The sequence below is a fragment of the Neoarius graeffei genome, chromosome 17 (genome assembly GCF_027579695.1).
Source record: "Neoarius graeffei isolate fNeoGra1 chromosome 17, fNeoGra1.pri, whole genome shotgun sequence".
Taxonomy (NCBI): domain Eukaryota; kingdom Metazoa; phylum Chordata; class Actinopteri; order Siluriformes; family Ariidae; genus Neoarius; species Neoarius graeffei.
In genome coordinates, this window is record NC_083585.1 from 50,985,449 (window position 1) to 51,123,577 (window position 138,129).

General features: G+C 42.8%; 1 protein-coding gene across 4 annotated transcripts; it reads left to right on the plus strand.

Moving 5' to 3' along the window:
* Positions 1 to 557: 557 nt before the first annotated feature.
* brca2 (BRCA2 DNA repair associated) lies at positions 558 to 75,100 on the plus strand. 4 transcript variants are annotated; one of them, XM_060897705.1, is made up of 27 exons: positions 558 to 675; positions 5,922 to 6,015; positions 7,976 to 8,209; positions 12,078 to 12,150; positions 15,416 to 15,465; positions 17,929 to 17,957; positions 18,677 to 18,794; positions 18,886 to 18,941; positions 28,105 to 28,183; positions 28,338 to 29,036; positions 29,155 to 32,631; positions 32,706 to 32,798; positions 38,774 to 38,837; positions 38,964 to 39,334; positions 41,892 to 42,076; positions 42,167 to 42,354; positions 42,455 to 42,625; positions 49,310 to 49,670; positions 53,734 to 53,889; positions 57,491 to 57,638; positions 61,257 to 61,366; positions 64,425 to 64,617; positions 67,369 to 67,535; positions 67,687 to 67,825; positions 73,671 to 73,924; positions 74,220 to 74,351; positions 74,474 to 75,100. In XM_060897705.1, exons 2-27 carry the CDS (start codon positions 5,982 to 5,984, stop codon positions 74,804 to 74,806), a joined length of 7,914 nt encoding a protein of 2,637 aa, XP_060753688.1. In that variant the 5' UTR covers positions 558 to 675; positions 5,922 to 5,981; the 3' UTR covers positions 74,807 to 75,100. The 4 variants fall into 4 exon arrangements, with proteins under 4 accessions (XP_060753688.1, XP_060753689.1, XP_060753690.1 ...); XM_060897706.1 differs by having other exon boundaries at positions 28,338 to 29,012; XM_060897707.1 differs by having other exon boundaries at positions 18,886 to 18,911.
* The last annotated feature ends 63,029 nt before the right edge of the window (positions 75,101 to 138,129 follow it).

Sequence of the window (138,129 nt, forward strand, 5' to 3'; positions counted from 1 at the left end):
TCTCATTTGTTTAACTGGGTTCTCTTTATCTACTTTTAGGACTTGTGTGAAAATCTGATGATGTTTTTGGTCATATTTATGCAGAAATATAGAAAATTCTACAGGGTTCACAAACTTTCAAGCACCACTGTATTCTTTTTAAAGATGAGTTAAAACATGAAATATGGTAATTTTAACACATTCTTTATAGTACACGATATTATTTGTATTATATTTCAAAAGATTATATTAAACATAAAATATTCAACAATTTATTGAACAGGAACAGCGACATTTTGGTCTGGGAAAGAAGCTCAGGTTGAAGCTGATTGGTCCGTCTTCGTTGTAAGCCTGCCCCTTTACACCAATACTCACATTTGATTGGATGTTTACACTCGTCTTCCGCTGCGAGACGCTGGCTGTGTTCATATAGTGTAGCTAAGTGTCCTAGGTAGTGTGTACTATCCTTTTTTTTCATGGCTGACGTAGTGTACCTAAGTAGTGAGCATTGTGTTATTTGGGATAGAGATAGCGGGGTTTGTTAAATCAGTGGATACACAAGCAGAGGCGGCAATTTTTTTAAGTGTGATGACAAGCAAGAATTCAGTTTAATAGCTTAAAGCTAGTAATAGACATTAGGAACGATTTTATAAATGTCAGCGGGTTATAAAACAATGCCGATATGTTTGGATGACGGTAAAGTACAGCTTTATTACAATTATAACTTATTCAAGTTGCACTTTTATCAGGTTTATTGGCGAGGTGAAGAGTTAGCCAGGTGGCTAGCAGGTTTCTGAGGTAAACTCAGGGTAGCTCAAGTTTCCTGTCAGGATTTAAATTAGTTGTCATAAATATTTTCACTGAGGGAACTTGAGCAGAAAAATGAGAAATAATAATAATATGAGTAAGTCAATGGGGTTTACGCTATAGTTAGGAAAATGCTGCAGTATTGCAGACTCTTCAGGGTTAAGTCACTAAAAAGTCGCTAGGTGACGTCACAAAACTGATCTGCATATTAATATATTCATCTTGGTCATTAGCTTGTCATTTTACAGTTGAAGGTATCTGAAGAAGCAGGAGTTTCACTGTAGAGTATAATAAAATGGATTAGAATAGAGTTTTATCACAATATAAATAGCCAGGGATATGTGTGTTTAAAGCTAGTCGGCCTTTCGATTTCAATCGGTGAAATTTAGTTCCCTCTGAAATTTGGTCATTGTGATAGATGTTTATTTCTGTAATATCTCACAAAAATATCAGACCATTAGGTGGCTGAGAAGTTATTTAATTTGAGCGGATTCCCGAGCAAATAATGTGCGTGAAATCGCTCGCTTCACGCATGCGCAGGTTTACCTTTGACCGTGCACTGACAGTTCCATCATTCTGTCACTAAATGAACAGCTGATCACACCGAGCTGCTCGCTGACCGCCGATATTTATTAGTTTGGTCCTGCGTTTCCTTTCCTTTGTATATATTGTAACACAACGTCTTTTCTTCTCGCGGTCCGTTACTGTAGTCGGTCTTTGACGTTTTGTTTGCACACTCGCGTCCTCCGTTTTTCTCTCCCGTTTCAGATTTGTATCCCACAATACCTTGCTCGAACGGGGAAAGCCCACCACGTCATGCATGACATAGTATCTTGAATTGGGTCACGGTGAAGCAAGAAATAATTGCGGAGAATTTAGGGCCATGTGACCCTAAATTCATTAATTGTTCTATAAAAAAACCTAATAAAATTGGAAGTCTGTGATTCGAGTTCAGTAACTGTCGGTCCACTAAATAAAAATAATTGGGTGCCGGGGGGGGGGGGGGATTCTTTTTATGACCTACACTTGAAAAATCTGAAAGGTGGTCTCCCTTTAATCAATTTGTTTCTTACAGAAATAAGTCATCTGTGGGAATGGCATTGTGTGCAAACTCATTGATTGGTCATTGGGAGCAGTGGTGATTAGTAATTTGGATATTGGGGATGGTGGTGATTAGTGATGTGGTCATTTGGATGATTGTGATTTATTGATTGGACATTGGGGACAGTGGTGATTGGACATTGGTGATTTGAAATTGGGGATGGTGGTGATCAGTGATTGGTCCATCGGGACAGGGGTTAATTGGTGATTGAATGTTAGGGACAGGGGTTAATTGGTGATTGGTCCTTGGGAACAGGAGTGACCGGTGGTTGGGCATTGGACATTGGGAACAGTGGTGATCAATGATTGGTCAGTAGGGACAGTGGTGATTGAACATTGGGGACAGGGGTTAATTGGTGATTGGTCTTTGGGAACGATAGTGGCCAGTGATATGATCACTGAGAATGGTGGTGATTGGTCCTTGGGAACGATAGTGGCCAGTGATATGATCACTGGGAATGGTGGTGATTGGTCCTTGGGAATGGTGGTGATTGGTCCTTGGGAACGGCGTTGATCAGTGATTGGTCCTTGGGAACGGCGTTGATCAGTGATTGGTCCTTGGGAACGGCGTTGATCAGTGATTGGTCCTTGGGAACGGCGTTGATCAGTGATTGGTCCTTGGGAACGGCGTTGATCAGTGATTGGTCCTTGGGAACGGCGTTGATCAGTGATTGGTCCTTGGGAACGGCGTTGATCAGTGATTGGTCCTTGGGAACGGCGTTGATCAGTGATTGGTCCTTGGGAACGGCGTTGATCAGTGATTGGTCCTTGGGAACGGCGTTGATCAGTGATTGGTCCTTGGGAACGGCGTTGATCAGTGATTGGTCCTTGGGAACGGCGTTGATCAGTGATTGGTCCTTGGGAACGGCGTTGATCAGTGATTGGTCCTTGGGAACGGCGTTGATCAGTGATTGGTCCTTGGGAACGGCGTTGATCAGTGATTGGTCCTTGGGAATGGTGGTGATTGGTCCTTGGGAACGGCGGTGATTGGTCCTTGGGAACGGCGGTGATTGGTCCTTGGGAACGGCGGTGATTGGTCCTTGGGAACGGCGGTGATCAGTGATTGGTCCTTGGGAACGGCGGTGATCAGTGATTGGTCCTTGGGAACGGCGGTGATCAGTGATTGGTCCTTGGGAATGGTGGTGATTGGTCCTTGGGAACGGCGGTGATTGGTCCTTGGGAACGGCGTTGATCAGTGATTGGTCCTTGGGAACGGCGTTGATCAGTGATTGGTCCTTGGGAACGGCGTTGATCAGTGATTGGTCCTTGGGAACGGCGTTGATCAGTGATTGGTCCTTGGGAATGGCGTTGATCAGTGATTGGTCCTTGGGAACGGTGGTGATTGGTCCTTGGGAACGGCGGTGATTGGTCCTTGGGAACGGCGGTGATTGGTCCTTGGGAACGGCGGTGATCAGTGATTGGTCCTTGGGAACGGCATTGATCAGTGATTGGTCCTTGGGAACGGCGGTGATCAGTGATTGGTCCTTGGGAACGGCGGTGATCAGTGATTGGTCCTTGGGAACGGCGGTGATCAGTGATTGGTCCTTGGGAATGGTGGTGATTGGTTGCTGGGAACGGTGGCGGTCGGTGATTTGGTTGCAAACCCGACACAGTCAGGCGTTTACTCACTGATGGGGGTTGAGTGAACCTGCTCTCTCAACTCTTCTGTCAGCAGCTGCGCTGTGAAGTGGTGAGTTGTACTGAGTTCAGGACGGTCACTAATGTGCTCAAGAAATGGCTAGGTTTGTCACCGAAACCTTTTTGGAATCAAAATTGCTAAAGGTGTATAAATAGTTAATAGATCACGCCAAGTCTTTAAGTTGGCAAAACTGTAAAATATTATTGTTCACAGTTGTGGGATTTTACACGGCAGTTTGGAAAATGCTGTCCATTTTAATATTTGGTACAAATTATGGGCTTCTTTTTATGTTCCTTTACTGCAGTGGTCTTATTTTGCTTCAGGACAGTGTTATAGATTTAATTACTGATTTAATGTGAATCTTAAATATGAACAGAATTAACGTCAGGATGGAAATATTATACCAGTATGGTTAACTGACATCACAGACCTTTCCACGGACTTTCAAATCAAATGGTGCTTGAAAATCTAATCTGATATCAGTACATGGATAGTTTTACTTAGCATTGACTAAAGTGTTTATTAGGGCTGTAAGAAATTAGTGCATTAACTTGCAGAGGGAAAAAAAACAACTTGTACCATGATGTGCATTAAAGTGGCTTATATTACAGTGCTGTTGAATTCACAAATCTCAGAACGTGTTGAGGAATGTTCTATCTAGGGATCAACCGATATGTTTTTTTCAGGGCCGATACCGATTATTATGGAATTGGGATGCCGATAACCGATATGTGCAACCGATAAATGTAAACATTATAATTCACATGAAATTAAACATAGCACACACTGACACAGACCTTCATATCCATGAAATGTATGTTTAATTGTAAAATTGAACATGAAATTTTGTGCAGGGAGATGCCAGCAGCATTTGTACAATAAAGTCAAACATTAGTTAGAATAAAATGAGAAATAAAATAATAATAAAATAAATATTCACCAATAAAAAAATAAATCACTCCCTACTATATTACAGCTCACCATTTTCAGTGGAAAATAAATGAAAATACACTCTGGATTCTTTTACACTAAGAACTAAGTAAGACTTACCAACTTCAAGTAGTTTTTAAATAACAAATCAAGTGTAGGGAGCTGCCTGCAGCATTTTTTAAAAAGTAAAATCAAACATAAAGTAGGCTATCACTCCCTATTATGTAACAACTTAACAAGTAACCATCTATGGCTCTGCTCCTTTAAGAGTATATTGCTTTCCGAATCAGAAGCGCTAGCAAGGAGAATCATTTGCGCAAGAGTTTAATTGATGTATTTCGTTCATTACCGTTTATCCAAGCAAGTGTGCATCCACAACACAATTAATTACTGAGCCCACAACAAGCGTCCTGACAAACTCCCTACAGTATTACATAGCCTACTAGCACCATATCACACCTGGCTTGTTTAAATGTTCAAATAGCGCTTTATAAAGTTACCTAACATATACAAGTGCAATGCGCTTTTTGAGCACGAGTCACATCATGAAGTTTACTCATCACCATAACAAATAGCCAGTAGGCTTGCGCTAGCCTACAGAACACAAACACTACGTTTTATTTCGTCTTCCCTTGACCACCTCTCTGTATGGCTGTCATTCTACTGTTCGAGTAGAACTACTGACACATTCACAACGTTTCCAGACGGGGATTTAAAAATGACTGCAGCCTACGTTATGCTGGGGACTGCTTACTACATTACATGTAGTTTCAGCGAGACTAGTTGGTTGTAGGCTAATTCAAGTGCTTCCTTCCGTAAGCTAAGTTTGCCTGGCTACACAGATGCAAATGGACAATTTTAACGAGTAGTAGATGAAGAATGTAAACATATAATGATGTTGTGCTTTTGCAACTTGTGTGTTTGTGACTTATTGCGGCAAAAGCAGAGTGTCCTTACCTTGAAGTGGGATCTGCTTCTGCCCGAGTGCCCATATGGCCGCCTTGAAACAGTTCACAGTGGTTAGCTACGCGTGTTGATTGGCTGTATCCCTTGTGCTGCTTCTGCCCGAGTGCCCGTACGGCCGCCTTGAAACAGTTCACAACAAATCAGATGTTGTGCTGGGCGGGACCGTGTTCTTGAACTCAGACAGGCGAGTGCAGGAAAGGACGTGCCGTGACAGTCGCGTTAGGAACGAAATGGCTGCAAAAAGGCATGTTATCGGCATATCGGTGGAAATTATGGCCGATACTGATAACCCTAAAAATGCAGAATATCGGCCCGATATATCGGCCAGGCCGATTATCGGTCGACCCCTAGTTCTATCACAGCTTTAGCACAAAAAGGATTGAAAAAACCTGCTGTTTAATAAATAAAAATGCATAATCTTTGATAAAACTGATTCACATCACTGTTCAGATTTGTAATGTGGTCTTTATATTAATTTGTGTTTTTCTTTTTTTTTCAGCGCTCTTCAAAAGCCAGCTCGTCTTCATCTCAGACTTCACACTAACAAGCACAAGTCAAAATGTTTGATGACTTCTTCCATCAGATTGAAACAGGTGCCTGTATATATTTTGTCGGGGTGTAATGACACACTCCAGTCACGATTCGATTTGATTCATGATACTGGCTTGAAAATTTGATTCTCAGAATACTTTGAATCAAGTTTTAATAAACTAAAATTATGACTGAAAAGAGTCTTTTTTTTTTTTTTAATTATTTCTAAATCAGAAACAATGTGCAGGGTTCTCCATGGATTGAAAGTATAGGGGGGTGGGGGGTCAATCGGATGACCTTGAAACAAATTTGCATAAATTTACATATGTCATTTGCATACAATTTGCATAAGCTACTCTCAAATAGTAATCATTTAGAATAGAGAAATCAATTGGACTGGTACAAAACACATCATACATCAAACATTACACACTGACACATCATATTCAGACATTGTTTGAAATGGAACTGGAAAAATATTTTTTTATTTAGCAAACTACAAAAAAAGAACAGAAAAGTACAGAAAAGTTTTTGTATTAACTATATTCACACTGCTCCACAAAAGCTGACATTGTTTGAAATGTAATTGCAGGCACCACTGGGAAAAAAAAAATTTTTAGAGAGTAAAGTACATTGAAAAGATGTTGTTTTAACTATATTTACACTGCTCCATGGCTATATTTACACTGCTCCATGGCTATATTTACACTGCTCTATGGCTATATTTACACTGCTGCATCCATATTCACCAGTTAACAGTCTAAGAAGATAAAAAAGAAAAATGACATTGTAATGCTTCTTGTTGTCACTCAACTTAGGAACTTCGCTTGTGGCATCGCTAGTAGTAGCCTGACCAGAGATCTTGCGCCGTTTTGGATCGATGTTTTCGATGTCGACAGTGGAACGCTTGCGCGTAAAACTGAATCGCTCGAAAGACATTTCGACAGAGTGTACGCACTTCAAGAGCTACAGTAACACTGACAGCCAGGTTATATCCTCACGGTTTTATAGGCAATAAAGATGATAAAGCTTGCCGCACCAACTTTGAACTTTTTGTTTTTATCCTTTATTTCTCTGCCGACAATAACAATCAGTTATCTCGAACTTGGTGTCGATTCACACGTTATTATAAAGGCGTGTTATCTCCCAGCGCAAGAACAATGTGTCAAAAACGCCGAAGTGTGAAACACTTTTCTTAGACTATAATCGTCAGACTGACTAAACTAATTGCTGGTAAATGAGTTTCACACTCGGGTGTTGTCGCGTTGTCGGTACTCCAACAGAGAAAGGCTGTCTGTCACAAAGAAAACAAAGTCTCTTCCTTTTGTAAAGGGGCGGCAGAAATTAAACGGGGGCGGGAATCACAGAAAGGGGGGCAGCCCGCACCTCTAAAACCCCTCGTGGAGAACCCTGAATGTGCATTTTTGCCTGTGTAAAATAGAGTTAAATATTGCTACTAACAGAGGTTTAATATTGTAAACAAAATGTGCCATATCTTAAAAATAAACATGCATCTATAAAATCTATAAATTGAATAAACAAAGTTCCTGATCTGAGCAAAATGATCAAATGAAACGTAATGAGCTCTGTAGCAGCACCCGAGATGATGTATTAACTGGAACTAAAGCTCCAAAGTTGGCTAAACTGACCATCTTCTGCAACCATACAGTAGATCTCAGAAGCTTGGGGCTGGTGGTGTCTAAAATTCACCAAGGAGCTCCTTTTTAAAGTTTATAAGGAGATTGTGTCATGATATAACCTATCATGTGTCTTGGTCATCCAGAGTTACAAGTCAGTGTGCTCTCTGTACATTTTAACTTCATAGGATGTACAGATTGGGATCTGCTGCGTTCAGACAGTCCAATTACATCCTATATGGAGTTAATAGAATGCTCATGTCTACAATGTGAATCGCATATTTCCACGATGCACATCGCTACACCCTGAGTAGTTTGTGTTTTGTTCCAGTTTGTTTTTATGATCACAAAATATCCTTTCACTTTCTTTTTTTCTTTTTTGAAGAACTCGGGCCGCTAAACTCGGACTGGTTTGAGGAGTTGACTGTGCGAGCGTCTGAAGATGAACGTGATAACTCCACTGTTGAACATGATGCCACGGCACATCAGGACAAAGGCGTTTTCAGAGCTCCAGCTAAGACGCCAGTCCTGGACAGTCAGATGTGTTCAACACCCAGAATATTTAGGCGGAGGCGGCCACATTCTCCTGCATCAGGTCCTGAAGAGTCTCCCTATTCAGGTAGGGGAAACTTTAACACTTTTTTATATATTAGTAGTAGTGATAGTAGGCATCCTTCAGTCTCTGGAGACTATGGGTCTACACTTTGGTTGTCAATCAGGATCGGGAACAGCGTCGAGTGTGACTAATGAGTCCGATGCGGGAATGGCAGTATTTCCGGCACAGTTGGCAGATGAAGACTGAGGATGGTCTGTCAGTCTGGTTGGAGGCTTTCTGTCTCCTGGCTTCAGACTGTTGGGCAAGTGTCTCTTCAAAGCTGGAGAGTCCTTTGTGTACTGCTTGTCTCCAGGTTGTTCGCTCTGAAGCCAAGGTTTCCCAGATGTTTGTGTCAATGTTCAAGGCCTTCAAGTCTCTTGTAAACGTCTTTGTATCGCAGCTGGGGTCTGCCTATGGGCCATTTTCCCTGTGCCAGTTTGCTGTACGGGAGGTCTTTTGGGATCCGGCCATCGCCCATATGCACAACGTGTCCGAGCCAGTGCACGCGTCTCTGTTTCAGCAGGCTGTGAATTCCGGCTCTCTCCAGGACGGTGGTGTTGGGAACTTTTGTCCTGCCACTTGATGTCTAGGATGCGTCGAAGACGGCGCATGTGGCAGGGGTTGAGCGTGTGTTCCTGTCGGGCTCGTATGGTCCAAAACTCACTGCCATACAGGAGGGTGCTCACAACACAAACACTCTAGATGTGAACCTTGATCTGCTCTGTCAGCTTGCTGTTTGTCCACACTCTCTTCGTCAGTCTGGCCATGGTGGTGGAGGCTTTGCCGATCTGCTTATTGAGTTCAGTGTTGAGAGAGAGGGAGTCAGAAATGGTAGATCCTAGGTACACGAAGTCATGGACAACGTCCAGTTCGTGGTTTGAGATGCAGATGTGCGGTGATTAATTCTGCATCTTGCACCATGACCTGTCTCGTCTTCAGGCTGATTGTAAAGCCGAAGTCTTGGCGGGAGAAAAAATATATATGGGTCTGTCTCAGAAACTGGTCTCTCATTTGGGACATTATGGTCAAAAAATATATTTTTTCTAATTTTACTTTTTTTTTTTTTTGCATTTACCTAACACTCAGTTTCTTTTGTCATGTTTAATAAGAATAAAGATAGCATCTTGCTTTATCTGGCCTCCACTGTGGAAAATATTTTTGATTACAATTCAAATGCTTTTGTAAAATTTATTTAAATATAAAATAACGACATCATGAAGAATTAAAGCTCCTCCTTCACAGATGAGTGAAAATATTGAATAAATTTCCTCTTTTTGATTGCTTGGGTTAGAAATGGCAAGTTATGATTGAACTGATTATTCACTTAAATATGAATAATATGATACATTTTGGGTATTTGATATGGCGAAATAGGACACAACGGAAAAATCAAGAACACACCGGAAAGATGAGAATAACGGTGGTGGTAAAAGAACAGCGACTGTACTGGCTGAAGGTCGCGTGGGTCTCTGCTGCGGCACGCGAGCAACGGGACATCACTACCGCACCGGACCGAGCGCAAGGCGGGGGTGGGGCAAAATGACTGGCCGTAGATTCTATCAAAAGTTCGATCTAAATTGACCATGGTTGCAAAATATTGGCCAAAAATATGCAAACACTACAAAATATGAAAGTAAGATGAAAAAGAAACATTCTATTGCCTTATACTGCAAGACTAAAACAAAATAAAACTGTCAAAACTCACCTTTTCAGCGATAACGTCCAAACAGATCACGCGCGTAACAGAAAGACCGCAAATGAAAGCACGATCAACTTCTAACTGTTGGAGTGGAAAATTCCATCCTACACATGCAAATTGTTAATGTGTGTCCTTCCCCGCACACAAATAACACGCTACGGTAAAAAATAGACCACAACTCATTTTATAGCTCAAATTCATACAAGACCAGCTACCATCGTAACATATTCTGTAAGAAACATATTCTATACCTAACTTTCAGCTTTTGTTTTAAAAAACAAAATCACAGATTTATAACTAAATTTTTATATGGCGTAGTGATTTTAAGTTACTGGTTTTGGTGAGGTAGTGACCTCGACCCTGAGGCTTTCCGTTTAGATCAAAACACACGATCGTATTGGTTTTGGGTATGCGGAAAACGGAGTTACGACAGTGATCAAATATTTTGCATGATGTTTTATTACGGTTATGATTATTCTGTGAGCGCACCAATCCTTAGGTGTATAAAGTTAGAACTTAAAATACAATTAGTGATAACTGTAGACTTTTCAGTGGACTACAACCTTTTTAAGGGAATGCGATGTAGTCAACCATTTATCATGTCCCAGATCAAGCCGCCATTTTCCCACAAATCTGCAGAATTTTGGCCAAATTCTGAATATTCACATAAAAGATTTAGGCCGAATCCCATTTCACCCCTTGGACCAACCCCTTAGCCCTTCCCCTCCATTTTGCGCGTTCACGTGAAGGGGTAGGGGTATCCCAATCCCAGTTAACGCGGAGGGGTAGGGGAAGGGGTAGGGCTTCTGTACCCCTCCAAACGGAGATTTTCCTGGAGCTGACTCCGAACGAAGGGGTTTGAGTGATTTCCCACAATGCCATGCGGATTTCAGCGAGATTTCATGCGGATTTCAGAAAGATGGCGGTTCCCGCGGCGAAAGATTGTCATAAATGTATTTTCTCCATTATTTACGTGTTTTAAGTTGTTATCCAGAGGAAACACGCCGCTTGATTCGCTTTCGAGCTGAGAATGAGCAGCGATTTCTGAAATCCAAGCTGCTGCTAAAAAGCTTTGGGAGTGAGTATTGTTTTTGGTTGCTTGACTGCGTACGTTTTGTTCTGTTATTCTCGCTTTTATTGTTTACATGAGTGTTCTGACACCTCATTCTGTCGGATGTGGTGCACGAAGCGCCAAAGATATCCCATTCAGTGGTGTTAGTTAACAAATCACACCCTGCCAGCAGAGATTTCTGTTCTGGCTCTGACTGTAGCGGCTGGTCGCAGCCAATGACGTGTCGTGTTTTGCTAACGTAAACGCTGACGGAGGTACGCGATGACGTATGCGATCGTTGAAGGGCTATCCCAATACGTAAGGGTTGAATTTCAAGCCCTATCCCTTGTAGCTCAGTTTCAAGGGGAAGGGCCAAGGGGAAGGCGGAGGGGAAGGCGGAGGGGTAGGGGTAGAAATTAGAATTGGGATTGGGCCTTAGTTTTATCTGTATTATTTCTTTCATCATTTTATTTCAAATTAAAACCAACATCGCCATTCAAAACCGTATAGTTTATTGACTGTAAGTATATTTAGTGGGCTACCCCCACAGTACCCAGTTTCTGAGACAGACCCTTATATAATTTTTTTTCCCAAGAATTGCATTTATGATTATCCCCCCCAGCCGAAAGGCCCGAAGGGGGATTATGTTGTGGCGAAGTCCGTCCGTCCGTCCCCGAAAAGGTTCTCACGTTCTGAAATCAACTCCGCTCACAATTTTTGGAGGAATTTCACGAAACTTGGCAAAAGGCTTTGTTATAGGATAGTTATACGCATATTGCAATTTCATTTGCAGTATATTGTAGCAGGGGATATTGTGCTCTCAGAGCATGCTTGTTTTAAAATGTCATACTGAAACATTTTTGTCTTTTTTTTGTGCTTACTTCAGTATTTATTTTCTGTCCTAAATTAATAAGTAAAATTATATTTATTTATATTGAATTATCATCAAACTGTGGTTATTTTTTATTGAGATTGAGATGTTTATTGCTCTTCTAATGTTTATGAAACTTTTGTAACCAGCAAGCCTGTATGATTGACAGATACTTCATATGATTCCTTTTAATCCAGAAACATCGTTTTTAAATTTTCTTTTTTTTTAATTTTCTCTCTTTTTTTTTTTTTTTTCCCCTCTTCACTCCCAGGAATCCGGAACCTGTTTCCTGTTCCTCCAGGTGCAGAATCGAGCCCATGCCTGTTTGGCTTGGCTCCAGACAGGTAACTAACATGGCCATAATCATTGCTTTAAAATAATAAGTACTCTTTTTTTTTTTTTTAAGAAATTTTATAACGTAGCACTATTAGCTCTTTTCCTCCAGAATGGTGCCGGCGCTGAGCCAGTTCTCCCTTGGTGCCATTTGAGAACTGACCCGCATTTTGACAGGTTTAAGAACCGAACGTTACGTAGCAGAAGTTGGAATGAGAAAAGTCTCAACTCGATTTAGTAGCCTACGTGTGTCCATTTACTTGTGATCACAACATCCGTGTGTGTATGAAAAAGAGCAGAAACAAAAGAGAAAGAGAGGGGGAGAAATAAAGGCTGCTTCTTGCTTGCTTTCACATTTCTGACTGTGTTGAAGCACAAGCAGCGCTTTGAACTTTGACCCTGTCTCAAGTCACACACTCGACTTCCCACCGCACCCTCCGTCATGCTCTTTCTGCTGTTAAAAGCTGCTGCTTGACAGCTGAAACCATCACACAACTTTGAGTAAAAAGGCACGGTCTGTCATACACACACACACACACACACACACACACACACACACACACACACACACACACAGCAGTTTATGGAGAAACAAATATCACTGAAAAAAAAATAGCTCGTCTTTTCCACAGACCTCTGCTGGCTCGACTTTTCACTGCTTTCAAGAAGCTGCATGTTTGTTCATGTCATTAAAGTTTTTGGAGCTCGAGTTTATCTAAATTACATTACATTACATTAACCCTCTGCTGTCTGAGGGTATTTCCTGGCACTCTAATGATTTTAGCATGGTCTAATTTTGTCATCAATTTCAACAAATCAAAGCAGAATTTTTCAAGTCTGATGACTATTTTTGTATCCAGCACAAGTTCAGCTACAATAATATCTATTGCCCCTTTTCCACCAAAGCAGTTCCAGGGCTGGTTCGGGGCCAGTGCTTAGTTTGGAACCGGGTTTTCTGTTTCCACTGACAAAGAACTGGCTCTGGGGCCAGAAAAACCGGTTCCAGGCTAGCACCAGCTCTCTGCTGGGCCAGAGGAAAGAACCACTTACGTCAGCGGGGGGGGGGGGGGGGGGGGGGACGGAGTTGTTAATACCAACAACAATAACAAGACCGCGAAAGATCGCCATTTTTAAGCGACAAGAAGCAGCAGCTGTACAAACGCGAAGTCATCCATTATTACTGTTCTTGTTGTTGCTGCTGCTGCTTCTTCCGTATTGTTTTTGCTTTGATATTCACGCCAAGGTTTATGTAAACGTAGCGCCGTAACTGACGTATACAGCGACGTAATGACGTGGCTCCGCTTAGCACCGCGAGCTATGGAAAAGCAAACTGGTTCTCAGCTGGCTCGCAAGTTGAACGAGTTGTGAACCAGCACCAGCACTGGCCCCGAACCAGCCCTGGAACTGATTTGGTGGAAAAGGGGTATATGTGGTATGTATGTCATGATTGTACTTGTTAGAAAATAACAGATAAATGAAGATGTTGTAGAAAGCAGTTTTAGAACGGTGTTGGAATGTGTGGAAAAACATGACCTTACCCATTGTGACAAACTGTTTTGGTTACTTGAGATGATTCTGCTCAGTCTTGGGAATGGATCAAGCACAAAAACTTAAATCTGCTCCACTGATTTGGACAATTAACTGGCCATGAAAATATGTATGTCCTATTGTTTTGGGATAAAGGGTTGGCAGTGGGAGGGTATTCGATGAGAAGGGTAAAATTTCCATTCAGTGAGAAGAGTGAAAACCCCTCCCACTGACAACTCTTAATCCCATCAGGTCAAGTCGCAATGGGTAAGGTCATGTTTTTTTACGAATTCCAACACAGGTCGAAAACTGCTTTTTACATCGTCTTCATTTATCTGGTATTTGACTTTATTTTGGTATTTGACTCGATTCAGTGTGTCTTGAAATTAATTCTTGTACTATTTTACTCAGTTCAGAGCCACAGCCACTGCCACAACTGTTACACAATTACTCTGTCATGTTGCTCCAACTCCAAATTTTATTCTCTAAACTCAAAATAGAGCAAAATTAACTATTTTTGAGGAAAATACTTTTAATTCTGGAAAAATTGCTCAGTCATTTTTCCTGTGTGTGCACTACAGCACGCGCATATCAACCGATCTGCTCATAATAAATAGAAGAAATATTTACACTTACTTGAGTTGATCTTCAGTTGGATTGAGTTGAAGTTAAAAAAAAAAAGGAAAAAAAGAAAAGCAACGTTCATCATCAGTGTTGCAGTTCTCAAGATTGAATTGATTCGCTGTCCTGAATCATGAATTGAATTGCTGCCCTGATTCATCCGACACTCATAAAATCCACGTGCCATCTTGCAACAAACTCCAAACAGCCTAAACTATGTCGGACAGATTTTATCCTGTTTACGATGGGCGTTCCCACGGCGAAAAAGAAACCAATGGAAATCGAAAGAGTGAAAGTGATTATCATGCCGTTACCATGTGAACAGTCTTTTATGAATGCGTAAGTGTATGCTCAGCGCTCCGACTCCGGTGTGGCTGATTAAGGTGACAAGTTTTATGTTTCATCTAATTTAGGTAATTTGAAAACTATAATATTATTTGGCAGTGGGCTCATAGGAAAGTGTAAAGTTTGCCAATATGTTTATCATGCTTGTATGACGAAAAACTTGCGAAGATATTTATCTAAATACATGACCTACTCATTCTAAACCTGCCGCGCTTCGCCGGCGAAGCTCTGGACCCCAGAGGGTTAATAGCATTTAGCAGATGCTCTTATCCAGAGCGACGTACAACATACCCAGAGCAACCTGGGGAGCAGGTGGTACCTTGCTCAAGGGCACAACATACCCAGAGCCAGGTACCTTGCTCAAGGGCACTTCAGCCATTCTTGCTGGTCCAGGGAATCGAACCAGCAACTTTTTGGTCCCAAAGCTGCTTCTCTAACCATAAATAGTGGCAAATTTCTTTTTCCTTCTATAGCCACTGGCATTAGTGGTTCCAACTTTGGGCTCAGCAAATTTCTGTTGCTGTAGGTCGCCCCAGAACCATGTTGGTGGAAAAGGGCAGTATGTGTTAAGTCATTAGCCAGCGTTTGGATATGAACTGTGGTTTTTGTTCTTTTTTTTTTTTTTTTTCTCTCTTCACACATAAAACGTATCAGAATCTTATCAGTGGTGTTTTTCTTTGTGGCGTCCAGTCTGCTGATTTGTCCACTTCTGCATATAAATGTTTCAATTTCATATTTGAGGTATAAATGCAAGGTCTTTGTCTTTATTTTTTGTTTCTCTAGCCGGCAGTTTGAAAAAGACTGGGGATCACGAAAGACAAGTGCATGCTTAGGTAAGAAACAAGGCGACTGTCTGAATTAACTTCCTGTTCAGAAACCCTAGTTCCGGCTGTAACACAAACGGCAGGCAAATATTAACACACTCGTTCAAATGTTATTTGTCACATACACAAGCATACGTGGTACGACATGCAGTGAAATGCTTATTGCAGTGTTCTGTAAGTAGTGAAGATAGTGGGGGGGGAGGAAAAGTAGTAAAAAGAAGGGGAGGTAAATAGAATTAAAAAATAAAAATGTGACAGAATGTGTGTGTTAGTTACAGGTGATTTTTGAAATCAGGTGAAATCTGGATTCACCTCGGTGGTTCTAGACTTGCCTAGATGAATTAAGGTTTCGGGTTGGGTGATCTCGTGGAATGTTGGATTTCTTTGTTGCAACTGAATTCTCTGTGGTGTTGTGGTAAAGCAGTAGACTTCAAAGCAGAAGGTCTTGAGTTCAATTCCCAGCAAGGACAGTATAAAGTGGAAAAAAGGCAAATTAAATTAGACAAACAGAAGAAGAAGAAGCAGCCTTTATTTGTCACATGCGCACACAAAGACACAATGAAATTCATCCTCTGCATTTAACCCATCTGAAGCAGTGAACACATGTGCGCACACACCCAGAGCAGTGGGCAGCCACACGACAGCGCCCGGGGAGCAGTCAGGGGTCCGGTACCTTGCTCAAGGGCACTTCAGCCCAAGGCCGCCCCATGTTAACCTAACTGCATGTCTTTGGACTGTGGGGGGAAACCCACGCAGACATGGGGAGAACATGCAAACTCCACACAGGGAGGGCCACTGGGCTCGAACACAGGACCTTCTTGCTGTGAGGCGACAGTGCTCACCACTACACCACCGTGCCGCCCAGAGACTGGTATATAAGTGTAATTCTGAGTAGAGAGGTATAAGAGGATAGAACGTATAAAGGGGGTGGGGTGAGTGAGAAACGAGGAGGAAAGGTGAATGGAGAGTGGTTGTCGAAGTGTTTTCATTCTTTTATGAACCCCGCAAAACATCCCTTTTAAAAATGTCGACCTAAGGCTACGTTTACATTAGACCGTATCTGTCTCGTTTTCTTCGTGGATGCACTGTCCGTTTACATTAAACCGCCTGGAAATGGGAATCCGCCAGCGTCCACGTATTCAGTCCAGATCGTGTCAGCTCCGGTGCTGTGTAAACATTCAAAATACGCGGATACGCTGTGCTGAGCTCTAGCTGGCGTCTCATTGGACAACGTCACTGTGACATCCACCTTCCTGATTCGCTGGCGTTGGTCATGTGACGCGACTGCTGAAAAACGGCGCGGACTTCCGCCTTGTATCACCTTTCATTAAAGAGTATAAAAGTATGAAAATACTGCAAATACTGATGCAAATACTGCCCATTGTGTAGTTATGATTGTCTTTAGGCTTGCCATCCTTCCACTTGCAAGTGGTAAGTGATATACGCTGGGATCACACACACAGCGGCTCAGTCCTGAATCACTGCTCGTGCACTTCACTCGCGCGCTGTGTGAGCTGCACAGGGCCGGAGTGCGCACCCTCCAGAGGGCACTCGCTGTTCAGGGCGGAGTGATTTGGAGCGCAGGATGCCTGCGGAGCCGAGCGTATCCGCGTATTGGCGTTGCTGTTTGCACGGCTAACGGTTTTAGTGTAAACGCGAATCGTTTTAAGAACGTTAATCTGATGATCCGCTGATTCGACGTAATGTAAACGTAGCGTAATTCATCTCGGCAAACTTAGAATCATCTACGTAAATCCCGATTTCAAAAATCACCTGTAACAAATACAATATACAGGATATGTATAAATATTGTTTCTATCGTAGCGGCTCATACACAGGGACTTCTACAGCGGTTTCTGTCAAAATGTTATTTTTATAAAACGCGTTTAATGATGTGAAATGTATAGTTGATGACATGGTGACGACGTTGTTAGGAGACTTTTTTTTTTTATAATATAGAAGGAGTCTTTGTTAACGCAAGTGATTTGTAACAGTCATGGTACTTTGTAAACTTTTCCAGCACAGGAAAGTCTTCAGGACAGAGGCGTTTATGTTTTACAGTTTCTTTCGAAAATAACAAGCTTTTCTTTTTTTGAGTGGAGAAGTGGAGGGGGCTAATGAGGGAATGGCAGTTTATCATAGATATAACATCGTTACAGGAACTAACGCATCTCTTGGATGTTCTACACCATTTAAACTATATTAAAATGCTTGACATGTTCTTAAATATTGTAGTCATTGACACATTTCCGTAGTATAAGTGGAATAACACACTCTGGACTGTGCTGTTATAGGAAAATAAAATTTGTGCCATGTTTCTCCGCCTCAACATGCATTTTGATTCTATTCATATATATTCTGTAAATATTTTAACATGTAAAATATTGTTTGTATTATTTTTTAATATTAAGATATCCCAATCGTCTTAAATTTACGTCCTTTTACTTTTTGTTTGTTGTTTGATTGTTACAGATCTACTTGACACACCAACAGGTTTAAAAGTAAGACACACTCCTGTATTATATTCCCATCTGTATGTGTGTGTGTGTGTATATGTATGTGTGTGTGTGTGTGTATATATATATATATATATATATATATATATATATATATATATATACACACACACACACACACACACTACTGTTCAAAAGTTTGGGGTCACCCAGACAATTTTGTGTTTTCCATGAAAAGTCACACTTTTATTTACCACCATAAGTTGTAAAATGAATAGAAAATATAGTCAAGACATTTTTCTGGCCATTTTGAGCATTTAATCGACCCCACAAATGTGATGCTCCAGAAACTCAATCTGCTCAAAGGAAGGTCAGTTTTATAGCTTCTCTAAAGAGCTCAACTGTTTTCAGCTGTGCTAACATGATTGTACAAGGGTTTTCTAATCATCCATTAGCCTTCTGAGGCAATGAGCAAACACATTGTACCATTAGAACACTGGAGTGAGAGTTGCTGGAAATGGGCCTCTATACACCTATGGAGATATTGCACCAAAAACCAGACATTTGCAGCTAGAATAGTCATTTACCACATTAGCAATGTATAGAGTGGATTTCTGATTAGTTTAAAGTGATCTTCATTGAAAAGAACAGTGCTTTTCTTTCAAAAATAAGGACATTTCAAAGTGACCCCAAACTTTTGAACAGTAGTGTATATATAAAATCCACATTTTAAACCGAACCCTGTTGATCAAAATTTTTCTAAGGCACAAGCCACGTCTGCACAGCGCATCTCTGAGAGCCTTGGAGCTCAGTTAAATCCTGATCTCTCCTGGAGCAGCTCCTTTAACACACCATCAGCACTGACCCCCACAGTTATTTTGCGTAAGTATTGCCACAGGTGATTTTTTTTTTTTCAAGGGACTCAGTTCAAAAATATTTATACATCAACAGCTTTGTATTTCTGCTCCAACAGCCAAAAGAGAAGACCAGGCTTCACCAGTAAGTTTTCTCAGAGACAAAGAAGTCATTGTAAGTGAAAAATAAAACGCATTTCAGTCTGGGATTAATCGTCTAATTTATTGTAGTCTCAAATCACTTTCACTATGGGCTGCAGGTATCCTGTTCACCTTCGCCTGCGTTCACACTCACGAACGATAAGTCACACGGGTCACTGGTGTGTAGTGAACGCTCCTGTGGTCACTTGTGTCTATGTACAGTACCATCCTGAGAGCTTATTGTTTTGTCATGTCCAAAGATTTTCAGTCAGCAGCACAAGCGAACTCTACAAGCTATGTACAGGCGCTACCATATACAGTGGCATGCAAAAGTTTGGGCACCCTTACTGAAAATGTCTGTTACTGTGAATAGTTAAGTGAGCAGAAGATGAACTGATCACCAAAAGGCATAAAGGTAAAGACGAAACATTTCTTTTCAGCGTTTTCTGCTAGATTTGTGTATTATTTTTGTTTTGTACAATTGGAGAGGGAAAACCGAAAAGGAACACCATGCGAAAGTTTGGGCACCCCAATACATTTGAGTTTTCAGGTAACTTTTACCAAGGTTCCAGACCTTAATTAGCTTATTGAGCTGTGGCTTGTTCAAATTCTTCGTTAGGAAAGGTCAGATGATGCAGATTTCAAAGCTGTATAAATTCTCTGACTCCTCAAACTTGTCCCTAAAATCAACAGCCATGGGCTCCTCTAAGCAACTCCCTCGCATTCTGAATAATAAAATAATTGATGCTCACAAAGCAGGAGAAGGCTACAAGAATGTAGCCAAGTGTTTTCTGATAGCTGTTTCCTCAGATCGTAATGTTATTAAGAAATGGCAGTTAACAGAAACAGTGGAGATCAAGGTGAGGTCTGGAAGATGAAGAAAACTTTCTGAAAGAACTGCTCATTGGATTGCTCAAAAGGCAAATAAAACCCCCTGTTTGACTGCAAAAGACCTTCAGAAAGATTTAGCAGACCCTGGAGTGGTGGTGCACTGTTCTACTATGCAGCGACACCTGAACAAATATGACCTTCATGGGAGAGTCATCAGAAGAAAACCGTTCCGACGTCCTCACCACAAAATTCAGCGTCTGAAGTTTGCAAATGAACATCTAAATAAGCCTGATGCATTTTGGAAACAAGTCCTGTGGACTGATGAAATCAAAATAGAACTTATTGGCCACAATGTGCAAAGGTATGTTTGGAGAAAAAAGGGTGCCAAATTCCAGGAAAAGAACACCTCTCCAACTCTGAAGCATGGGTGTGGATCGATCATGCTTTGGGGTTGTGTTGCAGCCAGTGGCACAGGGCACGTTTCATTGGTCGAGGGAAGCATGGATTCGAATAAATACCAGCAAATTCTGGAAGCAAACATCACACCATCTGTAAAAAAAAAGTTGAAGTTAAAAAGAGGACGGGTCCTACAATAAGACGATGATCTAAAACACACCTCAAAATCTACAATGGAATACCTCAAGAGGCACAAGCTGAAGGTTTTGCCCGGGCCCTCACAGCCCCCTGACCTAAACATCATTGAAAATCTGTGGATGGATCTTAAAAGAGCCGTGCATGCAAGACAGCCCAAGAAACTTGTAGAACTGGAAACCTTTTGCAAGGACGAGTGTGTGAAAATCCCCCAGGTAAGAACTGAAAGATTATTAGCTGGCTACAAAAAGTGTTTACAAGCTGTGATATTTGAAAGGGGGTGTTACTAGGTACTAACCATGCAGGGTGCCCAAACTTTTGCTTCAGGCCCTTTTCCTTTTTTTGTAATTTTGAAAATGTAAAAGATGAAAATTAAAAAATAATGTTTTTGCTTAAAATATAAAGGGAACTAGTCATCTTTAACTTTATGCCTTTTGGAGATAATTTCATCTTCAACTTGCTTAACTGTTCACAGTAACAGCAATTTTGACCAGGGGTGCCCAAACTTTTGCATACCACTGTACATAATGACACGAGTCGTCATGCACAAATCAGTGTGAAAATTGGTTATTTGGTTTTACGTCTTCAGCTTCGTAGAAGATTTGTTAACTGACTGTGTACGTTCACCAGAGCTACTACTAAATTCCAAGCTTTATTTTTCTTTCTCACGTCTCTGTACGTGTTTAATCCGAGGTTGTATCTGACACAATGTTTTTTATTTTTATTTTTTTCACACATCAAACAGTAAACAGGAGCTAATTGTACGTAGAAACGAGTGCTACATTGGAGGTGAGGTTGCAACTTGTATTTCCCAGCCTCCAACCAGTAACAGGTGCGGAAATCGCCCTTTCAGTTTGAATTTTCAACTCGTTAACTTGGAGTAATCTGATCAACTACCTGTTCCGTCCTCGTTTATAGGGTAACATCAGCTCAACATGGTGGGCACGCTGTGTAAAGTTCCCCTTGTTGACTTTTAATAAAACCTAAATCTAATATTAAAGGTCATAGGCAAGGGTCGGAGGTAAAACGTAGAATATCAACTTTATTGTCTCGAAGAACGACCCAAAAAGCGAATTCAAATTTCCTGGTGTCTAATTTGCACCCTAAAATTGAATAAAACGGTTAAAATATACCGTTTTGCCCAATTTCCGAAGGTTTGTTTACATCTCACTTGTGCGCACTTTCACCGCCAGGAGACCGTCATCGTGACGTCATTTAAGCCAAACAGACTGGGAGCAGCTCTGTGTTTACCTGCGACCCGAGCACACGTGTCCGGACTTGGGCCGTGAGAGGTTGTGTAAAATGTCTGATAGCGATTTTGAAGTAGGAACTCTCCAAATTGAATATCGAGAGGTGAAACCATATATGTATGAACTTATGGCCGTTGCAAAGCAATCAGTGAATGTGGCTCACTGGTTTGACCGTGCGGCATCTGAATCGGACAGCGACTCGGCCGACTCTGATCGCGGTGACCCCGGACCTCAACAAGACTCGTGCCCAAACGATTTATCCTGGTAATTATGATAAATTCCTACTTTCGTCATATTACTAAATAAGAGCCCTTTTGAAGAATAATTAATTAAACCACCCTCCCTAGTGGATATAGGGAACGATTCCTGGACAGTGCGCCGGTAGGCCACATTAGCCTGCCATCCGCAGCATTATACTATTTATAGCCGACTCTAAGCGAGGAAATATCCCTTTGTCTCATTTCCACAATGATTGTACAGGATCCCTCAGGATTCTTGACTTGTCAATTGCAAGTAAAAGTAAAAATGTTTACCTCCAATCTTCTCCTTTTTGCCTGAGCGTTGCTGCTCCGTTTCTTCTTTGACTGCTTGATTTTGTTTCATACGCACAATCCACTCTCTCCGCCTCGTCTCCTCTTCTGGAAAAAAACAACCCTCTGGCTTCACACGCACAGTCCACTCTCTCCGCCTCGTCTCCTCTTCCGGAAAAAAATAACCCTCTGGCTTCACGCGCACAGTCCACTCTCTCCGCCTTGTCTCCTCTTCCGGAAAAAAAACAACCCTCTGGCTTCACGCGCACAGTCCACTCTCTCCGCCTCGTCTCCTCTTCCGGAAAAAAACAACCCTCTGGCTTCACGCGCACAGTCCACTCTCTCCGCCTCGTCTCCTCTTCCGGGAAAAAAAACAACCCTCTGGCTTCACGCGCACAGTCCATTCTCTCCGCCTCGTCTCCTCTTCCGGGGAAAAAAAACAACCCTCTGGCTTCACGCGCACAGTCCACTCTCTCCGCCTCGTCTCCTCTTCCGGAAAAAAACAACCCTCTGGCTTCACGCGCACAGTCCACTCTCTCCGCCTTGTCTCCTCTTCCGGAAAAAAAACAACCCTCTGGCTTCACGCGCACAGTCCACTCTCTCCGCCTCGTCTCCTCTTCCGGAAAAAAACAACCCTCTGGCTTCACGCGCACAGTCCACTCTCTCCGCCTCGTCTCCTCTTCCGGAAAAAAACAACCCTCTGGCTTCACGCGCACAGTCCACTCTCTCCGCCTCGTCTCCTCTTCCGGGAAAAAAAACAACCCTCTGGCTTCACGCGCACAGTCCATTCTCTCCGCCTCGTCTCCTCTTCCGGGGAAAAAAAACAACCCTCTGGCTTCACGCGCACAGTCCACTCTCTCCGCCTCGTCTCCTCTTCCGGAAAAAAATAACCCTCTGGCTTCACGCGCACAGTCCACTCTCTCCGCCTCGTCTCCTCTTCCGGGGAAAAAAAAACAACCCTCTGGCTTCACACGCATAGTCCACTCTCTCCGCCTCGTCTCCTCTTCCGGGAAAAAAAACAACCCTCTGGCTTCACGCGCACAGTCCACTCTCTCCGCCTCGTCTCCTCTTCTGGAAAAAAACAACCCTCTGGCTTCATGCACACAATCCACTCTCTCCGCCTCTTCTCCTCTTTCGGAAAAAGCCAACGCTCTTGCTCCGCCTCTTCTGGAAAAAGCCAATCCACTCTCTCTGCCTCTTCTCCTCTCTCGGTAAAAGGTAAAAACTTCTTCCTGAACCGGTCCTGTTGTTACAGTTCACTGCACAACAATAAGGCATGGTTTTTCTTTGGAAATTCCTGAACGCATGTCTGCACTCAAGCCGAACGGCAATGCAAGTAAATGGAAGTGGACTCAAGTCAAGCCGTTTGTTTGGCTTAAATGACGTCACGCCCCGAGTGGTCACGAAAATAGCCGAACAGAAATTTGCAGCGATCTGCGCCAACTTATTTTCATTATTACTTATTAACAATACTTCTTGGGACCAGAAGAAAATTTTAGAGTTTTTTTTTTTAACATATAAAGAAGTTTCAAATGTGCATAAAATTAAAACCGTTGCCTCTGAGCTTTAAACCGCGAGTTGGCCTAGTGGTTAGCGTGTCCGCCTCTCGATCAGGAGATCGCGAGTTCTACTCACGGTCGGGTCATACCAAAGACCGTCATAAAACTGGTACCTGCTGCCGTCTGGCAAGGCACGCTGCAATACAGATGCGAGTGGGGAGTCAAACTCTCGTGGTTACCAGAGGACACGCCCCCCTGTAACCCTAGCTATGTAATAGGCAAGAGGCCAAGGGCTACGGAAACAGGGATCGGCGCCGCCCTATGCGCCACATGGCGTGGGAAGGACTTTGAAATCTAATATTGTGATAAATGAATACAAATATTTTAGCTTTAGATTAGTTAATATACAAACACAGAACATGGTCTGTAATACTGACCATACAGATGACTGTTTTGAGAAGGTAAGCATCAATGTTATTGACTCGTATAACTAATATTAGCTGGCTAGCTTGTTGCTAACACTACTCACTCAGGCCTGGAACTGTAAACATGTGATTGAAGTAGCTTTTAATGAGCTTTACATTCTTAAACAATAGGCATACTTTCATGCAGGTATTTTGTCTCACACACACTTTGCACACTGAACCTACCGTGATGGGGGGGGGGGATTACATCATTACGATTTGCAAATTGTTGCTTCGGCACCGTGAACGCAGCATCAAGTTGTGAGTGGGAAACTGAATAAATGTTGTACCAAATGTTGTGTCATAAGATTAGAGCAAGTCGGATTTGTCTCTTTACCACATTGCACCTACGTAATTTGCATAAAGCTGAGAAAAATCCCAACTTGCATATCATTTGCTGTGTTCACTGAAATTGCACATCGTCACTCATTGGTGCAAACACGGGGTTATGGTCTATAAAAGATTTATTAGCTAATAGTATAAATATGCAGGCAATTAAAGAAAATCGAGCATGCTGATTGGTCGAGAAATTCGAACTATTTCTCGATAACCACCCTGAACGACTCGGCAAAATGGCGGCCGATTTCTGTCACCATAAGTGAGGAAGAATTACAAATTGAGTGAATGTTATTCTTAAAAGCACTAAAGATGCTACGAAGTTTGGTCTAAAACTATTCAAAGGTAATGTGGAATTGTGATTTATTTTATGTGAGTTGGCATAGAAGTGACGCAAGTCTGCCCCACGCCGTTATTATACAGGGTGTTTTCAAAAACTTTGATATTATTTGAGATGTAAATATCCCACAAACTACATAGTCCAGGCTAATTAAACTGAACAGGTTTAATTTTGAGCAATATAAGATTTATTCCTCAAAATTTGAATGAGAAATTCAAAGGCATGTTGATTCCATGAACGATTTCAGAAATTTTCAATATTCGTGAACCCGCTCGCTCGACCATCAAGTCAAGTTTATTTGTATAGCGCTTTTAACAACAAACATTGTCGCAAAGCAGCTTTACAGAATTTGAACAACTTGAAACAGGAGCTAATTTTGTCCCTAATCTATCCCCAATGAGCAAGCCTGTGGTGTTGGTGGCAACGAGGTTTCTTCCTCAGACGGCATGAGGAAGAAACCTCGAGAGGAACCAGACTCAAAAGGGAACCCATCCTCATTTGGGCAACAACAGACAGCCTGACTATAACATTAACAGTTTTAACATGAAGTCAGTTTCGTTGATGTTATAAACTCTTCATTGATGGAAACTTGAGTGCAAAACTGTTCATGTCGGTCCTGGGATCGAGATGCTGACCTCTTCTGCTCCTCGGACCTGCCTGATCCATCCTGGTGCCCTGTGTCTGGTTGGAGTAGGGATGGCGAAAACTAAAAAAAAATCTTGACCGACCACTGAGCCTCATTAGCCGGTTAAAGTCGGTTAACCTATGAGTTTAAACAGGGATGCAAACGGCGCGCCTTTTTCACGGCTCGTGCAGATCCGATTTTTTTTTTGGGGGGGGGGGCGTTGGAGTGTCTGAATAATTTCATCAGAGTAAATTCTGTATTAAAATTACTACATAAGCAAATGCCGTTACAGTCCATGAAAAAGTCGGCATCTGCGCCTTTAGTTTGTGTGGAGAGATATGATCTGCAATAACATGCATTGTTGACTACAGACCGAAACATACTTTCAGAATGCACTGGCCAAGGCAGGACTAAACTCCATGTGCCTTCTAATAATAATTAAAAAAAAAAAAAACAGAATAGTAATTTGTAAGCTAAAAAGCCTGTGTCTACACTTTTTTTCTTTCGCCTAGTGGCAGCGGGAGGGCGGGACATGACTGAATGGGTGTTTCTGATTTGTCAGCTGTCTTTAACTGGGGCGGGAGGGCGGGACATGACTGAATGGGTGTTTGATTTGTCACCTGTCTTTAACTGGGGCGGGAGGGCGGGACATGACTGAATGGGTGTTTCTGATTTGTCAGCTGTCGTCCTTACACCGCATGGCATGCCCAAGCGTTTACAAACACAGAATTCCAGGTTCTCCGCTCCAAAATCGGCAGCTTCAAAACGATTGATTTTTTTTTTTTTTCACCGACAACCAAAAAAAATTAACCGGTTGACGTTGATTCGGTCAACCACCGGTCAAACGGTCATCGGTTAACATCCCTAGGTTGGAGTCTCATCACATCGGTCCTGTGGAGGACAGCCCCATGTGGACAGTTTGGGGTCGTGCCTGGAGGACGCTCTGGACTCTTAGAGTGGTGCTTTTGTGGCTGGGGACTGCAGTTGACTTGCTGACTTGGGGACTGCAGTTGACTTGCTGACTTGGGGACTGCAGTTGACTTGCTGACTTGGGGACTGCAGTTGACTTGCTGACTTGGGGACTGCAGTTGACTTGCTGACTTGGGGACTGCAGTTGACTTGCTGACTTGGGGACTGCAGTTGACTTGCTGACTTGGGGACTGCAGTTGACTTGCTGACTTGGGGACTGCAGTTGACTTGCTGACTTGGGGACTGCAGTTGACTTGCTGACTTGGGGACTGCAGTTGACTTGCTGACTTGGGGACTGCAGTTGACTTGGGGACTGCAGTTGACTTGCTGACTTGGGGACTGCAGTTGACTTGCTGACTTGGGGACTGCAGTTGACTTGCTGACTTGGGGACTGCAGTTGACTTGCTGACTTGGGGACTGCAGTTGACTTGCTGGCTTGGGGACTGCAGTTGACTTGCTGACTTGGGGACTGCAGTTGACTTGCTGACTTGGGGACTGCAGTTGACTTGCTGGCTTGGGGACTGTGGTTGTCGTGAATGGTTTTGTGCTCGGGTTCCCTTTTGAGTCTGGTTCCTCTCGGGGTTTCTTCCTCGTGTCATCTGAGGGAGTTTTTCCTTGCCACCATCACCATTGGCGTGCTCGTTGGGGATAGATTAGGGATAAAATTCGCTCATATTTTAAGTTCAAATTCTGTAAGCTGCTTTGCGACAATGTTTATTGTTAAAAGCGCTATACAAATAAACTTGGCTTGACTTCATGACAACCGCAGTCCTAAAGTTAGCAAGTCAACTGTAGTCCTCAGCCATAAAAGCATTACTGTAAGAGTCCAGAGCATCCTCCAAGTGTGACTTTCACCTGTCCACATGGGGCCGTCCTCCACAGGAGCGATGTTATGAGACTCCAACCAGACACAGGGCACCAGGATGGATCAGGCAGGTCCAAGGAGCAGAAGAGGTCAGCATCTCGATCCCAGGACCGACATGTAACTCAGAGGAACAGATTTGGGGGGAGGGAGAGAAAATACAGGTTGTTAGGTTTGCCCAATGTCACCTGAATAAGTAGGAACAGTATACATATTGCACGGAGTACAAGCAGGGACTCCGGCAACTAACTATGACCGCATAACTAAAAGGGGAGAGCCAGAAGGTAACACAGGCATGAGGACTGTCTCGTCCGATGCTGGTGGTCGTCCAGATCCTTTCGCCCTGCTCCACACACAGCCTTCCTCTTTGAACCTTTTGCACCGTGTCCAAACCTGCACTGCAGTTGGTGCATTTTTAGAGAATTCTCTCATAAATGCACGCTGCATGGTCGTGTTTGAGCGTACTCTAACACACAAAACACCTTTTCTTTTCCAGTGAATGGTTTTCTGTATCTAAAAAGATAAAAACAACAAACATTTAAACATAAAATTTTGATCTGTTTCTTTCCACACATGCTGTTCAAATTTGAGGTCAATTGAACGAGAATTGGCAGAGTTATTAGATTGTGAAATGATATAAATTTTTTTTGAAACGCCCTGTATTTGCATGTTGCTTTTGGAGTTTGAAATAAATAACTTTTTTTTTTTTTTAAGAAGATTTTTTTTTTTTTAAATAAGCACCTGTGTATTTATGCGAAAACCATTATCTGCCTCAGGCTCAGTGAATATGGGTGAGTAATAACCTCAAATTCATCTGTTATTATTCACCGATGTTCACTGAGGCTTATTATTATTTTAAACTAACATTTTTTTGAATAACGTCTCTCTTTTTCTCTACAGATTGTACGAAATCTGTTTCCATCGCTCTCAAAAGGCACAGAATCAACATCCGCAAATACATCCAGTGCGCAACACGCTGGTTCGTCTACATTTATCTATATACTGTATTTAACTGAACTTGGATGTATTGTGAGGAACTCATTTTGAATCTCATTTCAAAAGTAGAAATACTGTTTTGAAATTTCTTGTCTCGACCCCCCGACCCCCCCCCCCCCCCCCCCCCCCCCCCACAGACGCGCTAACAGAAAGGAACGTCCAGGCCGAAGGACAAAAATCAGATTCATCGTCTGACAGTACCGAAGGTGTTTGGAGGCAGTCGGTACCGGATGCGATAAAGGACGGTGATGTGCGGAACACAGTGAAGAGTGTTCTTAATGATGCTGATGATGTGCTGTCCTTCTTCTTTACAACCAGTGGCTCCGCCCTGCGAAGGGTTAAAACCAAGGAAAGAAAAAAGAGAGCGAACGGTGTTTCTAAGGACATCAAGTCACATCCTTTGCCAGTAGATCACACTACTGAGTGTACATCAGCATCTGCTGCAAGTTTAAGGTCCCCTTTGTTTTCAAGTCAGGTTATTATTAATAATAATAATAATAATAATAATAAGGATTTCACACAATGGACTCCGCTGAGTTTATCTGATGTCAAAGATCCCAAGACAAACCAAGTGTGCATCTCTGAAATCTCAAGTAAACTCACTAATCCTCGTGCAGACTTATCAGATGATCATAAAAACCACGTCACGCAGCATGGATGGTCTTCTTCATGCACGTCTGATCAACAGAAGGTCTCTCTCGATGCGTGTTGTGATGCAACTCAGGGACGGAGTTCTTTATTGGAGGCATCTCCAGCACTTACCTTCTCAAGAAAACCCAGGAAGTTTGTGTATCGAGTGCAGAATTCAGAAAGTAAAAGAATACACAATGGCACTGGTATGGTGGGGGGTTTTTTGTTTGTTTTCTCCCCTTTTCATACTTTCTACATGTTCTCTTATCTCCATATTTATTCAAAGTAGTAAACTTGTCTCTGTCTGATTTGTCATCTTTTTAGACACTGCGGCTGGAAAACACCTCCAGGAATCTTCTCAGGATGCGCAGACAGACGCTGGAGATTTGATCCAGCTTGCAGAGACTAAGCAGGATCATCCTGCAAGTCTTAACATGGACCATGACCTTGATATGACTCAGCTTTGCAAAGCATTTGCAGAGGATTTCACTCAGGAACTGAACGTGTTGAAATCGCATTACAAAAGTGCACCGAACAGTCGTGAGCGTGTCTTAACGCCAACGTGCACGACAATAGAAATAGGCGAAACAGAATCCGTGATGCAGTGTGAAGGTCATGTTGACCATCAGGCAGCAGAAGCCATCAATTTGACCAATATACAATCTCACGAGGTCACAGTGTGCGACAGTGGCTATCCTACGGTTCACTCAGGTTCTGGTTTTAGCCTGGAAACGCCATCGTGTAGTAGCACCGGACATCTTCATTCTGGTTTTAAAACAGCAAATAATAAGATTATTGTAATACCTCCTGAAGCTTTAATGAAAGCCAAAGCAGCATTAGATGAATCCTTAGAGGATGAGACTCTCACAGGCACTTCAAGTGTAACTGAACCAATAAACCAGTATAAATCTTGCAAACCTGTTCTAGCTGGAGAGAGAATCCCTTCAGAAAGCTCTCATCACGGAACAGAACCTTCTGAAAGTGTTTTAAGGTCTGAAGCAGCTGCAGAGAACATTCCTAACACGTTCATGCGCCAAACAAGTGAATCTGGCTTCAGAACAGCATCGAACAAAAGTATTACTGTCTCCTCTGCGAATCTCGAGAAAGCTAAAGACATTTTCGTGGAGTTGGACGAAGAGAAGTTCGATTCACGTCTGTCAAATAACGAGTTGCAGGTCCACAAAGGAAAAGATGCCAAGATGTTTAAATTTGACGTGAAAAGCAGTCGGAAACCTTCACAACGTTCCAGTGGTCATGATGACGGGAGTTCGTCTTTGACAGCTTCTCAAAGGGCGGATGTGACCGAGCTGTGCAGTATGTTCGAAGAGGCGGGCAGTCAGTATGAGTTTACACAGTTTAATCACGCCAAGATCGGCTCAAAATGTCCAGACAGCATGCAGTCTGAGAGAGAATGGGATCCTGAGATCCTTGCTGGTATTGACTTTGATGATAGTTTTAACTGTGATCTAACTGAGAGGCAGATGTCAAAAAAACTTCAGTCCAAGGCAGATGTTAACGCTTCAGTCCCAAACAGGCTGACGAATGGAGATGTCGCTATTCAAAGTGTAAATATTAGAAAGCCATGCCATATACCGTGTGAAATGCCAAATCCGTCCGATGACGCTCTACAAGATAAGCCGTTTTGCTCCGGTTTTAAAACCGCAAACGGAAATGCCGTGACCATCTCCGAGAAACATCTGAACAAAGCAAGAAGCCTTTTTGCAGATATAGAGGACACCGAAGGAAACTTTGGTCCTGAGAGTGACCGCAAAGCAGATACTGTTAAACAAACGGAAAAACAGTCACGTGACCACAAGGACAAGTCTTGCATGGAATCAGAGCTTGGACTAAAGCCAGGGTTAAACGTGTGTCACGGAAATGCAAGCGCAATAACAAAAGGAGCTGACATGTGTAGCAAAGCAAATCTTCAAACACTACAAGGAACCATAGATCAGAAGCCAGATTTAGTTCAGAGCAACATGGTCAATTTTGGGTTTAGTACTGCTGGAGGGAAGGAAGTAAATATTTCTGAAAAAGCTCTTCAAAACGCAAAGAAGCTTCTAAATGACAAAGAAACCAAGTATGAAAATTCCCCTGCAAAAACAAAAGCCGCGTCTCGGGCTTCAGGACGTAATTCTTCTAACGTGTTGGCAGACGTACTTCACGATTCAAAGACGTCTGATGGATCCGTACCAAAAGGTGGAAAAGTAGAGTATTTTGAAAACGGCTCTGACATAAAACAGACGATGTGTCCGGCTTCGACTTCTCGATCCGTGGAGACCAACGGGTTTAAAATGGCTAGCGGCAAAGGAGTGTCTGTTTCAGCAAGCGCAATTCAGAAATCAAAAACCATTTTCGATGATCTTGATGACAGCCCGAGAAGCTCGGATGAAACGAATTCAAAAGAAGAGAACACAAAACTATGTCTTGAAGGCGATACAGGCCAGCACATGTTTGTCAACGGTTTCAAGATGGCAAGCGGTAAAGGAGTGAGCTTTTCTGTAAAAGCGCTTATGAAAGCTAAGACGGTTTTTAAAAACCGTGATCCTGATCGCGCGGACGTTTCTCAAGTAAAAGGAGACGACACAAGTGTGATGGATGACTGTGGCTTCGAGGCAGTTGCGGGAAACATGGTGCATTTGCCGGGAATGGACAGTCTGAACAAAGAGGCTTTAAAGAAAGACTCCACAGATTTGAATAAATGTGTCCAAAGGAAATTCAGTCAAGGCTCCACTGAGACTCTTCAACCACCATCTGGCTGTGGTTTCAGGACAGCAAGTGGTGCTGCGGTGACTGTTTCAATCGAAGCTCTTGAGCAAGCGAGAGCTATCCGAGATGATCCGAGTGCCTCTCCGTCTGGTGAAAGGAGATTGGAAATATCAGAAGAGAATCGTATTTCCAAAAACGAGACTCTTATTTCAGCAAAAACCTGTGGCTTTAGCACTGCAAGTGGAAGGAAAGTTGCCATTTCTGAGAAAGCCCTCCAGAAAGCAAGCAGTCTCTTTACTGACTGTGATGTGGACGGATTGGGACCCGATCCCTGTAATTTGTCAGCTGTAGAGACTTCATCAACAAGTCCTGAGCATGTAGGATTACCTTTCAGTGCTTCTAGTAGCAAAACTATCGCTACGTCAAAGAAGGAGCTGAACCAGGGTAAAGATGTATTTGTCAGCTGTGGCAACATTTCACTCGACACACAGAGCACCGAGAGCCACTTAGCCGTGCAAACCAGGCATCGTGAAAGCTATAGTACGAAGAACGATCGCATGTCGGCTTATGCTGGAAGATATGAGATCATTACGAATGGAGGCTCAAAGGCCGATGACTTGGGATCAGGAAACGTTGGTTTTAGCACAGCCAGCGGAAAAAGTGTTTGTGTGTCGAAGTCGGCCCTCGAGGTAGCTTTTGAGATGTTCAGAGATTGTGATGCCCAGGCAGATACTAACGGACAGTGTAGAACTACCAACGAAGCTCCGTTTACAAATCTCACCAAACCACCAGTTGCGCCAAAGACCAGATCCACTCGTCCATCTCCCCGATCGCAGTCCACCCAGGATAATCCTTCCCTTCTGAGCCGCCATTCTTTAAATCTTGACGGATGCACTGTAACCCAGCAACAATATTTTGAGCAAGAAGCAATGGCTTGCACGAAAGCACTTTTAGAGGATGATCTCAATAAGAATGGTTTGTTGACTAGCTTGGACACTGGTATTAGGCAAAGTCCTACTCAGTGTCCGGACAGATGCTTAGAGGTAAATGCAGGAATACGGAAACGGACTTCAGGCGACCAGAGTTTGACAGGTAAGACCTTTTTAGGCAGGAGAATATTTGTATTGCTGTTAGACACTACTAATGCAAGTTTTAATCCTATTCAGGTCAACCCCCTTTGAAAAGAAGACTTGTGTCCGAGTTTAACCAGATCTCCGAAGACAGAGCAGCCTGTGCGCCGGTGAAAAGCAGCCCCTGTGGTTAGTGTTGTACAATTTAGCATAACACATATTTTATTTTTTTTTTAATTATTATTATACCTCAAATCTGATTTGATTCATATAACGGCAGCTCTGAGAGTAGTGCACTTATTCTATAGTAACAACTCTTTCACATGTCGATAGAAAACCTTCCATATAACACAAGCCTAATAAAAAATAAACACGTTTAAGGGTTCGTTGCTGCAGTATTTAACAAAGAAAAATGCAGAATTGTTGTTGATCTGTAATTGAAGATTCACTGATATTTAAATTTACAGAAGGAGTCTCCAGTGTCAGTGCTTTGTAACAGTCAGTTTCCCTCACGTGATCTTCAAAAGAGAGGGTTTTACATTCCTCTGTAACGTGACACTGCAGCAGTGGTTTCCCCAGAAAAAATTAAAGCCCTAAATTCTGGCATGATAATACACAGACAATTGAGCGCCAAAGGCGTGAAGCGAAACTAGGGGGGGTCCGGGGGCAACTTTTTAAAGTTTGTAAAAATTATTATTTTGTTGCGCTGTTTGAGTTGTTCTCGGTGGAAAAACCCGATAAATATAGCCTGGACCCGCCCATTCTAAGTGTGACGCAACACGAGGACCTGTTGCGAACTTAGTCTGGCAAGGCAAGCTATCTACAGCTTTTCCAAGCTCCCGAAAAATCGGGAGCCAATCAACTGAGCATCTCCAACGGCCCTGGGTAGAGGCGTGTTCAAGGCACTGACGTAGTAGAACTGCGACCAGAAACCACAGATTTTTTTTTTTTGCTTTTTTATTTTTTATTTCCCAAAACATTCAAAATACAAACAAATAGAGCACCATATATATATACAGATCCAAAAACATCACCGGAAGCCATAGATTGTTTACAGAATCTATGCCGGAAGCGCTTCATTCACGAATGCTGTATTGAAAGCATTCAACGGGAAGTTCTCATTGAAAACGGAGCAAAGAGCAGCCCTGGAGGTATTTATTGAAAGGAAGGACGTTTTCGCCTTGCTTCCGACCAGCTTCGGTAAGAGTTTAATAATAGGATGTCTATGGTTTAATCTACCAGTTAGCCCCGTCGCGTCACATACGTCAGAGGAAAGAGTGATGTGATTGGTTTAAGCTTCGTCACAGCCTTTTCTGGCTTCGACCAGTAGCAAACTGAGGCATTTCAGGGAGGCGGGTCAACCACGCACTTTGGGAAACAGTTGGGCTTAATATCTTTGCCAGACCAAATGCTCGCAGAGCTTTGAAGTCGCGTTAGCCAGACTACGATAAATATGACATTTTTTTTTCATGATGCGGTTTCCATCAAATCTTGCGCTCTGATTGGTTGGCGAGCGGGTCCGTATCCTACGATACGGACCCTGGTTATGGACCTCTGGCGACTTGCTCATTCACAACAACAGCAAACATTTTTTGTCAACATTTATCTTATTTTCTTTTATATAAGATGTATTTATAAGATTATCAAACTTCTTATAAATGTTTGCCAGCATTTCTCAGGAGAATAGCATTAATTTTACAGCATGGATAGCGATAACGACAGTGTTCACAGCGAAAGCGAGTTTTACTACCCTGAGGAAGAAGAAATAAAAGAAAACATTTCAGGAGAAAGCTAAAAACCTGTAACTGTTGCTAACGCCGAGCAAAAACATGACTGAATCCTGAATGACTCAATTTTGTATAAATAGGGGACTACATAGGCGGCAAAATGTAGGTTTTTTTGTTTTTTTCTTTCCTGCCATGGAAGTGCACTTGTATACCGAGGAGGAAGCAGTCCCCCCCCCCCGGAAAATTTTTTGAAAATAGATGCTCTCAGGTGCATTTTCCGGGTCTCTGAGAGGTTTTAGATACATGATTTAACGGATAGATTTTTACCAGTGTTTTTCAATGATTTCTGAATAAAATAAATAGTATTAATGTATACACATTTGAAATTTCACCTTAAAGTTCAGCATGCAAGTTAAACTGTTTTGTTATAGATTACTGAGGTATATGATAGATTTAAAATCTACAGGGATCCCTTAATTATCTCTGATCAAGTCGTGTTACAAAAACGTGCATGAAAATATGAACAGTGGTTTGCTCCATCTTATGCAATCCAATGAAGAGACTCGATCATCATGACCTCCTGTTGACCACAAAGGGATCTGAACCTCAGAACTGCCACCTTAAAATAAGTTGCTGTATTACCGTAACTAATGATTTAGAATGTTTCTGATGCAATTACCGTAATGTATGTATAACTAAGATACACTGAAAAGAAAAGTAAGGCAACTGTATATTATAAAGTTTACATTTTGGCACTTTATTAAATGGACTAGATTAGGATTAAAACATATTTAAAGGAAAAAACTTGATTCATACATTTAAGTTTGCAGAAAGATTATGTACTTATAAACACATTCATGAAGAGATTGTGTTAATACGTGTGAAATGTAGCATAATTTCAAATAATAACGATAAGTGTTTTTGGCAGTGTGATGTCACTGTGAGCCTTTAACAAAAGAATAATCTGGAGCCTTCTTTTGTTAAACGGATCCCAGTGACATCACACTGCCAAAAATGCTTATGATGATTATTTGAAATTATGCTGTTTTTGACACATTTGGACAACTTCACTTCGTGAGAGTGTTTATAAGTACATAATCTTTCTGCAAACCCAAACTAATGGATTAAGTTTTCTCCTCCTTTAAAGCGGATTAATTTTCCTTGGCTTTTGCTCGGCCCAATGTTGGGCGGCCCTCTCATAGTCCATCTCGCTGTCATCCATGCTGATGTGGATCAAATTGTCCAGCGAGTGCTTTTTGAGCCAGTCGCTGTGATCACAATTGACGATGTTTTCGTTGTCGTGACAGCTGTCTGGTTTTGTGCGGCATCACTTGCGTGGGTTTGTTGACGTTTAGTCACCCAATCTTTGATCGAAGCCATAATGATAATAGACTCGGTCAAACGTTTGTGATGAAAATCAGTCGGCTTTATCCGTCTGGTGGGGGACGACATCGGCAGCCAATGAGATCGCTTATAATGAATCGGAAAATTTTGAATGTCTGACGTTTTCTTTCAATATTTTTATTAGACAGTTTGAACACGTGATCTTGACATAGCCAACAGATTAGTTTGTTTACATCATACCACGCGGACATATTACTTTGACAGAATCAACACTAACATTGGAAAAAAAGACCGCTTGTTTAACACAAATATCAATCAATATGTGAATATTTGCTCTCCTATGTATCTAGTTACTTGTGGGTAGGAAATTTAACGTATCGGTGTAAATCTAAGCGTATCGGATTTTAACTAAAGCAACTAAGTGCAGAGCAAGCGTATTGGCAGGCAGAGCAAGTGTAACGCTTTGGGGAAAACCATGCTGTAGGTTTTTTTTGCGTCATAAGTAATAACAGGAACTAATTTATCTCGCGGATGTTCCGCAATATTAAGTCAAGTCAACTTTATTGTCAGATATGCTATACGTGCTCGACATACAGCACAGATGAAATTTCAGTCCTCTCTGACCCACAGTGCAAACAGGCAATGCAATAAATAAAAACAGAATGATTGAAACAAACAAACAATATAAACAGTATAAACTAGTTCTAGATAGGAACTAGACATTAGGGTTGGGCGGTATCCAAATTTTGATACCTTTAAACTGTCTCTGTGTTTTCCCGGGGTATACGGTATTACCGAGGAAAAAAATAATATTTTGTTTCGGCCTACTGTGTAATGTGCGCCTACGCCTCAAATGTACTATTTAAAAGCAGCATAGCGAATTGTGTGCATTGTGGTATGGATTAAGCAGCAAAGCGAATTTTGTGCATTGATGAATGGATTAAGAGATATTTCAAAGCATCACGCAACTCTTCCTTCATCTTGAAAATAGCATTCAACTGTCGTTTACACATGTCTGCGTTGAAACGCCATTTGCAGCACTATTTCACCTACTCCATCAAAAAAAAGTACACGATGAGCAGGATCATACCCTTTCAAGCATGGGAAATAAAAAAAAGAAAAAGAATCAACCAACACCCAAGTCCGTTTAGACTGCGCGATAAACCATATTCTTCAGCGCAAATGAGGCGAACCTAATTCAAATGCGTGATAGCTGCACAAGGCAAAATCATATGGGCCCACGTCATGCCATGGCGGGGAAATTAATAATCAAATGGCCTTACCTTGCTTAAAACGTTGTCTTGATCACATAACTCCTTACAGTTATTCCACTTAAATCCATACGGTTTAACACACCCAACAAAGATAGCAAGCGCATTGCTAATTCCCACCAGAAACCGAACAGTTTACGCTACGATGTTTTCTTCCGTTTCTTCAGTAGATGACATTTCAAACGTTTATTACCCACATCCCAAATGTCATACGTTATATTATTTTACCTTGTTGTTACTCATGTAACCTACTCAAAACACAACTCATTGGAGAGATCTCGTGGAAGTGGAGTACCCCAGGCTATGGTGTGCCTTAGGGGACATATTAGATTTTTCGTTTGGTTTGAAACCAAAATACTGCCACACTGCTGATGTTGTATTTTTTTTTTTTTGCCACTAACTCGTTATCTTGACTTGTCATCTTTCAACCGTGGTCTCAGTCTCTTTTTTTTTTTTTTTTTTTTTTTTTTTTTTTTTTAGATAGGACAGTATAGAGAGACAGGAAATGAGCGGGGGAGAGAGAGACGGGATCGGGAAATAACCTAAATCGGTTCCCCGGATTTATGGTACGGTGCCTTAGCCATCTGAGCCATGACACCCCCGGTCTCAGTCTCTTGCGAAGCTTTGTCAGACTCCAAATGTCACGCAGGGTTGCCATGGTAACGACATAAACAACCCTGCACGCGATGAGAACTTCTTTAGGAAATTGATAGAATTAGTGAAAATACGATCACACAGTTATTCGGGATGATCTTCAATTTATTATTTTATATTATGACCTCATGTACTCCATATTTATTTAGATATTATATATTTTTTTTAAATGACGGTAATGAGACCGATACCGTTGGTACTTTTGGATACCTCGGGATACCTTCTTACCGTAATACCGCCCAACCCTACTAGACATGGACTAAACACTCAGACAAACAATATAAACAGTATAAATAAACAGTATAAACTAAACACTCAGACAATATAAACAGTGTAAACACTAGATAAGAATTAGACAAAGACTAAACAATCAGACAATATAAACAGTATAAACACTCTAGATATGAATTAGACGTTTACACTCATATAATAGCGGTGCTTCCATTCAAATGAAAACAAACATGCAACAGATGATGTACTTTGATGTGTTTCAATTTCAATTTTATCATGAGAAGATAAATTTCTCCAAACTCGCATGTATAATATTCTTTTTATTACTATAAACTACAGTGTGCTTTAGGGATTTATAGCAAAATGTTTTGAAAACAAAAGATACACAATTCATGAAAACACTGACTGACTGGATTCAGGTCAACTTGTCAGATCCCGGCCGACAGGCGACGAGTTTAAACCGTCATGATGTGTTGTCCATCTGGCGTCGTCCACGTTTCACAAAAATCACTTCTTCTCTCTCACTACTTCACTGATTTTGATTCTTTCTGGCATGAAGGTAGGGGGGCCTAGGGTGCGTAGAAGTTCTACCCAGATTTGCTTAATTACAATTATTAATGGTGTTATGGATTAATTAAGCCTTAATGAGTAGTTAAAAAAAATCGCTTCTTCTTGGTCAATTTCTCGCCATTTTGAATTCTTTCTGGCAAATGGGTCTGTATTCCTAGGGTGGATATAGCTTCTATATATAGCTTGTATATAGCTTGCAACATTTATTGTGCACTTTAGAGCGTTCCTTCTGGATTAGACGGGGCCGGAGTGAGCTACGCCGTCATCGATGGTCTCGTTTTCCTACAACAGCATGCCTCCAAGTGTTTTATTCCTTAATTAATTCATCTAACCTGCTTCTTATATGCACTTGGCCTCATGTTTACAGGGACTCTGAGAGACCGAAGAATCTTCAAATACAACTTGAAGCCCAATATCACTTATCCATCCAGGTATGCAATGCATTCTAGACCTGATCTTTCAGGGAAAAAAAAACCTTTAATCGTAAGTAGAACTAAAATGAATAATGGTGTGTGAGGGGGTTGTTTTTGTTTTTTGATTTTTAATTTAACTTACAGGAATATTGTGGACCAAACCTCAGCCAACCCAGATCACCTAAAAAGGAAACCATCAGACCCCAAGGCTCCAGTGTTTATACCCCCGTTTCGAAAAAATCTTCAGCCTGGTACGCCAAAAGACCGTGTTCCCACAGCTGTGGCCCAAGTTTCTGGTGTGTTTGTTCCACCCATTAAAAAGAAAGATGCGTCAGGTAGTGTTTATGTGAAGGATTCGCCACAAATTTCTGGTGAGTCCCCAACCATCGCAAGCTCTGGTTGTGAAAACGGCAGGAATCACTCAGCCAGGAAACCAGAAGAGCAGAGAGCAGCGACCGAAACCAAGAGAGAGGAGAACTTGGAGAACCACACCACTGTATCTTGCGAAACGAAAGGTATGCAAGTTGATTTTAAAAGTCTTACTCTTAATAATATGTTGGTGTAGGAGCTTTTCACAGCCTTGTTTACATTAGTGTTGAATTTCTGACCGTTGTGTGGCACCCAAAGAAATAAAAGTGCTGTAAGGTTTGAGAAAGAAAGTAGTGGTGGCGAGAAACCGTATTTTGACCGTAAAACACATGCAAATGTAACATGTTTGCAAGTGGGAATTTAAAAATTGGGAAATGTTAATTTATCGTACACTATGGACTATCCATCACGATCTCTAGATTAGATTAGATAGAACTTTATTGATCCTTTTGGGCGGGTTTCCTCTAGCCTGGGCCCGCCCATCCTAAGTGTGACGCAACACGAGGGCCTGTTGCGAGCTTAGTCTGGCAAGGCAAGCTATCTCCAGCTCTTCCAAGCTCCCGAAAAATCGGGAGCCAATCAACTTTGAGCATCTCCAACGGCCCTGGGTAGAGGCGTGTTCAAGGCACTGACGTAGTAGAACTGCGACCGGAAGCCATAGATTGTTTACAGAATCTATGCCGGAAGCGCTTCATTCACTAGAAACATTACGAACATGGAGCAAGTTCTCATTGAAAACGGAGCAAAGAGCAGCCCTGGAGGTATTTATTGAAAGGAAGGACGTTTTCGCCTTGCTCCCGACCGGCTTCGGTAAGAGTTTAATCTACCAGTTAGCCCCGTCGCGTCACATACGTCAGAGGAAGGAGTGATGTGATTGGTTTAAGCTTCGTCACAGCCTTTTCTGGCTTCGACCAGTAGCAAACTGAGGCATTTCAGGGAGGCGGGTCAACCATGCACTTTGGGAAACGGTTGGGCTTAATATCTTTGCCAGACCAAATGCTCGCAGAGCTTTGAAGTTGCGTTAGCCAGACTAGGTTCCCTCAGGGAAATTAAAATTCCAGCAACATCATTACAGGATAAACAGAGAATAGAAAATAGAGAGAACTTCTAGATAAATTAAATTAAGTATTTACATATACAATATAAAAAAGAATAAGATATGGGGAGGGAAAAAAAAAAAAGAAGTCCAGCAGGAGAGGTATTGCACATTGTCCAGTATTGCTTATTGTTAGGCTTGGCTACTGCTCTTTCCCGTCCTCTGTCCTCCTGTTCCCCCTCCTCCCCCCCCAGAGAGGAGGAGTTGTACAGTCTGATGGCATGAGGGACAAAGGAGTTTTTAAGTCTGTTCGTCCTGCACTTGTGAAGGAGCATTCTGTCACTGAACAGGCTCCTCTGGTTGCTGATGACGGTGTGCAGAGGGTGACTGGCATCGCCCATGATGTTCAGTAGTTTGTCCATAGATCTCTTCTCTGCCACCGTAACCAGAGAGTCCAGCTTCATGCCGCCCACAGAGCCGGCCCGCCTGATCAGTTTGTCCAGCCTGTTCTCTAAATGCAGATAGAAAATGGATTGTCGTATCCAAACTTCCAAAGGTATATGTGGTTATTAATTGAGGTAATTCCTGTTGTGGGCAAAGTGTACATGAAAATGTGTCCAAAGCTGCCGCCAACTCACCAATGACTTATTGTTTTGCAAATAGTGGGTAATGAAAAGGCCCCTCAGCATTTGTTTTCTCATCTGCAGAAGTGTATGACTTGTGTTTTTGAACTGAACCAAACATATTCTTTAACATATATTCATTGTAGTCTTTTAGAAGGCAAATGAACTAATATTTGAGCGTGTGCTGAAAGAACGTGCCTTTGAAGACGTGCCAACGTCAGCGGTGTAGATGTAACATTTAAGATTTTTGACTCCTTGCTACAACACCAATAGAGGAGACACTTGAAAATTGCATGTTTCTGCGTTTTCAGCTAAAGCAGTGAATAAAATGTGTCCAGTGGAAAAACACCATCTTCATTTAGGTGAAATTTGTCCTGCGAGTTCACAAAATTTAGGTATTTAAGCCAGTTGAAAATGAGTCTCTTTGGTTTGTAAAATATAGACAAGCCAGTAATAATCAGCGGTCACACTGGACTTTTGCCTTCCTATACTTAAAGAGAGACGGCCTTTCAATTTCATAAAATCGGTGAAATTTAGTTCCCTCTGACATTTGGTCATTGTGATAGATGTTTATTTCTGTAACATCTGTGGCTGGGAAGTTATTTAATTTGAGGGGATTCCTGAGCAAATAATGTGCATGAAATCGCTCGGTTCGTGCAGTCAAGCAGACAGAGGAAGTCCGTCTGCGCATGCACAGGTTTACTTTCTTCTTCTTTTTTGGTATTATGGCAGCTGGCATCCACAGTGTTGCATGACTGCCATCTACAGGTTTACCTTTGAGCGTGCACTGACAGTTCCATCATTCTGTCTCTAAACGAACAGCTGATCACACCGAGGTGCTCGCTGAGCGCCGATATTTATTAGTTTGGTCCTGCGTTTCCTTTCCTTCGTATATAACATAACATCTTTTCACTAATGAATACACTAGTTTTTGGTCGTCTTCTTGTCTAAGATTTTCTTATTTGCAGTGTTATCATCTCTGTGTATATTAATTAATTCAGTCATTAATTTATTTCAATCTTGTTCTCATTTTGTTGATTAAAGTTATTTGGCAGCAGTCCTTGGAGTTAGCACAAGACATGCAGAACATGAGAATCAGAAAAAAGAAGCGTCAGAGAGTTCGACCTCTCCCTGGCACTTTCTACCTGGCCAAGACGTCCGGGGTGAACAGAGTTTCCCTGAAAGACGCTGTAGGATACAAGTGTCCTGAGCTACACGCAGAACAACAGGTGATTTTTCTTCTGTATGTCTTGTCGTATTTTCACCATGTAAAACCCTCGAGTCTGTTTTAGCTACTACCAAGCTTTTTCCCCTTTTAGCTCTATCAGCATGGTGTATCCTTCAAAGTGTCCCAGATCACCAGCGAGAATGCCGAGTCGTTCCAGTTCAGCTGTGATGAGTTTTTCAAATGTGAGGTTCTCCGAGAGGCTGGAGGAGTTCAGCTGGCTGATGGCGGGTGGCTGATTCCAGATAACAGGGGAATGCTGGGTAAAGAGGAGTTCTACAGGTAAGCACAAGAAATATGTTTGGGAATTTCTGTCCATGTTTAGCTTCTCTGCTCTCTTTTTCATTATTTACATCGCTGGGACATTGTTGTTGTTTATCAGAGCCTTGTGTGATACCCCTGGTGTCGACCCCAAGCTGATAAGTGAAGCGTGGGTGTATAACCACTATCGGTGGATCGTATGGAAACGAGCCTCCATGGAACGAGCCTTTCCACAGTTCATGGGTGGTCGGTGTCTTACTCCAGAGCAGGTGCTCCTGCAGCTCAAACTCAGGTATTAGTTATACAAGTGTGGTGTTTTTATGTTGCCGAATATAGTCCAGAAATTTGGGACACGCGCATCAGCTGTTTTTCCTGACTGACTTCAATAGAACAGCGATGGACAAGTTGTCATTAGCGAGCACACCTGGCAAGTAACCGCTCCAATGTGCTTGTCCTGTCCAATGTTAGTGCTTATATAAAAATATCTAGAATAAAATGCAGCAATTAGAATACATTTGAACTCAATTTAATTGTGATGAGATTTTGAAAATAAGCCAGAGTTGAAATATATACTGCAGCTGCATTAATTAACGCGTTGGAAAAATCGTTCCTACCAAAAGCCCTCAGTCTGTGTGCATAGTGCAGCAGGTGGTAATTTGGAAAATGGTTGAGTGAAAAGTTGGGTCCGGATTTTTGGCCGCGGGACACTTGAATGTAAATCTTTGACTTGGAAGTTATAGTAACTGTTTTTATCATATGACCTGTACGGACCCGCGTGCGCGCTCTTAATAAAACCATTTGGAAAAAGTCATGTGACTGGGCAGGTACGGAAAAAGCCATATGCAGCCCCGGACCGGTTTTCCTCGCTTCCGCCGTTTTTCATTTTTGCTCCGAATTGTTACTTTCAGGCTTTCGTCTAAACGGGGGAACAGGGGCGCTGCGCCCTCTTATTCTCGGCGTGCGCCCCCTTACCGACTCCGTGAAAACATCCCAGCAACACTACGTGACAATGTGTCTGATCATCAAATACGTTATAATTGCTCCAAAAATATTCCAATCATAGTAGATACACCGCCAGACGGTGCAAAAACAATCCGAATTGGCGTTTTCCAGACTGAGGCGCCATGTTGTTTAGTTGTTTACTTGTCGCGGCTGCTCTCGCGAGATTTGACCTGGGTTCCATACAAGGTCAGCTGACTTGTAGAGTGAGATTTCTCGAGACTGAATGACCTTTCACCCACCGGCGCGGGAGCTTTTGACAGAAGTAGTTCGTGAGTTGTTTTTGTTGACACTTGGGCATTTAAAGATGTCATCCCGCGGCACGAAACGGAAGAAAGCCAAAGACTGTCCGGGGCAGAAGAAGATTACTTCTTTCTTTTTCAATGTTGACAGACAATTTGTTACAATTTCCCTCTCAGATAGCCTCAGAATGTCCCATTGGAGCATTTTTCAAAGGCTTTGCACGGCGGGGGGGACAACCGGCACCATCCCCCCGCTTCGCTCCCTCGCCATGGTGAGCGCCCTCATACTAAATTTTTCTAGAAAAAACCCTGACTTTGAAAAATGAGCGACAGAACTGAGCACAGTGAAAGTGAATTTTATTATTTTTAATTTTGAATAGTTTTCATCCCCCGCTGGCCTGAAGAGGGATTATGTCGTGGTGATATCCGTCCATCCGTCCCGGAAAGGGTGCTCACCTTCTGAAATCAACTCCTCTCACAATTTTTGGAGGAATTTCACGAACCTTGACAGGATTCTTTGTTATATGTCGGTAATGCGCATATTGCAATTTCGTTCAATTCACTCGCGTTTTGCCAGAGTTATGGCCGAGTTGCCAGTGGGGGATATTGTGCTTTCAGAGTGCTCTTGTTAACAATTTTATTAAAATAGTTTTCTTCAAAAATATGATAAATTTCTCCACCAGCCAAGGCTTCTGTGGCATTCGGTTTGCTGCCTTTTCCATTTTTTCTGAGGTCTTTGCGCTTGGACTTCAGGACTTCCCTGGACTTTTTAAAAGTCTTTTGTCTTTCAGGATGTTTATCTTACTGTTGTTTTTGTCAAGGTAGCATTGAATGAATACTTTGTGAAAAGGAAGACAAATTGTCAGCTTCGTAGTCTAAATTTCCTTTTTTCTTCCCTTGTATACAGAAACTTCATAGCAAGCTGTCTGGCTCCTGTAATGGAAACTTCTAATAAACACTTCAGAACGCTTAGCAGTTGTCTTTTCAGTTATTTATTAAAGTACATCTTCGAGCTGGGTGATATGGCCTAAAAAAAAATCTTCGATTTTTTTCACAAAAAATTCGATTTTAATCAAGGTTTTTCCCCCTACTAAAAATCAAACTACAGCTGACAAAGAAATGGTTCAAAACAAGTTTTACCTTTATTTTGTTTTCACTTAAATTTCCCCTTTGGGGTTAAAGTGCAACCAGAAACCAAAAAGAAGCCAAAAAACAAGCTTGTAGATGAGAACATCGCGATTGCATCTGTGATTGCCTTCCACTGCGCCCCATTCTTATCATAAGGCACACAGTTCGAAAAAGTGTCCAGGACGCTTGCTTGCTTTACTTTGGATGGTGTGCTTGTGATGCGGCTGTTTTCATTCCGCTGGGAGCAGCACTTCTCCCGCGCCGCTGCATGCTTCTGTTTAAGGTCTCATTATTTCATTATCTCTAGCCGCTTTATCCTGTCCTACAGGGTCGCAGGCAAGCTGGAGCCTATCCCAGCTGACTACGGGCGAAAGGCGGGGTACACCCTGGACAAGTCGCCAGGTCATCACAAGGCTGACACATAGACACAGACAACCATTCACACTCACATTCACACCTACGCTCAATTTAGAGTCACCAGTTAACCTAACCTGCATGTCTTTGGACTGTGGGGGAAACCGGAGCACCCGGAGGAAACCCACACGGACACGGGGAGAACATGCAAACTCCGCACAGAAAGGCCCTCGTCGGCCACGGGGCTCGAACCCGGACCTTCTTGCTGTGAGGCGACAGCGCTAACCACTACACCACCGTGCCGCCCCTTCTTTTGGAATAAATTTGTCTTGCTGCTTCCTTTGGAAGCAACCGTTTTCAAACACACCTTACAACGAGGACTTGTTTGGTCTGCATCCGGCGCTGCAAACCCGAACCAATTCCAGATCATGGAGGAAGTTACTCCTTTCTTGGGCACAAGTTGCAGCTTTCCCCCAATCACTGCCATGTTGTTTGTTTGTGTGTGTGTGTGTGTGTGTGTGTGTGTGTGTGTGTGTGTGTGTGTGTGTGTCAATGGCAAGCGTGCAGGAGGAGGGCTATAGCGTCGGTGCCCGATCCGTCACTGCTGCCCGATCCATTCTGCACATGCGCAGAGGGGAGCGTCGGTGGCGGAAGTTAAAACTGAGAGAAAACAACTGATTTTCATAAAAACACATCGTCCTAAACTGTAAATTCGAATTAATCGATAAAATCGATTTATCGCCCAGCTCTAGTAGATCTTATAAAACAGAGACATAAAACAGGAAAAGGAGAAGAAGACACCACATCAGGTGATGCCGAGAGTGCGCACTCTGAGTTGTCTTAGTGCCTGTTATCTATTATACTCTAAAGGCGTTCGCTTACTGCTTGCGTCTGCACGTGATTGGCTCGAGGCTTGCCCTTGAAGCTAAACAGCGGTTCTTTGTTAGAGCATGCCACCTGGTGTGCTCGGAGATGCGCAGCGGATGCGTGGTTAGGAATAACATAACATGAAACATAAACAAGGCAGCCTGTTCATCACCAGCCGTTGAGCCAAGGGCACAGAAACACAGAGAATAGGAATGTTCATCTACTAAATTCCCTTCACACAACTTGGAGGGGACGACTGTTATGTCTTTTTCCTCTTTAACGTCAGCAAGAAATCTTTTGAAAACGTCCATGTTGTATTTTTAATTTTTTTTTTTTTACAGTTTGTTCTTGTTGTCCTTGTATAAACAAATCCCCCGCTGGCTGAAAGGCCCAAAGGGGGATTATGCTTTGGCGATGTCTGTCTGTCCGTCCGTCCGTCTGTCCCAGGAACGCATTTTCGCTTTCTGAAATCATCTCCTCTCACAATCTGTGGAGGAATTTCACGAAACTTGACAAGAGGCATTGTTATATGTCGGTACTACGCATATTGTAATTTCGTTAAATTCGGTCACATTTTGCCCGAGTTACAGCCCTTGATTAACAAAATTATAATTTGACAATTTCACGAGAGTCTGTTTTCCTTCTGAAATCAACTCCTCTCACAATTTTTATCCCCCGCTGACTGAAAGGCCCAAAGGGGGATTATGGCATGGTGATGTCCGTCTGTCCGTCCCAGGAAGAGTACTTGCCTTCTGAAATCAACTCCTCTCACATAACCTGGCAAGCCAGACTAAATGTGAATATTTAGTGACTGTGCAACAGTGACTGTGACGTAGTCAGAGCGACAGAAAGCAGTGGGGGAGGGTAAACAAACAGCATGTGCAGGGGCTTCAAAGTTTGGGAGAATAGCAGGGTACAAATAATTTACAGCAGGGTGCAAAATGGTAAAATGTCTGCCAGTGGCAGACATAATGCACGCAAAGCGTGCAGGGATAGATAGATGGATGGATGGATGCAAGTACGAATTTTTCATGGGGTGGGATGGTTTGGAACAGGCCATCTAAAATTGGGATAACATTTACCCGGGACGGGTATTTGAGGCGGGTCGTCTAGCTTAAGCTTGATTAGCGTTGTTACGCACGCCAGTGTTTCCCACAGAAATTTTGGAGACCATGGGGGCAAGCCATGGGGGAGGCGCAGGGGTTGTTTAAAATTGAGTGATATGTTAAATATCACGGCGGCACAGTGGTGTAGTGGTTAGCGCTGTCGCCTCACAGCAAGAAGGTCCTGGGTTCGAGCCCCGGGGCCGGCGAGGGCCTTTCTGTGCGGAGTTTGCATGTTCTCCCCGTGTCCACGTGGGTTTCCTCCGGGTGCTCCGGTTTCCCCCACAGTCCAAAGACATGCAGGTTAGGTTAACTGGTGACTCTAAATTGACCGTAGGTGTGACTGTGAGTGTGAATGGTTGTCTGTGTCTATGTGTCAGCCCTGTGATGACCTGGCGACTTGTCCAGGGTGTACCCCGCCTTTCACCCGTAGTCAGCTGGGATAGGCTCCAGCTTGCCTGCAACCCTGTAGAAGGATAAAGCGGCTAGAGATAATGAGAAATGAGATGTTAAATATTAAGTTATTACTGAAAAATTATTGATTTAAAAAAAACGACACTGAGAAATGGTCCTATAAACAACTTTACCAATATAAAAGATTACCAGGACTACAAAAATGCAGAATAGGCTTTACTTATCCAAATGCACCTGTTGGTTCAAAAGTTAAAGTGCAGAGAACCTCACAGCACAACATGAAGTTCCCTTAAAATATAATATAAATGCCTCAGCTTTCATGTAAGAAAAAAAACTATTAATACTAGTACTGTGTGCAGGCAGTCTCTCCTGAAGACTAAATTAAACAATAATTATAAACTAATAAAATAAATGGCTCAGGCTTCATAGAAGAAAAAAAACAATTTGAACAGAATCTCACAGTATGATGCTGAAGCTGCCTAAACAATGGAAAATAAAATACCATTTTGGCAAAAACGTTGGCATCCATTAATTTCTTGTATTAAGTAAAAAAAATATGTTGCCAGATACTGCTGACGTTTTACAGCCCAAAATATGTTCAAAACCTGCCAAAATGCACTTAAAACCGCCCAAATTGGGCGGGAAAACGCCCAATCTGGCAACACAGGGGCAGTAATGGCTGCACTCATGTCGAGGATATAAACACAATCTGGCAACACAGGCGGCAGTAATGGCTGCACTCATGTCGAGGATGTAAACACAGTTGACGTGGCAACGGACATACATGACATAGTGGATGTAATTTACGTTCACAACTTTTTTTGCTGTCAGAAATATTTAATATTAAATTTTGTGACTCGACTGACAATAGCCGGCGGCATAACAAGCCATAGCCGGTGATTTGCCACCAGTGACCGGCTACTTTTGAGACCGCTGCATGTGGAGAGGGACACTAGCCTGGCAAGCCAGACTAAATGTGAATATTTAATAATAATACGTCCTTCTTGAAAAGGAATGAGTGGAGAGCCTCTTCCTGCTCATGTTTCAACGAAAACTCCAAGTCTAATTCTTCTAAAACTGATTCCAAAGCGGACTCAAACGAGCGCTGTTCAATAGCCGTAGCCATCTTTCCTGTTGTGCTTTCTCCAGCGTCGCGCAGCCTTGTCGTCACTCCTGCAAAAGCCCGCCCAAAGAATCCAAACAAAAACCTTGCGTTGTGATTGGCGGGCACGATTTGATGCCCGGGGTGTGTTGTTGATATGGTCCGAGGCTAGACCCACTCGTAGGCAAAAATATTTTTGGCCGCTAGGCGGGTGGGTCTAGTTTACTAGGCTAGCTCTCACACATTTTGGAGGAATTTCACAAAACTTGACAGGATTCTTTGTTTTATGTCAGTAATACGCATATTGCAATTTCATTCAATTCAGTCGCATTTTACCAGAGTTATGGCCCAGTTGCCAGTGAGGGATATTGTGCTCTCGGAGCACTCTTGTTCATTTTCTTTGACAATTTCAGCTTGTTCAATTAGGTCTGTGTCTGATAAATCATCTGGGAAGTAAAATTCACTTTCACTGTGCTCAGTTGAGTCGTTTTTCACACACTGTTCATTGTTTTCCACTGTGTATGTTAGTTAAAAAAGGTCATATGGTGAAACGCTGATTGACCGAGTTAGGTCGGGTTGGACAGGAAAATATTTGGCTTGGTCATTTGTACGGACTTCGGTGCGGCATGATCTCAAGCCAAATATTTTCCCATCCGGCCCAACCTAACTCTGTCAATAAGTCCGTAAGCTTTTCATGCTTTACTGATAAGGGCAAGAACGTCAAAGTTAATGAGAACCGTTTATTGCGGTTCCTTCTTTATTCTCAGATATGATGTTGAGGTGGACCACAGTCGAAGATCAGCCCTGAAGATGATTACGGAAAGAGACGACACACCCGCCAAGACCATAGTGCTTTGCATGTGTGGAATTGCCAAATGTGACGAGAGTCCGGTCCGGTCAGAGGAGGCCATGAACACCGCAGATACAAAGCCTGAGTCTCCTGCTGCAGTCATATGGCTTACTGACGGCTGGTATTCCATTCAAGCACTGCTGGACTTTCCTCTGTCTACCATGCTGCGAAAGGGCCGTCTCAGAGCGGGCGTGAAACTTCTGATCCACGGCGCAGAATTGATCGGCTCTCAGGATGCCTGTCCTCCTCTAGAGGCTCCTGATTCACTCATGCTCAAGGTGAGGCAACTTTTCTTTCGGAGTTTAAAAAAAAAAAGGCTGTGTTTATATGAAGAACATGCCATGCGAGGTAGAAAAGTGTGCAAAACACACACTGTTGTTTTGACACAAGGACAACATGCCATACAGAAACCCAAAGCCTTTCAGACCCAATGGCACTTTCAGACCCTTCTCTGTTAGCACCACACCCCCAGGTATGGCTTCGGGTTGCAATTGGACATTGATTGATTGGATTGCATTTCAGTGTGGCACGACTGCAACATACTCACAGGGATCCCATAGGTCATGGAATTATAAATAAATAAATTCCATGATTTTTTTTTTTTAAAGTTTATTCCAGACGTGGAAAGTCGGGGGATTTGATCAATATCAGGAAATTTTGTTTGTACCAATTTTAAATTTTAGTTGCTGTTTATCAAAATCATGCTTTCATCTAAACCGGGGAACAGGGGCGCTGCGCCCTCTTACTCTCGGCGTGCGCCCCCTTACCGAAATGCCGATTGAACCCCAAGTCACACTTCGGCCATGCACTTGTATGCTGCTGCACAACATGCAGTCTTTCTCAAAACGATCTTTTCTCCGTGAAAACATCCCAGCAACACCACGTGACAATGTGTCTGATCATCAAATACGTTATAATCACTCCAAAAATATTCCAATCATAGTAGATACACCGCCAGACGGTGCAAAAACGATCCGAATTGGTGTTTTCCAGATCGAGCCGCCTTGTTGTTTAGTTGTTTACTTGTCGCAGCTGTTCTCGCGAGATTTGACATACAAGGTCAGCTGACTTGTAGAGCGAGATTTCTCAAGACTGAATGGCCTTTCACCCACCGGCGCGGGAGCTTTTGACAGAAGTAGTTCGCGAGTTGTTTTTGTTGACACTTGGGCATTTAAAGATGTCATCCCGCGGCACGAAACGGAAGAAAGCCAAAGACTGTCCGGGACAGAAGAAAATGACTTTTCTGTCACAAAGCGGATAAAGATGTTTCCGATGGCGAGATTGCGACAATCGAGGGATCGGTCCATGCCGCCGGTTCCGGGGCCTCATTGAAGGACACGCCAACCGAGCGCTGTGACAGCGGTGTCGCGGAATCTGTGACGAACGAAGACCAGGTGTCTTGCTCTGATGAAGGCACAGAGCGTTCAGTGGAAAAGCAGAATAAGAAAAAGGCCGAGTTCCAGGAAAAGTTCAAGTATGTTTTTTTGTTTGTTTGTTTGTTTGTTTTAGCACGCTTACATTTTTTGCATGGTTTCAAACTTTGTGATTTGGGTTGGATTCCAACTTGACAATGTTTGCTTTTTTAGTTTCCTCATCTAATCTCATTATCTGTAGCCGCTTTATCCTGTCCTACAGGGTCGCAGGCAAGCTGGAGCCTATCCCAGCTGACTACGGGTGAAAGGCGGGGTACACCCTGGACAAGTCGCCAGGTCATCACAGGGCTGACACATAGACACAGACAACCATTCACACTCACATTCACACCTACGGTCAATTTAGAGTCACCAGTTAACCTAAAGCCTCAGTCACAACCGGCCGTACATGCTCCTACTGCCGGTCTACGTGCAAGAAACGCACGGAGGGCGTGCGTGAAACGCCCGGAGGGCGTGCGTGTGACGTGCTGATTTTCGAGCCATCGACTGGCCGCAGACCGGCCGCAGAGGTTCTTTGTCATGTCAAACAAACTCTACGGGCGCTTATGTTTTTTTCAGGTTGCAAGACAAACTTACGGCCAATGTGCGTCTTTCTCCATGCACAAAAAAAAACGCAGCGATTTGGGAAACGCAAAAATCGCACGGCCAAAAAATCGGACGTCTGGTTGTGACCTAGGCTTAACCTGCATGTCTTTGGACTGTGGGGCAAACCGGAGCACCCGGAGGAAACCCACGCGGACACAGGGAGAACATGCAAACTCCGCACAGAAAGGCCCTCGCCGGCCACGGGGCTCGAACCCGGACCTTCTTGCTGTGAGGCGACAGCGCTAACCACTACACCACCGTGCCGCCTCTTGTTTTAGTTTCCTTTTAAAGAAAAAAATTTTGCTCTGGAATTTGTATTTATTTTTTCATTTTGAACAACTAACTCTACCTTATTCTAGTATAAGAAAACAACAGATTTCTCTGGTGAATGTTTAATACTTTAAGTTTGATTCATTTGAATTTGAATCATAAATTTCAATTTGAATCATGAGGAATTAGTACTATGTGTAATTTGAATTATGAGGTATTAGAATTTAAGTGTTTGTGACAGTTTTATTTTCTTTTTCAATGTTGACAAATGAACAATTTGTTACAATTTCCCTCTCAGCCTCAGAATGTCCCACTGTAGCCTCAATTTTTCAAAGTCTTCGCACTGCGGGAGGGGGCGGGGCGGGGAACTCCCCCTTCCGCACCATCCCCCCGGTCACTTCGCTCCTTCGCCATGGTGAGCGCCCTCATACTAATTTTTTCTCGAAAACCCCCTGAAAATGTCATGTTTTCCATGCAGTATTTTTTCTTTATCAGGTTATTTCACTGAAAACCTCTGTGACAGAGTAATAAAGCTCGTAAAACGATGGGTTTAAAATACTGCGGCTGGTTTTTGTTTGCTCAGCACAAAGGTGGCCTGTTTTTCTGTTCATTATAAGTCATGGAAATTCAGTTTTTTAGTCCGGGAACTTGATATTTGACTTGGAGTGAGAAACCTGTACTGATGAAAGTGAAATGCAATTCAATATAGAATTACTTTCAGTTCTGTTACAAAGTCGGTGTTTAATTCTTTAAAAAAAATTTATTTTACACTGAAGAGATGGAAGTGATTTTGCTTTTCTGTCTGGCATGGAGTAAAAAAAAATGTTTTTATTGTACCGTTTTAATCCACAGAACCAGTCAAAAGTTTGGACATGCCTTCGAGTTCAGCCTTTTTTTTTTTCTTAATTTTAATTAATTAAAAGACACTTCATGTCTTCAAGTAATGATGGATGTCATTTCTTTCTCTTTACTTAGTTGAGCGGTTCTTGACATAATATGGGTTACTACAGTTGTGGTGTTGAATAGGGCTGTTTACTGTCATGTTTATTTTTTACTATTTACTGTTTGATCTCAAATGTATTAAGAAGGCGAGAAACTTGTCTCTAATTAACTTTTCACAAGGCACCTGCTAATTGAAAAGCGTTCCAGGTGACGACCTCATGAAGCTGGTTAAGATGACGCCAATAGTATGTAAAGCGTCATCAAGGTAAACTGCGGATACTTTAAAGAATCGAAAATATGAACATTTTTTTAAAAACTTTTTTGTTCACCACATAATTCCGTATATGTGCCAGATGTTATTTCAGTATTTATTTCTTAAGGCCTCTGCATGCTCTTGCGATAAGGCTTTCGCAGACAGTTGTAATTTATCGTTGAGCGGGGAGTAATAGGTGTGCGCGATGTTATTCACCGCCACAACGCAAGGGGGCGCGAAATCGCTAGGAGTAGTTGGTGGGTGTGGCTAGTGGAGTGTTTATCCTCCGGTTACTTATAATGACTAGAACTGGAGTCATATAGATGTACGTACTTCCTCGATCTTCCCCGCTCTTCGTGCCGCTCCATCTTCGCTCGTGTTTTTAAAAATGGCGGTTGTGAAAACAAACCAAACCAGGAAAGTAGGGAAGCGGAAGTGCGTGTACAGCGGATGTAGAGTGGACCAATCAGAGCCCTCTTGTCTGCGACGGTGTCTGCGGTGGTCACAATTTTTGGGAGGTGCACGCAGAGCGTCTGCGAGGGGGGGGCTTCGCAGACGCCATCTGCGACGCCATCTGCGAGGACTGGGTTGTCGGCATAAATTGGCCTTTAGTATTCTATAATGTACACAATAGACAAAATACAGAAAAACCTATGAATGAGTAAAATGGGGTGTTGACTGGAATTTAATGTATGTGTATTTGTCTCGCGGTTACCAGAGGACTAGCCCCCCCACTGTAACCCTAGCTATGTAATAGGCGAGAGGCTGAGGGCTACGGAAACGGAGATCGGCGGCGCCCTATGCGCCACATGGCGTGGGAAGGACTTTGACTTTGATTTGTGTGTGTATTTATTTTAGATTTCAGCCAACAGTACAAGACGAGCACGCTGGGACACCAAGCTTGGCTTCTACAAAGACCCGCGACCCTTTCCACTATTCCTTTCATCACTGTATGCTAATGGAGGAGTGGTGAGCTGTGTGGACATCATCGTGCTGCGGAGTTACCCAACACAGGTGTGTGTTCTCTGATCCTATTTTGTTGTTCAGTTCACCAATCTCACATCCTTCACTCATGTTCAGTGCATAAAAACCCAGTCCGATACCGATTTAACATTTGACCCTAGTATTGCCCCGGATAGGTTTTCACCGTGATGTAATTTGTAAAATGTTGATGTTCATGGGTACTGACAGGTACTTCTGATTAAAAACATCTTTACTGGAACTATTATATCGAGCTGCATTCTGAAATCCAAACTTGACTAAACTGGATCATTGTATTTATATTTAAAGGGGAACTGAAGTCATTTTTAAACTTTAATTCTTAGTTTTATTCAATTATGTTTTCGGTTTTATTAACCTTATATCGTGACTCGTATTGGCGTATTATGTTGCACTTATCAGCCTTTTTGGTTTTTAGCCACGTTGAATGTAGTTCGTTTGGGCCACGGGCGGCACGGTGGTGTAGTGGTTAGCACGGTCGCCTCACAGCAAGAAGGTTCCGGGTTCGAGCCCAGCGGCCGGCGAGGGCCTTTCTGTGTGGAGTTTGCATGTTCTCCTCGTGTCTGCGTGGGTTTCCTCCGGGTGCTCCGGTTTCCCCCACAGTCCAAAGACATGCTGTTAGGTTAATATGGGACGGCCTTGGGCTGAGGTGCGCTTGAGCGAGGCACCTAACTCCCGACTAATCCCCGGGCGCTGTTAGCATGGCTGCCCACTGCTCTGGGTATGTGTGTGTGTGTGTGTGCTCATCGCTCACGTGTGTGTTCACTGCTTCAGATGGGTTAAATGCAGAGAGGAAATTTCACAAGTGTGTGATGAATAAAGTTGTGCTTTCTTTTCTTTTTCTTTCATGGCAGGTGTCACTTATCCGTGCGATCTTCACAAGACTTGTGCAAGACTTCAAACATGCCGTATCGGTGCCGCCATTTTGAAAACCGTTTACACAGCGGCCAGATCGCCATATCATTCCAATTTAGATTAATTTCGAGATTTGCCAGCTTCATCAGTGATTGAGATTATTCCATACGACTTCAAACCAGTAGAGAAGGGTTGGAAAGACGACAGGATAAGGACTAGTCCGTCATGCTGGTATTTACGTCATTACTGTCGCACAAGTAAAACGTGCCAGATCAGGCGGCTGGTGGGTTTTCAAAATGCATGTATTTTTATGATAAATACATATTATACTGAGCGCGTTTCCCACATAATCCTCACTAAGGTTTCGGACAGCACTACAAAATGGCGTCCCCACTATATAGTGCCTTATATAGTGAGTATGGAGCGATTTCGAACACAGGGAAAACTTCCGGCTTGATTACGTCAGCATTCGAAAGAGTGCGCGTGCGTCTTTTGACAATGCTGGCAGACGTCGGTCACTTTGATTTCCGCTGTACGTTTTACTTCCGTCCTACGATGTCTCGCACAGGTCTCAACGCATCTCGTTTACGGCCATTGCTTTGACATATGGACTGATATATTACAGAGCCAGGGATCCCAGACGTCCGCTATTTAGCGGAATTCCGCTATTTTTCTAGCCAAAGTGGTGGTGTGGTTTTTTTTTGTTTTGTTTTTTTGTTTTTTTTTTAAATTTCTTGTATATCCGTTAAAAATATGTTTGTTTAAGTAAAATGACCAGCAGAATACGTTCTGATTTGGTTTGCTTGTTTAGCGATGTTTTTGTCAGCTTCGTTTGTTCTCGTTGACATTCGGGAACACTCGGAAGTTAAATTGATGTAAATACCGCGAGACTGTACGCGATAGGACGAGAAAACAATATGGCTGCGCCCATTTGCTAGAAAATGTTTTAACTCCGTTCGTGCTTTTGTTTCTAATGCGTTGAACTTAATTCAATATGCAGGGCTGTGAAATTTCCGCGGATTCTGTCGCGAAAAATATCATCTTCACAAAACGTCTATTTTTGCATTAAAAATCATTGGGGGGTCTAGTCAGTTTTAATCGCCTTGCACAAGACCGGCAGCTCAATACAGCCGGACTCGCGGAGTTTTATGCCAGCTGAGCGTGGAACACGTCTTGACTGCGACTCAGGAGCAGCGTTGCCAGATTGGGCGGTTTCAAGTGCATTTTGGTGGGTTTTGAACATATTTTGGGCTGGAAAACGTCAGCAGTATCTGGCAACACGGAGTGCATAACAGAGCTAAAAATTGCGTGCCTTGGCACCGCGTACGTGAATTTTGTACTTACAGGGTGCAAGATCAGACATGGTTAAGATGCCATCAAAAAGGAAAGCTAAGGAGGTGTTTGAGAGAGATGCAAAGAGGGCTAGAAAAGAACACACAGACAGACTGAAGGAAAAGATGAAAAAGAACAAGTTTGCAAAACTGAAAGAGATGGTGTTAAAGAAAAGAAAATTAAAAGACTTTCATTAGATGCTGTTTGACAGACTAATGAACATTTTGTAAATAGCTTTAATAGAGGAATGCAAATACTATAGAACTAATAACTAATAGCCGTACTGAAAGATGAATTGAAAGAAATAGCTGGGAGTGATGCAAAGAGGAATAGAAGGAGCCAGAAGTAAAAGAAAAGATGTAAATAATATATTAGATAAGAAACATTAGTTTTTTTTAAACTTTTGCTCTGTAGACAAGGGACATTGTGACAGATTCTTGGAAAAAGCCAGGACATAATACAAGAATTAAGTGTAATTTGGAAGACAACAGGTATCTCTCACTTAAATACTGAGCATGATTTTTCACAAAGTCATTTTGAAAGGCCTATCAAAGTTTTCTTTTAACAACATGTCTTTAAATTGTTATTTACACATTTTTTTTTTTTACTTTTATTTTGATTAAGAGATAAAATACATAGGCACTTATTAGATATTTCAGGGTATTTTACATGGATCTTTCATTTTAAAAGAGAAAACTGTTGATAGGTATTTTATATGGCAAAATGAAGACCAAGACTAGTCAAATATTTACTTGTTGAGATCAATTTTTTACTTGCAGGAAATGCTCAGAATACACCATATAACACCTAAAATGGCTTGGTGTCTGGGGCCCTGTGGGCTCCAGACCCCCGGCTTATGCTGGGGGCTGTACTCCCCAGACCCCCCCCCTTTTCCTCGGATGTCTTATTTACAATTTCACAGCCCTGAATATGTCGTGGAAAAAAGATATCGTCCATAAAAGAGATAGCGGAACAGTGTCCGGGTTAGAAGAAGTATATTCTTCAAAGCTACATTTTCATCTAATTTTTATAAATAACAATTTTTTTTTGCCACTTATGTCATTGATTACAAAATATGGCATCAAATAGATACACATTATTGTTAAATTCTGTTGCTTTTCTATGTTAAATCTATGTAAAAAATGTGTTCTATAGCATCTTTAAATGTTAAAATCTCAACAGCTTCAGGGGGCTTGCAGCCCCCTTGACCCCTGCTGATAGTTTCTTACATTCCTCTATTTTTTTCAATTACTGCTGGGATCCCTGCAGAGCATATTTCAAACACTCATAACTTGCTATAGCAGCGACAAAATAGCGATCAAAATGCATTCCTATATTTAATAAAATGAGAGAAATAGAATGTTGATGATAAAAAAATTGCCTTCAGTTCTCCTTTAATTCTGAATGTTAACTTTGTCTTATTAAACAGTGGATGGAGAAAAAGCCAGATTCAGTCTTTGTGTTTCGCAACGAGCGAGCTGAAGACAGAGAGGCAGCGCGCTACAACAGCACCAAACAAAAGACCATGGAGCTCCTGTTCTCAAAAATACAAGCCCAGATTGAGAAAGAGGAAGAAGGTATGGTATTACTAATGCTTGGTTCACACATTGGCGTTTCAGCATTGCCTATGTACGGCGTATCGAAAGGAACGTCACAGCATCACCAGCTTACGTAGCTAATACTCTAGGATGCGTAACACGGTCTCCTTTTACGCCAGGATGTGGCGTATTTTTAAGTCCGCACTTAAAAATCTGTAGTACGTATGTAGCAGCTTTGATGCGTCACACAGATGTCACGTATACACCGCAAAAACGAAAGCTGTGACGCAGCGGGAATGTTGTTCGAGCACCTGTTACGCCGTTCGAACGCTTTAGTTGACACGTGTCTGATGAAGGTGGCTCCGGGGCTGGCTGGGTGGATGCGGCTGATGTCTTCCCTCTTTCCTCGCCCTTCTTGGGCCCTGATTTCTTTGCTGGCGTGATGCTTTCTTGACTGTGACAAATAACGAATGCAGCGTGGGGCCCCTTTTTATACCCACCTGTGAACGGTGCAGGTACGCAGCAGCAACATCACACGTAAGAACGAAACGGCATGCCAACGAAGCAGTTACGCCACAGCAACGCATCATACGCCATTTACCGTACGTCTCTTGAACCCCATACAAACGTACGTCACAGGACTTTAATTTTAGATAAAATACAGTTCATTTCTTGCTGTCTGACCCACATGTCGCTTACGTGGCAAGATACAAGACAGTGTGACACAAGCATTAAATTGGGACCACTTACTGCTGTCTTTTTATGTTACAGCATCAGAATGGGGTTCTTGCTGCTCGTCTAGGACTAATGACTGCATGTTCATTAATTTTTATCCAATCATCTCTGAGCTAGAAATCACCACCTAACTGAGTGCAGTATTCTGTATTGAATTCCACCAGAGTTTTTACAAAAATCCAAAATCCTATGACAGCTGTTCTGGTGGCTCTTTATTATTATAATAATAATAATCCCAATTATTTTGTGTGAATTTGTCAGTGATGGCCCACTGTAATGGTACAGAACTGCCATTAAACATTCATCTAACCCAAAATTTACATAGGATGTGATGTGATTTCTTTAGGTACAGACCTTAAGGTGCTTTATTTCACAATTATTCGCTGAAGGTGAAGTGAATTTCGGTGAATAATAACAGAGATGAAGTCGATGTTAAGCCGAAGCTATTCACTGAGCCTGAGACGAATAATTGTTTTAATATAAATACACAGGTTATTATTATTATTATTATTATTATTATTATTTTAAATTACAGGGCTCAACATTAAGGACTGCCCGATTGCCTGGGGCAAGTGAAACACGCATTTGGGCAAGTGGGATATGTCCCTGACATGCTCGACCGGGCAAGTTGGGAATGAGCATATATTACCATCTAGTACCGCAAAATTTAGGCTGTTTGATCTTTTATTATTTCAGTTCCTAAAAGTGTCCTTCACTGCATATCCGCCATTATGTCTTGGCTGTTTTCTTCGTCTCGGTTTCATTTACTGCTTTGCAGGTTATTTTATATCCCCCCGCTGTTGTAGTATGGGACGCGTACTGTTTATAGACCTCTTGTGCATGACATCATGCATCACGTGATAATTACAGCCAGGGTCAGACAGACACCGTCTTTCATGCAAGCAAGGCTTAATCTATCTTCAGTATGGTTAATTTTTGTGCTGTTTTTGCTCGTTCAAACAGAGAAATGGATAAAAGGCATCACCGTCTCCCCGCTATCAAGAAAAAGGTTAACAAATAGAAGCAAATGCTTCAAGAACAACGAGGAAATGAGTGGTTAAAGAATACGAAGCAAGGAACTCTGCTTGAAAACTCCAGAGAAATTCACAGTTGTATTTAAAATGTATTTTACAAAAACAGAAAGTCGGAAGCGAGGATGGAAGAGTGTGCTTCAGAATCTCGTTTTTTTTTTTTTTCTGCTTGCATTCAAGTCAGCTCCTTCATGAAGGTGTTTGATTTTCTTGCAGGTGAAGCTGCTTCCTTATTCGACAGAAAACCCAGATTGGTTTCAAACAACTCGGGTATAAAAAAGTCGACAAGGAGCGACAGGAGTGATAAATCCTGAAAGAACAGAACAGATTAAGAGCAGAGAGAGCTGGAGCTTTGTTTCTGTTATCAGAGGAACACAGTCCTGGGCAAAAAAAAAAAAATAAATAAAAAAAAAATAAATATATATATATATAAAATTTTCCTTTTTTTTCCATTCACCTATAGGTTTATGTTTTAAAAAAGAAAACGCACTGCGTCATGAGACCGCTGCACTGATTCAGTTACAGGTTGCCAGGTCTGTAAAAAAATACCCATAACCTACACACTAAACAATAATTTTAAAGTCAAACATTATCCTGTATGTCATGACGCAGCACGGTTTTTTGTTTGTTTGTTTTTTAAACCTAGAGGTCGATGATTCCCGATATATAAACATTCTCAAACACAGTACTGTTCAAAAGTCTTGGCACCCTATTGTTTTCTTCGTACAAACTTTGTTATAGATTTCTATTTTATGATTTCTACATTATCAAGTAATGATCCTGCAGTCTGAGAGCGAGAGTTCTACACAAACACACTGAACTTTACATCATCTGCATGCATGTGAAATGGAAATAAATCGACCAAGGCAGGGAAAACTCAACTCATCTCATTATCTGTAGCCGCTTTATCCTGTTCTACAGGGTCGCAGGCAAGCTGGAGCCTATCCCAGCTGACTACGGGCGAAAGGCGGGGTACACCCTGGACAAGTCGCCAGGTCATCACAGGGCTGACACATAGACACAGACAACCATTCACACTCACATTCACACCTACGGTCAATTTAGAGTCACCAGTTAACCTAACCTGCATGTCTTTGGACTGTGGGGGAAACCGGAGCACCCGGAGGAAACCCACGCGGACACGGGGAGAACATGCAAACTCCGCACAGAAAGGCCCTCGCCGGCCACGGGGCTCGAACCCGGACCATCTTGCTGTGAGGTGACAGCGCTAACCATTACACCACCGTGCCGCCCGGCAGGGAAAACTATTTTGGATAAAATTGTTATTGTCCATTACAAGTAAAAAGTAACCAATAACCAAACTTAATAATAAACTTAATCAATAACCAATTTTATGTTGCAATTCACAACTATTCTATGGTTTAACTTAAAAAAAAAAGTAGTACTCGCAAAATAGGGGGCAAGTGATGATATTGGGGGGAAATGGAAATTAACCCCTCAGGGCAAGTGGGTTTAAAAGTTAATGTCGAGCCCTGGTATAAAAATAATTTATTTCAAACTTCAAAAGCAGCATGCAGATGCAATAATAGTACGCACAGACTTGTCACTTATCTACACCAAGTCACATAAAATACTTTGTTTTGAAATAGATGAAATAAATCACAATTTCACCTTACCTTTGAATAGTTTTAGACCAAATTTCATAGCATCTTTAGTACTTTTAGGAACAGCATTTTTATTCATCGTTTTATTCCTCACTTGCGGCGACGAAGCGATTGGCAGCCATTTTGCCACCGAGTCGCTTGAGGTGATCATCAAGAAATGGTCCGAATTTCTTGACCAATCAGCGCACGCAATTTTCTGTAATCACCGGTGTATTTGTACAAAAGATGATTGCCATCAGATGAGTTTCTTATATGTGCATTTACAGAAAAGAAGAAAACCAGGAGAAGCATGACATTTAGTCTCCGTGAGATTAAGAACCTGCAGGAAGGAGAGGAGCTTCATGAAGCAATAGAGAGTGATCCAACATTTGTAGAGGTAAAGCGCTTAATCAGATTTCACCGACCTCTAATAAAAACACTACTTTGTTTGTCGATAGACTGTGATTGAATGGAACCGTGATCTAGCAGACACTTGAAGCCTGTTTTAAAAAAAAAAAAAAAAATCAGTCAATAAATAAAAAGCCGGAGGCGACCCATTGTGCACTACTACCAACATTTGATGCGATCCATTCTGCATCCTTTGCAGGAAGCATCATTGAGAGACCTCCCAGAGCAGACATTTGGATTGTCGTTCCAAATAGAAGTGATGTAAAGCATTTACTTCAGTGTTGTCTTCAAGACAGTCATTTTTGCAGCAAGTGATGGAAACTTTGCTGAGATTCTTTGCACTGCATTTATGTTCATGCTCAAGGAAGGAAAAACTGCTGCACCAACATACGGACTTGACCGTAAATCTAGAGGTCAAGTCCAAGTAAGAAACATTGCGTGTTATCACTCTGACCTCAAATGAATAGGCCATTTGCTGGAATTGGTCACATGCCAGTTTTCCCCATAGCAACAAGCCCGTGGTGGGCAAGCTAACTTGACATTCCTTGACAACCATAAGAGTTTGACTGGCAATGCAAAGCAATCCATTTCGATAATAGCTGTTTTTACCTTTTCTACTGGTTTGTTTTTTTTTTAACCTGAATTTTTGTGTGGAAAAAGTTTGTGGTTTTAAAGGACATGGGACATGGATTTTTTTCTGGGTATAATTATGTATAAAGGACATAAGAAATGCCATCTAAATCACTGCAGGGCATCAAAAATGTGAAAATCATCACATTATTCAACTTTTTTATACATCAGCATAAAACAATGATTCGTTAATTAGCTAGGTGGTCATGTGACCTGTGATGTCACAAAAACTTTCCAAGGAGCCAGCGCTTGGGAATCTAATGTAAACAGGTTACCGAAATGGACACCATCGACAGTGACATTCCCGATGTTTCACAGAGATGTGAAGTTAGACCCTATCAATTCGAACCGATAGCTGGAAATTCACATGAACATGGATCTTGTCTTTACTCTGACGGGTCAGATGATTCTGAGAGTGAGAGTTCATTCAATCCCCATGAAACTGAAAGCGGTCGGCTCGATAACACTTCCTGGTAAGTTAAAAACAATTCTGCTCAAAGGCTAATGATCTGTTGAAAGAAGTATTATTTTTGTATCATACATTGAAAGTTCATCATAGATCTAGCTAAAGTCCGTTGCAAGCTAGTTTTTTTTTTTTGCTGATATTTTTCGAGATTGATTGAGATACAATGCTTCCAGAGTCCGAGATGAAAACATTCAAAATGGCGAAACGCCATCACGCAGCCAACAACACTACGCCGTTTGGCGAAAGAGATGAAAATTAAGAAAAGTTAAACAAACTTGCCAACATAACTTAACATTTATTTAAATGTCCATTAATGTTACAGGATTTCTTGACTGTCTCTACAGTTGTAGGAATGTTAGGCCCTGTATATTATGGCGCTATCACCGCCTCCATGAACCCGGCTATACGGCCTCTTAAATTTGGCTTGGCAATTAATATCGCTCAGTACCTGAGTATTAATGTTGAAAGAATCCTCAGTGAAATGGTCCGAACACAGTTTGTGGGAAACAGTAGGTGCAAAGTTTTTTCTACGGCAGTAGTGAGCCCACACTTTCCTCAGCTTCGGGTCCTTGGGGAATGCAAAAAAACTTACTCCAGGGCATTTCCCATTGGAATTATTGCAACCATAAGCAGCACAATACACCATGATGTCCAATGTACGTTAAAGACTATAAAACAATTTTCTTGTCATTCACTTCTCCATTCATCTACCCGCTTGTGCTGTGCCCGAAAGTTTTTGTGACGTATGATCACGTGACAGCGGCTCTTCCGGTTGTAAAATATGCATATCGGAGCTCGAGCAGAAATGCCATATAATCATCACGAATATAACGATTTTGCTGAATTTAATAGATGATTTTGTATTTGTTGATGCAATTAATTCATATTTTTAATGGAAAGAAACTGATAAAGCGTGCATTTATGTTTCATGTCCCATGTCCTTTAACTTCTGTCGTAAGTTAAAGCGAATCATTGGGGAATAAATCTGCTTCTTATCAGCTAAAAACACATCTACAGATATGTCTGTATTTATTTTCAAGAATCTTCACACATTAAGCGAATGATAAAGGTAGAAAAGGAGAAATTATAAGTTATAAACATACCTGAGAAATCCGCCATTTTGCACGTGAATTTCTTTCGGTGGCGACCAACTTGAGTCCAAAAAACTCCCTTTTACGGCCAGTGATTCGCTTTAACTTATGACAGAAGTTAAAATCACAAACTTTTTTTTTCCCAAGTACACACGAAAGTTCGGGTGAAAAAAGACAGTAGAAAAGGTAAAAACAGCTATTATAGAAATGGATTGCTTCACATTGCCAGTCAAACTCTTATGGTTGTCAAGGAATGTCAAGTTAGCTTGCCCACCACGGGCTTGTTGCTATGGGGAAAATTGACACGTGACCAATTCCTGCAAATGGCCTATGAAACAGCTGAAAGGAGTACCGCTGCTGCAAATTCACTCGTCAAGATCGGGTTCAATCTCGACCTCGGGTAATGGCGCATTAATGATTGAACGTTTATATTTGCTTACTTTTGTGAGTTAACAAAATAACTGAGCAGCAGCTCCTGAATGAAACTCGTGGCAGTGTGGGTGATGTTTGTTTGTGTTGCTTTGTCCATTTGCTCATTATGAAATTGCAGTACTTGTTCTTGTTTACATAAGTGTTAGTGATTGTACTGTTACTTTTATTCGCTGTGGAGGAAAACCCTTCCGGGTTCCTGCTGTGAATAGGGTGTAGTCATGATCATTTTCAGAATGGTCCAGAGCCGTTTCCTCACTGAAGCGGTATTACTGACAGTTCACAGCACGTGTGTGACGTGACAGTTCATTAAAATCTAACATAAGACCCTGGGAATAACTGGTGGATAAACCACATTGTTGAAGAACTTCCACTTTACAGGCAGTTTTTTTTTTTCTTCTTGAATATTTTTATCTGTTGTATTTGCACAGGCCCATTTAAGCACACAGCAGGTGAAAGCTGTGAGTAGCTACAGACGAGCTCTAACCGAAAGGAAGAGGGCGGAGTTACAGGACCGGGTGCACAAGGCTGTACAGGAGGCTGAGGGAGGCTGCGCTAACAGAGACGTGACTCCTGTTTGGAAACTCTCCATCTCTGACTCTAATGAGTTGCACAGCAGACGTGGTGAGTGATTATCCTGTTCTCTGATGCTACAGATTATAGATTGCAGAAAAAAATGAAAAATGACTTTCAAGTCTGAGCACATTTCGCCGTCATCTGAAGCTCTGTAAACCAGCAGCGAATGAATCAGGAAGTGTTTGTACATCTGTTTGTACATTACATTGTATTCAGCTATTTTGGGATGCAGCTTTGAAGGGAAAATTGTGTGTTTGGATTTCAAGTTTCCAAAAAAGCTATCTGTAGCTAATTTCCGCCAAAAATATCAGACTTTATTCTATCCACATTCACTGGATATGAGCAATCACGCGCTCTGATTGGCTGCTCTATTACTAGGATATCAGCTCATATACCGTGAGTAGAGAAAAACAAAATGGCGGAGCGCATCAAGTCAGATACATCACTTTATCAAGTATTTAAAAGAAACAGAAATGGCTAAAAGAATATAGGGTTTTATTTATTTATTTATTTATTTATTTATAAATTCCCCCGCTGGCCGAAAGGCCCAAAGGGGGATTATGCCGTGCCGATGTCTGTCCATCCTGGGAAGGGTGCTCACCTTCTGAAATCAACTCCTCTCACAATTTGTGGAGGAATTTCACCGAACTTGGCAGGATTCTTTGTTATATGGCAGTGTAGAAATTCGGACAGGTGGGTGGAGCACAGAAGGACGGCAGGCCAGAACTGAGTTCAAAAAAACCTCTTTATTGGCACTTTTCAGTGATTTTTACACTCTCCCAGCCACCCACACATGCACACACACAGGTCGTCTGGTTGGGGAGAGAGCCCTCTTCCTCTGCTCGCTCTCTCTCCTTACAGAGGGCGCGGTCACTGGGGAATACACACAAACACATGTTAACTGACATCAGGTGCGGTGATTCTGCCACGTACCTTCCCTGACTCCGCCCTCCGGTCACAGACTGACGCTTGACCACGCCCCCGCTGCCACAGGCAGTTATACGCAGATTGAACTTTTGTTTAATTTGGGCAAATTTTTCCCAGAGTTATGCCCTTGATTATTAACAAACTTGTACTTTGGCAATTTCATCAAGGTGTGCTTGCTTTCTGAAATCAACTTCCTTCACAATTTTTATTTTTATTTATTTTTTTAATCCCCCGCTGGCCGAAAGGCCCGAAGGTGGAATATGTCGTGGCGATGTCCGTCCCGTGAAGGGTACTCACCTTCTGAAATCAACTCCTCTCGCAATTTTGGGAGGAATTTCACAAAACTTGGCAAAAGACCTTGTTATATGTTGGTAGTACGCATATTTATTTTGTTCAATTCGGTCGCATTTTACCAGAGTTTTGACCCTTGATTAAATAACTTGTACTTTGACAATTTCATGAAGGTGTCCGTTCTTCTGAAATCAACTCCTCTCACAATTTGTGGAGGAATTTCACCCAACTTGGTAAAAGGCTTTCTAAAATGAGTTATACGCAGGTTGAAATTTCATTTAATTTAGGCAGATTTTGCCAGAGTTATGCCCTTGATTATTAACAAACTTGTACTTTTGGCAATTTCATCAAGGTGTGCTTGCTTTCTGAAATCAACCTCCCTCACAATTTTTATTCCCTCCTGGCCGAAAGGTCCAAAGGGGGATTATGTCGTGGCAATGTCAGTCCGTCCATCTGTCCCGGGAAGGGTACTCACCTTCTGAAATCGACTCCTTTCACAAATTTTGGAGGAATTTCATGAAACTTGACAGGATTCTTTTTTTTTTTTTTTTTTTTTTTAAAGATATTTTTTTGGGCTTTTTGCACCTTTATTGGATAGGACAGTGTAGAGACAGGAAATGAGCGGGAGAGAGAGAGACAGGAAGGGATCGGGAAATGACCTCGAGCCGGAATCGAACCCGGGTCGCCCGCATTCATGGTATGGCGCCCTAACCACCTGAGCCACGACGCCCCCTAGGATTCTTTGTTATATGTTGGTAATGCGTATATTGCAATTTCGTTCAATTCAATCACATTTTACCAGAGTTATGGCACAGTTACCAGCAGGGGATATTGTGCTCTCAGAGCACTCTTGGGATTTTTTTTTTCCCCCCCTCCCCAATATCTCCTGTTCCACACTCCAGCCCAGTCGGTGGTGGTAATGTCCTTTTAAGTTGGTTTGCCAACCGTCAAAAAAACCCTGAAGAAGAAAATGGCAGAGCGTGTAGCTGAACCAACCGAGGACGAAATAAAAACTACTCAAAAACAAAACCACAATTTTTTTAAAAAAAGCAACAAAATCTGGAATGAAAGTATTTGATGGGAAGGACACACATATATATATATATATATATATATATATATATATATATATATATATATATATATATATATTTTTTTTTTTTTTTTTTTCCCCAAAGAATTATTATTGCATTTTTCACAAATTGCTCCTGTCATTTTGGCAGTTTGTTTACATTCTAAGCTGAAATGATTTGGTCAGATGTTTTGTATGAAGATTTTACTTATCGAATTTGCAAAAAATAAAAATGCTCGGTTTCTCAAAATTCAGTGGATGTAGTAAAACAGTTATTCCACTCAATCTCGTCGTACACGGCTTATAGCCGCCATCAGCTCATGTACGACTCGATTTCATGGAATAATTGTGAAATATCTTTAACCATGGCAGAAGAGGATGTATACGTTTGTTGTGGGGGGAAACCAGACACCACTTGTAATTTTATGCATCAGGTTTTATGGTCATGTTGCACTAAGGATAGATTCAAGCAACTGATTGTGTATACATTTTTTTTTTTTTTTTTTTAGTGTACACACTGAATATCTGGCGCCCTTCTGTGGAGTTGCGCTCCTTACTGAGAGAGGGCTGCAGATACAAGGCTTATCATCTGGCCACTTCAGAAACCAAGAAACGCTCTGGCACTTCCAACATCCAGTTCACAGCCACCAAGAAAACACAGTTTCAGAACATTGAGGTAAAGCTGCAGAGGTTGCGTTCATCCTAGTCCGATGATTCGAAGAAACTCCGTGAAAACATTGTTTTGTTTTATTAAAGTGTCCCATTTTGACTGCTCAGTATTTTAATGCAAACGGATAGAAGAGTAACCATCATGTTCTGTAAAACAGGTTTGCCCAGAATGGTTGAGTCTACATTTTCCTGCGAGAGAGTCAACAAAATTCATAGATCTTCAGAGCCCTGGATTCAGCTCTCCATGTGGAGAGGTCGACGTTGTGGGATATGTAATCACCATCTTGGACAGACAAGGTGTTTTTTTTTTTTTGTTTTTTTTTTGTGGGTTTTTTTTGGGGTGTTTTTTTTTTTTTTTCCTAGTTCAAGTCAACTTTGTCAATAATGCCATATGTGCAGGACATACAGAGAATTGAAATTGCGTTTCCCTCTTATCTGCGGTGCAAACAGTAATAAACATGAAATATAAAATATAGATACAAGATATACACTACCGTTCAAAAGTTTGGGGTCACCCAGACAATTTTGTGTTTTCCATGAAAAGTCACACTTTTATTTACCACCATAAGTTGTAAAATGAATAGAAAATATAGTCAAGACATTTTTCTGGCCATTTTGAGCATTTAATCGACCCCACAAATGTGATGCTCCAGAAATTCAATCTGCTCAAAGGAAGGTCAGTTTTATAGCTTCTCTAAAGAGCTCAACTGGTTTCAGCTGTGCTAACATGATTGTACAAGGGTTTTCTAATCATCCATTAGCCTTCTGAGGCAATGAGCAAACACATTGTACCATTAGAACACTGGAGTGAGAGTTGCTGGAAATGGGCCTCTATACACCTATGGAGATATTGCACCAAAAACCAGACATTTGCAGCTAGAATAGTCATTTACCACATTAGCAATGTATAGAGTGGATTTCTGATTAGTTTAAAGCAGGGGTCACCAAACTACGGCCCGCGGGCCAGATCCAGCCCGCCACCCCCCTTTGACCAGCCCCCCAGCCCCTCTGCCCCCCATCACTTGAACCGGCCCTATGAGGCAATCCCCAAAAGTGGTCATGGCCTATTTTTTTTAATTGCTTTTCGGCAAATAATAACATGTCTGCATCTTGTATTTTGTTGATTTTATCAATTAAAATTGATATTTAGTTATAAAATTAACTATTCATGTTTTCCGAATTTTCGTCATATGCTCGCGATCAAGCAGTGACAGGCAGCGCACGCGCAGAGAACTGTCAGTGTTCAGGACAGCAAAATGGCTAGCGGTCAGCGAAAAGCTGACAGAGAATGCAGAGTTTTTAAAGAACAGTGGACCACCGATTATTTTTTCGTTCAGTGTAAGGACCGTGCAGTTTATCTTGTATGTAAAGAAAGTGTGCCGGTTTTCAAAGAATATAATCTGCGTCGTCACTACGAAACCCGCCACAAAGAGTATGCTAGTTTGCGAGGGCAAACAAGAGAAGACAGGATTTGGAGGATGAAATGCGGACCGGCTGCACAACAGAATGTATTCCTTCGCCAAACCCAGATCAACCAGGCTGCTGTCCGAGCTAGCTATAAGGTAGCTCACCTACTAGCTACCCATGGAAAGCCGTTTACTGATGGGGACTTTGTTAAAGTATGCATGCTTGCTGTGGCCGAGGTGGTGTGTCCCGACAAGAAGGATGCGCTCAACGCGATGAGTCTCTCCGCACCTACTATGACCAGGCGAACCGAAGATTTGGGGGACAACGTGTATGACCAGCTGAATGAGAAAGCGTCAGAATTCGAGTTTTTTGCTTTGGCCATGGATGAGAGCAATGACGTGCAGGACACAGCACAACTGCTGTGATCTATTGCTCATATTATTATAATTTCACTGTTTTTTAAAATGTATTTATTTTATAGGCCTATTTATTTGACCTTTATTAAGTGCTGCATACAATTATTATTTATATTATTAATAATATCAACAAGCCTACCTACAATTTATAATTTTCCACTCACCTTTGCCAGTGTCAGTCACCTCAAATAGGCAGATGTTTCTTACCTTTACAGCTTTGATATTATTTTTATTAGAAAATAAATAAATGGAATATCAGTGGTATTTCAAATTAAAACAAAGTGTGAAGACTTGATTACTACTTTTGCAAACCACTAGTAAAGATAAACATGTGCCAGGAATCAAGTGTTGATATAGTAGTGGGGATAGAGTAGTGGGGATATAGTAGTGTGGGGAGATATAGTAGTGTGGATGGCTGTGCCAGGCTAGTAATCTCTACTACACAATGAGGCCTGCTGGTGGTCATATTTGTCTGGGTCATACAATTCTATGTGATATAGCTGACCCGACCCCGGCCCCCATCACAGTCAGGAATGACAATGTGGCCCCCAGAGAAAAAAGTTTGGTGACCCCTGGTTTAAAGCGATCTTCATTGAAAAGAACAGTGCTTTTCTTTCAAAAATAAGGACATTTCAAAGTGACCCCAAACTTTTGAACGGTAGTGTAAACTTGAAAAAAAAATTAAAAAAAAAACAGGGGGGGGGGTTATTTACACACACAAGCTAAAGCTATCTAAGAAAAGACAGTGGCAATCCAGAAAGTGCAAATGTGGCAGTGTGAACAGAATTAACGGTATAAATTTAAATGTGACGAATGACAATATAAACAGAATGAACAATGTAAACGGGAACAGCAGTCTGACAGTAATTATCAGTATAAATATAAATAAATAAATATGGCAGTATGAGCAGAATTTTCAGTGTAAGTATAAATATGGCAGATATGACAGTATAAACAGTGTAGCAGTGAAGTCTGTCAAAGATAAGATGTATAAAGTGTAAACAGTGTTGTAAACAGTTTTTATAAAGTGCAATTAACTAAAAAAAGAAGGCAGTATGAGCAGAATTTTCAGTGTAAGTCTAAATATGGCAGATATGTAAAAAGTGTAAACAGTTTTTATATAGTGCAATTAACTTAAAACGTGTAGACAGTATTGTAAACAGTTTTTACATGGTGCAATTGAATTTCGTTACAGTTCGTTAAAGTGGCTGGTGACATTTGGTTTATGTATTAAGGGAAGGGGGTACTGGCCTGGGAGGGAGTTCAGCATCCTGATGGCTTGGTGGATGACATTGTCTCTCAGTCTGCTGGTTCTCGCCCGGAGGCTTCTCATTCTCCTCCCAGAAGGCAGGAGGCTGAAGAAGTGGTGGTTGGGATGGGTGGAGTCGCCCGCAATGCTGAGTGCTCTGCGGGCCAGGCGTGTGTTGTAAATATCCTGAAGGGAGGGTAGGGGGACACCGATGATCTTCTCAGCTGCTTTCACTATGCGCTGCAGGGTCTTCCGGCAGGATGCAGTACAGCTGCCGTACCACACAGTGATGCAGCTGGTCAGGATGCTCTCGATGGTTCCGCGGTAGAAGGTCTGCATGATAGGGACTGGTGCTCTAGCTCTTTTCAGTCTGCGGAGGAAGTAGAGGCGCTGCTGAACTTTCCTGGCCAGCAATGCGGTGTTGCTGCTCCAGGAGAGATCCTCGGTGAGGTACACACCCAGGAACTTGGTGCTGCTCAGTCTCTCCACACCGGCACCGTTAATGGTCAGTGGAGGATGCTGGGTGGAGTCAAATATCGGGAAGTCGATAACCATCTCCTTAGTCTTCTCCACATTAAGAGAGAGATTGTTGTCTCTGCACCACACGGCCAGTTGGCTCACCTCGTCCCTGTAGTATGACTCATCATTGTTGTTAATGAGTCCCACCACAGTCGTGTCATCCGCAAACTTGATGAAGAGGTTGGTGTGCAGTCGTGGGTCAGCAGGGTGAAGAGAAGGGGGCTGAGCACACATCCTTGGGGGGCCCCTGTGTTCAGTATGATGGTGCTGGATGTGTTGCTGCTGACCCGGACTGCCTGTGGTCTTCCGGTCAGGAAGTCCAGCAACCAGTTGCAGAGGGAGGTGTTTAGTTGTAGACCCTTCCTGTTTAGTTCCCTTCCTTTTGGGAATGGAGTGTTATCGACTGTCATTAATCCATTATGATGATCTCTCTGCAAATAATATGATGCAGCGTACTTCTTAAGTTGTAAATTCTAACCGATTAAAGATAAATATGTTGAATAAATCATAAGAGTAGCGAAGGTGTATTCTCCAGTAACAGCTACTAGTGTGTAGGGGATGAGTCACAGTTTCCTGTTTTTGTTATGTGATGCGAATGCGATGATGAGAAGCTTGTGATTTCCTGTTGGAAACTGGAACTTGTCACTTTGTAAACTGGTGTATGGTCTGTATATTGACGCATAATCTAATAATTATGAAAATATTTCTGTTCAATACTAATTTATTTATTTATTTATTTTTTTAGTGTGCTTGCTCAAGCACACAGCAGCCAAAGGCAAGCACACTATTGTTCTTCTCAAGTTTACTTATTCTGCCTTATTCCGACACGTTTCCTCCTAGGGCGTTCGAGATAGAGACACCATTCCAACTCTGAGACATCTGGCCCGAAGTGGTGTAGTGTGCTTGTATACAGCTTTTGGATCAACGTGCCCGTTCTCTTGTTCTTGTCGTTTTTCTTTTGGCTTTTTCCCATAGAGAATGAATAGGGCTCATGAATCGACTCGTCCTACTCGGACACGCTCCATCGCAGATGCACCAAACCTCATGTGATGCTTCAGGCCAACTCCCCCGACACATACATGCAATCGGTTCTGACCCGCACTCATATTTTTCCTTTCTTTTTGCTCATCCCTTTTTCCTCCATAGGCTTGCATTGATTTTTGGCCCCATTGAAAATGAATGGTGTCTCAGGAGAAAAACTTTCACTCTCCATCAATTTTTTTTTAACCAACTGACCAAACTTCAAGAAACTTCACTTGATGCCTCAGGCCAAGTCCCTGCACAGATCCATCCCCTCATCTGAGACCTGCACTCGTCTTTTCCTTGGTTTTCACGCATCTCTTTTTACCTCCATAGGCTTCCATTGATTTTTGGCCCCATTCAAATGAATGGAGTTTTGCTCAGTAACACTTCACCACACATCCACCAAACTTCATACGGCACCTCAGGCCAAATCACCATCACACACATGATATCGGTTCTGACCCGCACTCGTCTTTGTCTTACCTTTCATCCGTCCATTTTTTTTTTCTCCATTTTGCCGCAAATCAATGGAAGCTTGACTGACTCATTCCTCCCTTCCCCCATAGGTGATGATGCATTTGGCAAGGATCTGCTCATTTGAGACTTTGACAGCAAATCAACTTCAACTCAATGGCCACTTTATTAGGAATACTTACACGCGCACACGATAGCAATTAGCATATAAGCATTCACGTGTTACCATGCTAGCTGTTAGCATGTTACCCATTACGATATCATGCCTGCTGTTAGCTCGCGAGTTGATAGCATGTTCACCATTAGCATGTTATCATGAGAGCTGTTAACATGTTAGGATTAGCATGGTAGCATGCAGAGTTTGCATGTTTGCTGTTAGCGAGTTCGCCTGAGCATGTTAGCATGCTAACTGTTAGCATGTTAGCTGTTAACATGTCACCCTCAGCGTGTTAGCATGCTAAAAGTTAACATACTATCCATTAGCATGTTAGCTGTTACCATGATAGCTGTCAGAATATTAGCCAAAGTGTTAGAATTTTAACAAATAGCATGTTAATCATTAGCATGTTAGAATGCTAGCTGTTAGCATGTTATCTATTAGCATGTTAGCATTATATCTTTTAGCATGTTAGTATGCTGTTAGCATGTTCGTGTGCTAGCTGTTAGCATGTTAGTATGTTAGCTGTTCTGCTACAGCTCAGCAAGCACACTGCATTTTCTCTGCGGAAATGCAGTCTAGTTTTTCATAAAGATTTTTTAGGTCACATCTTGAAAAAGAGGAAAAAAAAACAACTCAAAAGTCGCAGAAATGCTCACTTCGACCTGTCTGATGACTTGCCCGACAATAGTTTAGGCTACTGCTCTGAAATCACAGCGTACGCGTTTGCTTTCTTATATAATCTGTAATGCACACTAATTAGAAGACAAACCTACAGTCCCTTTTCCGGGAGGGGGAATAAATAAATATACAAGCAAACAAACAATGTTTCCAGCCATGGTATGTATATTTATAATTATTCCATAATATGTATAAATATGACCCTCTAATTTGCAGGTACGTCTCCTGTGTTGTACTTTGTGGATGAAAAGTTTGACTTTGTCTCCGTGAGGATCTACAGCAGCCTGGCTCTTCTCGCTCTGGAGGACCTGGTAAAGCCATTAGCTCTACTGGCTGTAAGCAACCTGCAGCTCCGCCAGCAGTCTGGCCCAGTCCCCAGCCTTTATGCTGGAGAACAAGCGCTATTCTCGACAAGCCCTAAAGAACCCCATTTACAGGAAGATCTTTCTCGTCTGAAGACGTTTGTTGAGGTAACCAGGACGGTTCATACTTCTTGGTTCAGGTTAATATAGAGTGTCAGAACTTCTGTTTAACTAGCAGGTCAGTTGTTTTGGATTTAATTTTAGCTGTGAATTTTGATCATTTAAATGAATAGCAGCGTTCATCAAATAGCTTTTTGTATAAACCCAGGTTTGATATCCAGTTGTCTAAATGAATCATTTGAGATCAGTTTGCGATCTAGAATCATAAGAAGCTTCGTTTTATGCTCAAATGGAAAATATTTTCGCCTGCAGATTTATGTACTATTGATTGCTTTCCATACAGGATTATGAGCATTTCTTCATAGTTGCCGAAGAGAAACTCTCAAACCTGATTCCAACAGGTTTCTTGAACCCTTGCGAGTCCCTGAGAACTCCAGGTTTGCCATCCGTGCCAAAACCAAACATCAGGAATAATGTGAGTTTTTATTTGTTTCACTATGAATTATGTGTGGGACACTAGAACGGAACAGCGATGCAATAACCTGACATGGACGGCCAAATCCAGTATAATTTCCACACTTTTGTCATTATTCCCAGGTAACACCTCATCAGACAAGCCGAGTTTTTTCCCCTTTCACGCCAGTGACCAAAGGAACCCCTGTACCCGCTGGAAACTCCGACTCCAAGGACCCGAGGAGTGTAAAAAGGAAGCGTGGTATGGAGTACCTGTCACGCCTCCAAAAACCAGCACCCCTCGTTCCTCTGGGAATGGTCCGTTCTCCCAGAGTCAGCAAGACGTTTAACCCTCCCAGGAGGTGCGAGACGCCTCGTAATCTCCAGACAATGCCAACTCCACCACCAGAAGAGAAGCAGTGGGTGAAGGATGAAGAACTGGCCATGATAAACACACAAACACTGCTAAAGAGGTAGCTGATGCAGTATAGAGTATCCTGATGTAAGATTCCCAGTCCATTTTGTGGACTAAAGAACAAAAATGTAAAGGAATGAAGGGAGGAAGATGATGTTCTAGTCTAGCGTTGTGACTGTGACGGTTTTGTTTCTATATGGTCCATATATTTCTACTAAATATTTTGTACTGCTACTGAGATGACTTGAAAATTGCACAAGAGATGGATGCTCTCCGTAATCTTATTCCTGTATGCCGTTTTTCCAGTTTCTTAAAAACAAAAAAAAAGATGAATAAATTATTTATTTTTTTATGTATGCGTGTCTTGAGAAGCAAGCTTGCATTTGAGGTGAATTTTAATGTTCTGTGTTCTGGAGTCAGCAGATCAAACTAGAAAGGACTCGCAATTCATATTTATTATGAATTGGTGCTACTACCAGAGTTGAAACACTAGGGGGCAGCAAAACCTATGCATTTGTCTCGACCTCACAAGGTAGGTAGTTAATGAATGATGAATTGTTGTGACAAAGGATATACATGTTCAAACTAATAAACAGGACGCTGTATTATGTTTGCGGTAAAAATTAAATGAATAATTTATAGATTCGCCTCTGTGTGCATGCCTTTGTGGTTGGAGGTGTTTTGCCAAATCATGCTAAGATGGATGAGGAATTGGTGTATATTAAAAAAAAACAAAAAAATACAAAAAACTGATGTCTAGGTTCGGGATTCAAACAAATACACGACAGCAGCCTTTGCTCTATATAGCAATCGGTTCTTTTTTTCCAGGATTGAGGAACAGCCCCATAATCTACTGCCTCTGCAAAAATGGTCTTAGAAAACCGCAGGCATGTCCGTTTGAAGTCCACAGTCTCAGTTAACAGCCACCACTGGCCCTTCTGCAGTTGTTCAGTTTAGCATCTGTTATCTCGTTTTAGAGAAAATTACTTTCTATTCTAAGTAGTGTATTGCTTGGTGATGAGGAAAGCAAAAAAAAAAAGCACCCTACATTTGTAGTGAATGATCACATCCTCGACATTCCAAAGTCGACTTGGCCGAAATGCCTGCCTGAGATCAGCTCTGAAAATACTTGACCGCTAATGAGAAAGTATTAGTTTTTTTTTTTTTGAAGATTCTGTACGTTTCCTTGAAATGTGTAAATGCTTTTGCACATAATACACAGTCAGATTCAGACCGTGACCATGAAAGGCATGTAGTACAGGCCTGAGTTTCCCAAAAGCATCACAGCACAAAACAAAAATCATCTTTAAATGGTAGAGCGAGCAGCACAATGAACACACTCTCTCTCTCTCTCTCTCTCTCTCTCTCTCTCTCTCTCTCCTGGTTAAGACGCTCTTAACGTTGAGGCTTTTGGGAAACCGACCGCAGATTTGTTATTTTTAGTTTTTCAGTATTTCAACAGATACTGTTGCATGTGTGCCTATTTAAAAACTAACCCGGCATATTCAGTGCTGCCAGCCTTTATGATTTTTGACCCCTCGGTTCGGCAATACAGGAAACACCCAGTTGCATAATATTGTGATTGCCCTCGGTGCATTTTTTATTTTTTTTTCCCTTCCCTTCTCCTCATGCATGCACACACCCCACCACTCCAGACAAGTGCAAACTGGACAATTGCGATGTCACCATGGAGATGCTCGCTTTACCGCTCCCGTCCTGCAACCCAGCCTTTGATCAACACCACCATGCACCGCTGCTGAACAAAGGATGGCTGAAGCGCCAGATTTACCAGCGCTAATCTAACAGCCTGCCCTGGACACAAACCAGCACAGCCTAATTTCTCCAACTGTCAAACATCCGAAATGATTTCGCCAGCATGGTTAGCTTGAAGACCGTGTGAAATGGTCAGTGCGTGAGCCACAATAGCAAAGCAGTCAAAAAAGCAAAAAAACACTTTCCTATATGTGCCCCCTGACCCCATCTGGGGCCCGGTGCGCCATATTTGCAGATATATGGCCAGTGGAGACACCTGAGAGCTGCACTTTTTGCTTTCTCTGATTATATACGAAGATTCGCTCAGAAAGCCGATTCATTGAAGTGGAAAGATGTGAAAATGTGGAAGCCCTGGCCTAACTGTCTGAGAAGCAGATTTGGGAACAAAAGCTTGCCAGTTCAATTCCCTGGACCAGCAGGAATGCCTGAAGTGTCCCTGAGCAAGGCGTCTAACCCACAACTGCTCTCCAGGTTTGTCTGGATGCTGTACTGTACGTCACTCTGGATAAAGAGCGTCTATGAAAATGCCATTAATACACATTTGTTTCTGGTAGCCTAATTCTGACATTGTTTAAAAGTAGACGGCCTTTCGATTTCATAAAATTGGTGAAATTTAGTTCTCTCTTTAAAATATAGTCATTGTGATTTGTATTTATTTCTGTAAAATCTAAAAAAAAAAAAAAAGGCCATTCTGTGGCTGGGAAGTTATTTAATTTGAGGGGATTCCTGAGCAAATAATATGCATGAAATTGCCTGCTTCGCGCAATCAAGCAGACAGACAAAGTCCGTGTGCGCATGCGCAGGTTTACTTTTGACCGTGCATTGACAGTTACATCATCTTGTCGCTAAATGAACAGCTGATCACACCGAAAACGTCTTTTCTTCTCGCTTTTTGTTACTGTAGTCGGTCTGTCTTTCACATTTCATTTGCACACTCACGTCCTCCATTTTTCTCTCCTGTTTCAGATTTGTATCCCACAATGCCTTGCGCGAACGGGGAAAGCCCACCATGTGATGCATGACGTAGGCTCTTGTTTTGCGTCATGGTGAAGCAGGAAAAAAAAAAGGCGGAGAATTTAGGGCCATGTGCCTCTAAATTCATTAATTTTTTTTTTTAAAGAAAAAAATCATAAAATTGGAAGTCTGTGATTCAAATTCAGTCGCTTTCGGTCCACTAAACAAAAATAATTGGGTGTCGGGTACAATTCTTTTTATGACCTAAACTTGAAAAATCTGAAAGGTAGTACAGCTTTTAAGTCAACTTTGATCAGTGAATTCATCAGCCTCTGTCTTGTGAGCTAATAGAAACCAGGTGGGTGGGAGTTCTTTAGTCAGAAATATATTTTTATGAGCATCTCAAAACTTAATAGCTGTACCATCCATCAACATGCACTAGGATTTTTGTGGTAAAATTTCTGCAAATTCCGAGCCATTTCAAGCTGGCATGCTTATCCTAAGAGAGCTTGCACAACTGAAAACATAGTCCGAGCACCATTTTGAATTTCACCTCCAAGCTCATTCGGTATAGGAGCTCTCAAAAAGAAAAAAAAAAAAAACCCACCAAAATAGACAACGTAAGGCCAAAAAGATTTTTTTTATCCTTTGGAAGCTGCCTTAATCCATGCACTTAGTCTACCACTGTCTGTTCTTTTCCGTGGAACTGAAACGTTAAAATGAGTGGGTTGAAAATGAGGTACTGTGATGGGGAGCAGACACTCCCTCTCGTTGCCCTATCCGCTGTGCAACCCCACTGTGTGGAATTAAGACTGTCGCTTGGCTTTCACAAAACCCTGCCAGATCCCAAAACTGAGATTTTAGGTTGGGTTTCTTATCTAATAATTGCCTGAGCACTTAACAGCAGCCATAAAACTGTGTTATAAAACACAGGCCTGATTCATTCACCCTAAAGAACAAAGTAAGAGGTATTAAAATGTGACTCAAAGATATAAAGCCATAAAGTATATACTTTTGGAGGGAAAAAAAAAGAAAGTCAATGTAAAGAAAGTCAATGATGGTAATTGCAGCATTGCTCTGTTTTTAATATGACCATTTTATTATTAAACATTACTCTAATGTAACTATGGCAATGGAACATCTGTTCAGTATGCAAAGACAAAAAAAAAAATTGTGCCACATAATAACTAACCATTAGGAATATCTTCCTGCACTTCCTCATTTGATGAGTCGCCATCCTGGATTTGACTGCTGCCGAAATCAATCGGCCTCGTTTTTAAAGATAAAGCTCATGCATTTGCTTTTGATTAAGCCTCCATTTTGCTCTGTGCTTTTGACCTTGCACAGGCTCTGTTTACACTGGAGCATGGGGCCTGGCTGCTTACACTCCCTCACTTTATTTAATTTCCATCGCTCCCCAGTCAACTCTCCATCGTACCACTTCCTCTCCAGGTTTTGCATGCTTTCTGTGGAAATGAGCTTCACAGACAGTTGACCTTGTAGATCCACCACCTGAGGTCTGGCACAGCAGAGCCTGCAAAATGACCCATGAACTGACCCGCTGTAAATCTCTTTGCTTTCTCATTTTACAACCCCCAAATTCATTAATCTCATGACCATACATGAAGAACAGTGTTGGGGGAAATATATTGCCAGGATTCGGAAAAGGGGATATGGTGCCCAGCTTATTTTAACAACCCTAGTTTATTTTCTGGATGAGTCTCTCATTTGATACATTTAAAAGGAAGTGGGTTATCATTGAGCCATGGACTGGGCTGAAAACATGACCTGAGGATTTGAATGTACTGGAAATCATGAAATGTTGGTGGGGATTTTGGAGGAAAATGTACCATAACAATTAACTGAACCATCTCTTATTGCTGTAATCTTCATTTGGAACCTTTTTATAGCAGGAAACACGCGGAGCCGTGTTGTATGGAGCCTCAGTTGCACAGTTGAGATCTCAAAATACAATCATTGCTCACTGCTTTCTTGTTCATTGTCCTTCTTGGTTCTTATCCATCCCTGGCACTCACCATCAAACACATGACCATCTTCTATTTTTCTGTTATCCGCATTTTTTTTTTTTTAAGAGTTTGGCTGTTCAACATGTGCTATTAAGGAAATGCTGATAAATATGAGCATAAATCTGTGAAACAGTTGGGCAACCTGATGAGCTCGGACAATTCAAGAGAATATCTAATGGACAAAAGTATGGTTCAGTGCAAGATATTGTCATGAGAGCAACACCAGATTTTAATGCAAAGTGTTCCTACACATTGGATAACTTTGGTCATACCATTTTCTCTGTCTTAATGTTCTCAGCTATATTTCACCAAATTTATTTTTAAACAAAGTGATTGATGCAGTGCATCCCACAGCATTCCTTTATAATATTGATTCCAAAAGTCAAAGTCCCTCCCATGCCAGGACCTGGTCTTCCCAGGCAGTCTCCCAACCCAGTACTAACCAGGTCCTTAAGGCGCATTGGGCATCGCCGATCTCCACTTCTATAGCCCTCGGTCTGTCGCCTATACAGCTAGGGCAGAGGTCGGCAACCCGCGGCTCTTTCATCCCTCTGCTGTGGCTTTGAGAGGGCGAGCTCATTTTGGAAAAAAAAATGTGAATAAATAATGGCCATTTAATTTAAATTGATTTTTATTTTATTTATTTAGTTTTTTCATTGTAATAGTTATATCTTTGGAGATTGAGGTGTTCGTGTGACATTAAAATAAAACTTGTTTTTTAATATTTTGTCGATCAAAATATGCATCACATCCTGTATGCGACACCTGTTGCCACCAGACAAATTGTTACAAAATGCTGTTTGAGTCGGCTGCGTAGTGGCGTAAGACCTGTGCGTGCCGCCCGAGTGTGGTGTGAGGAGGGAGCGGCGTGGTGGTCGCCCCATGCTCCCTTAGTCTGCCGCCTACCCCTAAGCTGTACAGATGTGCTACATGGCGGGGGTTAGCAAGATGCACCCCTGGGTTATCAGAACTCATTTGAGTCTGCTGTTACGAGCCGATGAAGGTTCCCGGCGAGTTCAGGCGTAGCTGAGGTGACCGTCAGCTTCGAAGCGGGGTGAGCCAGACACCCCGGGGTGACATGTCGTAACAAAGTGACTTGTTTTGACCCCGGTAAGCTAGCAATGGATAAATCTGAGAAGAGAAAAGTTTGCTAGGGTTACAGTAGGGGCTAGTCCTCTGGTAGCAGCGAGAGTTTGACTCCCCACTCACATCTGTTTTGCAGCGTGCCTTGCCAGACAGTAGTAGGTACCATCTTTATGATGGTCTTTGGTATGACCTGACTGCAAGTAGAACTTGCAATCTCCTGGCTGATTGGCAGACACGCTAACCACCAAACCAGCTCATGGTCAATATCGACCTAACTAATCGTTAATAAATGAATTGCCAACTACATCAAATGGCCAGAAGTATGTGGATACCTTACTATCACAACCTGATGATGTTGAACATTTCTTTCCAAGACCATAGGCATTAATATGGAGTTAGTCCCCCCCTTTACTGCGATAACCATCTCCACTCTTATTGGAAGGTTTACCATTATATTTTGGAGTGTGGCTGTGGGAATTTGTGCTCATTTAGTCACGAGCATTAGTGAGGCTGGGCACTGTTGTTTATGCAAGGAGTTCTTGTGCACAGTTGGTGTTCCAGTTCATCCCAAAGGTTTTCAGTGGAGCTGAGGTCAGGGCTCTGAGCCAGGCATTCAACTTCTTCCACACCAACATCAGCAAGCCATGTCTGTATGGACTTTGCTTTGTCCAAAGAGGCATTATCAGGTTTGTGCTCCTTAGTTCCAGTGAAGGGAAAATCTTAATTCTACAGCATACAAAGATATTCAAGACAATTGTGTGCTCCCAACTTTCTGGCAACATTTTGGGGAAGACCAACATATAGATGTGATGGCCAGGTTTCCTCATACTGTTAGCCAGTTAGTGTATTTATTCACAAATTTTAGCAGTTTTGCTGAATAGTCATTGCAGCTCTGTTGCAGAATTGTTTACTGTTTTTACTATGATTTACTAAGAATTATTAGTCTTGGTGGGACAGCACAGGGTCCTGAGTTTGATCCTGGGCTTGGGTTACTATCTGTGCAGAGTTGTATATGTTCTCCCTGTGTTTTGTGTGGGTTTCCTCTGGTTTCTCCAGATTCATCCCACTAGTTTCACACCCAGGGTGAATTCTTGCACTTTGCACCCAGTGTTCCTCTGTGACCCAGAACAAGATAAAGTGAAAGTAAGTGATATCATTCTTGGTAAGAAAATAAAATCTAAAGTTTGTGTCTGTGGCCAGATGAGTCCAAATTTCAGCTTGTTTTCAGTAAAAGAGACACTGAGTTCTCCGTGCCAAAGGTGAACACGACCATCCAGTTTGTTATCAGAGAATGAAGATACCACTGATATCTTGGGATTTTAGAGAGACATATTCATCAAGGCGACGTCTCTTCTTGGGAAGTCCATGCTTATTTCATCAGGACAATGCCAGGCTTCATACTGCATGGGCTACAACAGCGTGGCTTCATAGACACAGAGTGCGTGTGCTTGACTGGCCTGCTGCCTGTCCAGATCTGTCTCCTATTGACAATGTATGGCGCATCATGAAGAGGAGACTCAGTCAACGGCGACCACGGACTGCAGCTGAAGTCTTGTATCAAGCAAGAATGGACAAAAATTCCAATTGCAAAAGTGCAACAACTAGTATCCTCTGATCCCATACAATTAAAAAGTGTTACTAAAGGCAAGGTCATGTAATACAATGGTAATAATGCCTCTGTCCCAACTTTTTTTTGTGTGTGTTGCAGGCATTAAATTCTATCATAATTTATATTTACAAAATACAATTCATAATTTTTATGGACAGAATTTCTAGGCGCAGCCAGGAGCCGGAAGGAATCCTGTTTGGGAACCACAGGATTTCATCTCTGCTTTTCGCAGATGATGATGTTCTGTTGGCTTCTTGAAACCAGGACCTTCAGCATGCACTGGGGCGGTTTGCAGTCAAGTGTGAAGCGGCTGGGATGAGAATCAGCACCTCCAAGTCAGAGGCCATGGTTCTTGACCGGAAAAGGGTGGCTTGCCCTCTCCAGGTTGTTGGAGAAGTCCTGCCTCAAGTGGAGGAGTTTAAGTATCTTGGGATCTTGTTCATGAGTGAGGGAAGGATAGAGCGTGAGATCGACAGGCGCATCGGTGCGGCCTCTGCAGTGATGCGGTCACTTTACCAGTCCGTTGTGGTGAAGAAGGAGCTGAGCCAAAAGGCGAAGCTCTCGATTTACCGGTCGATCTACGTTCCGACTCTCACCTATGGTCATGAGCTTTGGGTAATGACCGAAAGAACAAGATGATGATGTTCAACCGGAAAAAAGCGGCCGAAATGAGTTTCCTTCGCAGGGTGGCTGGGCGCTCCCTTAGAGATGGGGTGAGAAGCACAGTCACTCGGGAGGAGCTCGGAGTAGAGCCGCTGCTCCTCCACATCGAGAGGAATCAGCTGAGGTGGCTCGGGCATCTCTTTTGGATGCCTCCTGGACGCCTCCCTGGGGAGGTTTTCCAGGCATGTCCCCCCGGGAGGAGGCCCCAGGGAAGACCCAGGACACACTGGAGGGACTATGTCTCTCGGCTGGCCTGGGAACACCTCGGTGTTCTTCCCGAGGAGCTGGCCGAGGTGTCTGGGGAAAGGGAAGTTTGGGCTTCCATGCTCAGACTGCTGCCTCCGCGACCCGGCCCCGGATAAGCGGAAGAAGACGAGACGAGACAATTAAAGTTGGCTAGTAAATCTATTGAAAATTTTTTTGTACTTTTGTCAGTTAAATAAAGGTTTACATGAATTAAAAAAAAAAAAATCACATTTTTGTTTTTATTGCATTTTGGAAAATATCCCAGCTTTTTTGGAAAATGGGGTTGTACACCATCATTATAACCAGAGTGAGAGTACTTGACATGTTTGGGATGGTTCTGGGATAAAAGTGCATTGTTGAAGAAAATTGGATGGACCGTTTAATACACAACAGAATTTCTGTGACCTATTCAGTCCTATTTCATGGTGTCTTGGCTGCAGGCCATGTGTGTTATGTACCTTTTACCATGATGTGTTATTGTATTCTTAGTTTTGGAGAGGTAGTTTCTACACTCCCCCCCCCCAGAAAAAAAAAAAGATGCTGTGTAAAGTGTAAATGTTGAAACTGAGGATTTTTTTAAATACATGGCAATTTTCAATTTGGTGCCAGGAACATGGTTCAAAAAAAGTTGGGACGGGGCAACAAAAGACTGGTTTAATTGGCAAAAAAGTCAGTAACATGATTTGGTATGAAAAGAGCATCCCAGAGAGCCTGAGTCTCTCAGAAGTAAAGATGGGGAGGGGTTCACCACTGCATGGGCAAATACTGCAAAAATATAAAAATAACATTCCACAATGTAAAATTTCAAATCAGCTGGGAATCACATCATCTATGGTGCATAATATCATTAAAAGATTCAGAGAATCTGGATAAATCCTTGTACACAAGGGACAAAGCTGAAAACCAATATTGGATGGCTGTGCTCTTTGGGCCCTCAGGCGACACTACATTAAAAATAGACATGGTTCTGTCGTGGAAATCGCTGCATGGGCTCAGGAACACTTCCAAAAACCATCGTCTGTGAACACAGTTCATCACTGCATACACAAATGCAAGTTAAAACCATATAAACAATATCCAGAAACGCCACTGCCTTCTCTGGGCCCGAGCTCATTTATGAATGACTGACTGTGGCGAAGTGGAAAACTCTCCTGTGGTCTGACAAATCAAAATTTGAAATTCTTTTTGGAAATCATGGATGCCACGTCCTCCAGGCTAAAGAACAGAGGGTCCATCTAGCTTGTTATCAGTGCACAGTTCAAAAGTCAGTGTCTGTGATGGTATGAGGGTGCATTAGTGCACATGGCATGGGCAGCTTGGACATCTGAGATGGCACCATTTTTAATCCTGAATCATATACACAGATTTTAGAGCAACATGCTGCCATCCAGGCGATGTCTTTTGCAGGGAAGGCCTTGCTTATTTCAGCAAGACAATGCCAAACCACATTCTGCACATCTTACAATGGCATGGTTCCGTCGTAAAAGAGTCCAGGTGCTAAACTGGCTTGCCTGCAGTCCATACCTGTTGAAAACATTATTATCAGTGCATTATGAAGTGCAAATTACGACAAAGGAAACCCCAAACTGTTGAGCAACTGAAATTGTATATCAGCCAAGAATGGAACAGCATTTCACTTTCAAAACTATAGCACTTGATCTCCTTAGTTCCCAAACGTTTACAGAGTGTTGTTAAAAGTAGAGGTGATGCAACACAGTGGTAAACATGCCCCTGTCCCAACTTTTTTGAAACGTGTTGCTGGCATCAAATTCAAGATGAGCGCATATTTCTCAATTTCAACATTTAATATGTTTACTTACTACTATTTTCAAATAGATATCAGGTTTCCATGATTTGCAAATCATCACATTCTGTTTTTATTGACATTTTACACAGCATCTCAACTTTTTTGGAATTTGGGTTGTAGATGCATTTGAGCTGAAGTCTTCACCACAAGGCAAAGGTAAACTCAGTTTTGTGTTGTTATTGGGACTGGACTTGCTTCCTTATTAACATAAACCAGCTTGAGTTCATTCTTATCTCTGGCCACAGCACTACCTGATTTGGTCAGGTTTATTTGGGAATCTTGGGTCAGGATTATAATTAAATCCCAGCGAGTAATTGGGCTAAACAGAATTCGGAGTAATCACATTCTTGCTTTTGATCACCCCTTTATAATCTTTCTAAACCTCCTTAAACAATTTAATATTAAGTGGGTCTTTTTGTTTTTGTTTTTTTTGGGGTTTTTTTTGGGGGGAAGCAAATGTCTTGTGTAAATTCACATAGTTCTTCAGGTCACTGTGTGATACTTTGCCCTCCACATGTCTGACATTTCCAACACGTTCCACACATCTTTGTAAATACTTGAGCTGTGAGTAATGGTGCCAAGCATGATTATTTCTTGCATGCCGAGCTGTTGGCCGTGTTGCCTCATTAAAACTTGTTAGACGTGCACTTGGGCCTCCCAAAGGGGCTTGGACGTGTTTTACGCCCAACACCAAAGGAAGCCACGTGGCCTGTGCAGCATTTTCCACTAAATGCAGTTTTTATTTTTGAAGTTCCACATCAATACGCTCTGCTTCTGAAAATACCTTCCTTTCAAACAAGATGCAGGATCTGACCTTTGTATGTGTAAATGAGAGTCAGGGGTCCAGATGGTAAGGAAACTGCCACATGTGGACTCCTGGGTCTATGTTCCTTTCCAGGCAATAAAAGTTACACATCTGAACATTTGAGAGGTAGGAGGAAAGAAAACTGATTATTTATGAAGATGCTTTTACAAGAAACAGTGTTTTATAGTGCTACGACTGACCCTGTCACGACTTGAGAACCAGTCGAGAAATTGTAAGGCGGCAGCATATAGATCCTTATATTGATATTCAGTCATTTGAGGCAGCTTGTTTTCTTTTTATCAGCCCTGATTTTCTGTATCAGGAGTTTTCGAATTCTGTTGTACACACCCAGGATTGTTGTATACACCCAGCCCTTTGAAGAGAAAATTCTTCTTGGTTGTTTATGATGATGCACAAAAATGTGAGTGTAGATATTCAAGCTTAATTTTAGTTTTGTTTACTCCTTCCACAAATGCCACGGTAGTTATTTCTCCTTCATACCACAACCTTGACCAAGAGCCTTTCTGGATTCCCCTGTGTGTGGCCCATGCTTTAAGAGGATAACACAGCAGCTTGGGATCAAAGATCAGTCTTCTAACAAACCGACTGACACGTTGCCAATCGCTACCACCTGGGGCTGTAGGGCACAGCTGCCTGCCTGTCCCTACTCCCCCCTTAAAAAGCATCAGGATGTGGCCCAGATGTGGAGAAATTCACCTCACGGAAGACACAGATGTTGTTGCTGTGTAAGACCCCGACAGGGCAAATTTGCATGTCTGGAAGCTTATTGAATTTTCAATATTTGAGTCATATGTCTGTAAAGGTTTAAAAGCGGCACTGGTAAATCCAGGGCGGGCTGGCTTGAAGCAAAATCTGATCTGGAGCCTCCTGACAGCAACAGATCAAGTCATGTTAAAATATTACACAAGAAACTTGTGTGTCGATAATTACATTGGTAAGCCATCTACCGAAGCAAACTACATGGCTTTCTGAGGATTACTGAACGTTATGCTGCCATATTATCAGACTCAGATGCTCCATGAGATATAGAGCATCCAGTAACTTTTGTACACTTTTCTGGCTACAACCTTCAGATTGTTTAAGGGTGAAATCAAATTGGCTCTCCACACATCCTTTGAGACGCACTACTGTGGGCTGGTTTTCAGCATGAAAACCTTTGAACACTGCAAGTAAGACAGGCACTGAACTTAAAAAAAAGGCTCGTTTAAAGCACATACTGGTGAAATAAAGAAGATAATTTTGTGTTTTTGCAAACTGGCTACTCAAATGATCTATGATTGGTCATTTGTCAAATCAGTCATATCCTCTTTTTGTGAACGGTTCTTGATTAAAAACCTACCAGACTCTAAATAAGTATCCATTCGGGGAAGGCCATGGCCTGATGGTTAGAGACGCAGCTATGGACCAAAAGGTCACCGGTTTGATTCCCTGGACCAGCAGGAATGTCTGAAGTGCCCTTGAGCAAGGCACCTAACCCCCAACTGCTCCCCAGGCTGGGTATATAATACATCGCTCTGGATAAGAGTGTCTGCCAAATGCCATTAATGTGATGCAATGTAATGTAATGCAGTTATAACTATCATTGGGCAACTGAAGTATTCTGACATTCCTAATTTGAGTATACGTTGTCAGCGGCACTATGACATCGTCTCTTGAAAATGCATACCAAGCAACAATTCCATCCATCTGTTATCTATACCGCATATCCGTCAGGGTCACGGGGGAAGCTGGCACCAATCCCAGCTGATTTTCCGGTGAGAGGTGGGTTACACCCTGGACATGTTGGCAATCTATCATGGGGCTAACACAGAAAGACAGACAGCCATCACACTCACATTCACACCTACGGGCAATTTAGAGTGGCCTGTTGACCTCATCTGCATGTCTTTGGACTGTAGGAGGAAACTCACACAGGCATGGGGAGAACACTGAACTTGAAGAACCTTCAAGCCCAGAACCTTCTTGCTGTGATGCGACCATGCTAAGGAAGTCCCCACTGTGCCCCCCCTTTCCCTACCAAAGCAACAATTATGGGCTTAAAAAGTAATAATGTAATTGCAAAAATTGTAAATCCTGTTTTTTTGTTTTGATCACGTACTGAACCTACGAAGTTAATCCCAAAAAATGGATTTACAGCCATGTTGTGACCCTGGGCATTAGGATACTTCGGAATTGTATTTCCTGAAATTGGTATACATTTAGGGTTCAAATTTGTTTTTAGCATGACAATTAGTGACCTGAGGGTAGTGCTACAATGTCTAGCTATAACAAGCTTCTTGTACGGTTGCTCTGTTATTTGTACTGTATTTAGTGTTGTGTTGTTTGTAAGATGCATCCTTTTGCTGTTTGAGGTTTCTAAACATAATCCCTAACAAGCATGGTTTTATTTAGCTAATTCTTTCCAATGGTTACCACTTAGCCCAAAATCGCGCACTAATTGCTGTTTTAGCCTTTTGAAAGTAACAGAAAATTGCATATTTTCCTTTCTTTCCTTGTCTCTTGCAATACTAAATGACACAAACCCCTATTTTGTCCTATTTCTGAAAACTCCACCTCTGCGAATACTAACCTCCTATTTATTCCCTTGTTTTCATTCCAGATTGCAGATTGCTTTCCCATATAAAATCAGGCTACTTTGTAAATTGGATTATTGTGGATGGGAAATCCCACAGACACAATGCGGATCTTCTAATGAAGGGCAGGTGGACGGGGAAACTGTCCAAAGCACCGCTATTTTAAATCCACAGGGCGTTTTGGCCATCGCAAAGATTGCTGATGATTTCTGAAATCAGGACCTCGATGGACGTACAAGAGGCCAAATGCGAGTTCAGTGTCCAAGTTCTGACTGTGGTGAATTCCTGTTCAGATATTTCACCTGATTACCATCTGGTTCTGCACTCCCCTTCAGAAAGCTCGCAGTACTGTATGGAAAAATGATTGAAGGGAATTCAAGGAAATTGTTAACTGTAAAAAATATTGTTAAATCTAATCTTACTTTAACTTGTATATGATTGGCAGAGTTCCTAACTGAGCTTTGCCTTTAGATTTTTTTTTTTTTTTGTTATAGAGTTGGGTACCAGTGGCTAGAATATTCCTAGAACGTTACAAATTGAGTCATGATTTTGATAAGTAAGGAATTAAACACTTGGGGTTGAGTTATTATGGGGAAAATAATGTCATGGTCAAATATTTAATATTTTCAACATGCCACTTGTGGACCATTAGTCATTACGTTTTGCATAGTGCTACTATGGTTACCCTCACGATTTTTTTTTTTTGCCATTGTATGAAAAAGCGATGGAGAATTCAGACCTTTCATGTGTGAAGTGTGAGAGACGGTTGAAGCAGAGAGCAATCTGTTCCCTGTTGTGTAAAAAAGCCAATGGTGGCAAGTAATTTTCTTGCCTATTAATGTAGAAAGATGATGGAGATGCATTATTGTAACTTGTAATGTGCTGCATGTCTGATGTTAACACCAGACCTAAGGCAAGCTAAGCTTGGTCTTCCTCTAGTGCGTGCTGCCTGTAGAGGTTAGGGGAAAACACTGTCGGATATTATACTCTGTTATTCTTTTCTTTGCGCCGTCTCTGCCGCCTGTCTCCCTCTCTCTATCTCTGCACGCCATTAAAATAACATCTCTTAAACAGGGTCACCGAGCCGAACATCGGAAGTATTATTCATCCGTGTCTGACCTTTACCGTCCATCCTGGTACTTGGCCATATTTGTTTTTCCATATAATTACCCTTTTCCTCATTTAGCACTCCTGACTTGTGTTTCCAATTCTGAGACTAGACTGATGACTGACAGTAAACTTTTAAAAAGATGTCTTGGATCTCATCTACGTTCATACGTTTCGACCGAAGTGTCTTTTTTTACATGTTTTGAATGTTCTATTCACACACATGAAAGTCCTGGTACTGACCTAATTCAGTGGATGGGGAGAGTCTACACAGAAGACCATGAATTATAAATTTCTCTCGAACATTCAGTCTGTTCTCTGTCTCATTTTGAGGATTACATTGTGGAAACTGTGTCTTCTGGCTGCTCTCATTGTGCTCTTTCTTTCCTGGAGTGGCTGAACCCCAGACTCTTTGTCTTGCTCATTCTGGAAGGCTATGAGTCCTCTGAGCTGGCTGATGACGAATAGTAACATTATTATAAGCACAAATATAAATTTAAGTGCTTCGACGTACACTTGCTCATAGGGCTTTAGTGACACAGATTAATGACCTGCTTGGGGACAGAATATTTCTGAGGGAAAGTTAATCCAATTATCTATTAATTTCCAAGTGCTGGTGAGAGCCACTTGGATAGATTATGTTCTTAGGTAATTTGAGGCATTCTTTCCAGAATCCAGCTGGATTCTACTTTTAACACTTTCGGTCCCAGGTGACATTTTGTGATTTTGAAAGAAAAGGCACTGAATAATTGTGCTCAGATGTTTTAATGCAATATACAGTATTTAACAAGGTCAAGATGGATGTCTTGCTCTGTTTTGCTTGGTTCTACAATATCCTGGTAGGTATCATCAGAATATTACAATGTAATCTAAAAATAAAATTGACCTGAGATCAAAACTGACCATTTTTTCCCACATGTTCCTTTATATACCATTATCTTCCGCAATCATTGCATTACATTACAGGCATTTAATGGCGATCAAATTTATCTAGACCTTGAAAGCTTTGTTTCTTCTCAGCTACTGTCGAATCTGTTTTACTTTATGGCTACAAGGGCTGGACCCTCAACTGCATTGGAGAAATCCCTAAATGGCACCTACACGCACATGCTCCATAGCAGTGGCGGCTGCTGGTTTTTAAAACAGGGGAAGCCCATTTTACGCATTCCTCGTAAAACCTGTAGGCCGGATATCAAAGCATAGAAAGGTGTGCCCCATTAGCATAGTGAACTAGACAACCCTACCTAGTGGCAGAAAGTATTTTTGCTTGTACATTTCATGTTATAGTCTGGCTTGCCAGGCTAGTGCCTCATATCCTTAATCAAAAATATCAAACATCCAAAAATCACTGGCTATTCAACGAAGAGCCTTGAACATCATACCCTGATATGCAACACAGAGTCTTTAACACAACACCCAGCTGTGCAACACATCCTTGAACATCTTCTGCAACACAGTCTGGAAATTCATAACCAGGTAGGCTATGCAACACACAGAACCTTGAATATTATACCCAGGTATAACCTATAACACAGAGCCCACCATTCTCTTAACATTACTGAACAATATACACACTTCAGATTCATGAACATGAACACTATTTATACACAAATTCTGCCCTCTGCTCCTTTTCCAGAAAATGGTCTGTGACCCTGTCATACCAGCTGGTTGTGCTTTCCAGAGACTTCACCAATTTCTGTTAGCAGCTAGCACTGCAGATCCCAATAAGGCTCAAGCTAGCCTACAACCAGATTGAACTACAAATGAAATAAACGAGTGAATTCACGAATGATCAAACTGATAGAATGGATGAAAGTTAACGGAGCACAACGAGTAATATTTACATTTATTTACAGAGTAATGTACAGAGACATCAATGAGAAGAACCGTTTATATGAAAAGAAATTCGGACAGCACTTTGGCACACGACTACACTTTCTCGACATCCGCTAGGGACTGACTGATCATACTTCCGTGTTCCTCGCCGAAGTACCGCCCTCCTCATGTCTTTCAAACACTACCTCCAATAATCCTTTATCAGCCCGGCTTCTTGTCCCTCCCACTGTCTCGTTTAGTCCCAGAGAAGCCCGGCTTCCCTGGAAGTGACGATTTTGTTGATTTTAACCAATAACAACTAGCCGAAATTGGCTGTTCAGAGCCCTCTCATAGACTGCAACGGATACCTGGCTGCCAGTCAGTGTTGCCAGATACTGCTGACGTTTTCCATCCCACAATATGTTCAAAACCCGCCAAAATGCACTTAAAACCGCCCAATCTGGCAACACTGCTGCCAGTCCATAGAGCCCATTGAAATAAGAAAGGTTACAGCCTGGGAGCAAAGGTGATTCTCGTAGCGAACTGCAAGTTTGTCAGACATCACTCAAATAAGTTACAGGATAGTTATGAACATAAATACAATCTTGGGCATATATTATGTGATGCAAGTTATTGTTTTAATGAGAATTCAACGTCGTAGACACCGCAGTTTGGGGAGAGAATTTTAGGGGAAGCTCGGCTTCCCTTGTTGTCTCTGAGAAATCGCCCCTGCTCCATAGGGTACTTAACATCAGCTGGAGAGACCATATGACCAGTTCGGAGCTATACGGCGACATCCCCGTATCTCGGACAAGATTGGCTACAGAGGGCTTGGCCTTGTTGGTCATTGCTATCGCCACCCTGATTTGCCTGCCCACAAGTCAGCTGGTGCTGTGGTGCCCAACCCCTAGTCATCTGAGGAGGGGCTGCCCTCCAGCCACCTTTCTACATACTAATGAAGCTATTAAGCCAGTAATGAAGCCTCCCACTTCCATGGCGGAAGCCATGGCCTAATGGTTAGAGAAGCAGCTTTGGGACCAAAAGGTTGGTTCGATTCCCTGAACCAGCAGGACTGGCTGAAGTGCCCTTGACCAGGGCACCTAACCCCCAACTGCTCCCAGGCTGCTTTGGGTATGTTGTACGTCACTCTGGATAAGAGTGTCTGCTAAATGCCATTAATGAAATGTAATGAGGGACATTGGGGCTCAGAGTCTCTCTGAACTAACATCGTGCATCAACAATCGTGATGACTGGGCCACCAGGCGTATAGCTTGGCTGAGGCCACATTCATGATGATGATGACAGACATTTAGCAGATGCTCTTATCCAGAGCAATGTATGAGATAACCAGAGCAGCCTGGGGAGCAGTTGGGTGTTAGTTGCCTTGCTCAAGGGCACATCAGCCATTCCTGCTGGTCCAGGGAATCAAACCGGCAACCTTTTGGTCCCAAAGCTGCTTCTCTAACTGGTAGGCCACTTTGAAATGTCTTCTGATTTTTGGCCACATCCCCATTGTCCTGCACACGGTATTATCCCAAGATGGCGGTGCATCCAGGCTATGTCTTTAGCCTCACTGAATCTTGTACATGTGAAATGATGTACAAGATTCAGTGAGACAAAGATATAGTTTCATGGCACGGTGGTGCAAGTGGTTAGCACGGTCACCTCACAGCAAGAAGGTTCTTGGTTCGAGCTCAGCAGCCGGCGGGGGCCTTTCTGTTTGGAGTTTGCATGTTCTCCCCGTGTCTGTGTGGGTTTCCTCCGGGTGCTCTGGTTTCTCCCACAGTTCAAAGACATGCGGTTAGGTTAATATGGGACGGCCTTGGGCTGAGGTGCCCTTGAGCGAGGCACCTAACTTCCAACTGCTCCCCAGGCGCTGTTAGCATGGCTGCCCACTGCTCTGGGTATGCGTGTGTGCTCATTGCTCACATGTGTGTGCATGTGTGTGTTCACTGCTTCAGATGAGTTAAATGCAGAGAGGAATTTCACAAGTGTGTGATGAATAAAGTTGTTCTTCTCCTTGATGAATGCCAATAAATTTATTCTTATGCATATTCTTAATTGTTGCCACCTCACAGATCCAGGGTTTCCACTTCAAACATGATTTTGGATTATTGTCTGCACAGAGTTTTCATGTTCTCCCATTGTCTGTATGGGTTTCCTCTGCGGCCTTCAGGTTTCCTCCCACTTGTAAAAAAACAAATTCTCTACGAAATTGGTGTGAGGTGTGAATCTGTGAGTGTTGGGCTAGCATCCCATCCAAGGTATATTCCCAGTTTATGCCCAGTGTTCCTGGGATAACCTCAACACCGGTAAGGAGAAAGCAGTTGCTGAAAATGAATGAATGTTTTAGTTAACTTGCCTCACATCCAGCTATCATTAAGCTAAATGTCGATCCTGCATACTTATGGGGGGGGAACTCTCCGTACGGTATATGGAAAAGTTTTTTGGCTCCCAAGTGGTTCAAGTGGAAAGTGTTTGCTCTGTTATCAGGAGACTGTGAGGTTGATGTTCTGACGATGCAACATCCATTGGCATTATTCTCTCCTCTGTCAATCAGAGCAATGTAAGCCAATTGTTGGCATCTGTGAGTTCATATATGCAGAAGAGGGCAGACAGCACTTGTCTCGTAATGTGCATGGCTGCCCTATGATGCAGCATGAGCAGCAGTTTGAAAAGATGTAGTGGCTTGTGGCTTCCTTAATTGTTCGGTGTCATGTGATGGGGGAGCACCAGCTCCTAGGAGGGAACTGGCAAATGACCAAATTGCAAGAGAATAGAGTTTAAAAAAGTACCTCTTTAGGAATCCTTTAAGATTCGATGGACAACCTGAGAAAAGGTTTCCAAGGAGAATCCATCCAGAAAGCTATTCAATCAACCTTCAAGGAATAAGTATACATTGTGTTATGGAAAATGCTTTGTTTTCACTTTTTTAAACACCACTTTGGTATTGGATTACAGAGCAGAAAAGATCATTTTCATTGCTTCTGTATTTTCTAAAATTCTGAATATTGATATCCATGGGCGGCACAGTGGTGTAGTGGTTAGCGCTGTCGCCTCACATCAAGAAGGTCCGGGTTCGAGCCCCGTGGCCGGCGAGGGCCTTTCTGTGCGGAGTTTGCATGTTCTCCCCGTGTCCGCGTGGGTTTCCTCCGGGTGCTCCGGTTTCCCCCACAGTCCAAAGACATGCAGGTTAGGTTAACTGGTGACTCTAAATTGACCGTAGGTGTGAATGTGAGTGTGAATGGTTGTCTGTGTCCATGTGTCAGCCCTGCGATGACCTGGCGACTTGTCCAGGGTGTACCCCGCCTTTCGCCCGTAGTCAGCTGGGATAGGCTCCAGCTTGCCTGCGACCCTGTAGAACAGGATAAAGTGGCTAGAGATTATGAGGTGAGATTGATATCCATCCATCCATCCATCCATCCATCCATCCATCCATCCATCCTTCTATTATCCGTAACCGCTTATCCTGTGCAGGCTCGCAGGCAAGCTGGAGCCTATCCCAGCTGACTATGGGCGAGAGGCGGGGTACACCTTGGACAAGTCGCCAGATCATCGCAGCCATCCATCCATCCATTATCTATACTGTTTATCCATCAGTGTTGCAGGGGAAGCTGGATCCAGTCCCAGCTGACTTTGGGTGAGAGGTGGGATCCACCCTGAGCAGGTCGGCAATTTATCGCAGGGTTAACACAGAGACAAACAGCTATTCCCAATCACATTCACACCATTTGGCAATTTAGAGTAGCCAGTTAACGTAATCCACATGTCTTTGAGAGGAAACTGGAGCATTCAAAGGAAACCCACGCAGCCATAAGGAGAACGTGCAAACACCACACAGAAGGGCCACAAGATTCGAACCCAGAACCTTCTTCCTGTGAGGAAACAGTGCTAACCACAGCACTGCCATGCTGCCTCAAGTTTTGAAAATAAAATGACCGCTCATCAAGCTGTACACATCCACGCCATTTCTGATTCATTTGTGATTTCAAGCTCAGTTTATCTCCTTTAAGATTTGATCTTGCCATTTGTGTACATCAGCTTTCCAAAGCAGTGAGTCACTGCTCCCTTCTTCTCATGCTTAGTGCTACAGTCCAGAACCCACATGACAGGGACAGGAAAAATCCGCCATCTCCTCAAAAGGCTCCACTATGCTTTTGATTTATGATTTCCACGTTTACATCATCAGAGAGCTCACCATCCGCATTCGGAGAATCACATGCTTCAAGTAGTCTTGCTCTGATGGATGGAGCAGCTGGTGTATTTTTAGAGCCGGGCTGGTCAGCGGACCTAATTGCGTGGTACTGATTATAATGTTTGTGCTGTACGTCGTAACACAGCTATGACTTTTCACGTCATAAAACATTTGTATATGACTAATACTTCAAAGTGGTATGGCGGGGTGAACTTCTCATACGGCGTGTACCTGTTAGTCTTATTTTAGGACGTTGTAGTTTATAGTTATTTCCCTCAGTAGGCTATGTTTGTCCATGGCTGTTGGTTTGGTTTGTTATTTATTTATTTATTTATTTATTTATTTAGGGTGGGTTTGCCAGCAAAGAATTGGATAATGCATGACCTTGAAATGTTTTATAGAGGTAAAATAAGCTTCAGGAAATGTAGAAGTTTTAGTTTAAAAGAAAGCTCGCTTCAAAACAGATGAACATATCCCCTGAATCATGTTACCAGTACACATCCTTGGCTTGGTGCACAATAAAGCTCTGATATATCCCATAAGGTGGAGTTGATTTGAAATAGTGGACGAATCTGCCTCTTTCCCATTAAACTACTATGAAACCCCAAGGATTTAGTGATCCTAATATGACCCATTTATTTTCACAGGCTTTTTGAAATGTATATGTCCGCCACTCCGAAGATGTAAACACCAGGGAGGAAGCCATTCTGCATGCTTGTTAATACATCTCAGTAAATATTTCCTGATGGTTGCAACATTACGCTGGATGTTTTCTTTGCCCAATGCTTCACAGTCGGGGTTAAATTAAATGCTTTCACAGTGATTTATGCTGTGGAGGGGTACACAAGCTTTATTTTGGTTTGGCTCCGTTGGGCGACACAAAACGATAACTGTTATATTACCCATAGATGGCTTTACAACTGATCTCCTCTATTTCCTTAGAGGAGGAAAGTGGTTGGAGTACGCTGGTAGGTTTATCTTAGTCAGCCTGTCCTGGGAACACTGTGTGCAAGATTGGGACACACCCTGATGTCTAGACACGCATTTGCACCTAGAGGCACTGTAATATAGTCAAACTATTACCATGTTTTTGAAAGAACCCAGAGTAAACCCACCCATAATGCAAAGACATGAACTTGAGCTCCTGTTTGAATCTAGTACACTGCAAAAAATAAAAATCTTAGGAAGTTTATTTGTCTATTTTCAAGTCAAAACATCTAGCCGCCCTTATTATAAGACATAATTGCCCAACAAGCAAAACCTCATTTAGCTAGAAAGGCGAGTTTTTAGACAGTCCATCTTGAAAATCTTGTATAGACAAAATGTCTTGAAAAAGTCTTATTTGGAGCACCTTTGAAAATAAGGTTTTTTTTTAAAACAAGTACGTACATTTTGGACATTTGTCAAATGCGGTTCATCTTGTTTCAAGAAAAAAAACAATATGCTTGTTTTGGGAATAAATGAACTTTACTGAAATCTTTGAATCTTTCATTACAATTCAACTCCACCTTACAGATCCTAAGTTTCCTGCGACTGTTTTCTCAGTCATTCAGAGTGAGCTCCTTCTAGATGCTGTACAGACTCTAGACCAGACAAGTGCCTTCAAAAAGGCTATGAGTGAGTGGAGGGCGTTTTAGTGAGGGCTTTTTGGAATGCTGTGAGTTAAGTTCAGTGTTTTTTTTTTTTGTTTTTTTTTTGTGCCTGATCTTGTAAACCCCTCGTACACATGAATAGTCAGTGCCCCCAAAATGCACTGTTGCTTTGGCGTTGTGTAAGCACTGTAAGTCAAAATGCGTAGACTTTTTTTTTTTTTTGGTGCCTGAGGTCCTGGGGAAGTGGAATCTTAAGAGATGTTTTAATGTTTGAATGTTGAAATGGGAAAAAAATAAACTTGTTGCAATGCTACACGTGTCATCAACTTGATTCAAGATAGTCTCTGGTCTCGTATCTAGAGTATTTTACTAATTACAGGTCACAAAAGGAGAATCTTTTAAGCTAGCAATGCTTAGTTGTAGAATTTAACAATCCTAATATTAGTATATTTATCTTAAATTCAGTTTTTACTGCTAAGACTTTGTCATGAATTTAAGTGAAATACCCTTAAAATGAAATAAATAAAAATGACTTGAATGGCTAAATGTAAGAAGTACGATCTTGTTATAAGAACTATTTTGATTATTTTGAGTTAATCAGATCTCACATAATAAGTTCCCCAATCTTATTTTGGAATTATTTCATCTAAAAACAGGTTAGATTTTTCATCTTACTTTAAGAAATCTTACCAAGTCAAATTTGACTAGTTCCATTGGCAGATTTTTTTTACCTGATTCAAGCAAATATGCTTTGTTTTAATCTTTTATTTCTTATTTTTGAAAGGCCATTTTTTGCAGTGTAAATGTGAAGCGGCAATGCTACCCGCTGTGCCATGAATACATGCACGATATGGCCAAAAGTCTGTGTATACCCGACAGGGGGGAACCATCAGGGCCTTATAGGCCTTCAGAGAAGGTCCAAACATATCAGCATTTCAAATGTTAGATTTAATTTCTTTCATTCTTTAATTGCTTTCATTCTTTCATAATTTCATGCTGATTATTTTCTTCTAATTCAAATTTGGCCTCATTTTCTATCAGATTTGCTTCAGAAATGAAAGGGTTACTGTCCTGAAAACATTAAAATCGAGTTATCCAATGAGATTTTTTTTGTTTGTTGTCTCTAGGCTGAGAAGAGTTTAGAGCTGGCTCACTTGTTGGTTAGGACTTCATTGCCGGGACAGAAGGCCATGGCATTGTATGTTTATGTAGGAAGTGACAGATGAATTAACCAATCAGATTTTGATTCATAGTGGGAGGGACCAAAAATTTATCACCCTTGACCTTCTCGAAGGCCAACATGAGCTTAACCACGACTCTGTGCCATCAGTGCAACAGTGAAGTCACCTTCCAGCCAGTGTAGCGTTCATCAGTAGGGTGAGCGAATGCTAATAAAGTGGTCAAGCCAGTGCTATTGAGAGCAAGTAGCAAAGACGAACGACTGAGAAACTAAGATTTCTGTCTCCAGACTCTTCTTCCACGCTGCACGCTTGCTACAGTATTTTTCATTCAGACTTCAGTATTCATTTCCCCATGTAATTTACTTAGTTACTTTTAAAATCAACATCGACAGCTACACACAACGGAACGACCTGGCAGCCTGCCGCGAATCCCTTGCAAAATCCTTTGCCTTGTTGCTTTTTTGGTGTCTGGATAAGTTTTGGCTGAGCTGAAGCCTCAGCTCTAATAGTAACGGTTCATCACTGATACCCGACCATCATACCCATATGTAGTTCATCCCCACACTGTTGCCACAAAGTTGGAAGCACAGAATTGTCTCAAATATCTTTGGATCTTGGAGCATTACAGTTTCCCTTCAGTGGAACGAAGTGGACCAAATATATTCGAGCATCCTGCTCACAAAGAAAGCTCCATGGAGACATGGTTTGTCAAAGTTGGAGTGGAAAAACTCGAGTGTCCTGCATAAAGCCCAAACCTCAATCCCACTGGACACTTTTGGGATGAACTGGAATGTAGACTGTGTGCCTGGTCTCGCTAAGTTTCTTGTGGTTGAATGAACACAAGTCCCTACAGCCATGCTCTAATATCTAATGGAAAGTGCTTGTTTCGAGTGGATGTTCAGCAAGCACATATTGCTCAACAATCATATGTCAACAAACTTTAGGTTATCTTAAATTCTTCTATTCGCAAAAGAATATAGAAGTCTTTATCGTCCTTTTGGTGTTGGGTCTTGATATCTCTTGATTTCTGGATCAGAGTAAGTAAAGGGTAAATAAAAAAGCAGGTGCAGAGACATGAGGTAGACATGAGTAGATTTCCAGGAAAATGCAGAGGATTTGGATACACTATTAACCGTAAGTTTCATTTCAGGAAGACCTTCAGCCACTCCCCAATCCTGAAGAACCTCAGTTTTGCAGTCGCATCTGTCTATTTGTCTTCTTCGTGGTGAAGTCAGCCAAAGGTACATCACTCATCTAGAACCCAAGTGACTCCCCACCACATGGAAGTGACTTGTGTCAGCCATGTTACCTCACATCTGTTGTGACCTGAGACGTGTATGCTGGCTTTGGCTGTCGAGTTACATCAGGGTGTAGATTTCACAACAGCATGCTCTGTTAGTTTACTGCTCTCTCGTGGATGATATCGTGGATGATGCCGAGGTTATACGAGGGTCAGTATCTAATCATAGAGACTCCACTGTATTAATGCTTTTAATGGAGGAAAAAACAAAACCTGTAAAGTCTGTACCAATAGAACATGTACAGGAGACAGCAGAGTTTTACTATCCAGGACAATCCTTGAGCATTATAATGGTTAGAGCAGCTGAATGTATCACAGTTTGCCAAAAACAAGAATTGTTTTAAGATACATGAAACATGCAGTAAAACTTGTCTACCACAAGTTTGTTTTTGTGTCAGTCAAATGAGACTCCAGTGAGTGTTCAGGTTTTGTGATTTGAGAATGAATGCTTGCAATAGTGCACTGATTGCCCCCACAGTTCCAGAATAATGACTCTGTAATGGGGCGTTGCGGTCCTGTGAAATGTATTTTAGGAAAATCCGATCGCTTGCTGGTCTCAGAAAAAAAACAAATGTGTCGTATAAAAGTGTGACTATCAAAAACACAGTGAAAGTAGAGGCCAGTTTGGGAAGCGTTCAGCGCGGTATTGTGGTTTGGTAGGATTTGTTGGAAACTCTTATTCCTGTTTGGTATGTCCGTCAGTAACCCTTCCTGCTGCTCAAAGCAAAATGAAGATTCAGAGCTAGTTTCAAATTGGAGATGAGCTCAGCTCTTGTATTGCATGTTTGAAAAGGTTTAAATATGTAACTTGGTCAATCCCTAGAAAGCAACATCCATCCATCCATTATCTGTAACCGTTTATCCTGTACAGCGTCGCAGGCAAACTAGAGCCTATCCCAGCTGACTATGGGCGAGAGGCGGGGTACACCCTGGACAAGTCACCAGGTCATCGCAGGGCTGACACATTTGCCCCTTTTCCACCAAAGCAGTTCCAGGGCTGGTTCGGGGCCAGTGCTTAGTTTGGAACCAGGTTTTCTGTTTCCACTGACAAAGAGCTGGCTCTGGGGCCAGAAAAACCGGTTCCAGGCTAGCACCAACTCTCTGCTGGGCCAGAGGAAAGAACCGCTTACGTCAGCGGGGGGGCGGAGTTGTTAAGACCAACAACAATAACAAGACCGCGAAAGATCGCCATTTTTAAGCAATGAGAAGCAGCAGCTGTACAAACGCGAAGTCATCCATTATTATTGTTTTTGTTGCCGCTGCTGCTTCTTCCATGTTGTTTTTGCTTTGATATTCGCACCAAGGTTTATGTAAACGTAGCGCCGTAACTGACGCATACAGCGACGTAACTGACGTATACAGCGATGTAATGACATATACAGCGACGTAATGACGTGGCTCCGCTTAGCACCGCGAGCTATGGAAAAGCAAACTGGTTCTCAGCTGGCTCGCAAGTTGAACGAGTTGTGAACCAGCACTGGCCCCAAACCAGCCCCGGAACTGATTTGGTGGAAAAGGGGTAATAGAGACAAACAACCATTCACACCTACGGTCAATTTAGAGCCACCAATTAGCCTAACTTGCATGTCTTTGGACCATGGGAGAAACAGGAGCACCTGGAGGAAACCCATGCAGACACAGGGAGAACATGCAAACTCCACACAGAAAGGCCCCCGTTAGCCACTGGGCTCGAACCCAGGACCTTCTTGCTGTGAGGCGACAGTGCTAACCACTACACCACCGTGCTGTCTAGAAAGCAACATTTTAATGCTAATCTGTACTACTAAAGGAAGGCTTTCTGTCTCTCGGTCTGTTCACCTATGCAAATAGACACGGCTGGACGCACATACTCCATACTTTGCACACGGATTGGTGACACCATGTGCATGAGGGGCCCAAGACAACATTTTCGATTTTCCAAAACATGGGATTAGTGCTAATCCAACACACTATTCATTTCCCATAGGCTACATGTTCACGCTAACGCATTGCGTGCAGCCTCCGCGGGGAATCCCTTCCCTGACTCACCTGAGAGTTTCCATTGTATGGGACCTTGAAGAGCATCATTCAGAGGAAATCAGGTTCACCAGCAATAACTGCTAGTTAACAATTATTTGCTGGAGGTGAAGTGAATATCAGTGAATAATATGCGAGATGAAGTCGAGGTTATTATTCATCGATATTCACTGAGCCTGAGGCGGATAATTGTTTTAGTATAAATACACAGGTTATTATTTTAAAAATTGCATTAAAAAATAATTTATTTCAAGCTACAAAAGCAGCATGCAAATGTAATAACGGTGTGGCACAGACTTGCCACTTATCTATACCGAGTCACATAAAATACTTTGTTTTGAAATCGATAAAATCAATCACAATCCCACCTTACCTTTGAATCATTTTAGACCAAACTTTGTAGTGTCTTTCATGCTTTTTGGAACAGCATTTTCTTTCATACTTTTCAATTCTTCCTCACTTATGGTGACAAAACAATTGGCCACCATTTTGCCGAGTCACTCGAGGTGATTATTAAGAAATAGTCCGAATTTCTCAACCAATCAGCACATGATTTTCTATAATCACCTGTGGATTTATACCAGGGCTTTGAACCAGTTCAAGGAACGAAAACGAAAACCGGGAACTTTTTCTATTTCACATGGAACAGAAACGAAACCAGAAACTTTATTATTTTTTATGTTCCGGAACAGAAACGCTTATTAAAAATAATGGTAACCGGTTAATACCGGTTTTTATTTCGTTCCTCAAAGTTTCCGTAGCCTACAAATAAAAAAGCCATTCTTCTCCTGCGCAAGTTTCTATGACCCGCTGGGGTTCACTTCCTGTGTGACGTTCGCTGACTGAATGGAGAGAGCAGGAAGGTGGACTGCTATCACATCTCCATGTGATAATAAGTGAATTACTGAGTGTCTGAGCAAAGAAGAGCCTGAACGTTGCAACCTCCCTATTGGCTGTTTGTAAAAATGTATCAATTGTTGCCCTTCCCACGGGAATCATCGCGGGCTCGAGAGACGAGACCTGACGAGTTAGTTCGTTGGTAGCAGAACAAAATGTCTGGACACAAATCGGGTTTTCAGAAAAGGAAAGAAAATAAACGGAGGGTCGAAAATACAAAAAAGGAGGCAGAAAATGCAAAACGAGTTTTAAGGTAGGACAAATGGTTACTTTTTAAGGCAGCCCGCCGTGGCTGCAGGCTTCCAGTTGTGTCATTGAATGGTTACTTTTCTGAGGCAGCCCGCCGTGGCTGCCTGCAGGCTTTATTATAGCCCATTTAGTTAAAATAGTTTATATAAAATGTTTATAGTTATAGTTATGTGATGGTTGTCCTGATTTAGACTTTTTTTTGGGGGGGGGGGGGGTTGCGCGATGTTGCACCCGGGTCCAGATTAGGGCAGAACCGGCCCTGGCTACATTTCAGGTGTAGTTTGTTTTATGTATGTATGTACTTGCATAGATGTGTACTTGGTCTTCCAATATGGCGCCTAACAAAATCTCGCGGCGCGGTGACGTCATGCGGTAGCCCTCTATAGGGCCTGACTAGCCTTTGGTAACACACTAAACGAATTATCTTTCATTTTTGGCACTTTTTCTGTTTGTGTAGATGGGAAGACGTACTGAGAATCCAAATCGCCAACATTTGAAATAATAATTGTTTTGAATTATTTCTTATTTAATGAAGGTTGTAATAGAATTAGCCTACATTTGGCTTAAGCTGGATGAGACAGAGACATAATTTTATAGCCATTTATTAAACAGCTGACAGGGAACGTAATTAACCGTTCCGGGAACGAAATTTTTTTGTTCTAACCGGTTCGGGAACGTCTATTTAATGGTGGAACCCAAAACCGGAAACGTTAAAATTCCGTTTCTGTTCGGAACGAACCAATAGGAAAAAAATTCTGGTTCAAAGCCCTGATTTATACTAATTATCAGCTCATTTGGCTGACAGGTGATGAGTTTATGCCATTGTGTGTTGTCTGTCGTCCAGCCGGTGTCATCCACGTTTCACGAAAATCGCTTCTTCTCTTTCAATTCTTCACTGATTTTTATTCTTTTTGACAGGAAGGTAAGTCTGCCTGGGGTGCATATAGCTTCTACCCAAATTTGCATAATTGTAATTGATAATGAAGATATGAAGTCATTAAGCCCTAACAAGCAGTTTCCACACAAATCGCTTCTTCTCCCTCAATTCTTCACCGATTTTGATTCTTTTTGGCATGAAGGTAGGGGTACCTAGGGTGCATATAACTTCTACACAGATTTGCTTAATTACAATTATTCATTAGCCTGGGCCCCTCCTAGAACTGCCACCTTATTGTGGTGGAGGGGTTTGTGTGCTTGAATGATCCTAGGAGCTATGTTGTCGGGGGCATTATGCCCCTGTTAGGGTTTCCCAAGGCAGACAGGTCCTAGGTGACAGGCCAGACCAAGAGCAGTTCACCAAAAAACCCCTATGGAGAAAAAATCCAGGACCGTGACGTCGCCCGGTAGGACGCAGCCGGGGCCCCACCCTGGAGCCAGGCCCGGGGTTGGGGCTCGTATGCGAGCGCTTGGTGGTCGGGCCTTTGCCCATGGGGCCCGGCCGGGCTCAGCCCGAAGAGGCGACGTGGGCCCGACCTCCTGTGGGTTCACCACCCACAGAGGTAGCAGTAGGGGTTTGGTGCAGTGTGGATTGGGTGGCAGTCGAAGGCAGGGGCCTCGACGACCTGACCCCCGGACACAGCGGCTGGCTGTTGGGACATGGAATGTCACTTCGCTGGGGGGGAAGGAGCCTGAGCTTGTGCGGGAGGTTGAGAGGTACCGGCTAGAGATAGTCGGGCTCACCTCCACGCACAGCTTGGGCTCTGGAACCCAGCTCCTCGAGAGGGGCTGGACTTTCCACTTCTCTGGAGTCGCCCATGGTGAGCGGCGGCGGGCTGGTGTGGGCTTCCTTATAGCTCCCCAGCTCAGCCGCCATGTGTTGGAGTTTACCCCAGTGAACGAGAGGGTCGCCTCTCTGCGCCTTCGGATTGGGGAGAGGGCTCTTGCTGTTGTTTGTGCCTACGGGCCAAATAGCAGTATAGAGTATCCGGCCTTCTTGGAGTCCCTGGGAGAGGTACTGAGGGGTGCTCAGACTGGGGACTCCATTGTGCTACTGGGGGACTTCAATGCTCACGTGGGCGATGACAGTGACACCTGGAGGGGCGTGGTTGGGAGGAACGGCCTCCCCGATCTGAACCCGAGTGGTGTTTTGTTATTGGACTTCTGTGCTAGTCACAGTTTGTCCATAACGAACACCATGTTCGAGCATAGGGGTGTCCATAAGTGCACGTGGCACCAGGACACCTTAGGTCGGAGGTCGATGATCGACTTTGTAGTCGTGTCATCTGATCTCCGACCCTATGTCTTGGACACTCGGGTGAAGAGAGGGGCCGAGTTGTCAACTGATCACCACCTGGTGGTGAGTTGGATCCGCTGGCGGAGGAGGAAGCTGGACAGACCTGGCAGGCCCAAACGTATGGTGAGGGTCTGCTGGGAACGTCTGGCCGAGCACTCTGTTGGGGAGGTCTTTAACTCCCACCTCCGGGAGAGCTTTTCCCAGCTTCCGAGGGAGGCGGGGGACATTGAGTCTGAGTGGACCATGTTCTCTACCTCCATTGTGGACGCAGCTGTTCGGAGCTGTGGCCGCAAGGTCTCCGGTGCCTGTCGTGGCGGCAATCCCCGAACCCGGTGGTGGACACCGGAAGTAAGGGATGCCGTCAAGCTGAAGAAGGAGTCCTATCGGGCCATGTTGACCTCCGGGACTCCTGAGGCAGCCGACGGGTATCGGCAGGCCAGGCGTGCTGCAGCTCGGGCAGTTGCGGAGGCAAAAACTCGGAACTGGGAGGAGTTCGGGGAGGCCATGGAGAAGGACTATCGGTCGGCCTCGAAGAAATTCTGGCAAACCGTCCGGCGCCTCAGGAGGGGGAAGCAGTACTCTGCCAACACTGTTTACAGTGCGGGTGGGGAGCTGTTGACCTCGACTGGGGACATTGTCGGGCGGTGGAAGGAATACTTTGAGGATCTCCTCAATCCCACCGTCATGTCTTCCACTGAGGAGACTGAGGCTGATGACTCAGAGGTGGACTCGTCCATTACCCAAGCCGAAGTCACTGAGGTGGTTTGCAAGCTCCTCGGTGGCAGGGCACCGGGGGTGGATGAGATCCGCCCTGAGTATCTCAAGTCTCTGGATGTTGTGGGGCTGTCTTGGTTGACACGCCTCTGCAACATCGCGTGGCGGTCGGGGACAGTGCCTCTGGAGTGGCAGACTGGGGTGGTGGTCCCTCTTTTTAAGAAAGGGGACCGGAGAGTGTGCTCCAATTATAGGGGAATCACACTTCTCAGCCTCCCAGGGAAAGTTTACTCCAGGGTACTGGAGAGGAGAATTCGACCGATAGTCGAACCTCGGATCCAGGAGGAACAATGCGGTTTTCGTCCTGGTCGCGGAACACTGGACCAGCTCTATACCCTTCATAGGGTGCTCGAGGGTTCATGGGAGTTTGCCCAACCAGTCCACATGTGCTTTGTGGATCTGGAGAAGGCATTCGACCGTGTCCCCCGTGGTATTCTGTGGGGGGTGCTTCGGGAGTATGGGGTTCGGGGCTCTTTGCTAAGGGCTGTCCGGTCCCTGTACGAACGGAGCAGGAGTCTGGTTCGCATTGCCGGCAGTAAGTCAGACCTGTTCCCAGTGCATGTTGGACTCCGTCAGGGCTGCCCTTTGTCACCGGTTCTGTTCATAATTTTTATGGACAGAATTTCTAGGCGCAGCCAGGGGCCGGAAGGAATCCTGTTTGGGAACCACAGGATTTCATCTCTGCTTTTTGCGGATGATGTTGTCCTGTTGGCTTCTTCAAACCAGGACCTTCAGCATGCACTGGGGCGGTTTGCAGTCGAGTGTGAAGCGGCTGGGATGAGAATCAGCACCTCCAAGTCCGAGGCCATGGTTCTCGACCGGAAAAGGGTGGCTTGCCCTCTCCAGGTTGGTGGAGAAGTCCTGCCTCAAGTGGAGGAGTTTAAGTATCTCGGGATCTTGTTCACGAGTGAGGGAAGGATGGAGCGTGAGATCGACAGGCGGATCGGTGCAGCCTCCGCAGTGATGCGGTCGCTTTACCAGTCCGTCGTGGTGAAGAAGGAGCTGAGCCAAAAGGCGAAGCTCTCAATTTACCGGTCGATCTACGTTCCGACTCTCACCTATGGTCATGAGCTTTGGGTAATGACAGAAAGAACAAGATCGCGGATACAAGCGGCTGAAATGAGTTTCCTTCGCAGGGTGGCTGGGCGCTCCCTTAGAGATAGGGTGAGAAGCACAGTCACTCGGGAGGAGCTCGGAGTAGAGCCGCTGCTCCTCCACATCGAGAGGAACCAGCTGAGGTGGCTCGGGCATCTTTTTCGGATGCCTCCTGGACGCCTCCCTGGGGAGGTGTTCCAGGCATGTCCCCCCAGGAGGAGGCCCCGGGGAAGACCCAGGACACGCTGGAGGGACTATGTCTCTCGGCTGGCCTGGGAACGCCTCGGTGTTCTTCCCGAGGAGCTGGCCGAGGTGTCTGGGGAAAGGGAAGTTTGGGCTTCCATGCTTAGACTGCTGCCTCCGCGACCCGGTCCTGGATAAGCGGAAGAAGACGAGACGAGACGAGACGAGACATTAGCCTGGGCCCGCCCATCCTAAGTGTGACACAACACGGGGGGCTGTTGCGAACTTAGTCTGGCAAGGCAAGCTATCTCCAGCTCTTCCAAGCTCCCGAAAAATCGGGATCCAATCAACTTTGAGCATCTCCAACGGCCCTGGGTAGAGGCGTGTTCAAGACAGTGACGTCGTAGAACTGCGACCGGAAGCCATAGATTGTTTACAGAATCTATGCCGGAAGCGCTTCATTCACTAGAAACATTACGAACATGGAGCAGCGGCAAGCCTTTGACACAGCGGTAGATGCTGTATTGAAAGCATTCAACGGGAAGTTCTCATTGAAAACGGAGCAAAGAGCAGCCCTGGAGGTATTTATCATCTTCCTGTTACTCAAGCAGTTTCCGTCACATCACATACGTCAGAGGAAAGAGTGATGTGATTGGTTTAAGCTTCGTCACAGCCTTTTCTGGCTTCGACCAGTAGCAAACTGAGGCATTTCAGGGAGGCGGGTCAACCACGCGCTTTGGGAAACGGTTGGGCTTAATATCTATGCCAGACCAATGCTCGCAGAGCTTTGAAGTTGCGTTAGCCAGACTAATTATTCATGAAGTTAGGGAATAATTAAGCCTTAATGAGCAGTTCAACAAAAATCGCTTCTTCTCAGTCAATTCCTCACCAATTTTGATTCTTTCTGGCAAATAGGTTGGTATTCCTAGGGTGTTTATAGCTTCTATATATAGCTTGTATATAGTGTATATAGCTTGCAACGTTTATTACGCAAGGTGGCCCACTTTAGATCGTTCCTTCTGGACTAGACAGGGCCGGAGTGAGCTACACCATCATTGACGGTGTCGTTATTATTATTTTTTGCATACAGATAGATATGACAGTTGAGATGTGCCGCTTATATGACTGTGGACTTAAGGCAAGTTTCATATTCAAGCAAAGTTTGATTGATGGGTCTGCCATGTTGACTGAGGCACCACGGATCACTGAGTCAGCATGGCTAAGGGGTCAAAGGGCATGTCACTCCACTTTCCAGATGACCAATTTGCTCTTAGGGCGTGCGATTTATTCAAAGTCCTGCCTACCTGTGAAAAGTGTTCCAAAAGCCACAGAAACGAAACAACACATCTGCAATTATTTCAAAAAGAAAAAAAAAATTATATTAATATTTTAGCTTTTGATACCAAGATCCACAAGCAAAATATTTATTCCCTTTGATACTTTTTGCGCAAATGGATTCGAAATTGGAACTCCGTACACGTGGATACTAGTCTGAATCTTTCAATACGACCACTGACTGACTTCACATCTCCAGAGCACAGAGCTGTTCGATACTTTGTGACTCAGTTCTTTGTGCATCATTAATCTTTCTCTCTGGAGGAGACAGACATGCTTTCGAATTGGCAGGAAAATGAACTGAAAAGACATACAGCTCATGACGTCTGCTTTCACTTATAAATTCGAATAATCCACAATACACATCCAACTCCAAATGGTTCGAGGCATATAAGGTCTCCTGGTCTTTTTGATATGATCTGTGTCAGGTTTATAATAATAATTCTGCATGATATTTTCTCAGTGTCAAATAAACACTCATACGCCCACATGTACTGTCTGTAGGCCTGAGAATTTTGTATAACGACGTTTCCTTTGTTTGGATTGTAGGGATTTAAATGAATGGAAGCACATGGCCTTGTATTAAGCATGTGCTCCATTTCGGTGGAAATCAGGAGTAACATTCGCTCTGTCCAGCTACCCGGTTTGTGTTCTACACCTCCTACAAACGATATATTAAATCCTCCTCTGTCATGACAGAGAAACGCTTCCAAGATCTGGTGTCACTGATGCAGTTTATGGTTTGTTATGAGTTTTGAGACGCTCAGTGTGTGTGGGTGGATCAGCTATTTATGTCTCATTTCAGAGAGCCGAGTCACTTGTGAGAGGAAGCGGCCCGTAATGAAAGGATGAGGGGAGGCGCATGTTGATGTCGGATCATTAGTCCGTTGAGTTACATTAAGCATCAAAGCGTCATGTGATTTACTGAAAGACCAGACCGTCTCCGGAGAACAGGATGGCCGTCAGCTTGAGCCTATCACGGCGCTAATGAAGACCACACTCCTCGAGCCGTCATTTTTATTAACTTGTTTGCATTGGTTGGAGCAGGAGGGGAGGCCGAGTCATCTGTCTGGGTTAGAATGTCTTGACAGCTCCTGTTGCTAAACTCTCTCATCAGCTGCTCTTCTTGTTATGTAAATGTATGCACATGAGCCTGACCACAAAGGTCGCCATGTACAAAGAAATCCCGTTCACGATGTTAGAGAAACAAATGGGCCCAGACTCCCTTCTGGCTGCAATTTGGGCATATCGCCTGCGCTCAGAAATCAAAGCAAGTCAAGTCAGTCAATTGGAGACGTCAGAGCCCGGCTGGTACAATGGCATCTTTGGGTGGAAGCTTGGCAACCTGCATCTCTGTTCAAATGAATGGGGTTGTCACGTCAAGCTTGCAGTGTGAGCCCAGACTGAAATTGACTCTCTGTGCTGTGCAGAGCTGCATATGGCCTCCATTTTGATGAGGTTAACCAGGAAATTATTTACGTTTCTGCCTGCAGCCCATTGTTTATGGAAAAGTCAAGCCTCTACTGTGGTGATCTAATAACTGAACATTAGTACAATTCCCCTAACTCACACTGAGCCAAGTCTCTTTGAACTGTTCGAGCTGGTGAAGCTTCCACACATTTATCATGAATATGAACATGAATGTGAAGTTTATAATCTAAAAAGATTTGACGTGAACAGTGTGAGTGGCTGAAACTTGAATAGCAGTGTTAACTTTAGTGAGAAATGGGAAAGTGATGAAGAATAAGACTGTAGAATATTACCTCATGTTAATGCTCTCACTTAATTTCTGCGTTTATTACGTTATTTTACAGCCATTCTCATTTCATTCGAAGCAAGATGCTTTCTCTTTGCCATTTACCTCAAATCATCTTTTTTTTAAAAACGAAATACAATACAATACACGGAGTGCGTCGTAAATTTCTAGCCTCATATGCGTGTAGATAAGATGACTCGAGATGCACAGGAATATGTTCCCACTTTTACAAATCATTTCAATTATATTACAAATTAAGCAAATTTGTTTCTCTCACTGATTTTTCTGAATTTTGATATCACTCTTCATCTTTGCGATTCTGTTCTCCCCTTGTCCGCGTGGGTTTCCTCCGGGTGCTCCGGTTTCCCCCACAGTCCAAAGACATGCAGGTTAGGTTAACTGGTGACTCTAAATTGACCGTAGGTGTGAATGTGAGTGTGAATGGTTGTCTGTGTCTATGTGTCAGCCCTGTGATGACCTGGCGACTTGTCCAGGGTGTACCCCGCCTTTCGCCCGTAGTCAGCTGGGATAGGCTCCAGCTTGCCTGCGACCCTGTAGAACAGGATAAAGCGGCTAGAGATAATGAGATGAGATGAGATCTTTGCGATTCACTATCAGTGACCTCTTTCTAGGCTTAGAAAATCTGATTTTTCCCTGACAAAGGCTCCTCATTGATGCACAAATGTGTGTATGCTGTGTGTATGAATTCATCAGGGCGTAATTAACAGTTATTCCACAAAATCAAGTTGTACATGAGCTGATGAAGCGCGTAGCACCGAGTCGGCTATAAGCCATGTACGACGAGATTGAGTGGAATAACTGTTTTATTCTAGCCACATTCACTGGATTTTCAGAAACAGAGCGTTTTTATTTTTTGCTAATTCGATAAATAAAAACTTGATACAAAACATCCGACAAAATCATTTTCGTTTAAAATGTAAACAAACCAGTAAAATGACAGTAGCAATTTGTGAAAAATGCTATAATAATAATAATTCTTGAAAAATAAAAAAGATACATTCTTACCCTTAAATACTTTAATTCCATATTTTGTTGCTGCTTTTTTTGGGGGGGGGGTTGTTTTTGAGTAGAGTTTTTATTTCATCCTCGGCTGGTTCAGCAACACACTCCGCCATTTTTTTCTCTACTCACGGTATATGAGCTGATAGCCGAGTAGTAGAGTAGCCAATCAGAGTGTGCGATTGCTCATATCCAGTGGATGTGGATAGAATAATGTGGGGTATATCAGAATGAACGTTTGCATAGATTTGCGTATACACTGCAACCCCAGTATAATGAACTTCTTTACCACGGACTTTTGCAGATAACGAACTAAATTTGTGTCCCCTGCTTTAAAGTGCATATTCTGGACCAGTTTTTGTTTTGTTTTTTTAATATGAAAGTATGTCCCTTTACACACTCATCCAGAAGGGTAATTTTGCACAAGGCCATCTGTCTACAGCAGAAAAAAATAAAATAACAAAAAGCGTCTGGAAAAATCCCAAGGGAGTCTGGAGCCAGATTCGTGACGTCACCTGCGGAAGCGCCAGCAGGCTGCGCGAGCTTTGCACGGTTTCAGTGCACAGCCTGTGTAGACCAAGCGCTCCCATTTCTCTCTCATTGTCCGGTCTTTTGGGAAACGATGAGTACTAATCCCAGCATGATTGGTGTTGCTACACCCTCCTATGATACATCTGTTAACCATTTTAATAATTGTGATAACGTTGAAGAAATTTGCAGAAAACCACCAGGTCGTTTTCTCATAAACAAACCAGCACTGACGTAGGATTCAGAAGGAGGCGTCCCGCACGCGACGTCACGAAAATCTGGGAAATCCAAATGCCAAGTTTTTTCAGAGGCGGACCAATTCGCCTCAAATGGCTCGATTTCAACTGAATTTTTCTGGTATTGCGCAAGGTAAAAAAAATTGCAGAGAATGCAGAATGTTACAGATATTTTACCAAAGTTTAATAGAAAATAGGAGAATTACATTGATCTTGCTCCTGAATTTTACCCGTGATATACTCTTTAAATGACAATGAGTCAGAGTCTTAAAAAAATCACTGATCCATTCTCTTTCCACCAGAGACAAACAATAAGTAATCAAGTCTGCAGTCAAGTTAATGTCATAAAACAAAGGCTTAATGAGCCTCGCTTAGGTGTCAATCACTACCAATAATCGAGAACGGTGATCACATGATCGATAAAAGGATGAAATGACTGCTGATGCCGCTAAACTTAACACCTAGTTAAAGCATACTGGCAGAGTTTTTATACCCCCCGCCCCGCCCAGCCCGGTGGCACGACATAAATGACATCATTGGTGATTAGCAACACATAAATGAACCAAATGGTGAAGATTTAAAAAACATAGCGAGTCACTGGATGGACACTGACAACGATACACCTGTAACCTCCATCATTTCCATAAATGATGAAGAAATCATCGCCTCTGTTCATGATCCTTTAACTCAGTTAATGAACTGTGATAGTGACTCCATCCATCCATCCATCGATCCATCCATCCATTATCTGTAGCCGTTTATCCTGTTCTACAGGGTCGTAGGCAAGCTGGAGCCTATCCCAGCTGACTATGGGCGAGAGGTGGGGTACACCCTGGACAAGTCGCCAGATCATTGCAGGGCTGACACATAGGCCCTGTCCACACGGCAACGGATTCAGGTGAATCTGATAAAATTGTTTATCATTTCGGCCTGGCGTCCACACGGCACCGGCGTTTTGGGTGCCCCAAAACGAAATCTTTTGAGAACGGGTTCCAGAGTGGAAAGATCTGGCAACGGCGCTGTTGCGAAGTCGTCTGGATGAGTAGAACGGATTTGTTTACGATGATGTCACAACCACATGTGCTTCACGCCGGGTAGAAGTGTAACGAACTCGATGCGAGTTGTCAACAAATCCTATAACTTGGTTCATGAAACGCGCTTACAAAATATTTTCACTGTGAATATTTATTGTGTAATGGTGCAAAGTGAGAGAGAGAGAGAGAGAGAGAGAGAGAGAGAGTTAGGGCAGAGTCAATCCCGCCAGCAAAAATAGGGAAAAAAAAGGAGCGATCTCCCCTCTTCAGATGTTGGTTTAAGTCCTACAATACATTCCTCAAAAAGGGCAACGTGTAGCATTCAATTTATTCTTGACCATTAAAGACGCCGCCTTCCGCGTAGAATCATACGTCATCCTCGCCGCCATATTGGATGGGGCAAAGCGGAGAATAAAGATGCCTCATTCATGCGCTGCGTTTAACTGTACCAACAGGTTTGCCGTCCAAACGAGATCACATGGGATTACCTTTCACAGGTGAGACTGGAAAAATACTTTTCATTGTATTTGGTCATTATAATGTAATTTTACAAACAGATTTTCCTGACTTTGTGGCTAATATGAAGTCTCGCGCATAATAGTTTATGCGCATGTGTCCTTACTACTTCTATTATTCTGGTGTCTCCGATGGGACCGTCTTACAGCGCCCCTAGAGGTGTGGCATGTGTATTGCATCGTTTTCAGCAAGCGTTGCCATATGGACCTGATATTTTACTGATCCGTTGCCCATGTGGACGCGATATTTTATTTTTTAAAATCTCATTGCCGTTGTCATGTGGATGTAGCCATAGAGACAAACAACCACATTCACACTCACATTCACACCTACGGTCAATTTAGTCACCAGTTAACCTAACCTGCATGTCTTTGGACTGTGGGGGAAACCGGAGCACCCAGAGGAAACCCACGCGGACACGGGGAGAACATGCAAACTCCGCACAGAAAGGCCCTCGCCGGCCGTTGGGCTCAAACCTAGAACCTTCTTGCTTTGAGGTGACAGTGCTAACCACTACACCACCGTGCCGCCCATGAGAGTGGCTCAGAAAGAGAAATTCATGATAAGGAGAATGTGATGAAAATTTTACATATAGCATGAGTGTTTGGTGGGACAAATGGGTTAATTTCAGTATTACAAGCTTTCCAGTATAACGAAGTACTTCGACGTCCCCCAGGGAATTTGCTATAGCGGGTTGCAGTGTACTTTGTGTGCAGATTAGCGTAATGCTTTGGCTCAGGAGTCTGGACTAATCATTTAAACGAACTATAAAGTCCATTACTGCATTTTGATTAAATGTGATTACTGTTAAACACAAACATTTGGAGTTATGCTCAAATCCTGTAAAAGGTTTCGGTGTTTTAAAGACTATTGGAGAATGTGGTGTGTTGTGCCATATGGAGAGAGTGTGTTTTACAGACTGGACCTAGTAATAAGCTGTAAGCTCAGATAAACTCATTCCCAAAACCACTGTTAATAAATTTACATTGGGACTGGGACTCAAGTTAGAGGGAAATGAGACACACAAACTCGATTCTTGTGCAAGTCGAAGTCCTTCCAACATGGTGTCTTTGGCTACAGACACAATTCAGAAAGAACTCAGGGATTAAGCAGTTTCTCTACCATTGTGCTTGATGTCATCATTTTGTTCGGCGAAACAGTACTTCCATACAATCATTGTTTTTTCTCCAATCAGTATTGGATACTGTTGCATTCACGCCCACGAGCTTCTGGCTCAACAGACTTGATTTACACTCTTGGGTTCGTTTAATTTGAAACATCAGGATTTGTGATGCTACTGCTCATCACCAGTGTTTATTTATCGAGTAGGCAGGATACAGCCATGTCCAATCTTTCCACTCCCTCACATTCTCTGCTGTTGTTTGTAGAAATCCTCCTAATACAGGAACTGCCAGACCTTCTGACGTCCATGTGTGTGGTCAAGATGAGATTTCACAAAGACAATGCCTTGATGGGGATTGCCTGTCTGAGTCAAAAGAGGAAGAGCTCAATCAAAGTCCATCGCCTCCTGCTGTCTCGATCCGGTGAGTGGGTGTCTACTGAACCCCATTAGAAACAAACGGATTGGATTTTCTCGAAATAACAATAAGATGGAGGGGAAAAAACCCCCACAACTTTTAAATAGACACTTCGATATACAAATAAACAGGAGATGCGTCAAGGGAATGTACTCCCTAAACAAAACGCAGCATGACGATTTTGTCCTTGTTTGGACTCAACAGCTTGTATTTGTATACTCCAACAAAGTGAAGAAACGTTGCTTATTTCAAATAGACATTCGATGTTTTATGTTTCACAGATTTATCCATCATACTCACTGGGACTTGTATGGTGGATGTTCCATATATCTAATGACAAATAAAAAAAGATCTTGGTACAAATAAAGACGTACAATCGTAATGTTGAAGTTTTACAAAAGGAGATTTTTTTATTTAGACATTTGTTTGTTAGGAGTCTCCAGTGTCAGGGTTCAGGACAGAGGACTTTTGCTTTCCAGTTTCTCAATAACTAGGAGTTTAAGAAAAAAAAAACAGAGCAAGGAAAGACAGAGGCTAATGAGGGAATGACTGTTTATACAGTACCAGTCAAAAGTGTTTCTTAGTTGAGCGGTTCTTGACATAATATGGATTACTACAGTTGTGAAATAGGGTTATTTACTGTATTTATATTATTTACTGTTTGATCTCAAACACATTTAGAAGGCAACAAATTGCATTAATTATCTTTTGACGAGGCACAGCTGTTAATTGTGTTAACTGTTAACCAGCCAGAGCAGGTCATGATATATTTTTTTACCATATTAACATGCCATTGTTGTGTGTTATGCCTGATGTAAAGACTCTCGTCTCTGTGAGCCTACCACACAGATTTAATACTTGTCATTTTTAGGGCATACCTAACAACATGTGTTTTCTTCCCCCCCCCCCCCCCCCCCCCCCCCCCCGCCCCAATCTGTCCCTCTGAGTTACATGTTGGTCCTGGGATTGAGATGCTGGCCTCTTCTGCCCCTCGGACCTGCTTGGTCCATCCTGGTGCCCTGTGTCTGGTCGGAGTTTTATCGCACCGCTCCTGTGAAGGACGGCCCCATGTGGACAGTTGAGGGTTATACCTGGAGGATGCTCTGGACTCTTATGGCCCTTTTCCACTACCCTTTTTCAGCTCACTTCAGCTCGCTTCAGCTCACTTCAGCCCGACACGGCTCGCATTTCAACTACCAAAAAACAGCACGACTCCGCTCGCTTCAGCCCTGCTTAGCCCCTAAAACTCGCACAGTTTTGGAGTAGGGCTGAAGCGAGCCAAACCGTGCCGAGTGAGGCTGGGGGCGTGAGCAGACACTCCCCTGTGCACTGATTGGTGAGGAGGAGTGTCCTCACATGCCCACACACGCCCCGCGAGCACGCTGGGATCTGTAAACACCGTAAACCCGGAAGAAGGAGAATTACGAGAATTATGAAGCCTTATGCGCCTCGCCTCATCTATACGCTCTTGCCAGTATCTGTTGTTGTTGTCGGTGACAACAAGCCACAGCACCAAGACCAGCAACACTAACGACTCCATGTCCTCCATGTTTATTGTTTAGTATTCGGGTCGTGAGACTACCGCTTAAAAGATCACTGATGTCACTGTTTGCGCTGCTTAACGACATCACGTGACGTCCACCCACTTTCGCTAACTCCACCCAATGTGTCCACCCACTTCCAGCCAGCACGGTTCAGCGCGGTTGTAGTCAAAATGCAACTCCAACAGCCCCGCTCAGCTCGACTCAGCACGGCACGGCTCAGCCCGACTCAGCCGCGTTTGTAGTGGAAAAGTGGCATTACAGTAATGCTTTTATGGCTGAGGACTACAGTTGTCTTGCTAACTTTAGGACTGCAGTTATCATGAACAGTTTTGCACTCAAGTTTCCATCAATGAAGAATTATAACATCAACGAAACTGTCCTCATTTTAAAACTGTTAATGTTATAGTCAGGCTGTCTGTTGTTGCCCAAATGAGGATGGGTTCCCTTTTGAGTCTGGTTCCTCTCGAGGTTTCTTCCTCATGTCGTCTGAGGGAGTTTTTCCTTGCCACCGTCGCCACAGGCTTGCTCATTGGGGATAGATTAGGGATAAAATTAGCTCATGTTTTAAGTCGTTCAAATTCTGTAAAGCTGCTTTGCGACAATGTTTATTGTTAAAAGCGCTATACAAATAAACTTGACTTGACTTGAATTGAAAAGTATTCCAGGTGACGACCTCATGAAGCTGGTTAAGATAATGCCAATAGTGTACAAAGCGTCATCAAGGTAAACGCTGCATACTTTGAAGAATTAAATAATATTGATTGGCTTTTTTTCATGGTCTATCAGATATATTCCATTCAGCGAGCACGATACTGAACGAGTCGAAGACGAGTAGCTGAATTGAATATATCTGATGTACCACGGAAAAAGCCAGCCAATATCTCATCTCATCTCATTATCTCTAGCCGCTTTATCCTTCTACAGGGTCGCAGGCAAGCTGGAGCCTATCCCAGCTGACTACGGGCGAAAGGCGGGGTACACCCTGGACAAGTCGCCAGGTCATCACAGGGCTGACACATAGACACAGACAACCATTCACACTCACATTCACACCTACGGTCAATTTAGAGTCACCAGTTAACCTAACCTGCATGTCTTTGGACTGTGGGGGAAACCGGAGCACCCGGAGGAAACCCACGCGGACACGGGGAGAACATGCAAACTCCACACAGAAAGGCCCTCGCTGGCCCCGGGGCTCGAACCCAGGACCTTCTTGCTGTGAGGCGACAGCGCTAACCACTACACCACCGTGCCGCCCCCCCAGCCAATATTATTATTATTATACATACACATTCCTTTCGAGTGTTCAATGAGTCTTTCTCTTTCAAAATTCTCTCAAAATCTTCTATATTTAACGAAGCAAACCTGGCGGCCATGTTTGTTTACAAATCGTCACAGTCTCTCGCTAGCACGGAAGTTTTATGTCTCTGACGTCATGTCGTCTTGACAACCATGCAATATCGTCAGCCATATTCAACGCTCATTCTCCACTGGGTAGAGTGACGTAATACATGTAGGATAAGCGATACGCTAACAATATTGCATGCTATCAAACCAAATAAATGAAACTTGCTAGAAGGGAATAGAACATGTTTTTATTCCATTGAAAAAGTGTCCTGCATGTATAATAATCTTAAACATTATTTTTCACAATTTTTTTTTGTTTTGCACATAATTCCATACATGTTCCATATGCCATTTCATAGTTTTGATGTCTTCAGTATTGTTCTACAATTTAGAAAAAGTCACAAGACAGAAAAACCTATGAATGAGTAGAGTAGGGGTGTACAAACTTTTGACTGGTACTGTATTGTTTATAGCATTGTTTTGGGGAAATTCCACAACAGATAACGTAACTGTAAATGGATAAAAAGTCTGAATAATAATAATAATAATAATAATAATAATAATAGTTGGCAAATTGTATCTGTTTAAGAGGAGTAAATCACTTTAGGATGTGCTGGTATTGGAAAATAATCAACTTCAGGGTGATTACAAAAAATAATTCTGCTTCCTGTTGGGCTGTCGTTGATTATTTTCCGATAACAGCACGTTTTATTTCTTGCGTGTATTTCTGTCTTCTTCAAATTCAGGTCTGATGACTTTTACTTTTCATATTTTTGTGAAAGTACCAAAACCTTTTCTTAAAGCAGTGATGTTTTTGGATAGATTGAATAAACCTGAAGAAATCGTGTTACATTTAAACGTTTCCTGATTGCTAATTTCCAGAGAGGTTATACATTTCCTGTGTGGTCCTGGACGTCTTACCTCAAGTTAAACCAAAAGACTAAATGGCATTTTTCTCTCTCCCATTCAGAGGATCAGTGAGCTGAGAACTGATGTTGAGTTCTTCTCCTTCTTCTTCTTCTTCTTTACTCAGTCTCCTTTTGTTCACTCTGCATAGCACAAATATTTTCCAACACAAACGAATTGTTCCCGTTCTCTTGTTCTGGCACTTAACTCTTGAGGGGGAACCTGCATTCCTTACTCATCAAAATGAATTGCTCTCATTCAGCCAGCGTGGCTTTCACGCAATAACAGAATGCGTTTCGGCACTTTATTCTCCCCGGTGTTGTTTGACTCTGCTTGGCTTAGGAATTTTTTTCCGTGTCTCACAATGCTGATGCTCTTAGAGGCTTTAATAAGCCATCCATGTATTTCTCATTCAGCAGGGAAGATGAAGTGGAATGGCATTTGTCATCCAAACAGAGACATTCCATGAATTTGTGAGTGGACTCCACAGATCCCTGCATTTATCTTTATTTACTCTCATCCCCTTAAGGCCCCTTTCAACCTAGGGGACCTTGGTAGTCAATTCTACTTGCATCCCAAGCGTCATTTCAGTGTGACTGAAGTTTTTCAACCATTCAAGAGAAGAGAAGAGAAGATGTTTAGCTTTAGGCTTGGATTAAATTCAGCCAATTAGAATAAAGAGCCAAATGAAGTGTTAAGATGGAACAACTTGGGAATAAACCTGATCTGATTTCACACATGACTCTGTCTACTGTGTTTGTTTCTGGCTGCTGATATTCCAAAAAGGTGCAAAGCAGCAACTTCAGGCTGGGATTGATTATCAGATCTGTGCCGAGTTTCCCAAAAGCATCGCAGCACATTCGCAGCACAAGATCGTCATTAAATGGTAAAGTGAGTAGCACAATGAACGCTCTCTCTCCTAGTTAAGCTGCTCTTAAGATGATGATACACGGGGCAACTTTTTGAGCAATGTTGCCGGGCAATTGTGCTTTGACGTTTTCCCACTGAGATCGGGCAACGTAATTTCTATCTGAACGATTTTGATCATTTTTGGGCAACTTTTTAAGATCATCTGATGAGAGTGCTAGCAGCGAATCACATAAGCACCTGAAAGCTTATGAAATTTTCAACAAATATAGCGACGTCTCCGGCAGTGGAGTGAAGAAAAAGAGAGACAACTGTAATGGAAACTTCAGAACGCTTAGCAGTTGTCTTTTCAGTTATTTATTATAGTAGATCTTATAAAACCGAGATATAAAACAGGAAAAGGAGAAGAAGACACCACCTCAGGTGATGCAGAGTGTGCACACTCTGAGTTGTGTCTTAGTGGCTGTTATCTATTATACTCTAAAGGCATTCGCTTACTGCTCGCGTTTGCACGTGATTAGCTCGAGGCTTGCCCTTGAAGCTAAACAGCGGTTCTTTGTTAGAGCATGCACCTGGTGTGCTTGGAGATGCGCAGCGGATGCATGGTTAGGCATAACATAACATGAAACATAAACAAGGCAGCCTGCTCATCACCAGCCGTTGAGCCAAGGACACAAACACAGAGAATAGGAATGTTCATCTACTAAATTTCCTTCACACAACTTATATTTTTTTATGCCGGTAAGTTATGTGTAAACCCAAAGTGGTGAATTTACCTCATCAAATGCTTCGAAAACCAACAGACATCTGTTGGGAATCCCTCTTAACGCTAAAGGTGATGATACACGGGGTGACTTTTTGGGCAATTTTGCCAGCAACGGGCAACCAGGTGAGACACAGGGTAACTAATTAGGGCAATGGACAACTGGCAACAACCAATCAGATAAGAGCAACTCACACAAAAAAAAAAAAAAAAATATATATATATATATATATATATATATATATATATATATATATATATATATATCTCATGAGCTACCCATCGCTTTTAACTTGACGCAAGAGAGCTAATGTTATTCCTACACAGCTAGTGATACCTTTTAGCTAACTATGTTAGCAAAAACCACTGCAAGTTAGCTAAATCCCATTCAATCTCTATGGAGCGGTGTTTTGCTAACGGCAGTTTACGCTTAGCTGAAAAAAATCGATGTCCTAATTACAACCTGAGCACATAACTGTTGGGATAATGGGATTTAGCTAACTAGCAGTGGTTTTTGCGAACATAGTTAGCTGAAAGTTATCGCTAGCTATGTAGGGATAACATTAGCTCTCTTGCGTCAAGTTAAAAGTGATGATTTTTTTTTTTTTGTGAGTTGCTCTTATCCGATTGGTTGTTGCCAATTGTCTGTTGCCCTAATTAGTTGCCCGGTGTCTCACCTAGTTGCCTGTTGCTGGCAACATTACCCAAAAAGTCGCCCCGTGTATCATCACCTTTAGCGTGAAGACCCTTTTGGGAAACCCACCACTGTTCTCTTCTCTAAAGATTTGCTTTGCATTAATGCACCTTGTGGAACTTTCCTGTTTGTCGTAAACAACCTTTATTATTCTTGTGAGTTACAAATTTTTTGGTGATCAAGAAATTCCTGCAGCTTCCATCAATCACCGTCTCAATCCAAGTAAAGTGATATCCATATCACACTCAGAATGAGCTCAGTCCAGTAACGTAGCTCAACGATTCTATGATTCTTCAAGTGCTTTCACAGAAAATCAGACATAGGAAGTGAGAAAAAAGCGCATTAAATAAACGAAAGTATGTTTATGTTTATAACATGCTGATAGCAAAGTGCAAGAAATCGACAGCTGACAAAGTGTTTGCTTACATGTTCCATATCAAGCTATCTTGTACAAACACAGAAGGGCTGTTGATGCAAACAGTTGATAAGCCGCACCCTTTGAAGTGATGGAAGGCCCCGGTGGGTTTCTGTAACGCAGATCTCCTCATCTCCGTCCACATGTAATTGAACTCTACCCCGGCTCTTACCGAAGAAACAATAACTCTTCTCTTTCAACAGAGCCTGATTGAGTCCTGAGTCTACTTGTCTTGCTGGTAAACAGGACGGTGTGATTACTTCTCTGGATCTTTGGATTCTCAGTAGGAGTAGACGGTGCCTTTATACGTCTCGCCTTCTTCCATGTTCCATCTGATTTGACAGGCGAAATGAAAGAAGCACTTTTTTTCCTGCCTCACAGGTTAACCAAAATATTTCAGCTTTAATTAAATTGGACAAACTAACCCTGCTATTTTGTGGATTGTGAAACAGGGACAGTAATGTAGAGCTTGATGTAAAATGGTGGAACGGTGAGGTTTAAAAGAGAGATATATGATAAAGTTTACGGTTATTAGCTCGTCCGGCCGATAGGCGATGAGCTTATACCATCGTATGTCGTCTGTGTCGTCCGTCCGTTGTCCATCGTCTATCATCCGTCATCCATCCAGTGGCATCCACATTTCACGAAAATTGCTTCTTCTCTCTCAATTGTTCACTGATTTTTGTTATTTTTGGCATGAAGATAGGTCTGTCTGGGGTGCATATAGCTTCTACCCAAATTTGCATCATCATCATGATGTCAAGAAAGCTCAGACCCCCAAGACCCTACCTCTCCAACCAACTTTATCCTGCATTGCCACAGGCAGTTCTTCTACTAGGCAGCCCATGTCATCCTGCAGTTGATTGATGTAGGTACGTGCAGGATGACCCACAGAGGTGGTACCATGTTTGGGCTGCCATAGAAGGAGATTGCTAGCCAGCTCTTCCTTGTTGTGCCAGCAGTGGCCAGCAAACTGTAATCTTCTCTTCCGGATGGTTGCTGATACAGGGGGAATAAATCTGTATAGTTCTTTATTTGTTAGATGGTCTTTCCAGGAGATATTTAAAGCTGTTCTTAACATTCTTTTAAAGGCACCATTGAGTGAGGATTGGAGTTTGGAGGTGAGTGTCCAGGTAGTTGACCCATAAACCAGGGCAGATTCAGCGGTGGCTCTGAAGAAGTTACATTTTAGGTCTGGTGGAAGGTTGGATTTCCAAACCTTATCCAAGCTGTTTAGAGATCCCCAGGCTTTTCCGAGATGGAGCTCAACGTCTCTCTTGGAGGATGCAATGTTGCTGCCTAGATATATGAACTCGGCAGTCTCTTTGATATCCTCGCCATCCAGCGATTTGATGGTGCCTTCTACATTGTAAGACATTAGTTCAGTTTTGCATGTATTTACGTACAGGCCAATCGAGCGAGCTGCGTCTTCAATGAAGTGAAGTGGGGTGGTGGCATCTTCTATATTGTCAGCAAAGAGGACGAGGTCATCAGCATAGTCAGTATCAGTTATTTTCTGTTCTGGATAACGCCAACTCCGGGCTCTTTCCAGGATGAACCCAAGTTCTCTATGCTCATCCGCTGAAATTCGTAGCACATAGTCAAGGCAGATAACAAACAGATAAGGGGAAAGCGTGTCTCCTTGCTGAATGTTAAAGAAGTCGGTGTCCCTGTCAGGAAAGCGGACCATGGACTGAGTATTGCTGTACAGCATCATGCTTGCAAATTTGCATAATTGCAATTAATAATGAAGATATGGAGTAATTAAGCCCTAACGAGCAGTTTCCACACACATCGCTTCTTCTCCCTCAATTCTTCACCGATTTTGATTCTCTCTGGCATGAAGGTAGGGGTACCTAGGGTGCATATAACTTCTACCCAGATTTGCTGAATTATAATTATTAATGAAGTTATGGACTAATTAAGCCTTAATGAGTAGTTCAACAAAAATTGCTTCTTCTCGGTCAATTCCTCGCCGTTTTGGATTCTTTCTGGCAAATAGGGTGTATATAGCTTCTGTATATAGCTTGTATATAGTGTATATAGCTTGCAACATTTATTATGCAAGGTGGCCCACTTTAGATGGTTCCTTCTGGACTAGACGGGGCCAGAATGAGCTACGCCGTCATTGATGATCTCATTAAAGTACAGGGTTATAAGTAAATTGTTTTTGTGCTGAACATTGGGTTCATGACATTGGGTTTAAAATCAAACTAATGCCGCTTTTCCACTACCAACGCGGCTGAGTTGGGCTGAGCCGTGCCGTGCTGAGTTGGGCTGAGTCGAGCTGAGCGGGGCTGTTGGAGTTGCATTTCGACTACAACCGCGCTGAACCGTGCTGGCTGGAAGTGGGTGGACACATTGGGTGGAGTTAGCGAAAGTGGGTGGACGTCACGTGATGTCGTTAGGCGGCGCAAACAGTGACATCAGTGACCTTTTAAGTGGTAGTCTCACGACCCGGATAGTAAACAATAAACATGGAGGACATGGAGTCGTTAGTGTTGCTGGTCTTGGTGCTGTGGCTCGTTGTCACCGACAACGCCAACAGATACTGGCAAGAGCGTATAGATGAGGCGAGGCGCATAAGGCTTCAGAAATTCTCGTAATTCGTAATTCTTCTTCTTCCGGGTTTACGGTGTTTACAGATCCCAGCGTGCTCGTGGGGCGTGTGTGGGCGTGTGAGGACACTCTTCCTCACCAATCAGTGCACAGGGGAGTGTCTGCTCACGCCCCTAGCCCCACTCGGCTCGGTTTGGCTCGCTTCAGCCCCACTCTAAAACCGTGCGAGTTTTGGGGGCTGAGCAGGGCTGAAGCGAGCTGAGTCGTGCTGTTCTGAGGTAGTCGAAACGCAAGCCGTGTTGGGCTGAAGTGAGCTGAAAAAGGGTAGTGGAAAAGGGCCATAAGTACAAACAACAACAAAAAAGAGGCAAAAAAATCTGCTTTTCACCCAATCGCCAGCTCTCATATCATAAGTCAGCTACCACCCAGGGATCATGAAGACTAACATGTTTCCTCTGAGACACATAAAGCCAGCCAAGTACATCTTTTTAAACTGCTGCTCATGCTGCGTCACAGGAAAGAAAATGAAAGTGCTATCTACCCTCTTCCAAATACATGACCTCACAAATGCTTCTGATTGGCTCGTGTTACTGTGATCGACAGGGGAGGAGATCAACGCCGTCCTTCCCACTCTGAGAACAAGGCCAGGGTTTTTTTTTTGGTTTGTTTTGGATTCCCAGCCGTGACTTAATTTTCACCTCTGGATGATTTGCTGCCTCTCTGTTGTGCTATTCAGGAGCCAGGAATGGAAACTTAATTTCCTGCAATTTTCTACACATAAAAGACATGGTGACAAAAACACATACTGTATTTCAGTTCAGGAAAGCTTGTAGCTTTCTTTTCTACATAATAGCAGAAAGGATAGAAAAGCATCTGTGAAACCAAACACACTAAGGGCCAGATTTACTAACGGTTTGCGGCATGCACAAACCCTCTTTTGGTGTGAATAAACTACTGTCAGGATTTATTACGTAAATACGCACAGTGCAAAGGTTGCAATGGAAAGGCATGGACACGAGGTATTTTTGCAGCTGGCCTCATCGCAGATGTATTTGTTGGAGTTTCCCTTTCAGATCACAAAACTTGGGGAAGGAGAGTATTTAAATGAAACATGCAGCTTGATTTACTAAGGTTTGTGGTAATCAATTAATTGCTAATTGTGTCATTATTTAACACACAAAAATGTCTTAACCCATTTTGTGCTCGACATGGCTGTGATCGCTGTCACTAAGAGGAGATGCTGCGGAGAACAGAGAGCGTGTGGTAGCTAGAAAGGAGAGCGTTCTTTTTTTTTTTTTGGAATGCCAGAAGAAGGCATTATCAGAACATATTGATTGCCAAAGCATGTTATTCTTAATTAGCTGGAGGAAATCAAAGATAACGTGTAACCTCCAAGTAGAAAGAGTTACAACCCCACGCTTGTGGTGCTCTTGGTAGACTGCATTGGCTGTTATTTAAATGCTTCTTTGCATATTGTTAGTAGATCACTCACAGAACTTCCCACTCCCACGGGTTCTTTCTTTCTTTCTTTCTTTCTTTCTTTCTTTCTTTCTTTCTTTCTTTCTTTCTTTCGCTCACGCGGCCATAGGCTATTGCCATCATGCGGTGTTCATTGTCTGTCCGTCCGTCCACAATTCACAAAAATTGCTACTCCTCCCTGAGTTTTCAATGGATTTTGATTCTGATTGTTTTGTTTTGAAGACCTAATCAGTCTGCACAATAGTTACTCCCTGGTTTTGTGATGGGTGGCACGGTGGTGTACATAGAGTGTTTTGGTAAACTGGGATGTATGGATGCTGTCAGTCCCCACTCACTTGCTCACTCGAGTTTGTTGACGGTGTAGTGGCTGCTGCTTTATGTCCCGGGGCTCCCTCATGCCTGTGTTACCTTCTGCCTCTCCCCTTTTAGTTATGCGGTCATAGTTAGTTGCCGGAGTCCCTGCTTGTACTCCGTGCAATATGTATACTGTTCCTACTTATTCAGGTGACATTGGGCATACCTAACAACCTGTATTTTCTCTCTCTTCCCCCCCCAAAAAAAATCTGTCCCTCTGAGTTACATGTTGGTCCTGGGATCGAGATGCTGACCTTTTCTGCTCCTCAGACCTGCCTGATCCATCCTGGTGCCCTGTGTCTGCTTGGAGTCTCATCGCATCGCTCCTGTGGAGGGCGGCCCCATGTGGACAGTTGGGGGTCGCTCCTGGAGGACGCTCTGGACTCTTGCATTGGTGCTTTTGTGGCTGGGGACTGCAGTTGACTTGCTGACTTTGGGACTACGGTTGTCGTGAACGGTTTTGTGCTCGGGTTTCCATCGGTGGGGGGTTTATAGCATCAACAAAGCTGACTTTGTTAGGACTGTTAATGTTGTAGTCATGTTGTCTGTTGTTGCCCGGATAGGGATGAGTTCCCTTTTGAGTCTGGTTCCTCTCGAGGTTTCTTCCTCATGTCGTCTGAGGGAGTTTTTCCTTGCCACCGTCGCCACAGGCTTGCTCAATGGGGATAGGTTAGAGATAAAATTAGCTCATGTTTCAAGTCGTTCAAATTCTGTAAAGCTGCTTTGCAACAATGTTTATTGTTAAAAGCGCTATACAAATAGACTTGACTTGACGTGTAGTGGTTAGCACTGTCGCCTCACAGCAAGAAGGTCCGGGTTCGAGCCCCGTGGCCGGCGAGAGCCTTTCTGTGTGGAGTTTGCATGTTCTCCCCGTGTCCGCGTGGGTTTCCTCCGGGTGCTCCGGTTTCCCCCACAGTCCAAAGACATGCAGGTTAGGTTAACTGGTGACTCTAAATTGAGCGTAGGTGTGAATGTGAGTGTGAATGGTTGTCTGTGTCTATGTATCAGCCCTGTGATGACCTGGCGACTTGTCCAGGGTGTACCCCGCCTTTCGCCCGTAGTCAGCTGGGATAGGCTCCAGCTTGCCTGCGACCCTGTAGAACAGGATAAAGCGGCTACAGATAATGGATGGATGGATGGAACTAACTTTCAGGACAATCGCGACTCTTTCCTGAGTTTTTAGAGGATTTTTATTCTGATTGTTTTGTTTGGAAGATCTAATCAGTGTGCACAAAAGTTACTCTTTGGTTTTGTGATGTCTCATTAGCAAGTTGCTAATTAGGCCGATTAACAAACTTTCAGGAAAATCATGACTTCTTCCTGAGTTTTTGATTGTTTTATGTGAAAGATCTAATCGGTCTGCACAATAGTTACTCCCTGGTTTTGTGATTGGTACGGCCGTGTGAGCTACTACATCGCTGACTCTTTCTTTCTTTCTAAATTGCTGCCTCATGCTGATTTGCCCTACTAAGTAAATCGGGCCCTAAATGTTTTGTTTAATGTAAAATAAATTAAATTTTTGTATTCCTGATTTTGTCCTGGGGTGAAAACTTTTGCATTAACTGTACTTGTATTGCTCAGTCTGTCTGTTTACTTCGGGACCACATTGAAAGCACTGGAGCGATGTTTTAAAATCTTACATTTTTGACAGACTGTATAACCAGTTTAATTTGCTCTACTGTGTTAATATTTAATTCAAATGCTTTGTTTAATCGCTGCTCTATTTCTTATCTGCAATTCCACTGGAAATCGACTTTCTCTGTATCCCCCCCCTCCTTCCTTTTACTACATTTAGTGGCTGGTTTTTACGGCTGCAGTTTCTGGATTTAGTAACAGCAAGCATGGTGCCTATAAAAGTGCTTTTGTCTGAAACCCGGGTACGAGAAGACGACAAGAAGGTCAGAGTATTGCCCCACTAATTTGAACCATCTGTGAACCCAGTGCAGTTACTAAGCCTTCGAAGGCTATCCTTTTCAACACACATGTACACGTACACACCCACCCTTTCTTTTGTTCCTTCACTACTTTGCAATATGGCATCAGGCAGGACGTATACACTGGCATTGCAGTGTTTACATGTAAAGTGGGCATCGATCATTTATGTTTATTCACAGGAGGACTGTAGCACAGTGTTTATATCCTCTTTAAACTAAACACCATGATAAAAGGACAGCTTTTGCCATATTTGTCCATCCAAGCCACTGTTCTGATGTGGGTCCGTTGGATTTTATAGATAATAATAACAGAGCCAAGATCATATCTCACTGTAATAAAGTGGTGGCTTTAAAATCTCTCCATCCAGTGTCTGGATAGTGTTTATTCCTGTGCAATAAAATTACATACCGCATTATTATTGTTAAATCATTCCCTGTGTGCACATCCCTGCAACAAGTACCTGAGGAACTTAATGAGGCCTAGAATAGAGCCCATAGGCAAATAAACTTAAAGATAATAAAATGAAACGACGTGAAACAGTCTTCTTCGACATTTTTTGTATTACTCTGCAGAATGACTCAGGCAACAGGCACCAAAATAACCATCATGGAGGAATTACAATCGCCACAACTGCATGCTGTGAATGGCAGCCCGACCTCAAAGTAATATAGCAGACGTTACACTACCTTGAGTTTCCATTAAACTGACTTCTAATCTAAAATGAAGTAATACTCCTCTGTCAACCTTGATGAGCATATTGCTAGCGCTCTGTGTGAACGTCCAAAATAGAGATTTTTAAAAAAAATATATATATATATACACAGTATATAAGTAAGAAATTGCTTGGGGTTAGAAATATTGTCTCTGTGGGACAGTAAAGCAATGCTGTGGATAACATGAGTTGGTTTGGAATGAAAGCCATTCAGATGAGATGTGAACACAAGCTCCTGCTGCTGCTATATATGTATATTGGTCTCATGGACGTCGGGGGTTCAAATGTTCAAGTAAACAAAATAAAAATGGGAGAGACAAAAGCGATTTTTAAGAGCAAGCCAGAATTTTTCTAAAATCTCATCTCATTATCTCTAGCCGCTTTATCCTGTTCTACAGGGTCGCAGGCAAGCTGGAGCCTATCCCAGCTGACTACGGGCGAAAGGCGGGGTACACCCTGGACAAGTCGCCAGGTCATCACAGGGCTGACACATAGACACAGACAACCATTCACACTCACATTCACACCTACGCTCAATTTAGAGTCACCAGTTAACCTAACCTGCATGTCTTTGGACTGTGGGGGAAACCGGAGCACCCGGAGGAAACCCACGCGGACACGGGGAGAACATGCAAACTCCACACAGAAAGGCCCTCACCGGCCACGGGACTCGAACCTGGACCTTCTTGCTGTGAGGCGACAGCGCTAACCACTACACCACCGTGCCGCCTTTTTCTAAAATGTTCTGAAAATATTTCTAAGTGCTAAAAAAACCCATTCATTTGTATTTTCCTTTTTTTTTTTAATGTTGTTATTCTATCCAATTAGACACCCTTCCAGGCCAAGAAAAGACAGTTGTGGTTACAGGCAATTAGAACGGATAAATGGTACGAGGAACTTCACAGGCGGCACGGTGGTGTAGTGGTTAGCGCTGTCGCCTCACAGCAAGAAGGTCCTGGGTTCGAGCCCCGTGGCCGGCGGGGGCCTTTCTGTGCGGAGTTTGCATGTTCTCCCCGTGTCCGCGTGGGTTTCCTCCGGGTGCTCCGGTTTCCCCCACAGTCCAAAGACATGCAGGTTAGGTTAACTGGTGACTCTAAATTGACCGTAGGTGTGAATGTGGGTGTGAATGGTTGTCTGTGTCTATGTGTCAGCCCTGTGATGACCTGGCGACTTGTCCAGGGTGTACCCCGCCTTTCGCCCGTAGTCAGCTGGGATAGGCTCCAGCTTGCCTGCGACCCTGTAGAACAGGATAAAGCGGCTAGAGATAATGAGATGAGATGAGGAACTTCACCTTTCTGTCATTTCATCTCAGCTAAATAGCGAACCATTACAAAAGCTAGCTTGCTAACTATGAATTTAACATGCCTAGCTTGCTAGTTAGCTAACATGCCAAATTTATATTGCTTTAACCAACCTATATAGCTTTCCTAAAATCTACTTATAGGAACTAGCTTGCTAATGCTGGATAGCCAAGTCATTTTCTTACTGAGGAGATACTTGTCTTTTAGTGCTAATCTACACTCACTGTTCACTTTATTAGAAACACCCATACATCCACCTGCTGTTTGATGCAGTTCTCTAATCAGCCGATCCCTTGACAGCAGCACGATGTATAAAATCATGCAGATACAAATCAAGAGCTTCGGTTCATGTTCACAATGTTCAAACATCAGAATGGGAAAAATTGTGGTTTCAGAGTGTGACTGACTTTCACTGTGGTATGGGTGTTTGAGCCAGATGATTTGAGTTGGTTTGAGTATTTCAGAAACTGCTGATCTCCTGGGGTTTTCACCCACAACAGTCTCTGGAGTTTGCACAGAATGGTGTGAAAAACAAAAAAACATTGAGTGAGCGGTGACAGTTCTGTGGGTGGAAACAAACGCCTTGTTGATAAGCGAGCTCAGAGGAAAATGGACAGATTGGTTCGAGCTGCCAGGAAGGATATAGCAACTCATAGCAACTCTTTACAACCGTGGTGAGCAGAAAAGCATCTCAGCATGCAATAGCAGAAGACCACACTGGGTTCCACTCCTGCAGCCAAGAACAGGAATCTTAGAATCAAGAACAAGTTCCTATTAAAGTGTCCAGTGAGTGTATTATAATACATAGAAAACATTCTCGCTAACATCAGTCCGATTCCTAAATAAAATTCTTGAAAGTTTGTTCAGTCAGATTATAACCAAGTAGCATCAGGTTGCTAGGCCACTTGGATCTTTTTGCAACTTGGTTGCACGCCCATCTCTTCTTGTTTAAAAACTCCAAAGATGTTGTGATGGCTCAGATCACAGGATTTTGATATGGTGCAATCATGAACATACATGTCAACCTATACGGAATGTCCATATTTTATACAGATTTGATTCAATAAACGTAGTATATGGGCGTACAAATAAAGTTATACGGATTCTTAAAAAAAAACTTCAATATTTATTTAGAGCTATAATCAATTCCCATGATGATAAAAGAGCGCGTAACATTTACAAACGTACTGTACACCACAGAAAGCACAAACAGCCAGTAAAGAGTCTTATGAAATCGCACGTTATCTTGTGGTAGCGAGACTTCGTTCCACTTTTGATCATGCGCACACCGCATTGCGAGAATCCCGCCAACCGTGAAGTAACATTTTGTTTGGAAAGCGTATTTCCACCTGAGCGACTTTCAATAGCGACTGAAAAGATTCTGAATGGGCACTCCGGCAAAGATATTCAAAACACAATACAGCGGTAGGTTTCTCCCTGAATGGAAGGACCTTTTCAATGGCATAATCCAACCGGCAGCCTCCAAAAACGAAGAATACGCACACTGCACACTGTGTGCGCGCGTGACATCAAAGTTGCAGCGTCGGGAGTGTATGATGTGAAAGAACATTTCAAATTGAAATTACATCAGCGGAATGCAAGCTAAAGGCAAAATCAGCCACTGATGACAGTATTTGCGCACTCAAAAACTGATATGCCAACAACTGGAAAAGACAGAAAACACAAGGTAAGTGGGCGTTTTAGTTCAAGTTACAGTAGGCAGTGCTCTGTTTACCCCACAGTAATGCTGACTGTGAGAGAGTTTTCTCTCAAGTCAGGAAGATACACACAGAGAGCAGAAAGAACCTGAATGCAGACACACTGACCTGGCCTACTGCAGTGTAAGATCAACACAGCTGGACACTTGCTGTGATGTGCAGCCTAGTGAGTACTGGTGCAGACTGCTAAAAAAGCTGTCATGGAGTACAGTTCAGAACATTAGAGTGACACTTTTGTGTTTTTGTCAAACATTGGAGCTTTGTATTCATTCTGAAGGTTTATTGTTATTAATATTGAATAAAAAGTAACTGGGATATATCATTGTTAATTATCATTCAAATTTTAGGTAAATTATTTTAATTTTCATCTTATAAGGATTTTATAAGGGAAATACGGATTTTGGATGTTGGTTATACAGGTTTGATTGACCAAAGGTTGACATGTATGCATGAACCAAGTAGAAGAAGAAGAACCAAGCAGAACCATGCACTTTGGAACTTGACGAATTTAGATTACATGCATGTTTATTCTGTAAATTCCAAATTAACCATTTTCTGTTTGACTATTTTTAAATTAATGAGTCATACAATGGGCGGCACGGTGGTGTAGTGGTTAGCGCTGTCGCCTCACAGCAAGAAGGTCCTGGGTTCGAGCCCCGGGGCCGGCGAGGGCCTTTCTGTGTGGAGTTTGCATGTTCTCCCCGTGTCTGCGTGGGTTTCCTCCGGGTGCTCCGGTTTCCCCCACAGTCCAAAGACATGCAGGTTAGGTTAACTGGTGACTCTAAATTGAGCGTAGGTGTGAATGTGAGTGTGAATGGTTGTCTGTGTCTATGTGTCAGCCCTGCGATGACCTGGCGACTTGTCCAGGGTGTACCCTGCCTTTCGCCCGTAGTCAGCTGGGATAGGCTCCAGCTTGCCTGCGACCCTGTAGAAGGATAAAGCGGCTAGAGATAATGAGATGAGATGAATGAGATGAGTCATACAATGCAAGGTTAATTGATGGAGACATTTGGTTGGACATCTGGGAAAATCCATCAGATGAAAAATCAGGTTTGGGCCAAAATTGAATTTCTCTGCATGCAATATACGTATATATGGCCAAAAGTTTGTGGACACCTGACCATCACGTGTGTATGTGCTTGTTGAACATATCGTTCCAGATTTAGTCCCGCACTGCTGTTATAATATCCTGTACTCTTCTGGGAAGGCTTTGTGCTAGATTTTGGAAATCATGGCTGTGGCAAAATTGAGCCACAAGAACATTAGTGAGGTCAGGTAGTGATGTTGGGCAAAGAGGCCAAGTTGGCATTCCAGTTCATCCCAAAGGTGTTCAATGGGGTTGAGGTCAGAGTTCTGTGAAGGACACGAGAGGTGTTCCACTCCATCCTTGGCAAACCATGTCTTCATGGAGCTCGCTTTGTGTACGGGGCATCGCCGTGTTGGAGCATGTTTGGGCCAGTTAGTTTCAGTGAAGGACACCATACAAAGACAGCATGTACACTCACTGGCCACTTTATTAGGTATACCCATACACCTGTTATTTTATGCAGTCCTGTAATCAGCCGATCCCTTGACAGCAGTACAATGCAGATACAAATCAAGAGCTTCAGTTCATGTTCACAATGTTCAAGCATCAGAATGGGAAAAAATTGTGATCTCAAAGTGTGACTTTCTTTCACCGTAGCATGGGTGTTGGTTTGAGCCAGATGGACTGGTTTGAGTATTTCAGAAACTGCTGATCTCCTGGGGTTTCTCACACAACAGTCTCTAGAGTTTACACAGAATGGTACGAAAAGCACTGAGTGAGCAATGACAGTTCTGTGGGTGTGGAAAAGAAAAGAAAAAAATGCCTTGTGGAGAAGAGAGGTCAAAGGAAACTGCCAGTGCTGAGTTTCCCAAAAGCATCATAGCACAAAGATCATCGTTAAAGGAAAAGGCAACTTTTGTACAAAATCACCACAAATAGATAGATAAATATATAAAGTAATCGATCATGGAATTTATAGAGAAAGAACAGACCGCATAACAGTATCTTTTAACTTTTAATAATATGGGCTTGCGCTGAGCTCAGCGAAGATGCGTTCCGCCATATTGATCTACTGCGTGACGTCATGCGGCCCACCACTGAAAAGAACTCTTCAGCGCTTCATGGTAATAAGGTAAAAAACCAGTACAATCGCTTCTTCAAAGTTTCACCAAATGATTTTATTGATGCAACTTAAAGCTCATAATACTGTACAACTTTGGTCGAGTAAAAACACGGAGCAAAAACATGGCTGAATCCTGAATGACTCCTATTTGGATTTGTCCTACCAAGCCTACTGCGCATGCACGAAGCGGCTCGGCTCGGTTTTCCCTTTCGGGCGCTCTCGTTTTCTGTTAGAATTTGGTAAAGAAAAAAATAAATAAATATTATTTACCAGCTTACCGGGTCCATGAACATAAATCTGACAGCTGACAAGGTCGGGATATAAACGAATCGAATACAAGCCACCCGCCGGGACTCCTTACTGTCATCACAGTGATCTGCTTGTAAACACTGTTTTCATGGGCTCAGTGACGTCACAGATCAGAGGGAGGCGCATTAACGAAAGATTCTGATTGGTTTATAGTTGCCCACAATCTCAAAATGGCTGACTCCTCCGACTTCGGCTCCTCTGTGTCAATTCATGATTTCAAAGTTAAAAATATTTTTTCATGTTCGATATATAATGGAAATAATTAACGGAATTGATTACGTATATGTTTTTCTCCTATTACACACCTGGTTTTGTACAAAAGTTGCCTTTTCCTTTAAATGGTAAAGTGACCAGCACAATGAACGTTCTCTCTCGTTTTTTTTTTTTTAATTTTTTGGGGGGCTTTTTGCACCTTTTATTGGATAGGACAGTGTAGAGACAGGAAATGAGCTGGAGAGAGAGAGAGAGATGGGGAGGGATCGGGAAATGACCTCAGGTCGGAATCGAACCCGGGTCCCCGGATTTATGGTATGGCGCCTTAGCCACCTGAGCCACAACGCCCCCCACTCTCTTCTTGTTAAGATGCTCTTAGTGTTAACAGGCTTTTGCGAAACACACCACAGATTGGTTTGAGCTGTCAAGAAGGATATAGCAACTCATAGCAACTCTTTACAACCGTGGTGAACAGAAACGCATCTCAGCATGCAACAGCAGAACAGAAGACCACACTGAGTTCTATGGAATCTTCGAATCAATAACAAATTCCTATTACAGTGGCCGGTAAGCATCCAATTGTGAGCTTTCGGATTTGTGGCAAGAGTTTAAGGAACACGTATGAGTGTGATGGTCAGGTGTAAACAAAATAATGATCATATTACCGTATGTACTTTGACACGTCTACTGTAATAAACCGTAACTGTATTTCACCAAAATAATGTGGAAGTGTTTTTATTTGCTTTTTAATCTTGACGAGGCTGTCTTCCTGAAAAAGTCATGCTGTGTAAGTCATGTTGTTTAAGTTTCACAAACACAGTAGTAAAACCAGGGCGGCACGGTGGTGTAGTGGTTAGCGCTGTCGCCTCACAGCAAGAAGGTCCTGGGTTCGAGCCCCGGGGCCGGCGAGGGCCTTTCTGTGTGGAGTTTGCATGTTCTCCCCGTGTCCGCGTGGGTTTCCTCCGGGTGCTCCGGTTTCCCCCACAGTCCAAAGACATGCAGGTTAGGTTAACTGGTGACTCTAAATTGACCGTAGGTGTGAATGTGAGTGTGAATGGTTGTCTGTGTCTATGTGTCAGCCCTGCGATGACCTGGCGACTTGTCCAGGGTGTACCCCGCCTTTCGCCCGTAGTCAGCTGGGATAGGCTCCAGCTTGCCTGCGACCCTGTAGAACAGGATAAAGCGGCTAGAGGAGATGAGATGAGTAGTAAAACCAGTCAGTGTTCCTAAAGATGTCGAAAACCTTCCTAGCTGTTTCCTCACACAGTGAATGTCACACTTTCGTTGTGTTGTTGGATAGTTATGCGCTATCGGAAAAAGGACATACACCTGCTGAATCAATTCAGTTTGTAATGAGATATTGATCATCAAAATTTCTTCTTCTTCTTCTTCTTCTTCAGTGCTGCAGTTGGAAAAATATATACGTAATCGAAAATACTCACTCCACAGCATAGGATCAAATTGTGTTCGTGACTGTTTTTATATTTGTGCATATCTGCAGTGAAAACGACTCTGTAGAGATGACAAAGACGTCTTGATATGTCTAAATGATCTCAATCCTGGCCATTAATATATCACAGCGAAGCTATAAGACACAGTCCTGAGAGTTTATGAGTGCTCAGCCGGTCCCTGTTCCAGCTGTTCTCAGCCATATTGGCTACATATGGTCCTGTGATAGATCTCTCTAATCAGCGTTACCACTGGACTAACGGTAAACACTCCCAATGTGACATTTATCTTTGCGTGTTTTGTGTCTTGCGCTAGTTTTTCTGGCAGTCGTTCTGCATGAGTGAATCAGATCTAAAAACGCTCTGCTTTTCCAGGTTAGCGTGCAGATACTGTTTCAGTACTGGGCTTGGAGATAAAAAAAATAGCCCGGCTGGTTATTGCTTGGTGTGCGAGATTTATGCTTTACGGCATCAGTGTCTGTTCTTTTGTATGAAAATATGGCTGTATATTTCTTTAGTCTATAATTTCTCGATCAGCGTACATGTATAATTCACACACTTCACAACCATAATCATTGGTCAAGCCACCTGTTCTGATCTGAATCATGAGGTCATCGTATGAGTTCAGTAGCTCCTTTATTGAACGTTCACAAAATGACATTGCGAACATTTTACATTTCACGCAAAGTCATACATGAAGGTGTGTCGGCCTGGGAAAACCTTCACGTTGTCAAAGTGTGATATTTTCTGCTATATATAGTATAGTTCTGAAATCTACAGACTTTTCTGGATTCAAATATGTTTCTCAGTGACAGAAATGTCTCATCTCATCTCATTATCTGTAGCCGCTTTATCCTTCTACAGGGTCGCAGGCAAGCTGGAGCCTATCCCAGCTGACTATGGGCGAAAGGTGGGGTACACCCTGGACAAGTCACCAGGTCATCACAGGGCTGACACATAGACACAGACAACCATTCACACTCACATTCACACCTACGGTCAATTTAGAGTCACCAGTTAACCTAACCTGCATGTCTTTGGACTGTGGGGGAAACCGGAGCACCCGGAGGAAACCCACGCAGACACGGGGAGAACATGCAAACTCCGCACAGAAAGGCCCTCGCCGGCCCCGGGGCTCGAACCCGGACCTTCTTGCTGTGAGGCGACAGCGCTAACCACTACACCACCGTGCCGCCCCACAGAAATGTCTGGCATTTTAAAATCTATTTACCTCAAACATGGAAAAAGATCCCTGAAGATCACATTTAAAGATTTCTTTCCCGTTCCAATGAAAGGCACCAGTGCATTGACTGTCGAAAAGAAACTATTTATAGATTTTCTGTACATTTAATTAATCAATCACAGAATTATGGGCGGCACGGTGGTGTAGTGGTTAGCATTGTCGCCTCACAGCAAGAAGGTCCGGTTTCGAGCCCCGTGGCCGGCGAGGGCCTTTCTGTGTGGAGTTTGCATGTTCTCCCCGTGTCCGCGTGGGTTTCCTCCGGGTGCTCCGGTTTCCCCCACAGTCCAAAGACATGCAGGTTAGGTTAACTGGCGACTCTAAATTGACCGTAGGTGTGAATGTGAGTGTGAATGGTTGTCTGTGTCTATGTGTCAGCCCTGTGATGACCTGGCGACTTGTCCAGGGTGTACCCCGCCTTTCGCCCGTAGTCAGCTGGGATAGGCTCCAGCTTGCCTGCGACCCTGTAGAACAGGATAAAGCGGCTACAGATAATGAGATGAGATGAATCACAGAATTACACAATTCTCACCTTGGTTATCAGAATAATTTACATCAGTCTCTGTCTCATCACATGAGATAAAAGTCCCTCACAGCATTTCAACACGAGTCTCATTATCATCGTCTCTTCACTCGAATGATCTCATCCACGTTGACATCAGTGGGGAAATAATCTCTTATTCGTTCAGTGAGTTCTGTTCCATTCTGTTGACTACATGTGTGTAAGTGCTCGTCTCTGTTTTGATGATGAGATGGCACAGGATCGTCGTGGACATTTTGGCAGCTGGTACTGAATTGATTAGGCGTGTTCAAAACATGACATTCACACTTAGCAAAGCAACCTCCTACAACAAGATGCTTGCAAGAAGATAGCCAAAGAAAGATTCGAACATATAGAACATAAATTGCCAGAATTTAGCCACAGGGACATCAGACAGGTCTTAGTTTTTGTTTTTCAAACAGGCCTTTAATGGCGAGTGTGGAGGAGAAATAAAGAAGAGAGTGTTAGCATGTTGGAATGGATGGAGGAGAGGAGGATGTCAGGAGTGATTTGGGACAGAAGGTTGCCAGCAAGAGTGAAAGGGAAAGTGTATAAGACAGTAGTAAGAGCAGCGATGTTGTATGTTTTGGAGACAGTGGCACTGACAAAAAGACAGGAGACTGAACTGAACTGGAGGTAACAGAGTTGAAGATGCTGAGATTCTCATTGGGAGTGACAAAGTTGGACAGGATTAGAAATGAGTATATTAGAGGGACAGGACATGTG

Excerpts from the sequence above, each read along its gene's own strand:
- brca2 (XM_060897705.1), top strand. The coding sequence starts at position 5,982 with ATGTTTGATGACTTCTTCCATCAGATTGAAACAG. Across the intron at positions 49,671-53,733 it reads CTGATTCACTCATGCTCAAG|ATTTCAGCCAACAGTACAAG; the intron begins GTGAGGCAACTT and ends TATTTATTTTAG. Across the intron at positions 73,925-74,219 it reads GTCTGAAGACGTTTGTTGAG|GATTATGAGCATTTCTTCAT; the intron begins GTAACCAGGACG and ends CTTTCCATACAG.